Source organism: Amphibalanus amphitrite, unplaced genomic scaffold (assembly GCF_019059575.1).
Source record: "Amphibalanus amphitrite isolate SeventyFive unplaced genomic scaffold, NRLGWU_Aamphi_draft 001159F_arrow, whole genome shotgun sequence".
In the NCBI taxonomy this organism is placed as follows: domain Eukaryota; kingdom Metazoa; phylum Arthropoda; class Thecostraca; order Balanomorpha; family Balanidae; genus Amphibalanus; species Amphibalanus amphitrite.
Window position 1 is genome coordinate 66 of NW_024882653.1, and position 108,283 is coordinate 108,348.

Below are 108,283 nucleotides of genomic sequence, written 5' to 3' on the forward strand. Positions count from 1 at the left end.
TTTACCAGCTGTCAGTTTAGTAGGGCTCCCTTCGTCTTGTATGGGCACTTCTCATCATGCGCACAATAGTTCCCCTGCGGTTCTGATCGTGATCTGTTCTCAAAGTTCTCATACTCTGGTCAAGTTAGAACTTGTTTTCTTTCATCTGATCCGTGAGCCTACACATGAAAAAGCATTGACGATGTCAGTTGTTCCAATATTTGCTCATGTTTTACTTTTTTATAGTTCCTAAATCTAAGCATTGTTCAAACATTTCACTGAAGTATTTGTCCGTTCGGTGCCGTTTCATGATCACGTGACAATGATCACGTGACACTAGGCTGAAGTCTGAATGTTGCCAGCTGGCTGCGGCAGTGTGTGGCGCTGGTGTGTCACGTGACACCAGGCTGTTGTCCGAGTGTCGTCAGGTGACTGCGACAGTATGTGGCGCTGTTGTGGGTGCGCCGGGAGGGTAGGTGGCGGGGTGGACAGTGTGTTAGGGGCGGGGCGCTGGTGCCGAGCGGCGCTCGTGTGTGGTGATGAGACACGCCCGTGCCGGGCAGTCTGTGATAGTCGGGACCGGCCGACTGTGATGTGCCCGGTTTGCAGGCGACCAGCCTGTTCAGGCTGTCTCACCGGCTGTGTTGTTCCTTATTGAGCCTGATCGGTGAACGGCTGGGCACTGAAATACATTTTCAAATACACATGACCCCAACTACTGTTCTTTGTATGAGATCTATGTGGGTGCGTATTATTTAGGCCAGGGTTCATAATGTCCAGGGTACAAAGTGTCCAGTGCTCGAAATGGCCAGTGCCTTGAATTGGCCCGTGTTCACATTGTCCAGGGATTACATGGTCCAAATGTGGCCAACTAGCTGCAGATAGGGTAAATTCAAAGAGGCCAGGGTTCATAATGTCCAGGGCACGATGTGTCCAGTGTTCGAAATGGCCAGGGTTCATAATGTCCAGGGTACGATGTGTCCAGTGTTCGAAATGGCCAGGGTTCATAATGTCCAGGGCACGATGTGTACAGTGTTCAAAATGGCCAGTGCCTTCAATGGGCCAGAGTTCATAGTGTCCAGGGATTACATAGTCAACCCAACCCAACCAAACCTAACCTAACCTAACCTAACCTAACCTAACCTAACCTAACCTAAGGTAATGATGTTTGCCTACCGGGGATAAGGAAATAGTTTCTCGCATGAATAGATTGCAAGCAATAGTAATCAAATATTTTTAGGTTAAGTGGTTATGCATCAGGCTTCAGGCCTTCGGCCTGAAGCCAGATACATAACCACTTAACCTAAAAATATTTGATTTACTATTGCCTGTAATCTCTCCTAAGGCATTGCCTTCGGCACTGCACTGCTTCGCATTGAGCTGGTTCCGTGTTTTTTACATAATGACGTCACTATCAGTGACTATGTAATCCCTGGACATTATGCACTCTGGCCCATTCAAGGCACTGGCCATTTTGAACACTGGACATATCGTGCCCGGGACATTATGAACCCTGGCCATTTCGAACACTGGACACATCGTGTCCTGGACATTATGAACCCTGGCCATTTCGAACACTGGACACATCGTGCCCTGGACATTATGAACCCTGGCCTCTTTGAATCAGGGGCGGATCCAGGAAAACTCCAAGGGGAGGGTCATGAATCGAAGTGGTGCCCCTACCTATACCCAAAATTAAAAACTCAACGGATTTCGTCCACTTCATTTTGGTGGTGCCCCCATTTTCAGTTTTTTATTTTTATTTTTTATTTTTAGTCAGTATCTTACCTCTTAGCCACAACCACATTTACCAATTGTAAGCAAGCATATATGAATGTGCTATGTGTATATATGTTGTGGACGCTGAGTAATGAGTACTTACCAGGAACGTTATCAGGTAAGCAAATCGTTGTCAGTCCGACGAACTTGACCCTGGCGTCTAAAGGGTCTGTCCTTGACACTTCAGGCTTGTCAGGGGCACCAAAGTCCTTCCAGGGACACCACAAACCTGTCAGGGGCACCTACGGCCTTGTAGGGGCGCCACAGGCCCGCCAGGGGCACCACAGGCCTGCCAGGAAGCAGGGGCACCACAGGTCTAGCAAGTATACACGACAGGCCTGTCAGGGGCACAACGGGCCTGTTGGGCCCATGAGCACCCCTAGGGGCAGGGGCACCACAGTCCTTCCAGGGGCACCGCAGGCCTGTGAGGGGCACCAGCGGCCTAGCAGGGGCACCAGTCAACACAGGCCTGCCAGGGGCACCACAGACCTGCCAGGGGCACCAGAGGCCTGCCAGGAGCACCACCGACCTCGCAGGGGTAACTTGGGCCTGTCAGGGCCCAGGGGCACCACGGGCCTGTCGAGAGGCACTTCAGGCTTTTCAGGGGCACCATAGTCCTCTCAGGGCGCAGGGGTAGCAGGGGCACCAGAGGCCTGCCAGGGGCACTACAGGCCTAGCAAGGGCACCACTGGTCTATCAGGGGCACCACGAGCCTGTCATAGCCAGGCATCTCAGGCTTGTCAAGGCCCAGCGGCACCACAGGTCTGTGAGGGGCACCAGCGACCTAGCAGGGGCACCAGTCAACACAGGTCTGCCAGGGGCGCCACAGACCTGCCAGGGGCACCACCGGCCTCGCAGGGGCACCTTGGGCCTGTCAGGGGCACGACGGGCCTGCCGAGGGGCACTTCAGACTTTTCAGGAGCACCAGTCCTCTTCGGGCGCAGGGGCACCAGAGGCCTGCCAGGGGCACCAGCGGCCTAGCAAGGGCACCAGAGGCCTGCCAGGGGCACCAGCGGCCTAGCAAGGGCACCAGAGGCCTGCCAGGGGCACCACAGGCCTAACAAGGGCACCACGGGCCTGTCAGGGGCACCTCAGGCTTGTCAGGGCCCAGGGACACCACAGTCCTTCCAAGGGCACCGCAAGCCTGTCAGGGGCACCAGAGGCCTGCCAGGGGCACCACAGGCCTAGCAAGGGCACCTCTGGCCTGTCAGGGGCACCTCAGGCTTGTCAGGGCCCAGGGGCACCACAGTCCTTCCAGGGGCATTACAAGCCTGTCAGGGGCACCAGAGGCCTAGCAATGGCACCACAGGCCTGCCATGGACACCACAGGCCTGCCAGGGGCACCACCGGCCTTGCAGGGGCGCCTCAGGCCTGTCAGGGGCACCACGTGCCTGCCGGGGACACTTCAGGCTTGTCAGGGGCGTTACAGTCCTGTCAGGGCCCAGGGGCACCAGGCCCGTGGTGTCCCTGCTAGGCCTGTGGTGCCCCTGGCGGTCCTGTGGTGCCCCTGTCAGGACTGTGATACCCCTGATAGGCCGGTGGTGCCCCTGGAAGGTCTTTGGGCCCCCGGGCCTCAAGGGGGGGGGGCATGACCCATGTGACCCCCCCCCCCCTTGGATCCGCCCCTGCTTTGAATATACCCTATCTGCAGCCAGTTGGCCGCATTTGGACCATGCAATCCCTGGACATTATGAACTCTGGCCCATTCAAGGCACTGGCCATTTCGACACTGGGCATATCGTACCCTGGACATTATGAACCCTGGCCAGAATGAATGCTCCCCGATCTATGTATGTTACCCTCAGACATGGCTGGAGTTGAATGGAGCAGAGGGAGGGATACTATTAGATTAAGCTAAAGATGAATTGATATATACGGAGAGATGAAGATGGAGTGATAGTGGGATGGAGAAAGAGATGGATAAGTAGAGATGCCAGATGGAGAGCTAGAGGGACAAGAGATGGAGAGGTAGAGAGATAGATGGATGGATATAAAGACGAGAGAGAGAGAGAGAGAGAGAGAGAGAGAGAGAGAGAGAGAGAGAGAGAGAGAGAGAGAGAGAGAGAGAGAGAGAGAGAGAGAGAGAGAGAGAGAGAGAGAGCGAGAGCGAGAGCGAGAGCGAGAGCGAGAGCGAGAGCGAGAGCGAGAGCGAGAGCGAGAGCGAGAGCGAGAGCGAGAGCGAGAGCGAGAGCGAGAGCGAGAGCGAGAGAGAGAGAGAGAGAGAGAGAGAGAGAGAGAGAGAGAGAGAGAGAGAGAGAGAGAGAGAGAGAGAGAGAGAGAGAGAGAGAGAGACGCACCACAGATAACAAACATTTCATTTCGAAGACAAACATGACTCACTTATCAGTGTAAATGTAAGTAGGTATAATATTAATTCGTATATAATGTAAGATAAAAACACCAAAACCACCCAACGTTTCGTGTTATTCACTTTTTCAAGGGTGATATGACACATTTTACCTACAGAGTCAAGTACGTTTTTTTCGGTTTCGTTCGAATATAGCGCGGGCACTTTTTCACAAATTTCCTCTGCCTTGCATGACATATTGATACATACGTACACACATACTACAAATTAACGTCTTTCCTAGCCAACAGAGCAGACACCGAAGCTAGTCTAAAGAATCCACTCGAGGTGTTCAAAACATCACCTTTCGCAATAAACGCCGCTTCTATAATTCTCCGTTGGGTTTTAGAAAAGTTTTGATCCACATGTGTAGCCCGCGTCCAGTCAGGTAAATGCCCTTCTTTCTCAGCGTGAATAACAAATGCATTAGAAAGTCTGTGATTGCGTAAATCCCCCCTGTGTTCACGGACCCGTGTTTTGAGACCCCTACCAGTTTCCCCATAGTACACCCGCGGGCACCCACCACATGGAATTTTGTAAACTACACTGTCTCTGTTGCGAGACTGTTTCCTTTTTTACGCATTATCCCACCTATCTTCTGCCCCCCTACAGAGACTATGCCCAGCGCAGGACCTATCAGTTTCTGAACCGTTTCATTCAGGGGAGAATGCGGAGCTATTACCATTGGTTTGGTTTCTGCCACAGGCTGATCAGCTACGGCTGAGGGCTGGTTATCTGAGGTGACAGATCGGGACCATATCTTCTTTGCCTTGTCTCTCAGAGATAAAAGCATGATTAAAGGAAATTTAAGTTTCATGAACGTTTGAACCACATAATCGATCAATCAGAGGAAATTTGTGAAAAAGTGCCCGCGCTATATTCGAACGAAACCGAAAAAACGTACTTGACTCTGTAGGTAAAATGTGTCATATCACCCTTGAAAAAGTGAATAACACGAAACGTTGGGTGGTTTTGGTGTTTTTATCTTACATTATATACGAATTAATTTGTCCAATTCAAATAATTAGGTATAATATTATTTAGTGGCCGAGAGCCGTGAAGGATGCACGGCTAAATCGTGTTCCCGGCTGTGGCGGGAAGCGGTCGCACGTCGGCGCGCGAGCAGAGCAGAGCAGAGCGCTGGGCAGAGGGTGTGTGTGTGGAGCGCGGCCGGAGGCGCGGCTGGTTGTGTGTTGTGTGTTCGGTCAAGCTGAGAACACAGGAATACAGAGACATGCAGTAAGACCGGAGACTGTATCTGAAGACTGAGGTGTCTTACATTGGTGGCAGCGGTGGTTGTGGTTGCGAACCGGGTTGTGTTGGCCTAACACAGTCTTGGCCTGATAAATTGTTTGACACGGAACCGATCAGCTGCGAGCTGTTATATAAACATTTGATTTTTTTTCACGCCCCAAGTGATACGCAGTGATTTACGACGACGTCGTGATTATCTCAAGAGGAAATGGCTCACTTCGCGCCACCCAGGTATGACGGTCGGGGGTCATTTCGTCGTTTCCGAGAGGATTTTAAGAGTTTTTGTGCCGTGCAGTCGTTCACGGGTGAGGCGACTCTGAACTGTTTGCCGCTGTGTCTGGATGGAGCGGCCCGAGAGGCGTTCGACACGTTTGAGCGTCCTGCTGACGGCTCAATCGACACTCTGCTGGACCGTCTCGGAGCCGTGTTCCCGGACGCTAGCGCCTTGGACTGCCACAGCGCGCTGCAGGCGCTCAAATTCGACCCGACGGCTCAGTCACTGGACACCTTCATTGTTCAGCTGCGCGGCCTGGTCACTGCCGTGTTTGGCGCCCACTCGCCTGATACGCATCTCTTTCACTATTTCCTGGCCGCCTTGCCTCAGCGGTTGGCTCATGCAGTGGTGTCTTTGGGATCTGTGACCTTTGATGCAGCCGTAAAAAAGTGTGCAAAACGTGCTGGCTGCTGATCGTCTGTCTCGGGGACCGGTGGGCCAGAGACAGCGCGTGTGTGCAGTGGGCGGCGATGCACGCTGGGCCGGCGGACCGGAAAAGCGCTAGAAATACCCCCAAGAGTGACTTTCCACACTATGAACAAAATATGTATCATTCGATCCCAAATTGATCAAAGCATATGTAACGGAAGTTGGCACAGATTCAGCACAGCTTCAGCACAGCACAGATTCGGTAGGGGGAAAAAAGGCCCCGGTAGAGGGAAACCTTTATGACCCGTTTTCCCCTAGAAATGACGTCACAAAGAGGTAAAAATGGGTATCAATCGAAAGCTCTCGTTTACCCAGACACAGTCCTGCAGGAAAATTTCACTTTTTCCCCATAGGAAAGTTTTTACGGGAAAATCAAAATTTTGGGTCAATGGGGGGTCCCCCCCGATTTCGTTCAAAATCGGCACACAGGTGCCCCACCACCAGCCGAGAAACTTTCCCCAAAACGGTCCCCGTTGCATTGACGTTTAAGGCCCGTAAAGCCCCCTAGACTCGTAAAATATCCGTAAAATCGCCTTTGTACGGACAAAAAAGTGGTGCTATGGTAAAAATGGGTATCAATCGAAAGCTCTCGTTTACCCAGACGCAGTCCTGCAGGAAAATTCTACTTTTTCCCCATAGGAAAGTTTTTACGGGAAAATCAAAATTTTGGGTCAATGGGGGGTCCCCCCCGATTTCGTTCAAAATCGGCACACAGGTGCCTTACCACCAGCCGAGAAACTTTCCCCAAAACGGTCCCCGTTGCATTGACGTTTAAGGCCCGTAAAGCCCCCTAGACTGGTAAAATATCCATAAATTCGCCTTTGTACGGACAAAAAAGTGGTGCTATGGTAAAAATGGGTATCAATCAAAAGCTCTCGTTTACCCAGACACAGTCCTGCAGGAAAATTCTACTTTTTCCCCATAGGAAAGTTTTTACGGGAAAATCAAAATTTTGGGTCAATGGGGGGTCCCCCCCGATTTCGTTCAAAATCGGCACACAGGTGCCCCACCACCAGCCGAGAAACTTTCCCCAAAACGGTCCCCGTTGCATTGACGTTTAAGGCCCGTAAAGCCCCCTAGACTCGTAAAATATCCGTAAAATCGCCTTTGTACGGACAAAAAAGTGGTGCTATGGTAAAAATGGGTATCAATCGAAAGCTCTCGTTTACCCAGACGCAGTCCTGCAGGAAAATTCTACTTTTTCCCCATAGGAAAGTTTTTACGGGAAAATCAAAATTTTGGGTCAATGGGGGGTCCCCCCCGATTTCGTTCAAAATCGGCACACAGGTGCCTTACCACCAGCCGAGAAACTTTCCCCAAAACGGTCCCCGTTGCATTGACGTTTAAGGCCCGTAAAGCCCCCTAGACTGGTAAAATATCCATAAATTCGCCTTTGTACGGACAAAAAAGTGGTGCTATGGTAAAAATGGGTATCAATCAAAAGCTCTCGTTTACCCAGACACAGTCCTGCAGGAAAATTTCACTTTTTCCCCATAGGAAAGTTTTTACGGGAAAATCAAAATTTTGGGTCAATGGGGGGTCCCCCCCGATTTCGTTCAAAATCGGCACACAGGTGCCCCACCACCAGCCGAGAAACTTTCCCCAAAACGGTCCCCGTTGCATTGACGTTTAAGGCCCGTAAAGCCCCCTAGACTCGTAAAATATCCGTAAAATCGCCTTTGTACGAACAAAAAAGTGGTGCTATGGTAAAAATGGGTATCAATCGAAAGCTCTCGTTTACCCAGACGCAGTCCTGCAGGAAAATTCTACTTTTTCCCCATAGGAAAGTTTTTACGGGAAAATCAAAATTTTGGGTCAATGGGGGGTCCCCCCCGATTTCGTTCAAAATCGGCACACAGGTGCCTTACCACCAGCCGAGAAACTTTCCCCAAAACGGTCCCCGTTGCATTGACGTTTAAGGCCCGTAAAGCCCCCTAGACTGGTAAAATATCCGTAAATTCGCCTTTGTACGGACAAAAAAGTGGTGCTATGGTAAAAATGGGTATCAATCAAAAGCTCTCGTTTACCCAGACACAGTCCTGCAGGAAAATTTCACTTTTTCCCCATAGGAAAGTTTTTACGGGAAAATCAAAATTTTGGGTCAATGGGGGGTCCCCCCCGATTTCGTTCAAAATCGGCACACAGGTGCCCCACCACCAGCCGAGAAACTTTCCCCAAAACGGTCCCCGTTGCATTGACGTTTAAGGCCCGTAAAGCCCCCTAGACTCGTAAAATATCCGTAAAATCGCCTTTGTACGGACAAAAAAGTGGTGCTATGGTAAGAATGGGTATCAATCGAAAGCTCTCGTTTACCCAGACACAGTCCTGCAGGAAAATTCTACTTTTTCCCCATAGGAAAGTTTTTACGGGAAAATCAAAATTTTGGGTCAATGGGGGGTCCCCCCCGATTTCGTTCAAAATCGGCACACAGGTGCCTTACCACCAGCCGAGAAACTTTCCCCAAAACGGTCCCCGTTGCATTGACGTTTAAGGCCCGTAAAGCCCCCTAGACTCGTAAAATATCCGTAAATTCGCCTTTGTACGGACAAAAAAGTGGTGCTATGGTAAAAATGGGTATCAATCGAAAGCTCTCGTTTACCCAGACACAGTCCTGCAGGAAAATTTCACTTTTTCCCCATAGGAAAGTTTTTACGGGAAAATCAAAATTTTGGGTCAATGGGGGGTCCCCCCGATTTCGTTCAAAATCGGCACACAGGTGCCCCACCACCAGCCGAGAAACTTTCCCCAAAACGGTCCCCGTTGCATTGACGTTTAAGGCCCGTAAAGCCCCCTAGACTCGTAAAATATCCGTAAAATCGCCTTTGTACGGACAAAAAAGTGGTGCTATGGTAAAAATGGGTATCAATCGAAAGCTCTCGTTTACCCAGACACAGTCCTGCAGGAAAATTTCACTTTTTCCCCATAGGAAAGTTTTTACGGGAAAATCAAAATTTTGGGTCAATGGGGGGTCCCCCCCGATTTCGTTCAAAATCGGCACACAGGTGCCCCACCACCAGCCGAGAAACTTTCCCCAAAACGGTCCCCGTTGCATTGACGTTTAAGGCCCGTAAAGCCCCCTAGACTCGTAAAATATCCGTAAAATCGCCTTTGTACGGACAAAAAAGTGGTGCTATGGTAAAAATGGGTATCAATCGAAAGCTCTCGTTTACCCAGACGCAGTCCTGCAGGAAAATTCTACTTTTTCCCCATAGGAAAGTTTTTACGGGAAAATCAAAATTTTGGGTCAATGGGGGGTCCCCCCCGATTTCGTTCAAAATCGGCACACAGGTGCCTTACCACCAGCCGAGAAACTTTCCCCAAAACGGTCCCCGTTGCATTGACGTTTAAGGCCCGTAAAGCCCCCTAGACTGGTAAAATATCCGTAAATTCGCCTTTGTACGGACAAAAAAGTGGTGCTATGGTAAAAATGGGTATCAATCAAAAGCTCTCGTTTACCCAGACACAGTCCTGCAGGAAAATTTCACTTTTTCCCCATAGGAAAGTTTTTACGGGAAAATCAAAATTTTGGGTCAATGGGGGGTCCCCCCCGATTTCGTTCAAAATCGGCACACAGGTGCCCCACCACCAGCCGAGAAACTTTCCCCAAAACGGTCCCCGTTGCATTGACGTTTAAGGCCCGTAAAGCCCCCTAGACTCGTAAAATATCCGTAAAATCGCCTTTGTACGGACAAAAAAGTGGTGCTATGGTAAGAATGGGTATCAATCGAAAGCTCTCGTTTACCCAGACACAGTCCTGCAGGAAAATTCTACTTTTTCCCCATAGGAAAGTTTTTACGGGAAAATCAAAATTTTGGGTCAATGGGGGGTCCCCCCCCGATTTCGTTCAAAATCGGCACACAGGTGCCTTACCACCAGCCGAGAAACTTTCCCCAAAACGGTCCCCGTTGCATTGACGTTTAAGGCCCGTAAAGCCCCCTAGACTCGTAAAATATCCGTAAATTCGCCTTTGTACGGACAAAAAAGTGGTGCTATGGTAAAAATGGGTATCAATCGAAAGCTCTCGTTTACCCAGACACAGTCCTGCAGGAAAATTTCACTTTTTCCCCATAGGAAAGTTTTTACGGGAAAATCAAAATTTTGGGTCAATGGGGGGTCCCCCCGATTTCGTTCAAAATCGGCACACAGGTGCCCCACCACCAGCCGAGAAACTTTCCCCAAAACGGTCCCCGTTGCATTGACGTTTAAGGCCCGTAAAGCCCCCTAGACTCGTAAAAATATCCGTAAAATCGCCTTTGTACGGACAAAAAAGTGGTGCTATGGTAAAAATGGGTATCAATCGAAAGCTCTCGTTTACCCAGACACAGTCCTGCAGGAAAATTTCACTTTTTCCCCATAGGAAAGTTTTTACGGGAAAATCAAAATTTTGGGTCAATGGGGGGTCCCCCCCGATTTCGTTCAAAATCGGCACACAGGTGCCCCACCACCAGCCGAGAAACTTTCCCCAAAACGGTCCCCGTTGCATTGACGTTTAAGGCCCGTAAAGCCCCCTAGACTCGTAAAATATCCGTAAAATCGCCTTTGTACGGACAAAAAAGTGGTGCTATGGTAAAAATGGGTATCAATCGAAAGCTCTCGTTTACCCAGACACAGTCCTGCAGGAAAATTTCACTTTTTCCCCATAGGAAAGTTTTTACGGGAAAATCAAAATTTTGGGTCAATGGGGGTCCCCCCCCGATTTCGTTCAAAATCGGCACACAGGTGCCCCACCACCAGCCGAGAAACTTTCCCCAAAACGGTCCCCGTTGGATTGACGTTTAAGGCCCGTAAAGACTCGTAAAATATCCGTAAAATCCTTAAAATAAATCCGTAAAATATCGGCACCTGTGTGCCGATTTTGAACGAAATCGGGGGACCCCCAGTTGACCCAAAATTTTGATTTTCCCGTAAAAACTTTCCTATGGGAAAAAGTGGAATTTTCCTGCAGGACTGTGTCTGGGTAAACGAGAGCTTTCGATTGATACCCATTTTTACCATAGCACCACTTTTTTTGTCCGTACAAAGGCGATTTTACGGATATTTTACGAGTCTAGGAGGCTTTACGGGCCTTAAACGTCAATGCAACGGGGACCGTTTTGGGGAAAGTTTCTCGGCTGTTGGTAAAGCACCTGTGTGCCGATTTTGAACGAAATCGGGGAGGACCCCCCATTGACCCAAAATTTTGATTTTCCCGTAAAAACTTCCCTATGGGGAAAAAGTGAAATTTTCCTGCAGGACTGTGTCTGGGTAAACGAGAGCTTTCGATTGATACCCATTTTTTACCATAGCACCACTTTTTTGTTCGTACAAAGGCGAATTTACGGATATTTTACGAGTCTAGGGGGCTTTACGGGCCTTAAACGTCAATGCAACGGGGACCGTTTTGGGGAAAGTTTCTCGGCTGGTGGTGGGGCACGGTCGTTCCGATTTTGAACGAAATCGGGGGGGGGGGGGGACCCCCCATTGACCCAAAATTTTGATTTTCCCGTAAAAACTTTCCTATGGGGAAAAAGTGGAATTTTCCTGCAGGACTGTGTCTGGGTAAACGAGAGCTTTCGATTGATACCCATTTTTACCATAGCACCACTTTTTTTGTCCGTACAAAGGCGATTTTACGGATATTTTACGAGTCTAGGGGGCTTTACGGGCCTTAAACGTCAATGCAACGGGGACCGTTTTGGGGAAAGTCTGGGTAAACGAGAGCTTTCGATTGATACCCATTTTTACCATAGCACCACTTTTTTGTCCGTACAAAGGCGATTCTACGGATATTTTACGAGTCTAGGGGGCTTTACGGGCCTTAAACGTCAATGCAACGGGGACCGTTTTGGGGAAAGTTTCTCGGCTGTTGGTAAGGCACCTGTGTGCCGATTTTGAACGAAATCGGGGGGGACCCCCCATTGACCCAAAATTTTGATTTTCCCGTAAAAACTTTCCTATGGGGAAAAAGTGAAATTTTCCTGCAGGACTGTGTCTGGGTAAACGAGAGCTTTCGATTGATACCCATTTTTACCATAGCACCACTTTTTTGTCCGTACAAAGGCGAATTTACGGATATTTTACGAGTCTAGGGGGCTTTACGGGCCTTAAACGTCAATGCAACGGGGACCGTTTTGGGGAAAGTTTCTCGGCTGGTGGTAAGGCACCTGTGTGCCGATTTTGAACGAAATCGGGGGGGACCCCCCATTGACCCAAAATTTTGATTTTCCCGTAAAAACTTTCCTATGGGGAAAAAGTAGAATTTTCCTGCAGGACTGTGTCTGGGTAAACGAGAGCTTTCGATTGATACCCATTTTTACCATAGCACCACTTTTTTGTCCGTACAAAGGCGAATTTACGGATATTTTACGAGTCTAGGGGGCTTTACGGGCCTTAAACGTCAATGCAACGGGGACCGTTTTGGGGAAATTTTCTCGGCTGGTAATAAGGCACCTGTGTGCCGATTTTGAACGAAATCGGGGGGGACCCCCATTGACCCAAAATTTTGATTTTCCCGTAAAAACTTTCCTATGGGGAAAAAATGAAATTTTCCTGCAGGACTGTGTCTGGGTAAACGAGAGCTTTCGATTGATACCCATTTTTACCATAGCACCACTTTTTTGTCCGTACAAAGGCGAATTTACGGATATTTTACCAGTCTAGGGGGCTTTACGGGCCTTAAACGTCAATGCAACGGGGACCGTTTTGGGGAAAGTTTCTCGGCTGGTGGTAAGGCACCTGTGTGCCGATTTTGAACGAAATCGGGGGGGACCCCCCATTGGCCCAAAATTTTGATTTTCCCGTAAAAACTTTCCTATGGGGAAAAAGTAGAATTTTCCTGCAGGACTGTGTCTGGGTAAACGAGAGCTTTCGATTGATACCCATTTTTACCATAGCACCACTTTTTGTCCGTACAAAGGCGATTTTACGGATATTTTACGAGTCTAGGGGGCTTTACGGGCCTTAAACGTCAATGCAACGGGGACCGTTTTGGGGAAAGTTTCTCGGCTGGTGGTGGGGCACCTGTGTGCCGATTTTGAACGAAATCAGGGGGGGACCCCCCATTGACCCAAAATTTTGATTTTCCCGTAAAAACTTTCCTATGGGGAAAAAGTGAAATTTTCCTGCAGGACTGTGTCTGGGTAAACGAGAGCTTTCGATTGATACCCATTTTTACCATAGCACCACTTTTTTGTCCGTACAAAGGCGATTTTACGGATATTTTACGAGTCTAGGGGGCTTTACGGGCCTTAAACGTCAATGCAACGGGGACCGTTTTGGGGAAAGTTTCTCGGCTGGTGGTAAGGCACCTGTGTGCCGATTTTGAACGAAATCGGGGGGGATCCCCCATTGACCCAAAATTTTGATTTTCCCGTAAAAACTTTCCTATGGGGAAAAAGTAGAATTTTCCTGCAGGACTGTGTCTGGGTAAACGAGAGCTTTCGATTGATACCCATTTTTACCATAGCACCACTTTTTGTCCGTACAAAGGCGATTTTACGGATATTTTACGAGTCTAGGGGGCTTTACGGGCCTTAAACGTCAATGCAACGGGGACCGTTTTGGGGAAAGTTTCTCGGCTGGTGGTGGGGCACCTGTGTGCCGATTTTGAACGAAATCGGGGGGGACCCCCCATTGACCCAAAATTTTGATTTTCCCGTAAAAACTTTCCTATGGGGAAAAAAAGAAATTTTCCTGCAGGACTGTGTCTGGGTAAACGAGAGCTTTCGATTGATACCCATTTTTACCATAGCACCACTTTTTTGTCCGTACAAAGGCGAATTTACGGATATTTTACCAGTCTAGGGGGCTTTACGGGCCTTAAACGTCAATGCAACGGGGACCGTTTTGGGGAAAGTTTCTCGGCTGGTGGTAAGGCACCTGTGTGCCGATTTTGAACGAAATCGGGGGGGACCCCCCATTGACCCAAAATTTTGATTTTTCCGTAAAAACTTTCCTATGGGGAAAAAGTAGAATTTTCCTGCAGGACTGTGTCTGGGTAAACGAGAGCTTTCGATTGATACCCATTTTTACCATAGCACCACTTTTTTGTCCGTACAAAGGCGATTTTACGGATATTTTACGAGTCTAGGGGGCTTTACGGGCCTTAAACGTCAATGCAACGGGGACCGTTTTGGGGAAAGTTTCTCGGCTGGTGGTGGGGCACCTGTGTGCCGATTTTGAACGAAATCGGGGGGGACCCCCCATTGACCCAAAATTTTGATTTTCCCGTAAAAACTTTCCTATGGGGAAAAAGTGAAATTTTCCTGCAGGACTGTGTCTGGGTAAACGAGAGCTTTCGATTGATACCCATTTTTACCATAGCACCACTTTTTTGTCCGTACAAAGGCGAATTTACGGATATTTTACTAGTCTAGGGGGCTTTACGGGCCTTAAACGTCAATGCAACGGGGACCGTTTTGGGGAAAGTTTCTCGGCTGGTGGTAAGGCACCTGTGTGCCGATTTTGAACGAAATCGGGGGGGACCCCCCATTGACCCAAAATTTTGATTTTCCCGTAAAAACTTTCCTATGGGGAAAAAGTAGAATTTTCCTGCAGGACTGTGTCTGGGTAAACGAGAGCTTTCGATTGATACCCATTTTTACCATAGCACCACTTTTTTGTCCGTACAAAGGCGATGTTACGGATATTTTACGAGTCTAGGGGGCTTTACGGGCCTTAAACGTCAATGCAACGGGGACCGTTTTGGGGAAAGTTTCTCGGCTGGTGGTGGGGCACCTGTGTGCCGATTTTGAACGAAATCGGGGGGGACCCCCCATTGACCCAAAATTTTGATTTTCCCGTAAAAACTTTCCTATGGGGAAAAAGTGAAATTTTCTTGCAGGACTGTGTCTGGGTAAACGAGAGCTTTCGATTGATACCCATTTTTACCTCTTTGTGACGTCATTTCTAGGGGAAAACGGGTCATAAAGGTTTCCCTCTACCGGGGCCTTTTTTCCCCCTACCGAATCTGTGCTGTGCTGAATCTGTGCTGAATCTGTGCCAACTTCCGTTACATTCAAAGCATACGATTCTGATGCCATTTTTGCCCTAAGTTCGAAATTGAGGTGGTCAGTTGTCACCAAACACAAGACTATTTAGACCCGCTAGTGGCCACCACATTCGCCGATTTTAATGCCAATCTTAAGTTGATATTTATTAGTTGACCAGTTGTCGTTTTGAACGCAATTCTCTGTCAGACTAGTTCAGGGCACTGTTGTTCACTGTACCAAGAACATTCTTACATATTGCATCGCTTTTCTGCAAGATAAGCTAGCTTTTTGCAAGCAGCTGCAAGACCTAAATAAAAATCATATCTAAATTTTTAAATAGACTTTTATAAAAACGTTATTTCGAGCGGCTAAAAATGAACATCTTATACTAGCCTCTGATTACTCATCTTTCGTTCCATATAGGTGCTTTGCTGCTTTTCCCTGCTACTTTTCGAGATATGCGCCAGTAAACCATATGATGTAAGGGCAATTGTCACCTCGCCGCTCTACTAACGGCCCGGCGCTCTTTAAATCGCCGAAATTTATGAAAAACGAATGTTTATAATCTGAATAAAATATATGTCCCTGAGCTCAGAATTGATCAACGCACACAATGCTGTCCAAATTTTTGGGCCAAAGTCAATAATTAAGTCATTACGAACCCCCAAACACAAGTCAGTGATAATCAACAACAACTTGCTCTTTAGTTAGACTTTTTGAGAAATGTTATTTCGAGCCGCTAAAGATGAGCATGTCATGCAAACAACTAGTCAATTGTCTGCCATGCCCTATTGACGATTATTGCCTATTACTGCTACTTTTCGAGATATCGTCTGCTAAGTCACCTGAAATAGCTGCTATGCCACCTTACCGCGGTAGGGTGGCATAGCAGCTATATCAGGTGACTTAGCAGACGATATCTCGAAAAGTAGCAGTAATAGGCAATAATCGTCAATAGGGCATGGCAGACAATTGACTAGTTGTTTGCATGACATGCTCATCTTTAGCGGCTCGAAATAACATTTCTCAAAAAGTCTAACCAAAGAGCAAGTTGTTGTTGATTATCACTGACTTGTGTTTGGGGGTTCATAATGACTTAATTATTGACTTTGGCCCAAAAATTTTGACAGCATTGTGTGCGTTGATCAATTCTGAGCTCAGGGACATATATTTTGTTCAGATTATAAACATCCGTTTTTCATAAATTTCAGCGTTTTAAAGAGCGCCGGGCCGTCAGTAGAGCGGCGAGGTGACAATTGCCCCTACATCATGTGGTTGACTGGCGCATATCTCGAAAAGTAGCAGGGAAAAGCAGCAAAGCACCTATATGGAACGAAAGATGAGTAATCAGAGGCTAGTATAAGATGTTCATTTTTAGCCGCTCGAAATAACGTTTTTATAAAAGTCTATTTAAAAATTTAGATATGATTTTTATTTAGGTCTTGCAGCTGCTTGCAAAAAGCTAGCTTATCTTGCAGAAAAGCGATGCAATATGTAAGAATGTTCTTGGTACAGTGAACAACAGTGCCCTGAACTAGTCTGACAGAAAATTGCGTTCAAAACGACAACTGGTCAACTAATAAATATCAACTAAAGATTAGCATTAAAATCGGCAAATGTGGTGGCCACTAGCGGGTCTAAATAGTCTTGTGTTTGGTGACAACTGACCACTTCAATTTCGACCTTAGGGCAAAAATGGCATCAGAATCGTATGCTTTGATCAATTTGGGATCGAATGATACATATTTTGTTCATAGTGTGGAAAGTCACTCTTGGGGGTATTTCTAGCGCTTTTCCGGTCCGCCGGCCCAGCGTGCGATGGCGCCCGGTCCGAGCCCGCCCTCGACCAGGCGGAGGCTGGGCCGGCCGGATCGGACTCAGAGCGACCGGGGGTGCGTAAAGTGGGAGGCGAGGCTGCAGAACCATCAGTGCTGGAGCAAATTCTGCGCCGCATTGGGCAGCTGGAGTTGCAGCTGGCTGCTACTAACCGGATGGGACAGATGAGGCATGACCGGGCCCGGGGACGACAGGAGTGTGACGTGTCAATGCCCATATGTCTGTGTTGTGGGGAGACGGGTCACGGGAAACCAGATTGTCGTTTCCGTCTAGCCAGGTGCTTTGCCCGTGTGAAGGTGGGCCATGTTCAGCGCACGTGCCGCCTCTCGGGAAACGCCGGAGGGGAGGGCGCTCAGGGCGGCGCGCGCGCTCCCCGGTCACTCGGCCGCCGGGACCGAGAGTTTTGAATAACTGCGCTGCATCGGCGTCGGACATTACGGTCAAGGCAAAGGTTAGTAAAGTGCCAGCGCAGCTTGTTGTGGATACAGGAAGTGCTACAACAATAGTTCACAGGCGGATTTATGATCAGATTTCAGCGCGTCCCCAGCTACAACGTTGTGACGTCACCGCTAAAACTGCAACTCAACAGCCGTTGCGCCTGCTCGGTCGGTGTGCAGTGCATTTTGTTATCGATAATGTGTCATACCCGCTCTCTGTGTTTGTATCCGACGAAATCGGTCCCATCGACTGCCTCCTGGGCATGGATTTTTTCGCGCAGTACCCGTTTGTTCTTAACTTATCGACGAAGCAGCTGACACCTGCAAACCAGGTGAACCGTCAGCCGGTCGCCACGGTGTTGCCTGAGCGACCGACGACTCGTGTGTGCAGGGTGTCTGTACAGGAAACGTACGCTATTCCCCCAAACTGTGAGGTTGTGATCCCCGGCCATGTCGATGATGCTGATTTTGAGGGAGAGGCTGTGTTCATTGCCGACGTCGCAGTCAGTGGTTTGACGTTCCTGGACGGACTGGTTGATGTGAAGCCGGGCGGCAGTGTTCCGGTCGTGGTGCGTAACGTGACGTCATCCTCGGTCTCGGTGTCTAAGGGCAAGGGCCTAGGATCAATGGAAGCCGACTTCTCCATTGAAGGGGAGGGGAATGATGCAGACAATGGGGTGTCCAAGCCGGTGCGATCAGCTCCCAGACGAATTCCCCCACACCTGGAGACAGAAGTAAAGCAGCGCGTGCAGGATATGGTAGATCAGGGGGTGCTGGAGCCGTCTGATGGCACTTGGTCATCACCGGTAGTCCTGGTGAAGAAAAGAGACGGTTCTGTGCGAATTTGTGGGGATTTTCGAAAACTTAACCGCGTGTGCCAGGTGCCAGCCTTTCCAATCCCAAGGGTTGATGTCCTACTTGACAGCCTGGGAGGTAACTCTTTGTTTTCGGTGCTCGATCTAAAAAGCGGGTACAACCAGATGAGCATCCGAAAGGAGGATCGATCCAAAACGTCCATCACGCTGCCGTTTGGGCTTTGGCAATACACAACGTGCCCATATGGCCTCAGTGGTGCCCCGAGTTCGTTCGCCAGACTGTTGAGTCTTGTATTGGGTGATTTGGCTCCCACTGATGCAGTGAGCTACTTTGATGACATTTTGGTTTTCTCTGGCGATTTTGACACGCATCTTTCACGTCTTGAGAAGGTGTTCCGTCGTCTGTCGGCTGCGAATTTGACTCTCAACCTCTCAAAGTGCAAATTCTTTCAATCAGAGATCACTTACCTGGGTCACGTGGTGTCGTCTGATGGGGTCAGTCCCGATCCAGAAAAGGTAGACAAAGTAAAGGATTGGCCGGTGCCTATGAATGAGAAGGCATTGTCACAGTTCTTGGGATTGGCAACGTACTTTAAACGGTACATCAAAGATTTTGCTGCTATCGCGGCTCCGCTGCATCACCTCACCAGGAAAGACGTAGACTTCCATTGGGATGCGGAGGCTCAGATGGCTTTTGACTCGCTAAAGGCGGCGCTGTGCACGGCTCCGGTTCTGAAATACCCTGACTTTTCCCCGGGAGCGAGCGAATTCGTACTAGACGTGGATTGTTCAGGGTCAAAGATGGGCGCGGTTCTGCTGCAGAGGGATGGACAGGGTGAGCGGGCAGTGGCATTTGACAGTAAAAGCCTGTCTAAATCCCAGCGGCAATATTCAGTCACTAAAAAGGAGCTACTCGCAGCTGTGACGTTTGTGCAGCAGTTCCGACATTACCTTTTGGGTCGTAAGTTCACGCTCCGTACAGACCATGCCGCTCTGCAGTGGCTTGTGAATTTCAGAAACCCTGACGGGCTTCTGGCGCGGTGGCTGGAGATTTTGGGCGAGTTTCAGTTTGAGATTGTTCATCGGCCAGGTAGGCTACATGAGGCTCCGGATGCGCTCAGTCGGAGGCCGGACCCCACGCAGGAGGTGTCTACACAGACAGACACAATGGATTTTCAGTCGCCTCCCGTCGCAGCTCGCCACGTTCAGTCCATGTGGCCTTCTGATTTCATGTGTTCGGCGCAGAACTCAGACCCCGCCATGGCGGAGGTGAAGAGGCAGCTTGCTGGGAGCACACAGCGGCCCTCCCAGTCCTCCGTGTCAAAGGGCGCTCTGCCGTACTGGAGGCAGTGGTCACGTCTGCGTTTGATTGATAATGTTCTGTACAGAGTGTTCCGGGCTGGGCCGAGGGGGCACGACCAGCTGCAGCTGGTAGTCCCACCCCAGCTCGTGCCTGTGGTGCTGGGGTCGCCTCATGATGGTCCGTCGGGTGGGCACTTCAACGCTTCAAAGCTGGCGAAAGTCGTGCGACTCAGGTTTTGGTGGCCGCTCCTGGAGCGTACGGTGACTGAGTTTTGCGAACAGTGCCGCCGCTGTGCCTCGCGAAACTCTCCGACTCCCCGCCCATGTGCGAGTATGGGGCAGTTGTCTGCGTCCGAGCCGATGGAGCTGGTGTCCATGGACCTTGTGACCAACCTGCCGGAAACCGCTCGAGGCTACAAACACCTGCTAGTGATCACTGATCACTTCACACGCTGGGTTGAAGCGTATCCCCTCGCGGATGAAAAGGCTACTACGATTGCGAATGTTCTTGTAAATGAGTTTATTTCTCGTTTTGGCGTCATGAAACGTGTGCACTCGGACCAAGGTCGGAACTTTGTCGGTGCGGTGATGAAAGCTGTGAGCGAACTGCTCGGCATTCAGCAGTCTCAGACATCCAGTTATCACCCTATGGGCAACGGGATGACTGAGCGAGCCAATCGCACCATTTTGAACATGCTGGCTAAGTTTGTTGAGCAGCACACGGAGTGGGATAAGCATCTTCCGATGCTCATGCTCGCCTACCGGAGTCAGGTGCACGACAGCACGGGATACTCTCCGTTCGCCTTGATGTTTGGGCGAGAGCCCCGCCTGCCGGCGGAAGCCTCGCTGGGTGATCGGCCGGTTGTGGATCGGGCCCCAACCTTCCCCCAGTACATAGACGATTTGAGAGAGACACTCCGACTTACTTTTAAGGATGTGGTTAAGCGCGATCAGCTGTCCCATGACCGCAACAAAGCTTTGTATGAGCGCAGAATGAACGAGTGGTCGTATCGCCCGGGTGACAAAGTGTTCTTGTTTCGCAATGTACCGAAGCGCGGTGAATATCATAAGTTTGTGAGGCCTTGGCGTGCGGCTGAGATCATAGAACAATGTGGACCAGTGAACTATCGAGTGCGCGAGGAGGGAAAGCGGCGCAGTCTGGTGGTGCACCACAACCGCTTGAAGCCGGACAACACAGTGGAGCGCCCGCCGGCTGTGAGTGAGGGGCACAGGACCGCGACAAGAGCGCATGGGTTGTCTCTCTGGCGAGATGTGCCGGGAACGCCCATTGGCCGGCCCCATAGTGTGCCTGGTATGGGTGGGGTGCCAATTGTATTTCCGCCCCAAGGTGTCACAGCTGGCCGCTATGTACCGCAACCTGTTGTTTTGCCGCACGTGCCGATGCCGCGTCTGCCCGAGATGCGACCTGACTGTGTGCCGCCACCTGACCCTGTACCGCTCCATGACGCTGTGCCGCACCGGCCGGAGGTACCACATGTTCCGCCGCCGTCCCCGCCGCCGCCGTTCGATGCCGAGCCGCCGCGGGATGTGGATCAGCGGCCGCGAACTGTCACCCGTTTCGGGCGTGAGGTACGCCCCCCGAAACGGTTCGACCCTGCTCACTGGTCTTTTGATTAAGCGTTTGTTGTGACTGTCGTTGGCATATTGTTCAATAGGAGGGGAGGAGTGTAAGTAGGTATAATATTATTTAGTGGCCGAGAGCCGTGAAGGATGCACGGCTAAATCGTGTTCCCGGCTGTGGCGGGAAGCGGTCGCGCGTCGGCGCGCGAGCAGAGCAGAGCAGAGCGCTGGGCAGAGGGTGTGTGTGTGGAGCGCGGCCGGAGGCGCGGCTGGTTGTGTGTTGTGTGTTCGGTCAAGCTGAGAACACAGGAATACAGAGACATGCAGTAAGACCGGAGGCTGTATCTGAAGACTGAGGTGTCTTACATAAACATCACATGTTAATGGGTGGTGCCCACCCCACAGATGTCGTAAGGTATGTTGCGTTATTCCGGTACTGCTCGGTTTGTCCTACCGGACCAATACGAGGGTCGGACCAGGTCGGACCACATAAAACCGCAGCATCGTGGCTCCAGCTCCCCCTCTGAAACACGTTTGATCCACCCTACCTCTCTGTGTTCGTAACCATCACGCAAGCTTCAGTGTAAGTGCATTACTACTGTAGAGCCGTTTCGCTCAATTGCATTGCTTCTCTTGTAGCTGGTCAGCCAATCATTGTGTTCCCCGTCTCGGCCACCGCCCGTCTTATGCGCTGGCAGAGCTGAGGCCCAGCTATTTTGGCATGTGACTTTCAATCTGTCGCTCAAAACATCCTTCCGATCTGGTGAACCGGACCCACGGCTAGGTATCTGTCGCTCAATACATCCTTCTCGGTCTGATGAACCATGGTTGTGAGCTCTCCGTCGCAGTGTAAGCAGTTATCAAATTGAATATCCGAAAGTTGTAGGTTGATACCTATATTGGTATGCACACATATGTTAACATATGTAGGTAGGTGTAGAAACGGTATCTTTTTTGGGGATGAAAATATTCGAAGTTACGTTCAACAATGATTTTTCAACAAAGCTCTCTCTTACCCATATCGCCAAATGTCTGCGTCACACGTACAAGACCTTATTACGATGCGGGACCGACAGATGAGAGATCAAATCAAACATTGCCATGGGAGCTGAGAAGCACGGGGTTGTGAAACTTGCCATCGGCTCATCTTACTCATTTTTCCCCACGAGAGGGTTTTTGACTGGTATCCACCTTTAAAATCGCAAGCTTATTGATAACCTCTGAGGTCAGGTCAAAGGCTTCAATGTAGGTGCTTGCTTTCCATTTTTGGTAACTATGTAGCCTCGCTAAAATATGATAGTTTCTATTGCTGATGTCATCTTGGCCCATCATAACAGTTTTCATGTTCTAATCCCTATTATACCTATTGAAGTGACGTGACCGTAGGCGGGGCCGGGGCTGATGCGAAGCTGTCATATTTTTGGACCGTGCAGAGGTGTGCTTTAGACGTCCTAAGTGATAAGTGATCTGAACCTGATCTGGGCTGACCTAGAAATGCGGCTGATATCACTAGATCTGGCTTGAATCATAGGTTAGGTGTGCCAGCTCTGCTGTTCGTTTATGCTGCAATTATCCATACCTGTTTCTTGAGAGCATTATATCTTTGACACCATGCGACAAACACAGCGGGCTTGTCTCCCGCTCCGATACCATGCGACAGTTGGCAGCGGGGTGGCGGCCGCCTGCCGCCCGCTCCGGTGACCTCTGTCCTCCCGGCCCACCACATGGCCACCTGACGGCCGTGACAGGCTGGCCGTCCCCGACCGTCAGCGCGGCCAGGATACACGTGACATTTGCCGGGGTGACCGTCACGTCAGCGCCGCTCACCGGTGACACCGTCCGTCACACCCACGTGACGAGGGAACGAGCCGACCGGCCGTATACTGGCACCTCACTGTTCCCTGCGCGATCGGAGCGGCCGAACATGGCGCTCCCGAGACTGCCCCCATCGCTGCTGCTGCCACTGCTGCTGCTGCAGGCCTCCGACACCTTCGCCGGCATTGTGGACAGTGGTGCGCTGCTGGTGGCGCCGAAGGTGTGGCGGGCTGGATCCGAGGAGAGGGTCTGCGTCACCGTGTTCAACGTTCCCTCCCAGACGAGAACGTTGATAGAATCCGAGCCGAGCGCTGATCGGTCGATCTCTGCGAATTTTGAGCCAGTGACGGGAGACACGCGACGTCGGCTTTCCAACATTCTGAGTCTCCTCCGCAGCGGAGACCGGATAGCCGAGCGAAGGCCGGCGCGGACCACAGTCAGCAGTGCCCCGGCCCCGATCCGCGAGCACCGATCGTCGAGAATATCACGACGCACGGTTGAAGTTTTCATTGGCTTCGCCAACAGCAAGAATGGCAGAAGTGTGTTCGAGGATAGCAAACATGTACCGGCGGGTAGTGGTGCCACCACCTCCTGTTTTGGCGTGTCAGTACCGGAGACACTTAAGGCAAGCTACATTTACGTCAAGGTCCAAGGTAAGACTGCGGTATGGTCCAAGGTCCGCGTTGAGCCCAAGGTACTAGTAACCCTGGTGCAGACGGACAAGGCCAAATACCGACCTGGCCAAACGGTCAAGCTGAGAGTTCTCTCGCTTCGTCAGGACTTCACGGCACTCGACGATACTATCAAGGAGATTTGGATAACGGCGCCCGAGGGCACCCGTCTGGCGCAGTGGCTCGACGTTCGGATGGACGTCGGCCTCGTGCAGAAAGAGTTTCAGCTGACCCAGGAGCCGCCGCTGGGCCGCTGGACGATCCACGTGCGCCGCGGTGACGGTGCCACCACAAAGCAGTTGTTCGATGTAGAGGAGTTCGTGCCTCCCAGATTCGAGTTAGATGTCAACGTGCCCGGAGTCCTTTACCGTGACTCGCGAGTGCTCACTGTCAAGGTCTGCGCCAAGTACACGTTCGGTAAGCCTCTGGTGGCTGCTGATGTTCGCCTGGTTATCACAAGTAAGGAGCCGAATGCATTTCGACAAGGGACCTCAGAAAACGGTCAGAACAAATATTCACAAGAGACTGACGGCCAGGGATGCACATCAATCCACGTATCCATTTCAAGACTACACGGCTCGTCGGGTATTCCTCACCGTATTACGCAGTACATGGTATCGACTAATGTAACTGAAGCAAGTACGGGCATCAGCCAACTATCTGAAGTAGTTGTGCCTGTCAAAAGCACCAAATTGTTTAAAGTTATCAAGGACGAATCACCCAAGTTTATCAAACCAGGTTTGGACTATTATGGGACGGTCCGTTTTGAAAGACAAGATGGCTCCCCAGTGACCAGCGAACAAGTAGAAATCTGTTACACCGTCTATTACTATCGAGAAATGGCAAAGAAGTCTTCAAATAGGCTTCCGCCCATTATGAAAAATGCAAACACTGGCTCTCCCCGCGAGAAATGCAAAGTTTACCGCACAGATAGCTCGGGGAGAGTGATCTACGTCGTGCCAGCGCAGTATGACGAGATTGCCTACATAACATTCAAAGGACGCACCCTCGGAACGGAGCAGCGTTTTTCGCTGCCTCTGGTGCGCGCCTGGTACTCTCCCAGCGAATCGTTTCTGCTTATTGACGCCCGGAGTCTGCTGGGCGGCGTCAAGTGCGGTCAGACAGTCACAGTCGACGTAAGGCGCAGCGCAAACTTCCGTGCCGACGCCATGCGCTATTTGGTACTGGCGCGCGGCGACATTGTTGGCGACGGGCCGGTGCACTCGAACTCGGTGAGGATTGTGATCAACTCCCGAATGGCACCCTCGTTCCGTCTGCTGGTGTACGCTGTAACCGACCAGGGAGAGGTGGTCGCCGATTCCAAAGTCGTCCGCGTGGCACCTTGTCTTCCAAATAAAGTGTCCGTGTCGTGGAGCGCGGCGCAGGTCCGGCCAGGGGACACCGCCTCCCTGACGGTCACTGGGTCGCCCGGCTCGCTCTGCGGAGTGGACGCGGTGGACCGCAGTGCCCAGCTGCTGGGCACCTCCAACACGGTCAGCGTCGGCAAGGTGTTCAGTCAGGTGTCACGACTGATTATAGGGGAGAAGGCACTGCCGAAGCTGGCGCGCACCTCTTACGAGCATTGTTCGCGGATTCCTACCCGATACATAACCAGCGAGAAGCCATCATGCCCGTCTTCCAGAACGCGTCGTCAAGGATCAAACCAATATTGGGATCACAGGAAGATTTGGTATGAAGAAAAAAGAATTGAAACCTACATGGATGAGCGCGAAGATTCAGTAGCTGCCTTTGACATGGCGGGTCTTTTAGCGGTGACAAGTTTAGATCTACAGACGCGGCCTTGTGTTGAACGTATTTTTACTGTTCGAAAGCACATTAAATGCTATCCAATTTATCCCAGGGAGGGGCATGTGGAGACTTCCAATAAAGTAGGATTTTCCACACTCCCTGTAACCGGAAACGGAAGAGCCGTGGAAGGAGAGCAAGCCTCTTCTTCAGGTGTTACGACTACCGTCATAACAGGGCAAAAGTCAGTCAGAGGACACACGATAGGACAGATAGGCACGGATAGTATAAGTGCCAAAAGAACAGCATCGAGAGCTGCTGGTGGTGAGAGAGGTGTTACTGAAGCTAAAACTTCTACTACTTTTGGGGACGATGATAGGAAAGTGCCACTCCTGAACAGCACCGCAGGAGCAGTTTCTATCAATACGCAAGAAACAAACGTTGAGGTTGAGACCTTTCGAGAGTCTTTCGAGCCGGTTGTTCGTTTTTTCTTCCCCGAAACGTTTATATTCCAGTTATATGCTCTTGGATCATCGGGCCAGATCCGGCTGACTCAGCAGCTTCCTGACTCTATTACCAGGTGGATAGGCTCGGCGGTTTGCTCCCATCGTCAAGTGGGACTAGGACTATCTGGACAATCATCGATTAAAGTATTCAAACCCTTCTTCGCTGAAATAAATGTGCCCTATTCGGTGAAACGCGGAGAGCTACTGCAGCTCAAAGTCTCCGTCTTCAATTTCCTCCATACACAGCTTTCGGTGATTTTGCGACTTGAGGACGTTCCCGGCGTGCAGCTGCAGGGCCAGCGTGAGCGCGCGCTGTGCGTGGGCACCGACCAGCCGTCAGTGAGCACGTTCCCGGTGCTGTTCACCGAGCTGGGCCAGCGCAGTCTGGTGGTGTCCGTCAGAGCCACCGGCGCGGCGTGCGGCAGGCCCAACGACATCGGCGTCCAGAGTGACGCTCTAGTGCGCGACATCCTGGTGAAGCCAGAGGGCTTTCCGCAAGAGGAGGCTCTGACGGAGCGAGTCTGTGCAAAGGAGGGTGGCTCTAATACGCATGTGTTCGAGCTGGGCTTCTCGCCGCGAGTGGTTCCCGGCTCGTCGCGGGCGGTGGTCTCCATCTACGGCGATCCTCTTGGACAGGCGATCACCCAGCTGACCGGACTGGAGAGCCTCGTCAAGGTGCCTCATGGGTGCGGCGAGCAAAACATGGTCTATCTTGTTCCCAACATCCTGGTCCATCAGTACATGAAAGCCAAAGACATGCTCAGTGCTGAACTGAAGAAGAAAACTGTCGACAACATGCTGAGCGGCTACCAGCGGCAGCTGAGGTATCGCCACTCGGACGGCTCGTACTCGGCGTTCGGCGAGAGCCGCTGGCGCCGCACTCAGGGCTCCCACTGGCTGACCGTGTACGTGATGCGCTGGTTCGCGGTGGCCAGCAAGCTGGTGCCGATCGACGCCGAGGACCTGGCCGCCAGTCGCCGCTGGGTGGAGCAGCACCAGCGCAGCGACGGATGCTTCAACCGCGTCGGCTGGCTGTACGACAAGGCGATGAGCGGCGGCGTGGCCGACGGCGGCCGGCTGGCGCTCACTGCATTCACCGTGCTGGCGCTGCTGGAGGCCGACTCGGGCTCGGCGGCGCTGCGCCGCGCTGTCCGCTGTCTGCGCGACGGCACGCCCAGCGGCCTCTACGCTCAGGTGCTGGTGGCGCACGCCCTGCTGGAGGCCGGTGAGAGGGCGGCGGCCGAGGCGGCCGTGCCAGGCCTGCTGCGTCGAGCCGTGCGCGGCGAGGACTCACTCCACTGGCGTTCGGGACGTTCCAGCCGCTGGAGCGGCAGCAGCGCGCTGGACGTGGAGATCACCGCCTACATGACGCTGACGCTGCTGCGACTGGGAGGCCACGAGACGGATGTCGCCGCGGCCGTCCGCTGGCTGGACCGGCGCCGCAACGGCCACGGCGGCTGGGTGTCCACGCAGGACACGGTGGTGGCGCTGTCGGCACTGGTGGCTGTCGAGCGGCGCTCCAGCGAGCTGAAGGCGCACAACGTGGACGTCACCGTCACCTCGGGCAACACGTTCCGACGCCAGTTCCAGGTGACGGCCAGCAACCGGCTGCTGCACCAGCAGGCCGAGCTGCGGCCGCTGCAGCTGCCCACCACGGTGTCCGTCACCGCCGCCGGCTCTGGCTGCATCATGGCGCAGACCGTCCTGAGATACAGTCTGAAGGAGACAAAAGCCAAGCAGGCATTCCAGATTAAGCACGACATACGGCCCGCTCAAACAGGCCTCTGTCAGACGTTTATCCTGCAGATATGTGCCTCGTACACCGCCGCGGATGCGGCGTCGAACATGGCCATCATCGAGATCGAGATGCTCTCCGGTTTCGTCGCCATTGACTATGTTCTGCAAGAACTGGTGCGGAGCAATGTGATCCGGCGCTGGGAGGTGCGCCAGGCGGTGTTGGCGCTCTACTTTGACCAGCTGGTCAAGAAGACGCTCTGTTTCGATGTGCGCGTCCTGCAGGAGGCGGTGGTGCAGCGGCTGAAGCCGGCCACCATCGCCGTCTACGACTACTACACGACCGAGCACCGCCTGGAGACCGAGTACCGGCTGCCCGCCTGCGGCTAGCCGCTCAGCTCGCCGCCTGGAGACCGAGTACCGGCTGCCCGCCTGCGGCTAGCCGCTCAGCTCAGCCGCCTGCAGACCCAGTGTCTGGTCAGCCGCCGCGATAGGCCGCTCAGCCGCCACGGCAGGCCGTCAGACATATGCCGACATAGCACAGCACTCGAATCGAAGTTTTTGAAGTAAAGTCTTGTTTTAGGTGATTCACTGCAATAAATGTTTGAATTATGTTGTATTTTTTCCAAGTGGTTTAGTGGAACGTTCTAGCACAGTTTTATCTCCGCAACTACAGGCACGAGAGCGCCGAGGCAAGTAGTTTCCAACGAGCATATTTGAGATATGTTGTGGCTAGCGGTCGAGCCAAGCAGCTTCGAGCGTGGTAGGTGAATTAAATGAGCAAAGGAAAATCAACGATAGTTATCTCTTTTAATGGACGACCACTGACCAGTGAAATGCCCGACATCCTATCGGCCTTAAGTAACTGTTCTGGCGTTTTATGTTTTATTCAGGTAGATACCCTGCCCGGTGCACATATTCCTACCAATAATAGCCCTATGCAAGGATGGTACATACCTACAATAGCGACAATGGTCAATCCATCATTATCATTATATCCATTTATACCGACAATAATATGTAAATGGTTCTACACGATTACGCTGAAGAAAAGATGTCCGGTGCCATGGATGGTTTTGCCGCTGCATATCCATGAGTGAGAAGCACTTCTAACATCCGTGGTGCTACAAAACAGGGATGTTGCGCAATCATCAATGCTATCGCACGCGATGAGTGACATGCATAACAGCCATTACATTCGTTATCTGTGTATTTAGTGGTAGACTGGAGCGTGTATACACCACCGTGCATGGCCGTCAGACGAGTGCACTCTGCGACCACGTAACATACACACGAGCAGCTGGACAAGTTGGACGTTCAGCTGCCGCACCGGCCTCCGCGCGCTGCAAGGCCGGCTGAACTAGCGTCTGCACAGGAACCAAAACTGGCCGGTGTTCCTCGGAAACGGGATGTCGCTGCTGTTGTCCACCTGCGGGCAGAACACGCCGGTCGACAATGTACAGGAGGGCACACTGCAAAGCGTCTTTGCATTGCAAGAGCTACTCGTAACTCGTAAGTGTTCTCTCTTCGGCGAACTTAACACTTACGATGGTGCTCATTTTCGATTGCTTTTGTCAACAGGGACATTAGTTAGGCGTTAGTGCGTGCGGACATCAACTTTATCCGCTTCCACGCATAATAAAAAATGCAATCTCTCATGTTCGGGCAATTTTAAATCTGACATAAATCCCCACCCACAAATCAATAGCAGGCTTGCGTGTTCTATGAACTGTTTGTAACTCACTCGAAGGTTGACGTCGTCAAATCGGTAGTAGTTCTGTCCGCTGAAGAAGTACGTCTTGCCGTTGCTGTACCTTGTGGCGGCGTCGATGGTGTCGGGCATCCCCGGCCACTCGGAGAGGGGACGAGGAGCGGGCGAGTCCGGCCGCCAGAACTGACCGCCCCGGATCATGTACACGCGACCGGGCTGACCCAGCTCGAAGGCAGCCGAAAGGTCGCCGTCGGCCATACCGGGAAACACCTCCGCGATGGGCTTCGGAAAGCCGAACTCGATAGTGTAGTTCTCGGTGAATCTCCATACTCTGTGGCCCTGCAGTAGAAAGGGGTAGATGGAAGCTATAGGTAACTTAAATGACGCATACGAAAACAATTGACATGATTCCTCGCAATCAAGGTGATAACGAGTATCACATAAGCATTGGAAGGTTGACGGTTGCTATGAAACCGAATCAAACATTTTATTGTCCAGTGTCCACATATGCTGCCCGTCAAGGCACACTTTCGACCCCGTTTTGTATTTAGCCAGGATCTGTTGACACTGTAGTTGCTGTTAGCTGCTGTTTCGACCACCTCACCTTGAACATGTAGATGTGCTCGGTGGCGCTGTGGTAGAGGGCGGCGTCCAGCGGCGCCGGCAGGCCGTCCCAGCCGGCGCTGATGTTGCGCGGGTAGCCGGTGGCCACGCCCGTCTCAGTCAGCCGCCAGTAGCTGTGGCCTCGGAAGACGTACATCGTGTCGCGGTCCATGAGAGCCGCGTCCAGCCGGCCGTCCGCGCACAGCGCCGCGTCACCATGCGCCTTCGTCTCGGCCCGTCTGTCCTCAGTGATGTACGAGTACATGTCCTGTCCAAAGTTGATGCCGAAATTCGACCACGAGAACGTGTAGGGTCGCCGCGGCGCCGCGCGCTGGGTCGGGTAGTAGCCGCCCCTGCGATGCCCTGCGTAGCTCCGGGGCTGGTTGACCGAGCCCCCATAGACAGGCTGGTGATAAGTCGGGACCTGCCACCGCCTCTGCACGCCCGCACCGCCGTTCGGCAAAATTTCCGGACCCGGTTTCTTGAGGCGGGGAGGTGGTGAAATGGCGGCGTTTCTTTTCCCGTACAATTTCTGAATGGCGTCGATGTCGTCCTGCGCCAGCAGGTCCCTGGCGGCGGGGTTTTTCGGCCGCTGGTACCAGGGGCTCATCATAGAGTTCACCTGGGAGTGCGCCAGGCCCAGACTGTGACCGAACTCGTGTGTCGCAGCCACGTATAGGTTAGAGCCATGCTTCGAGTTGATGGACCACGACTCGGCGTCGTCAAAGTGCGCGTCGCCGCCGTATATGGGGAAGAAGGCGTGCGCCAGCGTGCCGCCCTTGTCGTCGAACGGATCTCCGTCCCCGTGCTCACCGACTGCGAACCTGCGGCGATCGGTACGGCATTACACTGCGAACATGTGATCGGCACGGCATTACACTGCGGTACTGTGGCGATCGGCACGGTATTACACTGCGAACCTGGGGCGATCGGCACGGCATTACACTGCGAACCTGGGGCGATCGGCACGGCATTACACTGCGAACCTGGGGCGATCGGCACGACATTACACTGCGAACATGTGATCGGCACGGCATTACACTGCGAACCTGCGGCGATCGGCACGGCATTACACTGCGGTACTGTGGCGAGGCATTACACTGCGAACCTGGGGCGATCGGCACGGCATTACACTGCGAACGCCGAACATGTGATCGGCGCGGCATTACACTGCGAACCTGCGGCGATCGGCACGGCATTACACTGCGAACATGTGATCGGCACGGCATTACACTGCGAACCTGCGGCGATCGGCACGGCATTACACTGCGGTACTGTGGCGAGGCATTACACTGCGAACCTGGGGCGATCGGCACGGCATTACACTGCGAACGCCGAACATGTGATCGGCACGGCATTACACTGCGAACCTGCGGCGATCGGCACTGCATTACACTGCGAACATGTGATCGGCACGGCATTACACTGCGAACATGTGATCGGCACGGCATTACACTGCGAACATGCGGCGATCGGCATGGCATTACACTGCGAACCTGTGGCGATCGACACGGCATTACACTGCGAACATGTGATCGGCACGGCATTACACTGCGAACCTGTGGTGATCGGGATTTGCAGCGAGCGGGATTTTTATCGAAATTCAAACCTGCGGTGGTTGGGACGGTAGGTATCCGAAAGATGCATAATATCTAAAAATGAAAATGTTTTGATGTTAACATTGTTCAAGCACTGGCGGATTCAACGGGGGGGGGGGGGAGTATTTGAGGCAAATGCCCCCTTCACAGCGGCCGGAATCGATGCAAATTGTTTTTTTTTTATGTAGAATAGAAAGAAAACTAAATAACTATTATTAATAAATGCTTTATACAGCATAGCAATGCATAAGAAATCGAGATCCGAAGAGTTTTGAATTTGGAAATTTTTTCGGGGGTAGGTATGCGCCCTTCCCGCAGCGCTCGAGACCACCTCTCTGGAACCGCCTATGGTTCCAAGTGATTCGCGGTCGGCTAAAACATCACTGCATTGGTAGGCTTAAAAAGACCGATGCCCAATGCCCATTGAGCAAATGTAGACTGGTACCCAATAACCCAACTGCCCTGTACCAACTGGCAAATGCAGCGCCTGAAGGGTGGAGAATTGTGCTGGACTGGGGGTGCTCGAGCTCTCCCAATTCCACGCCGGCTTGGCTTTGGAGCCGCGGCCGGGCGGCGCGGGTCAAGGTCACCGCTAGGCGGCGGCGGATTTGCTGCGCCCGAGCACCCCCAGCTGGTCACAATTCTCCACCTATGGCCTGAACCATGCTGTGCCGCACTGCTTAGTAGATTCTTTTCCCACCGACAGGTAGCTCTGAAATACAGCGCCTGAAGCATGCTGTGCCGCAGTGATCGATAGTTTCTATCGCCATGAACAAGATGACTCTCAATAGTAGCGCCTGAAGCATGCTGTGCCGCATAGCTGCTTGGTAGTTTCTACTTCTGCCAATAGATGGCTCTCAAGCACAGCGCCTGAAGCATGCTGTGCCGCACTGCTTGGTAGTTGTTGCTTCTGCCAGCAGATGGCTCTCAAATACAGCGCCTGAAGCATGCTGTGCCGCACTGATTGGTAGTTGTTGCTTCTGCCAGCAGATGGCTCTCAAATACAGCGCCTGATGCATGCTGTACCGCACTGCGTGGTAGTTGTTGCTTCTGCTAACAGATGGCTCTCAAATACAGCACCTGAGGCATGCTGTGCCACATTGCTTGACTTCGGCGCGACTCATGGGGCTGGAGTGAGCATAACAGAAGTATTCGGTAACTCGGTATGCTTATTGTTTATGTTCAAGGGTTGTTGCGCGCTGACAACTGGATTGTATTTTGTATGATAAACGGGTTTGTATGATTGCCCCTTGGGTCTGTTGTAAGGGCCTAAGCGAACTTGGCTATCAGCTATGATATACCTAACCAACTCTTAAAATTCTCGTCAAACAGCACGACATATGCTGCCGTAGGAGCGATGCTCGGCAGAATGTTTAGGCACAGAATAACATATTTGATGAGATACGACAGGCCAAAACAGTTGAGACGTACTTGACCTCAATATGCGTTCCCTTTTGTGTTTTGGGGACCTTCCTGAAGTTGATGTTGGCCTCTCGGGCCCAGGTGTTGAGCGCGTCCTCGAGCAGGTCGTCGGTGGCGCCCTGGGAGTTCACCGACGTGGGGCCGTTCTCTATGGAGTAGTTGAGAGTGGGTGCGGTCCATCGCGAGCCTGCGACAGGGACGGAAACGATCCAGTCATCGACAGGTGAGACTAACGAGACACTAGTTATGTTAATGATTAGGCACTATCAACATTTAACTTCTGGTGATAGTTATTTACGATCAACGCTTGGAATAATTAAATTGCTTGTCTTTAATAATAGTTAAATTATGTACCTGTAGCCAATTTTACGATCAGTGATTTTACTAAGCAAATGCTGCTTTTCAATTTGACATTTTGCAATTGCTTGTTATTTGAATGAAATTTGGTGACGTTCTTCCGCCGAAGCATGCATTGCATACAACCCACCGTGCAGGGCCCATCGCTTGCGACGGCCTGTTTTTCTGACGGCCCTGCCCACGTTGTCCTTGACTCCACAGCGGGGCTCCGTCAGCTTGGCCTGAGTGGCGTTGTCCAGTTCGCCTGCATGTGGGAAAATGAGAAACGAACTCAAAGACAAACAAACGCACGCTGAAAGATGAAGCAGCATTTCTTTCGATCACAATTCACTTGCCATGTGTGTCATTGGGACAAGGAAACAAGCGAAATATAGAACCACGTCATTGCTTGCATAAAAATACGATACAAATATATGTCCTTATCACAATTGGAGGCATCATTATATATACCAGCTGGCATGAACTTACCTGTCTCCTTTAGACCAGCAAACTTTTGAAATTTTCTGATATCGTCCGAGAGGATTTTCAGGGCTCCAGATTTGTCTGCCTCTCGCAGTTTGGTGTGATTGGTGTGACCAAACCTGATAAAGTAGCCCTGAATATACGTCTGTGTTAGGGACCCAGCAAACATGCCCACATGGTTCCCATATGGGGCCCACATGGGCCCCCCACCTCTTCCATATGGGACCCACATGGGAATGGCAGTGGGTGACACGTGGGACCCATATGGGCCAGCCCACGTAGGCCCCATATGGGACCCACGCGGTGCCCACATGGGACCCATATGGGTAGCCCATCTGTAGCCCATGTCCCACGTAGGCCCATCTGGCCCATGTTCACCCCATATGGGACCCACATGGGATGCCCATCTCCAGCCCACATGCGTTTGGCCCATCTGGCCCATTTTTATCCCATATGGGGCCCATATGGGTAGCCCATCTGTAGCCCATGTCCCACGTGGGCCCATCTGGCCCATGTTCACCCCATATGGGACCCATGTGGGCATGTTTGCTGGGGAACAATACACACAACATGGTGGATAACATCGAGAGGGCGTTGGGTCGCTGAACAAGCAAGAAACCAACAAGGCTGTGGACGTTTAGCAGCGGAGTATCAGGTAAGTAACGAAACGGTACAACAGACTATAAAGTAAGTCAGGAAGGTTTTAGCCATTAGCTTTGTGTGCTCCCAGATGCCAACCGCATGCTGAAAGCTTTATGCCACAAAATGAGAAGTCATTGACTTAGCTTATCTGAATCCTGAAAAGACAAAAGACAAACGGAAGGGTAACTTCTGGATGTTTTTTAGAATCAAATTGAATCTCAAGACGCATTATTCAACACCAATTCTGTATTGGCCTACTCTTGAGGTCGGTTATAAAATATATGAAAAATGAAAATGTATTTTTGTTTGTGCTTCTCTTTTTTCTCACATGAAAATCAACTCATAGCGGCGACGCGGCTATGGAAGGTTAGGACCCTGCCCGGGCGCCACCGAACGTGACCGGAGCAAAGGGAGACGGGGGTCGGAGACAGATAAATCACCCCGCCGACAGACGCGGGGCAGACCCTGACTAGGGGTGGTGCGAAGGGGAGTGTAGGAACGGGCGCGCCGCCGGCAGGAGAGCCGAGAGGCGCGAACGGCAGTCGTCGACTGCGACGGACGGCGAGTGGAGCAGAGAGTGGGCGAGAAGTGAGCTAAGGAATCCGTGCGGAGTGCCAACGGCTACGAGGATTATCTGATCAGCCACTCCTTAACGCCGACATGGCCGCCGGCGAGTGGAGCGGAGAACGAGCGAGAAGGGAGCCAGGGAAGCTGTGGGGAGTACCAACGGCTACAAGGATTCTATGGTCAGGCACACTAACGCCGGCACGGCAGGTGAGGCGTATCGAGCACGGCTCGGGGGTACGTACAGCGGAGTGCGGTTCCTTGGCGGCGACACCACGAGGATGGTTGCCCGGCGACTGATGCGGCGCCACCACGGGGATGGTTCCCCGGCGACTGACGCGCATCTATTCAGAGGCATATTAACCGGGGAGCCTGGTAGGCACGCTTTTAAGGGTCGCGCAGCGCGGCACCCCAACCTGCGACGCGATACGCACAAAACACCTGGTTCCGGCCACTCTACAACTCATGCACACACATCAGGCCTGCCGCCGACCCCTCGGCTACTCTGCAACTGCAATGCGTCCGACGCCCCGGCTACTCCGCGCTGCACACACATCAGGTCCGCTGCCGACGCCTCGGCTACTCTGCAACTCACGCACATAAATACTCATGCACATGCATCAGGTCCGCCGCCGACGCCTCGGCACGCATATGCATCAGGTCCGCCGCCGACGCCTCGGCACGCACATACATCAGGTCCGCCGCCGACGCCTCGGCACGCACATGCATCAGGTCCGCCGCCGACGCCTCGGCACGCACATGCATCGGTCCGCCGCCGACGCCTCGGCTACTCTGCAGTAGAGATGTCCTCGGATACAACTTTCGGTATACCGATACCAAACTGATACCAACTCGGTACTTGGTATTTGATTCATAATGTGTTCGGTATTTTGTTGGTATAATGCACCCTAGGTTGGTACACTCGAGGGCAGATTGATGTTCCACAACTCTTTATCCACCGGGTTCCTATGGCTCAGCATTGGCAGCAGCCGCCTGGTACCGGTAGACTGTGCCGCTTCACTTACTTGTCAAGCGGCACAGCCTACCCACCCGTATGACACCGGTCTGGGTCGGTGGCTGGAAGGTGATGTGGGCCGCCTGTGACGTCAGCGCAGCGGTGAGGGCCGAGCCCGGAGGCATGGCTCGGGTCGGCGCGGCGCGGCGGCTGGCGAGGGCTGGGGAGTGAGGTTGGGTGGGAGCACGGACATCGCGCGGCTGAGCGAGTGTAGTTAACTTTCGTGTCTCAAAGCGCCAATTATTCTACCTAACAATTGTGCTAAAGCAGTTGTTAAAATGTGCTATCCCCAAGACAGCGCCTATCATCATACTTGTCATGCACATTACGACACACTTAAGCGTGGCAATGGGACAGCCGATAGAACTTATGTCACTCGTGCATCGAGGTGCGGAGCTATATTTTGTATAACATATTAGTATTAAGGCCTTGATTGAGCAGATTGGTGTCTATTATTTCGCACGGTAATCGTCCAGAGACTGGGGGTTATGAGTAGTGCTGCAGCCAACGCCCAATTTAAAGCGATTATTACTGTTGCTCTAATACCTAATATAATAATAATAATAATGTATGTGGTCGCAGCCCCCAATAGCAAACCGTTCCAACTAGGAGCCAAAAAGTCGGCCACTCAGAAGGGTTCGAACCGGGCTCCTCCCACCGGCCAATTCACGACTCGAGCGTTCATCCACTGAGCTACCGAGAATGGTCCTCGTCTGCACAAAACAAAATGACTTTCACCCGCTGACCGCCAATGACAGCATTGTGACATTTGATCGCGTTTGACCGCGGCGGGTGGTCGCTGGTTTCGGCAGCTCAGTGGATACACGCTAGTGTCGTAGGGTGACCGGTTGGAGAAACCCGGTTCGAACCGTCCCAGGTGCGCGACTTTTTCGTTCCTAGATGGAACGGTTTGCTATTGGTGGCTGCGACCACACATTAGAGGAATAGTAAAAGTTGCTTAAAGTTGGGACGCCGCGCTATCCAAAAACCCCAGTTCCCACCTCTCTGGACGATTGCTTTGCGAAATAATAGACACCAATGAGCTCAATCAAGGCCTTAATACTTATCTGTTAAAAATAACTAATGTAGCTCCGCAACTCGATGCACGTGTGATATAAATTCTATCGGCTGTCCCAATGCCACGTTTAAGTGTGTCGTAATGTGCATGACAAGTATGATGATAGGCGCTGTCTTGGGGATAGCACATTTTAACAACTGCTTTAGCACAATTGTTAGGTAGAATAATTGGCCCCTTGAGACGCGAAAGTTAACTACACTCGCTCAGCCGCGTGATGGTCCGTGCTCCCACCCCACCTCACTCCCCAGCCCTCGCCAGCCGCCGCGCCGCGCCGACCCGAGCCATGCCTCCGGGCTCGGCCCTCACCGCTGCGCTGACGTCACAGGCGGCCCACATCGCCTTCCAGCCACCGACCCAGACCGGTGGCATACGGTGTGGGTAGGCTGTGCCGCTTGACAAGTAAGTGAAGCGGCACAGTCTACCGGTACCAGGCGGCTGCTGCCAATGCTGAGCCATAGGAACCCGGTGGATAAAGAGTTGTGGAACATCAATCTGCCCCCGAGTGTACTTGGTTTGATATCGGTATTCCGATTTCCGTAGTTGACATCACTACTCTGCATTGCACATACATCAGGTCCGCCGCCGACGCCTCGGCACGCACATGCATCAGGTCCGCCGCCGACGCCTCGGCTACTCTGCAGTAGAGATGTCCTCGGATATAACTTTTCGGTATATCGATACCATACTGATACCAACTCGGTACTTGGTATTTGATTCCTAATGTGTGCGGTATTTTGTCGGTATAATGCACCCTAGGTTGGTACTTGGTTTGGCATCGGTATTCCGATTTTCCGTAGTTGACATCACTACTCTGCACTGCACATACATCAGGTCCGCCGCCGACGCCTCGGCACGCACATGCATCAGGTCCGCCGCCGACGCCTCGGCTACTCTGCTGTAGAGATGTCCTCGGATACAACTTTTCGGTATACCGATACCATGTCGATACCAACCCGGTACTTGGTATTTGATTCCTAATGTGTTCGGTATTTTGATGGTATAATGAACCATAGGCTGGTACTTGGTTTGGTATCGGTATTCCGATTTGCCGTAGTTGACATCTCTGCACTGCACATACATCAGGTCCGCCACCGACGCCTCGGCTACTCTGCAACCCACGCACACACATCAGGTTCGCCGACGACGCCCCGGCCACTCTGCAAATCACGCACATACATCAGGTCCGCCGCCGACGCCTCGGCTACTCTGCAACTCATGCACATGCATCAGGTCCGCCGCCGACGCCTCGGCTACTCTGCAACTCACGTAAGACTTTTTCATTCCATTGGGTGTATTTGGCGTTTTTTAGGGGCCGTCCTACCCTACAAACGAGCCGACGCGAGTGGTTTCGGCCGCTGACAGCCAACTGAGGCGAACGCTTGGTGATAGTGGCGCGGGCAACGGGGGCCTAATCAACTCATAGCGGCGACGCGGCTATGGAAGGTTAGGACCCTGCCCGGGCGCCACCGAACGTGACCGGAGCAAAGGGAGACGGGGGTCGGAGACAGATAAATCACCCCGCCGACAGACGCGGGGCAGACCCTGACTAGGGGTGGTGCGAAGGGGAGTGTAGGAACGGGCGCGCCGCCGGCAGGAGAGCCGAGAGGCGCGAACGGCAGTCGTCGACTGCGACGGACGGCGAGTGGAGCAGAGAGTGGGCGAGAAGTTTCCCACCCACCCTCACCTACTTAATAGATGCGACTTCGAGATTCGTCAAACCTGCATATCCTTAATCCCGACCATACCTCGTCGTTATCACTCCGTCGGTGCGTTTTTTTAGGGGCCGTCCTACCCTACAAACGAGCCGACGCGAGTGGTTTCGGCCGCTGACAGCCAACTGAGGCGAACGCTTGGTGATAGTGGCGCGGGCAACGGGGGCCTAAAGAACGTTGTGGACAAGAGAGCCACGACAAAATAAATAAACGTAGTTGGACAAAACATTTTATGGGCTCATGCATAACAGGTAACATAAATCATGTGGTCTGTGGCTCTTTGGCGTGACTCACCACAGCTTGGGCGACCTGAGCCGGCGTAGCGTTCTCTAGCGGAGCTGCCGCGCCGCTCCCGATCAGCACCAGTCCCAGCGCCAGCGCCAGCACCGGCCGTGACGTCATCACCGTCCGGTCAGCCTGCCGCGTACGGCACGAGGTGTGAGTTCTGCTCTCAGTGCCTGTCTTATAATTAAGCAATAACAAGGTGGGAACCAGTATCTAACTGCGTATATGTTAACCCGCGCCCGGCTGGGGGTCCTGGATTTCCACGCCCTGCTGGGGGGGGGGGGTGTTTGAACACCCCCCCTTCTAACTCGGCTCCTGGGCCACGTAGCGATACGCGGAAGGCGGCGTTCGAAAGAGCGTCAAAAATAATGAGGAAATCACTTCGGTCAATTTTTTGGTCAGGTCAAAGGTCAGGTCACCAGAGGTCATTGAAGGCAAAATTTCGCCGATTTCTAGGTCGAATGTCGAAAATTTCCAAGAAGCCAACGCATAACTCGGGAACCAATAGAGCTACAGCGCCGCGGAAAAGCGCATTCGATAGCCCTATTAACGCGCTTTCTGAGTAATTCTCTCAGATTTGACCTAACGTCAACGGGTTTGCCTGCAGGGGGCAAAAACTGCAAAAATAGACGATTTTTTCGGAAACAGTTTTTCTGCAATAACTTTTGACCCAAGCATTGCACGAGCTTACTTTTACCGGCATCGTGTTCCTCTCGTCAAGACGCATCGAATGAACTATAACTTGACCTTGAAAGGTCAACTTGAAAATTTGACCTCAGGTCAAGGTCATGACCTGACCGGAAAGGGTCATGTTGCATATCAGTCGATCCGTATCGTCGAGCTGAACACATCTAAGGCGTTTTCATCGCTCTAGCATGCCTCTATCAAAAGTTATTTGCGAAAAACTGTTAGATACCATTCGTGACCTAAGATGACCTCAGGGCATAAACAGGGGTCACGGACACCATTTTCATGTTCAGTGTGTCTAAACCACTTGTAATTCAGTGTTTGGGAGTGTTTATAATGTCTTTCGTCCAAAGGAGGCGCATTTCAATTTTCTCCCATTGACTTATAATGGGGAGGTCGCAAAATTGACCTGACCTTAGGTCATCGATATAAAAATTCTGAGATATACATTTTGTACATGCTATTGCTCTTAGCAATCGCTGAAAGTTTCAAAGCGATCGGTCACTCGGTGTAGCTATGACAGACATTGAAACTTTTTATGAGGTGAGGTCACTTCAAGTGACCTGGTGACCTGACCTTGAATGACCTTGGTCTGAAATTTTCACAAAATGTGTAGAATTGATGTATGATAAGGTGTACCAAAAACGGCGGCGCTCCGCGCCGCCGTTTTTGAGATATTCGCGAAAAACCACAAGGGGGGTGTTCAAACACCCCCCCAGCAGGGCGCGGGTTAATGTGATTTGAATGCTTAGCCAAAACTCAATTGAAATATTATATTTAAGAGAAAACTTATCTTCAATCATATGAGATTTAAGGGTGAGAACAGACTTTATATATCTAATACCCTATTCCATTACCGTTGGACTGAACGGACAGACTGCGAGAGCCACTGACCGTGCTGAAGCTCTGGAGGTCGACTGCGGTCCATCCCATGGCCGGTGGTGGGGACAGTAGAGGCTCGCCAGCGCCGCGAACCACTCTATATAGCCCTGAAAGGCTGACAGTCGGCGCTAGCACAGGAATGCACCGGAAGGTGGGCCAAAGGCCACCCCGCCCGCTGCGCTCTGTCGCTTTGTCAGGTCTCTCTGCCTCTCTCTCTCTCTCTCTCTCTCTCTCTCTCTCTCTCTCTCTCTCTCTCTCTCTCTCTCTCTCTCTCTCTCTCTCTCTCTCTCTCTCTCTTTCTTTCTCTCTGTCGTTGGAGTCTGTGGATCTACAGTTATATCTGATCAGGATCTTAAATATGGAATTGTTGTACTGGGACATGGTAAATATTCAGAAACGAATTATTTGACACCAGTAATATGTACATATATGATCGGTAGCTTTCGGGGGCTGCTGCCTCCTTCATCAGCCTGCTTTTTAAATGCATTAGAACACAAGACAATACGTTTCAAACATGTCTACCAAAATGTAAACCGCCACGAGGAAAAGTTGTAACGGTACGTCTCAAGCATAGATGCACAACAGTTTGATACATGATAACAAATAATAACACATAATTAAGTCGCCATCGTCCGTAACATCCGTAATAAAACATTCGACATTAATCGTGATCCGTGAAGAATCATTGACCTTTTCCTCGAAAATGTAAAAACAATGCCAAAAGTTATATTGAATGCGGTGAGCTTTCGGCTACAAGCCTTCGTCAAACCAACAAAATGACACAATACAAGATTCAAAATTCATGTCAACATGCAACACTCTAGAACTGAATTTTTTAAACTGCCATTGTCGATACTCGTGCCTGTTTATGGAACAAACCTATCACTCCGCTAAAATCCAAGTAGACATAATGGTATGCAACAACATGTGATAAAGATAGTGATGCACCAAACACATGATCTCAGATGTCACATATCGACTACCAGGCGACGGGGACCGTCGGCATACAATCACATGATAGGCCATACAATCACATCAGATTGATTGATAGGCCGTACAAACACACGGATACCTAGGCATACAATCACATGATAGGCCAAGAAGACAGGTTATAGTTTATCTTTGGTCGGTTTCTTCGGATCAGTATGGACTCAGCTATCTTACGGTCGGGATGGTCTTTAGCCTTATACAGAATTTTAACACCGAGAGGAATGTGGGGAACATCGGTTGTAGCGTGGCACATCATGAAATGGTCGCCCATCGGCGTCCCCTCAGATCTATTTACAGCATCACGTACATGCTCATTAAATCGCAAACGAACGGGGCGTTTCGTTTCTCCAATATACATACTCGGCTCCCCTCCCTCATCACATAGCTTACAATTTAAACAATAAACAACATTCGTTTGAGTACAATCCCCTGTAAATCCTGACGAGCACGTGTTGCATCTCCGTCCCCCCGGACACTGAGGTTTTGAAAGTGACGATCTGATCAGCATGTTTTTAAGTTTTTGGGGGTTCTTCCATGCTAGTCTAAGGTTGAAGCCGGATTTCCTTACCTTACTCTGAATTTTGCATACAAGCTCCTCATCAACGTATGGCAGAGACAAGAAACCGTCCTTGCATTTCTTTTGACTTATGCGATCAGCACGTTTTTGTCTCTCTCCCCGCCTGACCTCCTCTAACAGCCTTTGGAGAATTCTCTTTGGATACCCGTTCTTAACTAGAAGTCCCCAAATCTTATCTATGCTAATCTTCTCCTTTTCCTTGTTAGAAGAATTCCTCATCGCACGGCGGAACTGATTTCTGGCAATGTTGTGCTTGGTCGCTGTTGGGTGGGCCGATTTGTAATGGAGGATAATCCCTGATTTAATGAGCATGTACGTGATGCTGTAAATAGATCTGAGGGGACGCCGATGGGCGACCATTTCATGATGTGCCACGCTACAACCGATGTTCCCCACATTCCTCTCGGTGTTAAAATTCTGTATAAGGCTAAAGACCATCCCGACCGTAAGATAGCTGAGTCCATACTGATCCGAAGAAACCGACCAAAGATAAACTATAACCTGTCTTCTTGGCCTATCATGTGATTGTATGCCTAGGTATCCGTGTGTTTGTACGGCCTATCAATCAATCTGATGTGATTGTATGGCCTATCATGTGATTGTATGCCGACGGTCCCCGTCGCCTGGTAGTCGATATGTGACATCTGAGATCATGTGTTTGGTGCATCACTATCTTTATCACATGTTGTTGCATACCATTATGTCTACTTGGATTTTAGCGGAGTGATAGGTTTGTTCCATAAACAGGCACGAGTATCGACAATGGCAGTTTAAAAAATTCAGTTCTAGAGTGTTGCATGTTGACATGAATTTTGAATCTTGTATTGTGTCATTTTGTTGGTTTGACGAAGGCTTGTAGCCGAAAGCTCACCGCATTCAATATAACTTTTGGCATTGTTTTTACATTTTCGAGGAAAAGGTCAATGATTCTTCACGTATCTATTCTCGCTATGTTCCTCGCTCAAGCACTTCACACCATTAATTTAATCGTGATCCGTGGTCGTAACAATCGAATTCGCACAATCGGGGTCATAACACATTAATCGATGGTAATCGTTATAGGACCGTAATCGTTACATGCTCGCAGGCGCACAAGCTTGCATAAATTCGCTCTGATATTCGCTCTGATGCATAAAGGACAGGTTGGGGGTGAAGGAGAAGGCTGGGCTGGTCTATCAGTATAAGTGTCAGTGCGGAAAAATTTATATAGGAAAAACCGGGAGAAAGCTAAGGACGAGGGAATCGGAACACAAACGAGCTATAGCAAACGGAAACCGGGATCACTCAGGGATATCTAAACATGTGCTGGAGACAGGCACTCTATCAAATGGGACGAAGTTAAAATTTTGGATTATGAAACGAACTGGGGTAAACGAAAGGTGAAGGAGGGTTTTTACATTTCCAGGGTAGAAAGACACAATAGCATTAACATCTTACCCGGGTGGGAGGTGCCTGATATGTACCGGGCACTACGTGTGTAAGGCGCTTTTCGATGAGGCTGAGTGAGCTGTCAAAAATAGGTACACTTGCTTTTGAATTGTTGAAAATTGTTTTGTTGTATAGGCGTGTGGCTATCAGAGCGAATTTATGCAAGCTTGTGCGCCTGCGAGTATGTAACGATTACGATCCTATAATGATTACCATCGATTAATGTGTCATGACCCCGATTGTGCGAACTCGATTGTTACGACCACGGATCACGATTAATGTCGAATGTTTTATTACGGATATTACGGACGATGGCGACTTAATTATGTGTTATTATTTGTTATCATGTATCAAACTGTTGTGCATCTATGCTTGAGACGTACCGTTATTACTTTTCCTCGTGGCGGTTTACTTTTTTGTAGACATGTTTGAAACGTATTGTCTTGTGTTCTAATGCATTTAAAAAGCAGGCTGATGAAGGAAGCAGCAGCCCCCGAAAGCTACCGATCATACCGGGTGGCCCAGAAAAAACGTTCCCAACTTTAAATCAATATTTCTCAGAAAGTGATAAAGATACAACATTGAAACTTCGAATAGTCAATGCGGCACACATTTTCAGTAAATGGTGTGATTTTCATGGTGTTCGGTAAATAACTTTTTAAACGGTTCGTGTTTCAAGCATGCCATGTAAAAATTACTTTTTTGCTCCGATGTTTACTAAAAAATATGAGTGAACGGGTCACTTTCACCCCGCAGCACCGCGGCCTAGAGCGCCCATGACTTCTACTGGCAGCTAGTCTCATTGATGGTTCGGGTCTCAGGATGACTCATTCCCTCAGGCAACCACGATGGCTCTGTGCCAGCGGCATCGGAAGAAGTTTCCAGTTTTCTAACCATCTTGTGGCTCAAATGCTTTCCTGGCTGACATTCCTGGGAAAAGGTAGCTTTTCAACCAGTTTTTTTTTTTTGTCATCTGCTGGCAATGTTGTTTTTCATAAGCTATTCTGTTCTGTGGTCTTCTGGCACAGGAACCAGTCTGCTTTAGTTTGTTTTCCTTATCCGGTCGATTTACTGTTTGATCTACTGAAAGGAGGGTAATCAGCAGTAATCCATGCACCGTGCCACTCCTGCTCGAAACATGATTTGGTGTTGAAACGAATGACATCCATGAGCACCATTTTGGCTCAGTATTTGAATATTTGGCACATAAGTGAGACAAAAATATTTAAAATAAAAACATACGCGTTGGTTTCATTCACGTGCTCTATTTTCTATTCTTGTTTATAACATGGGACGTCTAACTCAATCATCACTATTGTTTGACATCGGCAAAAAAAAAAGCAAAAACGTCTTGCTTAATTCAACTCAAGATTGCCAGCTTGAAAATGGTGGTATAGTGTTATAATTTGGCATACCAATGCGCAAAGAAATGACGTCAACTTGATGAAAATTTTGGCTCGTTATTTGTCCTCGTATTTGATATATAGGCCTCCAAAGTTCGGAACGTTTTTTCTGGGCCACCCGGTATACATATTACTGGTGTCGAATAATTCGTTTCTGAATACTGATCAGGATCTACAAAGTACAGTCGACATGTCTCTCTCGTTCTGTCTGGCCTGTCGCTGTGATCTGTCGAGCTGTCAAGTACTGAATCTAAATTTTTGCCCAAATATGGCTACAGACATTTGCGCATCTCTTGTGAGACCAATTGTTGTGGCAATGTGACGGAGTCAAAGTATTTTATTGTGGATTGGAACGTGGAGGCTCCCACTGATACTGCGTCTGCGCGGATGATATGCTGATTGAGATTATTATATTCCAACCTTTTCAAAGCTACCGATATCTTGTTATTACTCAGATTCCGTACGGGTCTGACATTAGTTTTATCGTGCGCCTAGTTATACGTTTCGTCATTAAACATATAACATTGCTATATGTTTCTTGACAACGACCTCGATGCAAAGGTCGAAAATTCGAAATAAAAACAATAAACAACTAGTGGCCGAAAAAAAAGTACTTTGAATTATTTGCGTTTTCCTTACATACTCTACTACATATAGATAGAGGTACAGCCCACCGCTAAAGTAATGTGTGGTTTTACCAATCTCAACGGATGGCTTTGACCGACGATTTTTAAATGCGGACTGATTGAAAAGAAGACGTCAATAGATAAAGTTGTAGCTGCAAGGGTGAAGATACATGTAAGCTACATTTAGTCTCGTTACAGTCTGGCTGATCGTTCCTAGGCTTCAGAAGCAGAACATACCCATGAATGAAACCACACATTACTTCTGCTGTGGACTGTACGTGCCTGACTGTTACAACTGCCTTGTTAACCCGGCGGCCGCTGGGCCTCCGCGCCACCCGCCGGCCGCTGGGGGGGGGGGGCATAAAGTTGCCCCCCCCTTTACTTCTGCGACGATATCGTCGCAACGCGAAGAGATAGAGAAGCGAAACTTTGCACACATCTTCCTGAATACCTAGCCGAGGTTGTGTCCAAATTTGGTGTCGATCCCATTTGAAATGACGTCACAGTGACGTCATAAGTGAAATTATAGATTTGCGACTCTCATATTCCTCACGATACATCATATATATTGGACCGAATATAAAGGGCCGATTATTGGTCAGAAACTAGATGGAAGTGTAGTAAGATGTTTTAGGATGACAGCAGGTGCTGTCTAGTTCATTTACAGTCGAGTTTCATGCTCAGCGTCATCAGAAACGGTCCATATCGGAAAACGACAAAACTTTATGACGTCACTGTGACGTCATCTTAGGTGCTACAACCACCAAACTTTCCTCAAACATTGCCTAGGTATTCATTTGAAGCTATACCAAGTTTCACGTTCGTAGCTCATCAGGTTTCGGAGATATTTCACAAAACGTAAAGGGGGGGGCAACTTTATGCCCCCCCCCCCCCCAGCGGCTCGTGGGTTAAGGTGCGGAGGTGTAATCGCGGAGGACAGTCCACGATCGAGTCCACACTCGCCGCCGGTAGCTATCACAGGCTACTGGATAGCTTTACGTAACTCTGGTGATTCGGACTCTGGCACCTTCTGTGCGAGTGTGGCCACGTACCAGCGAGGTGCACGTGACGGCACGGCCACACAGCGCGCCGAGCGTGCGTGGTGTGACGTATTGCGCCGCTCGTCAGTGCCAGCGGTCCAGCCTGTATACATGAGAAGCTGGCAGAATCCACATGGTGAACGCTAACTACTTGTACCACTCGTACATATGTGTATTTTAAAAACAATCGGCGGGAATGTTTGGAAGCATGCGTTTCTCTCGCTAGAAAATCATTCAAGAAAAAAGAACATTTAACTAAAATTCAAACCTATATACCTTTACATGTGTTGTATTTTTCAAATAGTGTTAAATATTTATTCGGAATAATCGATTATCAACAGATAAGGTTATAGATGTCTGCATCCGTAACCAAGTACATTGTGGATAATTACGGTATACCTACTGGTCACCCGCGGCTGGACATGATAACATATGGTGTTTCGAATCTTTATGTCAAAAACACATCAATGTCCCAGTAAAGTCGAACTTTCCTTTTCCATTGCCACCGTGCACCGGTGTCGATCATTGCTACGGGTGACAGCTGTGATGGCGAGATAGCTAACTTGTATCCGACCATCAATATCGGCTTTTCAACTTTCTACCGTTTCTTGGCTTTATTGATCATATTAAGCCCTTGGTATTGGACATCAAATGTATGGTAAATGAAACAGCAATAAGCAGATGGACTCAGGCTACAATTCATTGCTGTTGGAAAAGCAAACGCTTCGTCACTTTTTTCTGCGACTTATCACGCCATCTCCAGCGATATGTGACTAATCAGTAGTACCTCTTCAAGCTTGCTGAGCTCTTCTTTGTCACGCTACTGGTACCCGACTTCGCCTTATGATCTGACCTGTGCCTTGCACTGGATTTGTGGTCCTTCGATCGACCACTGCTCGGTGCCTGTTGATGCTGTCCCTTCAGTACAGAATCAATCAGGTCTTTGTTGTTTATAAAGAAAACCTTTTTCCAGCCAATCTTCTTGACCACCTTTAGGTCATCTGCCGTTGGAGTCTGCTGAGAGTGGCGGCGATACAATATTTCCCAGAGCTTGTCAGTGCTGCAAAGCTCCAACAGCTTTTTGCATGTCAAACTCAACGAGATCAAATCTTTCAGATCTAGCATCAGGCTGATCTTTTGCAGACATGCCGGGGGTAGCCGGGGCAAGAAATCCCACTCCCCAAGTACGATGCGCTCTACGTGGTCCAGTGTGTCCTGTCCGAACACCTTTATGATTTTCTCGTGAAACTTCGTCTCATGGAGAAACTCTTCGAACGTAAAGGACTCCTCGTCGGGCGCCGCGTTGGCGTGCGAGAGTGCGTTGGAGATGCGCCAGCGCACCAGTGCCACTTTATTCTTTCCAACCTTGACCTGATAGTAGTCTCGGGAAGGTGACGCCGCCTGGTCCCGGGTCTCAAACAGGACGCCTTCATCGGGCGAGAACACGGCTGCATACCGCAGGGCCATGTCCATGCACGACTTGCGCTCCGTTTCACCCAGACGAGTGCTGGAGAGCATACTCAGCCTCCGAGATATCTGAGAGGTGGAAAATCTCATCGCAGATAGAGACATGTTGAAAGGAAAATAGCTCCGGTGTTGCCCAATCAAATAAATATCTCAGATTTTTGTCCAAGACAAAATAACAATGCATGAAGTAACTATACCCAATGCCTCCGATATCTATAGAGGGCCACAGTAACGACAATACCTAATATAAACTAAGTTTTCCAATAAGCTCGATACAATTAGATATATCGAAACTGGACATGGCCTTGATTGCAGCGCTTGCAACCGGCCTTGAAAAGACTTGGAAAAGGCAGTTGTAATTTTGTCATTCTTTGAAACGCCTCGTGCCACTTGTCTTCAGTTTTCTGGCAAGAAGAATTACGCCGGTATCACAAACAAGGCGTCGAGCAACATATTCTTGGACCTTTGGTTGCGAGCCAGAGGACACTTATAAGCGCAATGTGTTCGAAACTTCACCAGGTTTAGTAACACAACATGTTTGACTTTCGAATGCTTTCCTAAGTGAGCATAATTTATGTGAAGCTGAATACAGATAAGTAAAACTCTTCGTACTCGGACAGTTTCGTGGTCTTTATTGCCACCGCTTCAGCAAATTACGTAGTGTCACATTTTGTCGCATTAAAAACTTAAATGAGTTCTGACTTTTCAAAAAACGAGAACATATGTGATGGAATGCATAACGATGACCTACGCTAGAAAGCTTAAAGGGACACTCCCACCTTAACATTAGTTTTGAGTTGAGATAGCCAAATTGGTGGCCATGGCCTGCAAATACCGGTTTGGGCACTCACAACATCGAAAAATGCTTTAATTCGAAGATATGGAATTTCAAACTTGCAGTTTTCGGATTCTAAGGGGCTAATGCATTGGAATGCCCCCTTAGAATTTGTGACGTCAGCGGAGATCTAACGATTTTTAAATCTTAGACTAAAACCATCGTTAAAGGGACCCTCCCACCTTCAAAAAAGTTAATGAATTGGCGCGAAAGTGATGTCGCTCGGTTCAGAAAGAGCAAAAATGAATATCTACCAAATTTCATCGAAAAATATTCACCTGTTTTCAAGATATTAGACTTTTACTTTTGTTTACTTTTTGGGATCTCCGCTGTTCCTAGCGACTTTATTTGAAAGTGCGGCATTTGTTGCGCGCAAAGCAGCATATACCACCGCGTGCTGCCAAACGTTTTAGTAAAAGATTTAAAAATCGTTAGATCTCCGCTGACGTCACAAATTCTAAGGGGGCATACCAATGCATTAGCCCCTTAGAATCCGAAAACTGCAAGTTTGAAATTCCATATCTCCGAATTAAAGCATTTTTCGATGTTGTGAATGCCCAAACCGGTATTTTCAGGCCATGGCCACCAATTTGGCTATCTCAACTCAAAACTAATGTTAAGGTGGGAGGGCCCCTTTAAAGGATAACTCCCACCTTAACATTAGTTTTGAGTTGAGATAGCCAAATTGGTGGCCATGGCCTGCAAATACCGGTTTGGGCACTCACAACATCGACAAATGCTTTAACCCTCGCCCGCACATGGGGGGGTGGTTGCCACCCCCCCCCCAGGCAGTCTTTCTGCTCTGCACTCAACATTTTTAGAGCTAGACGGCTGATTTTTCGTATAGCTGCTCGTCTATCCTTTCTTGATGTCCACTGAAAATTTCAAGTTTCTGTGATTTTTGGTTTCGGAGATATGACCTTGTTTTCCAGGTCATGTCATGACCCAAATGGCCAATTCTCAACATCTTGCGTTTGCCATGGGCCTTGTGAGCTTTTGACACCCTGATTTCGGCCTTTTTTGCCAGTCTTACCTCCCACCTATCATGGAACATGTTGTTCGACGATGTACAGGGGTCAAGGTCAGGGTCAAGGTCAACCTAGGTCATCTAAGATAATTGCGTTTTAGGCAAGCTGAATTTACTTTTTGTGAAGTTTTTTGACTGCATTTTTGGTAAAAGCTTCTCAGATCATGATTTCATGTGATATGGACCCAAAAACAATCGGTGCACACATCAGTATACACACAGACACACACAGACATACAAACACATATAATTGACCTTGACCTAACTTGACCTGAAATGACCTCAGCAGCAAAATTCTGGTCGGATAGTGTGACAAAGAGGTTCTAGCTGGCTTGGCACCAGAAAACAGCATCGTCATCGGTATTTGATAAGCAGCGCACTTGATATCCAACGGTGACCCAAAACAGCAACATTTTTTAGTTTGACCTGACCTGGAAGGTCAATGACTGACCTGAGAAGGTAAAACTGGGTATCATTGGATTCGTCTCTTCCCAAAGAATCTTTTTGGTCTTTACTGCTAAGCTCTATCTCCAACAGGAACGAAATGGCGCGGGGGGGGGGGGTGGCAACCACCCCCCCCCCCCATGTGCGTTCTAGGATGGGAAAATGGCATGTGCGGGCGAGGGTTCGGAGATATGGAATTTCAAACTTGCAGTTTTCGGATTCTAAGGGGCTAGTGCATTGGTATGCCCCCTTAGAATTTGTGACGTCAGCGGAGATCTAACGATTTTTAAATCTTTTACTAAAACGTTTGGTAGCACGCGGTGGTATATGCTGCTTTGCGCGCAACAAATGCCGCACTTTCAAATAAAGTCGCTAGGAACAGCGGAGATCCCAAAAAGTAAACAAAAGTAAAAGTCTGATATCTTGAAAACCGGTGAATATTTTTCGATGAAATTTGGTAGATATTCGTTTTCGCTCTTTCTGAACCGAGCGACATCACTTTCGTGCCAATTCATTAACTTTTTTGAAGGTGGGAGGGTCCCTTTAACACGTGGTGGTATACGCTGCTTGGCGCGCAACGTCTGCCGCACTTTAAGGCTTCCAAATTATTGCTTCCAAATAAAGTCGCTAGTAACAGGGGAGATCCCAAAAAGTAAACAAAAGTAAAAGCCTAACTTATCTTGAAAACCAGTGAATATTTTTCGGTGAAATTTGGTAGATATTCGTTTTCGCTCTTTCTGAACCAAGGGACATCACTTTCATGCCAATTCATTAACTTTTTTGAAGGTGGGAGGGTCCCTTTAAAGGGACTATCCCACCTTCTAAAATGTTGTTAAAACCAGTTAAATTGTGCCCGACTTTATAGATTGGATGACCAGGAACACGGTTCTGGCATTTATTTTTCATTAAACATCTTAGGCTTCCCATATTCCAAACACAAACTTTCAAATATGTGACGTCACAGCCCAAAATTACCTCTTTCCCCAGGCCACATTACTGTCATAAAGCTGATTCTTTTTACTCTGTAGGCACCACAACAAAGTTCAGACCAAGTTTTAAGCGATTTTTCAACGAACAAACCCATTTAAATCAGAATGACTAAACGAGGTGACGTCACACTAACGGTCGCTCCATGTTGAAGATAGGGCCTTGCACAAGGCCCATTTTCAAATGAAGGGAACGAATTTTTTCAACACCAAGAGGCCGCGCGGGTTGCAACCTAGATAGATAGTGGTTTCTGAACCTCGCCTCAAACTTGGCTATCTCAACTCAAACCCCATGTTAAAGGTGGGATAGTCCCTTTAACCCGGCAGTTGCTGGGGTATTTCGCCACCCACCGTTTGCTGGGGGGGGGGGGGCGTTAAACGCCCCCAGCCGATAACTCGAGAACTAATAGGCGCAGCGAAACGCACGAGGCGGCAAACGAAAGAACGCGACGAGACGCTTCAGATGAGTACTTTAAAGGGACCCTCCCACCTTAACATTAGATTTGAGTTGAGATAGCCAAAATGGGGTCCCTGGCTCACAATTACCAGTTTCGGCACTCACAACATCGAGAAATGCCTTAAATCGGAAATATTGAATTTCAAAATTGCAGCATTTTGATTCAGAGGGGCTAATGCTTAGGAATACCCCTCTGAATGTGTGACGTTTGCCGTGCAGAGGTCTAGAAAAATGGACCTTGTGACGTCATCAAGGGGGCTAGGTCCAATTTTTTTTACTTTAGAAGATGTCAAATTGATGGGAGAAAAGGTACTGAAAGTTTCGCTTTCCTATCCCTAAGCGTTCGGGAGCTATCGCAAACATTCGCCAGGGGGGGGGGGGGAAACGCCCCCCACCCCGGGCCCGCGAGGCTTAACAAAGAAAATATAGTAATTGACTAGTACCACAGAGTGTTGCCATGCCAAGGAAATGATATTTACTTGCTTCATGTTGAAAAAGTCGAAATTCTTTCTTAAATCTGCAATTGAAAACTCGAAGACGGAAGACTGCACCTGTCCGCGTCCGTTCCGCCTGCGTTCTCCGCAGAAAAGTTCAACTTGTCGGACTTTGTTATTTCGTTTCCGTAGCAACCGCTTCCGAAACGCTTGCGGAGTGCTGACGGAAAATCAACAGCTGATTGCTGTTCGGATACGGTCCGCACGGAGCGCACACGATTTCCGTACGGACCGGATGCGCCCATAGGGTTCTGTGTTAAATTCCGTACGGACAAAGCTGTCATATTTTTGGACCGTGCAGAGGTGTGCTTTAGACGGCCTAAGTGATCTGAACCTGACCTGAGCTGACCTAGAAATGCGGCTGATATCACTAGATCTGGCTTGAATCATAGGTTAGGTATGCCAGTTGTGCTGTTCGTTTATGCTGCAATTATCCATAGTCCATACCTGTTTCTTGAGAGCATTATATCTTTGACACCATGCGACAAACACAGCTGGCTTGTCTCCCGCTCCGATGGCCATGCGACAGTTGGCAGCGGGGTGGCGGCCGCCTGCCGCCCGCTCCGGTGACCTCTGTCCTCCCGGCCCACCACATGGCCACCTGACGGCCGTGACAGGCTGGCCGTCCCCGACCGTCAGCGCGGCCAGGATACACGTGACATTTGCCGGGGTGACCGTCACGTCAGCGCCGCTCACCGGTGACACCGGCCGTCACACCCACGTGACGAGGGAACGAGCCGACCGGCCGTATACTGGCACCTCACTGTTCCCTGCGCGATCGGAGCGGCCGAACATGGCGCGCCCGAGACTGCCCCCATCGCTGCTGCTGCCACTGCTGCTGCTGCAGGCCTCCGACACCTTCGCCGGCATTGTGGACAGTGGTGCGCTGCTGGTGGCGCCGAAGGTGTGGCGGGCTGGATCCGAGGAGAGGGTCTGCGTCACCGTGTTCAACGTTCCCTCCCAGACGAGAACGTTGATAGAATCCGAGCCGAGCGCTGATCGGTCGATCTCTGCGAATTTTGAGCCAGTAGTGAATGTTGAGCGGACGACGGGAGACACGCGACGTCGGCTTTCCAACATTCTGAGTCTCCTCCGCAGCGGAGACCGGATAGCCGAGCGAAGGCCGGCGCGGACCACAGTCAGCAGTGCCCCGGCCCCGATCCGCGAGCACCGATCGTCGAGAATATCACGACACACGGTTGAAGTTTTCGTTGGCTTCGCCAACAGCAAGAATGGCAGAAGTGTGTTCGAGGATAACAAACGTGTACCGGCGGGTAGTGGTGCCACCACCTCCTGTTTTGGCGTGTCAGTACCGGAGACACTTAAGGCAAGCTACATTTACGTCAAGGTCCAAGGTAAGGCTGCGGTATGGTCCAAGGTTCGCGTTGAGCCCAAGGTACTAGTAACCCTGGTGCAGACGGACAAGGCCAAATACCGACCTGGCCAAACGGTCAAGCTGAGAGTTCTCTCGCTTCGTCAGGACTTCACGGCACTCGACGATACTATCAAGGAGATTTGGATAACGGCGCCCGAGGGCACCCGTCTGGCGCAGTGGCTCGACGTTCGGATGGACGTCGGCCTCGTGCAGAAAGAGTTTCAGCTGACCCAGGAGCCGCCGCTGGGCCGCTGGACGATCCACGTGCGCCGCGGTGACGGTGCCACCACAAAGCAGTCGTTCGATGTAGAAGAGTTCGTGCCTCCCAGATTCGAATTGGATGTCAACGTGCCCGGAGTCCTTTACCGTGACTCGCGGGTGCTCACTGTTAAAGTCTGCGCCAAATACACGTTCGGTAAGCCTCTGGTGGCTGCTGATGTTCGCCTGCTTATCACAAGTAAGGAGCCGAATGCATTTCGACAAGGGACCTCAGAAAACGGTCAGAACAAATATTCACAAAAGACTGACGGCCAGGGATGCACATCAATCCACGTATCGATGTCAAGACTACACGGCTCGTCGGGCATTCCTCACCATATTACGCAGTACATGGTATCGACTAATGTAACTGAAGCAAGTACGGGCATCAGCCAACTATCAGAAGTAGTTGTGCCTGTCAAAAGCACCAAATTGTTTAAAGTTATCAAAGACGAATCACCCAAGTTTATCAAACCAGGTTTGGACTATTATGGGACGGTCCGTTTTGAAAGACAAGATGGCTCCCCAGTGACCAGCGAACAAGTAGAAATCTGTCACACCGTCTATTACTATCGAGAAATGGCAAAGAAATCTTCAAATAGGCTTCCACCCATTATGAAAAATGCAAACACTGGCTCTCCCCGCGAGAAATGCAAAGTTTACCGCACAGATAGCTCGGGGAGAGTGATCTACGTCGTGCCAGCGCAGTATGACGAGATTGCCTACATAACATTCAAAGGACGCACCCTGGGAACGGAGCAGCGTTTTTCGCTGCCTCTGGTGCGCGCCTGGTACTCTCCCAGCGAATCGTTTCTGCTTATTGACGCCCGGAGTCTGCTGGGCGGCGTCAAGTGCGGTCAGACAGTCACAGTCGACGTAAGGCGCAGCGCAAACTTCCGTGCCGACGCCATGCGCTATTTGGTGCTGGCGCGCGGCGACATTGTTGGCGACGGGCCGGTGCACTCGAACTCGGTGAGGATTGTGATCAACTCCCGAATGGCACCCTCGTTCCGTCTGCTGGTGTACGCTGTAACCGACCAGGGAGAGGTGGTCGCCGATTCCAAAGTCGTCCGCGTGGCACCTTGTCTTCCAAATAAAGTATCGGTGTCGTGGAGCGCGGCGCAGGTCAGGCCAGGGGACACCGCCTCCCTGACGGTCACTGGGTCGCCCGGCTCGCTCTGCGGAGTGGACGCGGTGGACCGCAGTGCCCAGCTGCTGGGCACCTCCAACACGGTCAGCGTCGGCAAGGTGTTCAGTCAGGTGTCACGACTGATTATAGGGGAGAAGGCACTGCCGAAGCTGGCGCGCACCTCTTACGAGCATTGTTCGCGGATTCCTACCCGATACATAACCAGCGAGGAGCCATCATGCCCGTCTTCCAGAACGCGTCGTCAAGGATCAAACCAATATTGGGATCACAGGAAAATTTGGTATGAAGAAAAAAGAATTGAAACCTACATGGATGAGCGCGAAGATTCAGTAGCTGCCTTTGACATGGCGGGCCTTTTAGCGGTGACCGGCTTAGCTCTACAGACGCGGCCTTGTGTTGAGCGCATTGTTACTGTTAGAAAGCACATTAAATGCTATCCAATTTATGCAACGGTAACGACAGCGGTAGGGTCTTCGGGACCGCGCAAATCAGGGATTACGAATACTGCAGACAGTGTCGTAAGAACCGCGGTAAGAGGGACAAGCGCTGGAAGTGGATTCACGGTACTAAATCAAAGAGGTCCAATCAAGCAAGCTGCATCCAATCAACGTTCTGTAAAGCCTGGCAGCTTTGGCACATCTCCAAGCACAAAGACTTCAGCTGCTACTGAAGACAAAACTTTTGCAAGTATTGGGGACGATGATAGGAAAGTGCCACTCCTGAACAGCACGACAGTAGCAGTTTCTATCAATACGCAAGAAACAAACGTTGAGGTTGAGACCTTTCGAGAGTCTTTCGAGCCGGTCGTTCGTTTTTTCTTCCCCGAAACGTTTATATTCCAGTTATATGCTCTTGGATCATCGGGCCAGATTCGGCTGACTCAGCAGCTTCCTGACTCTATTACCAGGTGGATAGGCTCGGCGGTTTGCTCCCATCGTCAAGTGGGACTGGGACTATCTGGACAATCATCGATTAAAGTATTCAAACCCTTCTTCGCTGAAATAAATGTGCCCTATTCGGTGAAACGCGGAGAGCTACTACAGCTCAAAGTCTCCGTCTTCAATTTCCTCCATACGCAGCTTTCGGTGATTTTGCGACTTGAGGACGTTCCCGGCGTGCAGCTGCAGGGCCAGCGTGAGCGCGCGCTGTGCGTGGGCACCGACCAGCCGTCGGTGAGCACGTTCCCGGTGATGTTCACCGAGCTGGGCCAGCGCAGTCTGGTGGTGTCCGTCAGAGCCACCGGCGCGGCGTGCGGCAGGCCCAACGACATCGGCGTCCAGAGTGACGCTCTAGTGCGCGACATCCTGGTGAAGCCAGAGGGGTTTCCGCAAGAGGAGGCTCTGACGGAGCGAGTCTGTGCAAAGGATGGTGGCTCTAATACGCATGTGTTCGAGCTGGGCTTCTCGCCGCGAGTGGTTCCCGGCTCGTCGCGGGCGGTGGTCTCCATCTACGGCGATCCTCTTGGACAGGCCATCACCCAGCTGACCGGACTGGAGAGCCTCGTCAAGGTGCCTCATGGGTGCGGCGAGCAAAACATGGTCTATCTTGTTCCCAACATCCTGGTCCATCAGTACATGAAGGCCAAAGACATTCTCAGTGCTGAGCTGAAGAAGAAAACTGTCGACAACATGCTGAGCGGGTACCAGCGGCAGCTGAGGTATCGCCACTCGGACGGCTCGTACTCGGCGTTCGGCGAGAGCCGCTGGCGCCGCACTCAGGGCTCCCTCTGGCTGACCGTGTACGTGATGCGCTGGTTCGCGGTGGCCAGGAAGCTGGTGCCGATCGACGCCGAGGACCTGGCCGCCAGTCGCCGCTGGGTGGAGCAGCACCAGCGCAGCGACGGATGCTTCAACCGCGTCGGCTGGCTGTACGACAAGGCGATGAGCGGCGGCGTGGCCGACGGCGGCCGGCTGGCGCTCACTGCATTCACCGTGCTGGCGCTGCTGGAGGCCGACTCGGGCTCGGCGGCGCTGCGCCGCGCTGTCCGCTGTCTGCGCGACGGCACGCCCAGCGGCCTCTACGCTCAGGTGCTGGTGGCGCACGCCCTGCTGGAGGCCGGTGAGAGGGCGGCGGCGGAGGCGGCCGTGCCAGGCCTGCTGCGTCGAGCCGTGCGCGGCGAGGACTCACTCCACTGGCGTTCGGGACGTTCCAGCCGCTGGAGCGGCAGCAGCGCGCTGGACGTGGAGATCACCGCCTACATGACGCTGACGCTGCTTCGGCTGGGAGGCCACGAGACGGACGTCGCCGCGGCCGTCCGCTGGCTGGACCGGCGCCGCAACGGCCACGGCGGCTGGGTGTCCACGCAGGACACGGTGGTGGCGCTGTCGGCACTGGTGGCTGTCGAGCGGCGCTCCAACGAGCTGAAGGCGCACAACGTGGACGTCACCGTCACCTCGGGCAACACGTTCCGACGCCAGTTCCAGGTGACGGCCAGCAACCGGCTGCTGCACCAGCAGGCCGAGCTGCGGCCGCTGCAGCTGCCCACCACGGTGTCCGTCACCGCCGCCGGCTCTGGCTGTATCATGGCACAGACCGTCCTGAGATACAGTCTGAAGGAGACAAAAGCCAAGCAGGCATTCCAGATTAAGCACGACATACGGCCCGCTCAAACAGGACTCTGTCAGACGTTTATCCTGCAGATATGTGCCTCATACACTGCCGCAGATGCGGCGTCGAACATGGCCATCATCGAGATCGAGATGCTCTCCGGTTTCGTCGCCATTGACTATGTTCTGCAAGAGCTGGTGCGGAGCAATGTGATCCGGCGCTGGGAGGTGCGCCAGGCGGTGTTGGCGCTCTACTTTGACCAGCTGGTCAAGAAGACGCTCTGTTTCGATGTGCGCGTCCTGCAGGAGGCGGTGGTGCAGCGGCTGAAACCGGCCACCATCGCCGTCTACGACTACTACACCACCGAGCACCGCCTGGAGACCGAGTACCGACTGCCCGCCTGCGGCTAGCCGCTCAGCTCGCCGCCTGGAGACCGAGTACCGGCTGCCCGCCTGCGGCTAGCCGCTCAGCTCAGCCGCCCGAAGGCCGAGTATCTGGTCAGCCGCCCTGATAGGCCGCTCAGCCGACACGGCAGGCCGTCAGACATATGCCGACATAGCACAGCACTCGAATCGAAGTTTTTGAAGTAAAGTCTTGTTTTAGGTGATTCACTGCAATAAATGTTTGAATTATGTTGTATTTTTTCAAGTGGTTTAGTGGAAGGTTCTAGCACAGTTTTATCTCCGCAACTACAGGCACGAGAGCGCCGAGGCAATTATAGTTTCCAACGAGCATATTTGAGATATGTTGTGGCTAGCGGTCGAGTCAAGCAGCTTCGAGAGTCAATGAGCAAAGGAAAATGAACAATATCTCTTTTAAAGGACGACCAGTGAAATGCCCGACATCCTATCGGCCTTAGGTAACTGTTCTGGTGTTTTATGCTTTATTCAGGTAGATACCCTGCCCGGTGTTCATATTCCTATCAATAATAACCCTATGCTAGGATGGTAGGGGAGAGCGGGGCCAGTTGAAACACGGGGTCAGATGAAACATGGCTTTATTTTCAACAGCATGCAACATATGGCGTTGCCGACACCACTGCGCATCCGCGCTCGACCACTTCCTTTGTCAACGGCGTTTGGGCGGCAAACGGACGGTAATTTTGATTTGACACTTGTTTTTGTGTTTTTGAGGGGCGTTTGGGAGAAATCGTTCTTATGAATATTTTGTGATATCTCATAAACCTTTGTTTGCTGAAAGAAGAACTCCTGGCTCCGGAATAACATCTTATTTGTCCCTTCATTCAGCATGATGCCGTCCCTCCAGCTCGTTTGACATGTGCTTTACGGCGCGTGCGAGATGGCGGGAGCGGATGGGGTCAATTGAAACGCTTCTCTGAGGGTCAGTTGAAACAGGGCCACAGGCCGTTTCAATGGACCCCGGTGACCTTTGCAATGGCTATTGTTCAGGGGCTGTAAACATTAAAGGAAATAGTCCACCTTTGAAATGAGCTTTTAAACTGAAATAGTAGTTTAATAGAGCTCAATTTTTTTACCCCTTTTTCTCCAGCCCTTTGCTTGAAAGCACACTATAGCCTGAGATATTTCTCATTTTTCTCATCCGCCCATTTTACCATAGTCTATGTACTTTATGTCACCTATTATGAGGAACTTTGCACTTTTAGCTTTCCAACGACCTATTGAATGTAGCATTTGGAAAAGTAAACCGGACAAAATATCTCCTTAAGAAAGTGGCCTTAAAGAGGAAAACATCCCATATTGTTAAGGATAGGTGCAATTGACCCCATGGGCTGCTTCAATTGACCCTCGCATCGGGGTCATTTGAAACGGGCGTAGAGCTGTTTTATAAGCATGCGTTTGGCAGCAAAATATGTTTGAAACATAATTTTACATATCTTAAAATAAAGCCAAAAGAGCATATTTTTTCATGGCATTGTGCATTTTTCGATATGACAACTAGATCTCGCTGTGCATGTCAATATATAAAAAGTGGTTCAACTGGCCCCGCTCTCCCCTACCTACAATAGCGACAGTGGTCAATCCATCATCATCATTATATTCATATTATACCGACAATAATATGTAAATGGTTCTACACGATTACGCTGAAGAAAAGATGTCCGGTGCCATGGATGGTTTTGCCGCTGCATGTCCATGAGTGAGAAGCACTTCTAACATCCGTGGTGCTACAAAACAGGGATGTTGCGCAATCATCAATGCTATCGCACGCGATGAGTGACATGCATAACAGCCATTGCATTCGTTATCTGTGTATTTAGTGGTAGACTGGAGCGTGTATACACCACCGTGCATGGCCGTCAGACGAGTGCACTCTGCGAGCACGTAACACACACGAGCAGCTGGACAAGTTGGACGTTCAGCTGCCGCACCGGCCTCCGCGCGCTGCTGAAGGCCGGCTGAACTAGCGTTTGCACAGGAACCAAAACTGGCCGGTGTTCCTCGGGAACGGGATGTCGCTGCTGTTGTCCACCTGCGGGCAGAACACGCCGGTCGACAATGTACAGGAGGGGACGCTGCATAGCATCTTTGCATTGCAAGAGCTAAGTGTTCTCTTCGGCGAACTTAACACCGACGATGGTGCTCATTTTCGATTGTTTTTGTCAACAGGGACATTAGTTAGGCGTTAGTGCGTGTGGGCATCAACTTTATCCGCTTCCACGCATGATAAAAATGCAATTTCTCATTTTCGGGCAATTTTAAATCTGACACAAATCCCCACCCACAAATCAATAGCAGGCTTGCGCGTTCTAACTTCTATGAACTGTTTGTAACTCACTCGAAGGTTGACGTCGTCAAATCGGTAGTAGTTCTGTCCGCTGAAGAAGTACGTCTTGCCGTTGCTGTACCTTGTGGCGGCGTCGATGGTGTCGGGCATCCCCGGCCACTCGGAGAGGGGACGAGGAGCGGGCAAGTCCGGCCGCCAGAACTGACCGCCCCGGATCATGTACACGCGACCGGGCTGACCCAGCTCGAAAGCAGCCGAAAGGTCGCCGTCGGCCATACCGGGAAACACCTCCGCGATGGGCTTCGGAAAGCCGAACTCGATAGTGTAGTTCTCGGTGAATCTCCATACTCTGTGGCCCTGCAGTAGAAAGGGGTAGATGGAAGCCATAGGTAACTTAAATGACGCATACGAAGACATTAGACATGATTCCTCGCAATCAAGGTGATAACGAGTATCACATAAGCAATGGAAGGTTGACGGTTGATATGAAACCGAATCAAACATTTGATTGTCCAGTGTCCACATATGCCGCCCGTCAAGGCACACTTTCGACCTTGTTTTGTATTTAGCCAGGATCTGTGGACACTGTAGTTGCTGTTCGCTGTTCCTTGAACCTCACCTTGAACATGTAGATGCGCTCGGTGGCGCTGTGGTAGAGGGCGGCGTCCAGCGGCGCCGGCAGGCCGTCCCAGCCGGCGCTGATGTTGCGCGGGTAGCCGGTGGCCACGCCCGTCTCCGTCAGCCGCCAGTAGCTGTGGCCTCGGAAGACGTACATCGTGTCGCGGTCCATGAGAGCCGCGTCCAGCCGGCCGTCCGCGCACAGCGCCGCGTCACCATGCGCCTTCGTCTCGGCCCGTCTGTCCTCGGTGATGTACGAGTACATGTCCTGTCCAAAGTTGATGCCGAAATTCGACCACGAGAACGTGTAGGGTCGCCGCGGCGCCGCGCGCTGGGTTGGGTAGTAGCCGCCCCTGCGATGCCCTGCGTAGCTCCGGGGCTGGTTGACCGAGCCCCCATACACAGGCTGGTGATAAGTCGGGACCTGCCACCGCCTCTGCACGCCCGCACCGCCGTTCGGCAAAATTTCCGGACCCGGTTTCTTGAGGCGGGGAGGTGGCGAAATGGCGGCGTTTCTTTTCCCGTACAATTTCTGGATGGCGTCGATGTCGTCCTGCGCCAGCAGGTCCCTGGCGGCGGGGTTTTCCGGCCGCTGGTACCAGGGGCTCATCATAGAGTTCACCTGGGAGTGCGCCAGGCCCAGGCTGTGACCGAACTCGTGTGTCGCAGCCACGTATAGGTTAGAGCCATGCTTCGAGTTGATGGACCACGACTCGGCGTCGTCAAAGTGCGCGTCGCCGCCGTATATGGGGAAGAAGGCATGCGCCAGGGTACCGCCCTTGTCGTCGAATGGATCTCCGTCCCCGTGCTCACCGACTGCGAACCTGCGGCGATCAGTACGGCATTACACTGCGAACCTGGGGCGATCGGCACGGCATTACACTGCGGTACTGTGGCGATCGGCACGGTATTACACTGCGAACCTGGGGCGATCGGCACGGCATTACACTGCGAACCTACGGCGATCGGCACGGCATTACACTGCGGTACTGTGGCGATCGGCACGGCATTACACTGCGAACCTGGGGCGATCGGCACGACATTACACTGCGAACATGTGATCGGCGCGGCATTACACTGCGAACCTGCGGCGATCAGTACGGCATTACACTGCGAACCTGGGGCGATCGGCACGGCATTACACTGCGGTACTGTGGCGATCGGCACGGCATTACACTGCGAACCTGGGGCGATCGGTACGGCATTACACTGCGAACATGTGATCGGCACGGCATTACACTGCGAACATGTGATCGGCACGGCATTACACTGCGAACATGCGGCGATCGGCATGGTATTACACTGCGAACCTGCGGCGATCGGCTCGGCTTTACACTGCTGAACTGTGGCGATCGGCATGGCATTACACTGCGAACCTGTGGCGATCGACACGGCATTACACTGCGAACATGTGATCGGCACGGCATTATACTACGAACATGTGATCGGCACGGCATTACACTGCGAACCTGTGGTGATCGGGATTTGCAGCGAGCGGGATTTTTATCGAACTTCAAACCTGCGGTGGTCGGGACGGTAGGTATCCGAAAGATGCATAATATCTAAAAATGAAAATGTTTTGATGTTAACATTGTTCAAGCACTGGCGGATCCAACGGGGGTGGGGGTGGGGGAGTATTTGAGGCAAATACCCCTTCACAGCGGCCGGAATCGATGCAAATTGTTTTTTATATAGAATAGAAAGAAAACTAAATAGCTATTATTGATACTTTATACAGCATAGCAATGCATAAGAAATCGAGATCCGAAGAGTTTTGAATTTTGAGATTTTTCGGGGGTAGGTATGCGCCCTCCCCGCAGCGCTCGAGGCCACCTTTCTGGAACCGCCAATGGTTTCAAGTGATTCGCTGTCGGCTAAAACATCACTGCATTGGTAGGCTTAAATAGACCGATGCCCGGCCAATGCCCATTGAGCAAATGTAGACTGGTACCCAGTAACTCAGCTGCCCTGTACCAACTGGCAAATGCAGCGCCTGAACCATGCTGTGCCGCACTGCTTAGTAGATTTTTTTCCTACCGACAGATGGCTCTGAATTATGCAGCGCCTGAAGCATGCTGTGCCGCAGTGATCGATAGTTCACTGCGGAACTATCGATCTATCTGTTCATCATCATCATCTGTTCATCATCATGTATCTGTTCATCTATCCATGAACAGATAGATGACTCTCAAGAATAGCGCCTGAAGCATGCTGTGCCGCATAGCTGCTTGGTAGTTTATACTTCTGCCAATAGATGGCTCTCAAGCACAGCGCCTGAAGCATGCTGTGCCGCACTGCTTGGTAGTTGCTGCTTCTGCCAGCAGATGGCTCTCAAATACAGCGCCTGAAGCATGCTGTGCCGCATAGCTGCTAAGTAGTTTCTACTTCTGCCAATAGATGGCTCTGAAGCACAGTGCCTGAAGCATGCTGTACCGCACTGCTTGGTAGTTGTTGCTTCTGCTAACAGATGGCTCTCAAATACAGCGCCTGAAGCATGCTGTCCCGCATTGCTTGACTTCGGCGCGACTCATGGGGCTGCAGTGAGCATAACCGCAGGTTGTTTCTTCATTAGACAAACACTATACGACATTCGTTAGTAACAGAAGTATTCGGTAACTCGGTATGCTTATTGTATATGTTCAAGGGTTGTTGTGCGCTGACAACTGGATTGTATTTTGTATGATAAACAGGTCCTTGCCCTTTGGGTCTGTTGTAAGGGCCTAAGCGAACTTGGCTATCAGCTATGATATAACCAACTCTTAACCCGGCAGTTGCTGGGGTATTTCGCCACCCACCGTTTGCTGGGGGGGGGGGGGGGGGGCGTTAAACGCCCCCAGCCGATAACTCGAGAACCAATAGGCGCAGCGAAACGCACGAGGCGGCAAACGAAAGAACGCGACGAGACGCTTCAGATGAGTACTTTAAAGTTGAATTTTGAGGTCACAGGTCAGGTCAAGGTCAGGTCAAACACCTGAAATCGGGCTTTCAGTAGCATGGACTTCAGGACTTCGCAATGGGCGCCTCTCGTCATAAACTCTGTCAAAACGGTGCACAATCCATCATATAAGGCCTACAAGAGTGTCAGCTCCATACAGGGGTCAGTCAAGCATAGGTCAGGGTCAAGGTCAGGTCAACCGGGCAGGCACATATCCCCGAAAATAAAAACTGATATTCGCAGCCTGTGACACATGTTTTATGGGTAATTTGGGGCGTAGAACACGATGGTGACATTCATTTTATCATATGTGTACGTGTTTGGTTAAAAAAGTTCAATTTAAGAAATTCATGTATCATGGTCGTGAAGTAGTCACGAGAAATTGCCAAGATTCAGTTCAAGATTTTGGAAAATGCGGAACGATAATCAATAATCGAAGATAGCTATTTGATTCTCCATGGTATTGGCAGTCTAATGGCGTTTATGGCATGTCTATATGTCTATTCTGTGATTTTATATGATTTTTTGAACATATGCCGTTTTTGGTCGAAAACTCAGAAATCATGACGTCACTAAAACCTCGATATCTCAAAAATTTTCCGACTGATTTTTTTTTAAACTTTGTCACAATAAACTTCAATCAATTCCCTACAGGTACCCAAAATTTGGCGCGCCTGCGGCGCGCCGTTTTTATGCTATGGCCCGGCGAAAAAAGTGGGGGCGTTTAACGCCCCCCCCCCCAGCAACTCGCGGGTTAAAGGAACTATCCCACCTTCTAAAATGTTGTTAAAACCAGTTAAATTGTGCCCGACTTTATAGATTGGATGATCAGGAACACGGTTCTGGCATTTATTTTTCATTAAACATCTTAGGCTTCCCATATTCCAAACACAAACTTTCAAATATGTGACGTCACAGCCCAAAATTACCTCCTTCCCCAGGCCACATTACTGTCATAAAGCTGATTCTTTTTACTCTGTAGGCACCACAACAAAGTTCAGACCAAGTTTTAAGTGATTTTTCAACGAACAAACCCATTTAAATCAGAATGACTAAACGAGGTGACGTCACACTAACGGTCGCTCCATGTTGAAGATAGGGCCTTGCGCAAGACCCATTTTCAAATGAAGGGAACGAATTTCTTCAACACCAAGAGGCCGCGGGGGTTGCAACCTAGATAGATAGTGGTTTCTGAACCTCGCCGCAAACTTGGCTATCTCAACTCAAACCCCATGTTAAAGGTGGGATAGTCCCTTTAACCCTCCCCGGCCGAGGGGGGGGGGGGGGCGGGTGCCGCCCCCCATGGGTTTTTTCGCGATAGCTCCGAACACGCTGGCGATAGAGAGCTGAAACTTGGCATACCTGACCTTTGATTCAAGCCGGATCTTTTGACACCAACTGCATTTTTGGGTCTGGTCAGGTCACTGACCTATGACGTCATAAGTGAACTTCTGCACGGTCTTCAGATGTCGCAACTTCGCAACGCCCTCACTGCCAGAGGAGATGTCACAGGGAAATAAAACTTGCAGGATCTAGTATCCATTATAAGTCTCACAACTTGTATATCTCGGATTTTTCCTAAAGGTCATATGAGGTCAGGTCATTTTCGTGACCTCACCATTAAGTCAATGGGGAAAAATGAAAACTGCTATTCTGGCGCCGGGAACGATCTCCAACTATCTCAAGCACACATAGTCGTGATTTGATGCACTCCTTGCAAGGTTAGATGCGTCAATTTTGCAATGTTGACCTTGCGTGACGTCATTTATGACGTCATCAAGGTCATATTAGTTTTTCGTCAATAACTCCCGATCAAATTGAGCTAGCGAGTCGGGAAAGCCACCAATGGACTCAGGAAGACCTGCCGAATCGAATGATATGCGATATAACCTCTTTCGACCAACTTCGTGACCTGGGGGTGCTGACCTGACCTTGACCTGAGGTCAACACCCCAAGTTGACCTGACCCGAACAAAAAGTATATCATTCGACGCGCCTGAGCGAGGCGAACACGATGCTGCCAAAATCGCGGCTCTGCGGCCGTTTTTTGCGAAGCTATTCACCAAAAACTGAACCGTACCTTGGGGTACTTGACCTGACCTCAGAGGTCACCGGTTGACCTAGGACCTTAAAATCGGGCACCAATCTCTGCGTCTCGTAACGGCGCACACGTTCGTTTTTTCCGCGACGCGCTACCTCCACCAGGGGCGAAACGGCGAGGGGGGTCGTACCCGCCCCCCCCCCCCTCGGCCGGCGCGTATGTAGAAAACCAATAGTTCCGGCGAGGGTTAAAATTCTCGTCAAACAGCACGAAATATGCTGCCGTATGAGCGATGCTCGGCAGAATGTTTCGGCACAGAATAACATATTTAATGATATACGACAGGCCAAAACAGTTGAGACGTACTTGACCTCAATATGCGTTCCCTTTTGTGTTTTGGGGACCTTCCTGAAGTTGATGTTGGCCTCTCGGGCCCAGGTGTTGAGCGCGTCCTCGAGCAGGTCGTCGGTGGCGCCCTGGGAGTTCACCGACGTGGGGCCGTTCTCTATGGAGTAGTTGAGAGTGGGTGCGGTCCATCGCGAACCTGCGACAGGGACGGAAACGATCCAGTCATTGACAGGTGACACTAACGAGACACTATATAATTAGTTAATGATTAGGCACTATCAACATTTAACTTCTGGTGATATTCACGATCAACGCTGGGAATAATTAAATTGCTTGTCTTTAATAATAGTTAAATAATTTACTTGTAGCCAATTTTACGATACGCGATTTAACTAAGCAAATGCTGCTTTTCAATTTGACATTTTCCAATTACTTGTTATTTGAATGAAATTTGGTGACGTTCTCCCGCCGAAGCATGCATTGCATACAACCCACCGTGCAGGGCCCATCGCTTGCGACGGCCTGTTTTTCTGACGGCCCTGCCCACGTTGTCCTTGACTCCACAGCGGGGCTCCGTCAGCTTGGCCTGAGTGGCGTTGTCCAGTTCGCCTGTGGAAAAATGCGAAACGAACTCAAAGACAAACAAACGCACGCTGAAAGATGAAGCAGCATTTCTTTCGATCACAATTCACTTGCCATGTGTGTCATTGGGACAAGGAAACAAGCGAAATATAGAACCACGTCATTGCTTGCATAAAAATACGATACAAATATATGTCCTTATCACAATTGGAGGCATCATTATATATACCAGCTGGCATGAACTTACCTGTCTCCTTTAGACCAGCAAACTTTTGAAATTTTCTGATATCGTCCGAGAGGATTTTCAGGGCTCCAGATTTGTCTGCCTCTCGCAGTTTGGTGTGATTGGTGTGACCAAACCTGATAAAGTAGCCCTGAATATACGTCTGTGTTAGGGAACAATACACACAACATGGTGGATAACATCGAGAGGGCGTTGGGTCGCTGAACAAGCAAGAAACCAACAAAGCTGTGGACGTTTAGCAGCGGAGTATCAGGTAACGAAACGGTACAACAGACTATAAAGTAAGTCAGGAAGGTTTTAGCCATTAGCTTTGTGTGCTCCCAGATGCCAACCGCATGCTGAAAGCTTTATGCCACAAAATGAGAAGTCATTGACTTAGCTTATCTGAATCCTGAAAAGACAAAAGACAAACGGAAGGGTAACTTCTGGATGTTTTTAAAATCAAATTGAATCTCAAGACGCATTATTCAACACCAATTCTGTATTGGCCTACTCTTGAGGTCGGTTATAAAATATATGAAAAATGAAAATGTATTTTTGTTTGTGCTTCTCTTTTTTCTCACATGAAAAAGAACGTTGTGGACAAGAGAGCCACGACAAAATAAATAAACGTAGTTGGACAAAACATTTTATGGGCTCATGCATGACAGGTAACATAAATCATGTGGTCTGTGGCTCTTTGGCGTGACTCACCACAGCTTGGGCGACCTGAGCCGGCGTAGCGTTCTCTAGCGGAGCTGCCGCGCCGCTCCCGATCAGCACCAGTCCCAGCGCCAGCGCCAGCACCGGCCGTGACGTCATCACCGTCCGGTCAGCCTGCCGCGTACGGTACGAGGTGCGAGTTCTGCTCTCAGTGCCTGTCTTATAATTAAGCAATAATAAGGTGGGAACCAGTATCTAACTGCGCATGTGTTAATATGATTTGAATGCTTAGCCAATACTCAATTGAAATATTATATTTAAGAGTTATCTTTTTATTTATATTTTATTTATTTATATTTTATATTTAAGAGTTATATTTAAAACTTATCTTCAATCATAAGAGATTCAAGGGTGACTTTAGGGTGAACAGACTTTATATATCCAATACCCTACATATTTCATTACCGTTAGACTGAACGGACAGACTGCGAGAGCCACTGACCGTGCTGAAGCTCTGGAGGTCGACTGCGGTCCATCCCATGGCCGGTGGTGAGGACAGTAGAGGCTCGCCAGCGCCCGCGACCAACTCTATATAGCCCTGAAAGGCTGACAGTCGGCGCGAGCACAGGAATGCACCGGAAGGTGGGCCAAAGGCCACCCCGCCCGCTGCGCTCTGTCGCTTTGTCAGGTCTCTCTGCCTCTCTCTCTCTCTCTCTCTCTCTCTCTCTCTCTCTCTCTCTCTCTCTCTCTCTCTCTCTCTCTCCTCTCTCTCTCTCTCTCTCTCTCTCTCTCTCTCTCTCTCTCTCTCTCTCTCTCCTCTCTCTCTCTCTCCTCTCTCTCTCTCTCTCTCTCTCTCTCTCTCTCTCTCCTCTCTCCTCTCTCTCTCTCTCTCTCTCTCTCTCCTCTCTCTCTCTCTCTCTCTCTCTCTCTCTCTCTCTCTCTCTCTCTCTCTCTCTCTCTCTCTCTCTCTCTCCTCTCTCTCTCTCTCTCTCTCTCTCTCTCTCTCTCTCTCTCTCTCTCTCTCTCTCTCTCTCTCTCTCTCCTCTCTCTCTCTCTCTCTCTCCTCTCTCTCTCTCTCTCTCTCTCTCTCTCTCTCTCTCTCTCTCTCTCTCTCTCCTCTCTCTCTCTCTCTCTCTCCTCTCTCTCTCTCTCTCTCTCTCTCTCTCTCTCTCTCTCTCTCTCTCTCTCTCTCTCTCTCTCTCTCTCTCTCTCTCTCTCTCTCTCTCTCTCTCTCTCTCTCTCTCTCTCTCTCTCTCTCTCTCTCTCTCTCTCTCTCTCTCTCTCTCTCTCTCTCTCTCTCTCTCTCTCTCTCTCTCTCTCTCTCTCTCCTCTCTCTCTCTCTCTCTCTCTCTCTCTCTCTCTCTCTCTCTCTCTCTCTCTCTCTCTCTCTCTCTCTCTCTCTCTCTCTCTCTCTCTCTCTCTCTCTCTCTCTCTCTCTCTCTCTCTCTCTCTGTCGTTGGAGTCTGTGGATCTACAGTTATATCTGATCAGGATCTTAAATATGGAATTGTTGTACTGGGACATGGTAAATATTCAGAAACGAATTATTCGACACCAGTAATATGTATATGATCGGTAGCTTTCGGGGGCTGCTGCCTCCTTCATCAGCCTGCTTTTTAAATGCATTAGAACTTAAGACAATACGTTTCAAACATGTCTACCAAAAAGTAAACCGCCACGAGGAAAAGTTGTAACGGTACGTCTCAAGCATAGATGCACAACAGTTTGATACATGATAACAAATAATAACACATAATTAAGTCGCCATCGTCCGTAACATCCGTAATAAAACATTCGACATTAATCGTGATCCGTGGTCGTAACAATCGAATTCGCACAATCGGGGTCATGACACATTAATGGATGGTAATCGTTATAGGATCGTAATCGTTTCATACTCGCAGGCGCACAAGCTTGCATAAATTCGCTCTGATATTCGCTCTGATGCATAAAGGACAGGTTGGGGGTGAAGGAGAAGGCTGGGCTGGTCTATCAGTATAAGTGTCAGTGCGGAAAAATTTATATAGGAAAAACCGGGAGAAAGCTAAGGACGAGGGAATCGGAACACAAACGAGCTATAGCAAACGGAAACCGGGATCACTCAGGGATATCTGAACATGTGCTAGAGACAGGGCACTCTATCAAATGGGACGAAGTTAAAATTTTGGATTATGAAACGAACTGGGGTAAACGAAAGGTGAAGGAGGGTTTTTACATTTCCAGGGTAGAAAGACACAATAGCATTAACATCTTACCCGGGTGGGAGGTGCCTGATATGTACCGGGCACTACGTGTGTAAGGCGCTTTTCGATGAGGCTGAGTGAGCTGTCAAAAATAGGTACACTTGCTTTTGAATTGTTGAAAATTGTTTTGTTGTATAGGCGTGTGGCTATCAGAGCGAATTTATGCAAGCTTGTGCGCCTGCGAGTATGTAACGATTACGATCCTATAATGATTACCATCGATTAATGTGTCATGACCCCGATTGTGCGAACTCGATTGTTACGACCACGGATCACGATTAATGTCGAATGTTTTATTACGGATATTACGGACGATGGCGACTTAAAGGGACACTCCCACCTTAACATTAGTTTTGAGTTGAGATAGCCAAATTGGTGGCCATGGCCTGCAAATACCGGTTTGGGCACTCACAACATCGACAGATGCTTTAATTCGGAGATATGGAATTTCAAACTTGCAGTTTTCGGATTCTAAGGGGCTAGTGCATTGGTATGCCCCCTTAGAATTTGTGACGTCAGCGGAGATCTAACGATTTTTAAATCTTTTACTAAAACGTTTGGTAGCACGCGGTGGTATATGCTGCTTTGCGCGCAACAAATGCCGCACTTTCAAATAAAGTCGCTAGGAACAGCGGAGATCCCAAAAAGTAAACAAAAGTAAAAGTCTAATATCTTGAAAACCGGTGAATATTTTTCGATGAAATTTGGTAGATATTCGTTTTCGCTCTTTCTGAACCGAGCGACATCACTTTCGCGCCAATTCATTAACTTTTTGAAGGTGGGAGGGTCCCTTTAATTATGTGTTATTATTTGTTATCATGTAGCAAACTGTTGTGCATCTATGCTTGAGACGTACCGTTATTACTTTTCCTCGTGGCGGTTTACTTTTTTGTAGACATGTTTGAAACGTATTGTCTTGTGTTCTAATGCATTTAAAAAGCAGGCTGATGAAGGAGGCAGCAGCCCCCGAAAGCTACCGATCATATACATATTACTGGTGTCGAATAATTCGTTTCTGAATACTGATCAGGATCTACCTACAAAGTACAGTCGACATGTCTCTCTCGTTCTGTCTGGCCTGTCGCTGTGATCTGTCGAGCTGTCAAGTACTGAATCTAAATTTTTGCCCAAATATGGCTACAGACATTTGCGCATCTCTTGTGAGACCAATTGTTGTGGCAATGTGACGGAGTCAAAGTATTTTATTGTGGATTGGAACGTGGAGGCTCCCACTGATACTGCGTCTGCGCGGATGATATGCTGATTGAGATTATTATATTCCAACCTTTTCAAAGCTACCGATATCTTGTTATTACTCAGATTCCGTACGGGTCTGACATTAGTTTTATCGTGCGCCTAGTTATACGTTTCGTCATTAAACATATAACATTGCTATATGTTTCTTGACAACGACCTCGATGCAAAGGTCGAAAATTCGAAATAAAAACAATAAACAACTAGTGGCCGAAAAAACGTACTTTGAATTATTTGCGTTTTCCTTACATACTCTACTACATATAGATAGAGGTACAGCCCACCGCTAAAGTAATGTGTGGTTTTACCAATCTCAACGGATGGCTTTGACCGACAATTTTTAAATGCGGACTGATTGAAAAGAAGACGTCAATAGATAAAGTTGTAGCTGCAAGGGTGAAGATACATGTAAGCTACATTTAAAGTCTCGTTACAGTCTGGCTGATCGTTCTTAGGCTTCAGAAGCATAACATACCCATGACTGAAACCACACATTACTTCTGCTGTGGACTGTACGTGCCTGACTGTTACAACTGCCTTGTTAAGGTGCGGAGGTGTAATCGCGGAGGACAGTCCACGATCGAGTCCACACTCGCCGCCGGTAGCTATCACAGGCTACTGGATAGCTTTACGTAACTCTGGTGATTCGGACTCTGGCACCTTCTGTGCGAGTGTGGCCACGTACCAGCGAGGTGCACGTGACGGCACGGCCACACAGCGCGCCGAGCGTGCGTGGTGTGACGTGTTGCGCCGCTCGTCAGCGCAAGCGGCCCAGCCTGCATACATCAGAAGCTGGCAGAATCCACATGGCTAACGCTAACGACTTGTACCACTCGTACATATAAGTATTTTAAAAACAATCGGCGGGAATGTTTGGAAGCATGCGTTTCTCTCGCTAGAAAATCATTCAAGAAAAAAAGAACATTTAACTAAAATTCAAACCTATATACCTTAACATGTGTTGTATTTTTCAAATAGTGTTGAATATTTATTCGGAATAACCGATTATCGACAGATACGGTTATAGATGTCTGCATCCGTAATTAAGTAGGTAGTGTGGATAATTACGGTATACCTACTGGTCACCCGCGGCTGGACATGATAACATATGGTGTTTCGAATCTTTATGTCAAAAACACATCAATGTCCCAGTAAAGTCGAACTTTCCTTTTCCATGGCCACCGTGCACCGGTGTCGATCATTGCTACGGATGACAGCTGTGATGGCGAGATAGCTAACTTGTATCCGACCATCAATATCGCCTTTTCAACTTTCTACCGTTTCTTGGCTTTATTGATCATATCAAGCCCTTGGTATTGGACATCAAATGTATGGTAAATGAAAAGGCAATAAGCAGATGGACTCAGGCTACAATTCATTGCTGTTGGAAAAGCAAACGCTTCGTCACTTTTTTTTTTCTGCGACTAATCACGCTATCTCCAGCGATATGTGACTTATCAGTAGTACCTCTTCAAGCTTGCTGAGCTCTTCTTTGTCACGCTACTGGTACCCGACTTCGCCTTATGATCTGACCTGTGCCTTGCACTGGATTTTTGGTCCTTCGATCGACCACTGCTCGGTGCCTGTTGATGCTGTCCCTTCATTACAGAATCAATCAGGTCTTTGTTGTTTATAAAGAAAACCTTTTTCCAGCCAATCTTCTTGACCACCTTTAGATCATCTGCCGTTGGAGTCTGCTGAGAGTGGCGGCGATACAATATTTCCCAGAGCTTGTCAGTGCTGCAAAGCTCCAACAGCTTTTTGCATGTCAAACTCAACGAGATCAAATCTTTCAGATCTAGCATCAGGCTGATCTTTTGCAGACATGCCGGGGGTAGCCGGGGCAAGAAATCCCACTCCCCAAGTACGATGCGCTCTACGTGGTCCAGTGTGTCCTGTCCAAACACCTTTATGATTTTCTCGTGAAACTTCGTCTCATGGAGAAACTCTTCGAACGTAAAGGACTCCTCGTCGGGCGCCGCGTTGGCGTGCGAGAGTGCGTTGGAGATGCGCCAGCGCACCAGTGCCACTTTATTCTTTCCAACCTTGACCTGATAGTAGTCTCGGGAAGGTGACGCCGCCTGGTCCCGGGTCTCAAACAGGACGCCTTCATCGGGCGAGAACACGGCTGCATACCGCAGGGCCATGTCCATGCACGACTTGCGCTCCGTTTCACCCAGGCGAGTGCTGGAGAGCATACTCAGCCTCCGAGATATCTGAGAGGTGGAAAATCTCATCGCAGATAGAGACATGTTGAAAGAGAAACTGCTCCACTGGTGTGCAACTAAATTGACGTCTCAGATTTTTGTCAAAGGGGAAATAGTTTTATGCATGAAGAAACTATACCCAATGCCTCGGATATCTATAGAGGGCCACAGTAACAACAATAATATAAGCTTAGTATTCCAACTACCTCAATACAACTACATCGAAACTTAACATGGCCTTGATTGCAGCGCTTGCAACTGGCCTTGAAAAGACTTGGAAAAGGCAGTTGTAATTTTCTCATTCTTTAAAACGCCTCGTGCCACTTGTCTTCAGTTTTCTGGCAAGAAGAATTACGCTGGTATCACAAACTAGTCGTCGAACAACATATTCTTGGACCTATGGTTGCGAGACAGAAGACACTTACATATAAGCGCAATGTGTTCGAAACTTCACCAGGTTTAGTAACACAACATGCTTGACTTTCGAATGCTTTCCTAAGTTAGCATAACTTATTTGAAGCTGAATACAGATTAGTAAAATTCTTCGTACTTGGACAGTTTCGTGGTCTTTATTGCCACCGCTTCAGCAAATTACGTAGTGTCACATTTTGTCGCATTTAAAAACTTAAAAAATATGAGTTTTTGACTTTTCAAAAAACGAGAACATATGTGATGGAATGCATAACGATGACCTACGCTAGAAACTAGAAAGTCTCGTTATGGAGACATCGGGCTAGCGCCCCATGCCTTCAAAAATGGCCAAGTTATCCGCTTTTATATTTTACGTAGTTAATAGGTAACCCATTCATCACTATTAATTATCCAAATGGAATGTTCAGAGCGTTAAACCTCGTACACCAAAACAAATAACACTATCGTGTTCCTGAGCTCAAACTGCATCTGCAGAGCACCTGTTTTGTTGGAAAGTTAAACTTTGAAATTTGGCGTTTTGACCTGTCCGTGACCGTAACTTCGTTGCGGTAACTTCGTGACCGTAACCTGCTGATGTGGCTGCAGACGGCAGACGATACTATTTTTGAATTTTATGGACAACATGGACTAAAAACATGTGTCACATCACCTATGTGTCGACTGTCGACCTATGGGACACATGTGTTACATGACTGGGAGAGGGGAATAGGGGGAATATACCCCAATCATACCTAGGTATTGGCAATGTCACACCATTCGCATAGTGGCGCCAAACTCATATCTGGATTCTGGAATGTCGTCATCCCTGGACTATACTTATTTACGCATTTATTTATTAACGCATACTACATTTTTTGTATTTACGCATTATGCATGACGCATTTATTATATCATTTATTGCTAAACCATGGCGCCGGAACCATGTAATGATATACAAGTTATTTTGGAATTATCAACTTGGATGCTTGCCTCAAGTCAAGCTCAGTTCAAACCGATCAGGTCAGATAAATGTGAGATCTTGCTGCATAGCATTTGAATCTGTCATCCATTCTGAGTTTATTGGTTTCTTTCCGACTTGATAGATGAATTTGATCGGGAGTTATTAACGAACTTAAGTCCACTTATCTCAAACGATCCTATAGTAACGCCGTATATCACATGGAACAAGGTCCTGACACTGACGTAGGTCATAAACTTGCGACATTTTCAATATTGAAGAGGTTCGCGTGTAACATCAAATGCGTCTGACCTGACATACCAAAAAATGCGATTATAGCTGAAAGATCTGCGATTATAAAGAAAGATTGTAGCTAAAATAAAGTCAGGCATGCCTAATTCCAACTCTGCAACTGCTGCCTCTCTATCTCTAGGTATAACGCGCTCCGAGCTATCGCAAAAAAAAAAAAACGCATTCAGGATGGGGATGACTCCAGCCAGCCCCTTGTCCGGCTAGGCTTGACCCATCGTTCTCTGGACACGTTTATATCCATCTACGCTTCCCAACAATGGATACCTGGATGGATTGTAATTCGGATATTGATAATACATATGTGACCTCTGCTGCCGACATATAGGGTCCAGGGACATGCCGCGCCCCCTGCGCCGAGACTACCCACCTGTGTGAGCTTAGCTGAGTGGCCGCGGGGCGGCGCCGTCCGCTGTCCAGGCAACCTCCAGCCAGGGATCATATAAGGGAGTTGTTTCCTTTCCAGTACTGCAGTCTTATGAACGTTGCTGCTTTAACTTTCTTTACAATTGAGATGGCCGAGAAAACGTTTGAGTCTTCAATGCCTTTGTTTGTGGAGACTTTCCAGTAGAAGCAAAAATTTTGCTTCCTTTAACAATTTTGCCACAATGTTGTCCATGCTAACCAAAAATCATATATAACTAGGCATCACACTGAGGACAAGAAAAAACTTGTTAAAAACTTGATAATGTAAAAAACTTGTAAAAACTTGTTAAAAATAAAAAACTTGTTAAAAAACGTTGATAACTACAACGGTGAAACGATTGACACACTTTTGTTCAAAATGAGTGAAGCACAGGGGCGTCGCCACGGATTTTCGACAGGGGGGGGCGGATCGGCCGGCTAAAAACCCGATATTAGGTATTGTTACCGTACTTTTTGACTCGAGGCCGCAACATTTTTCACAACCAATTGGCAAAACAGCTCCAAAACACCTTGATTTTGCAGCCCGTGTAACAAGTTTGATGCCAGAACACCTAAGGTCTAGTCACCAAGTCAAGTACCTAACTCTGCCTCTAAAAAAATTGTGGTTCTTTAAACGTATAACTTATTTCCTAGAAGTTTGAAATTTTGTGTAGTGCAACTGCAGGACTGCGGGGTCGGAGCCGGAGCTTGACAGCTCGTCAGCTTGACTTGACAGCTCTAAAATTAGCAGTTTCCAAAGGAGGGGGGGGGGAGGAATAAGAGCTGGAGGTTCTGTTGGCCGTTGTGACTGGTGGACGGTGGTTTTATAGGGGTCAGACTAATATAGGCTGACACTTAGTATTAAAACCTTCTGGACCCTCTCACACTACACACCGTTCCGTCATTTCTATCCTCAGGACAGTCAAATCCCTCTCCTCCACGCCTCAACCCTTTGTTCCGGGCTGCATGGGCAACTTTATCCCATGCGGGAACGCCCGATAAGAGCACACCCGTAACCGGGTGCGGTGAGTGCTTTGCGGGGGGGGGGGGGGGGGCTGGTCGGCCTGGCTTCTGGACGGGCCCAGCCCCGGCGACTCACCAGGGTGCTCGCCCAGACCCCCCCCCCCTAATTCCTATCATCCTTCCGCCTCTGAAATGGTCTCGTTAGACCCAATAAAACAAATCCCAGAGTCCGTGGCGAGGTCCTCTCACACTAGCATCAGGTCCTCAAAGGCCATGGTGAATTGGTGAGCCCCTTCGGCTGTCGTTTTGCCTGGCACGGGAGGATGACCGTTTAAAAGTGGGCGTCTTGCTTGAGTATTGTGAATACTCTAAAATGTGTGGTTTATTTATGCAGCTGTCACCCCACCCAGAGGACCGAACTTCAGCCCTTGATGGGTACCAACCCTTGGTTGGTAGGTAAGTACCCAAGGGTGTACTTACCTGAGCCGCTGAAGTGCCTGAGTTCTCAATTGTACGGTCGAACTGACCAGCATCAGTATTCTTTTAAAAAGGGTTTATTTCTGTTTACATGGCTCCATTGTGAATGGCCGTTGCAAATAGTCACTTTTTAAATCATTTATGGGTGACTTTTGGAGGGGAAGTCCCCCCCCCCCCGGATTCCTCGACTGGGGGGACGCGTCCCCCGTGCCCCGCTTTCGACGCCCATGAGCATGACCGACAATACCCCAAAATGACCGAAGAACATTTTATAGGCACAGGTCTCGCGGGTTTTAACGGTAGGTTTTGCACCTAGAAAATTTTGTGTACTTCAGGCTATATCTTTGTCGTCTTAAGCTTTTAAGTGTTGAAGATGCGATCGAATTGTTGGGTAACAAGCCGGCCAAGATCGTGTAAAATGGCTTCATCGTAGATCGATTAGTTTCTGAGATATAACCGGAAATCTAAAAGTGCAAAACCTACCGCTGCGTGCAAAACCTACGTGCAAAACGTGCAAAACCTCTCGCGAGAGCCGTACCTATAACTTTGACGACATTTCCCTCCCATATCGATTCGTAACCATTGCATCACCATGCGCGCGCTTCAGTGTGGGTACAGTTACCTACGTCTCAAATCAGGTGAGGTATGTCTATATGGGCTGCGGAGTCGACGGATTTTAGGGTGACTCCAACTCCGACTCCGACTCCGGCTTCAAAAATCGACTCTGGCTCCGACTCCAACTCCGATCCGACTCCGACCCCGGAGTTTCTATTGAAATCCGTATCATAGTAGCCGTTTTCACGACGGCCATCTGGTACACATTTGGTGCACATCTGGTACAGATTAGGTGCAGATTTGGTCAAATCAGGTTTAGTGTGTCTCTTAGCAGCTATCAGCTAGGGTTGCACTAATTGCTTATCTGCCTGCTTTGTCATATTATCAGAGAGCATCATCGATTAAAACACTGACATAAATTCATAAAATGAAGATATTTGCTGTAAAAGAAATTAGGTGCAGATTTGGTCAAATCAGGTGCATTCGCCGGATAGCTCGTCGTGAAAACGGCTAATATTGAAGTTCATAATTTGTCTTGCCTGAAACGATCCCTCTTGTGCGTTCCAAGGGGCTTTGCATTGCAAATATGCACTAAAATAAATATGCACTAGAAATAACATGCATAATTATTTAGCAGGTTCTGAGGAATTTACCGTCTACCGCTTCTTTCGCTGAATACGTTCGTCCGAAACAGCAAAATGGCCTTTTTTTCGACAAAATCTAATTTCGAGCGCAGTATCATCAATCAAGCAGGTGCAGCTCATGGCGTTGAGCCATGCGACGTTAACTCCAACTCCGGAGTCGGAGTCGGTAAGATTTTGGCAACTCCGACTCCGACTCCGACTCCGGGCAGAACTATCGACTCCGACCGACTCCAACTCCGACTCTGGTTACGACTCCGCAGCTCTGTCTGTATCATCGTGGCATGATAAGCTTCTTGTGATCGGGGAACAGAGCCATCGCGTGTGATGAATAACACATGGGTGGCAGGCGACATTGCCGCGTTCTATCGATGGGCTTCACACTGCACTTCCCCTGTATCTGCATTTCCTCAGCGATGTGTAAACGTCTGACTTTCCATAGCGCGTCATAAATGAAGGAGCGGGGTCCATCCGTCCGCTAATTCGGTTCGACTGCACGCGAGACGGATACGGCTGCATGCAGATACAGCGCACCCATCACTGGTTAGTGACGCGCCTAATCCGATACAGAATGTCGGCTTCAGGTAATAACATCACAAATTTCTGCGAAACTGGAGCCAGCGGCTGCGCGCGGTACCAGCTGCCGCCAGGCAGGTAGGCATCACATATTGTCACATAGCCGGCGACATGGAGGCTCTATTCGTTGAACGGGCGACAGTGGACGTGTGACGCACGACGTCCTTCGTAAAATACCGACTCAGCGAAGGCCGACGGCGGATGTTGTGGCCACCCTTCCTTCCGCGGTCTCATTGATGATGACACCGAACTAGTAAAAATGCACACTGACGCTTATAAAAAACAACCAGCCCTGAAATAGTCACTGCATTAAACTCTAGCCTGATGACGGTTTATCGAAAATCCTATCAAATAATTACTTGCTAATTAGAGGGTTCCTATCTTGCAATGCGCTTATCATATTTACTTTAGAACTCACTCATCCACGGATAATATTAAGTACACCTCACCCATCCAGATTCCAGTTCGTATCATAATGCTTAACCATAAAACGTTTGAAACTGTCAATTTAAGCTTTATACCAGACAATCAATCTATATGTACCATATGTACAGCCCTCTGCAAACTGCGTGGTAGGTATTCTTTTTTTTCGACAAAACCGAGAATAAGGCGAATACCATGCAATCGGTCATTCGGAAATCGTAACGGCAAGACGCGCGAGACTCCGCACCTTAGATTGGCATAATCATCGTACTCATTTTCCATCCATTTTGGCAACACACCCCAAAAGTTTATATTTGCCCCCAAAACAAACTATTGCATTTTGTTGCCACACAAGGCGCTTACTCTGTTTAGTGATAGACCTAATCGAAGGAGTGGAGCATGGCGCATCTATCTGCAGTGAGTTCCGACCGATTGATAGCATGGCCTTTGAGTTATTATCGGTATTAACGAAAAAAAAGAATACCTACCACGCAGTCTGCTGAGGGCTGTACATATATTTAGGAGTTAAGATTTTTCATAACACGATTGGAAACATTTCATCACAAAGCTTCCAATGATTCGGTCATCCTTTCGAGCGGACGGAGCTGTCCCTCGTACATATTTGTAGGTATGTACGTTAGGGGAGCGAGACAGTTTAGCTCGGACGGATAGAGTTGTTATGAGTTCAGCTGGACGGGATCATCGATCGTATGTTAATTCAGACGATAGGGGCTGTTGTTGAAAGCTCGGACGTACGGGATTGTCGTTGTTTAATTTCGGCGGAAAGGGCCATCTTTCGGAGTTCAGACGGACGGGGTTGTTGTTGAGTACAGGGGAACGAAATTGTCGTTATAAATGCAGGCTGACGGGATCGTCTTCGAGCACAGACGGACGGGGTGGACTGTGAGTTCAAAAGGGAGGGGTTCTCGTTATGAATTCATGCGGACGGGTGAGGCTGCCGTTCGTGTATAAGCTCGGATGGCTGTTGCAGTAGTAGACAGACAAGGTCGTCGTCCGAGGCTCGGATAGTCGTAGTAAAATAATCTTGGGATGGTCGGGGCTGCTGCGTTGCGACTGCTGTTGGTTCCGGCTCCGACCGGAAGCTCGTCGGCCCAGTGACGTGTTGTGCGTCACCTGTCCACTGTGGGTGACGTAGAAGAGGTGCGCGCCGCGATACCCGAGCCGGTTGAGCGATGCATCGAGCTGGTTCCGGGAACGGCTTAGCACCGCCGCGCCGGCGCGTGGGAACAGCGGCGGCGGCGATCGTACCGGTGACGGTGCCTATGTCTTTTCAGTTTTCCGATGATGGTGCTGCGGTATATTTTATTTCAAAGATATACATGCATGCTGGCGGCTAACTTTGATGAATTTCATGAATGCTTTTTTGCACAATATAGGTCGAAACTCCGAGGGAAGTTCAATTCATGAATTTACAGTAGATCCGCTGGTAGATGGCAAAAGTCTTAACTCATCAAAACTGCCGTTGTGTCTGTAATGCAGTTTCTAAATCTAATTTGTGAAATAGTTTAAATAGTTACGTAACCATCATGATGACGTTCCTGTTCCGGATGTCTCCAGGCTCCGGTTTAGCCGGCTCAATGACCTGTGCCGCCGCCGGGCTATTCCGCGATGAATTGGGTGACGGTGTGCTGAGTGACTCACCGCGGCCCGTCCGCCGGCCCGGGCCACCGCTCGTCTCTTGGGCGACATCAGCCGCGGCTCCGGGCGGCGGCGGCGGCGGCTGAGTCAGCCGGGCGGGGGCGGGGGCGGCCGCCGGCGGCGGCGGCGGTACGGCCGGCCAGTGGCGTCAGTCGGTGAGCGCGGCTCCCCCCGGCCGGTGCACAGCCCAGGACGGCGCAGTGACATGGAGCTGACGGCGCGATACCTGGCGGTGGCCGCCCTGCTGGCGGTGGTCGCGCACCGTGCCACATCCGCCGCCCTCAAAGACATGGACCCGGGCATCGTCGCCGAGTCTGCGGTAAGTGGGAGCCACGAGTCACGAGCGTTCCCAACACTTCAGCTGCAGTGCACATGTCTGCTGCCGTGCACATCTGCTCCTACTCAAACCAGGCGACACGAGCTTCATAGGGGCATCTGCTTGCATAACAGAGCCCATGTAGCGTGGTTGTCCACCTACTGGTCTCCCCTATCACCTATGCATATAAGACAGTTCTCCCCGTCGCGTCGATATAACCAGAGTACGACCAAATGCCTCACGTTATAGGGACTGAGGATGCGTGATCGAGCGATAACAAACGCTGTCGGCTCACCCAGCGGTGATCCTGTTCAGCGGCGTTCATTTGTATATAAAACACCATAAACATTTGTATCCTGACTGATTGTCGCCGTGTTTGAGGAGGTTCTCTGTTTAATTTGTCATCGAAGATGTCATCGACCTCAAGTCCAAGGAGAAGTACACGCACTTGAACCCTGCGCGTGGCATTGAACTGTGTACGTAGCCTGAACACACAGGCCACACGTCTCGTGACTTCTGCGTGCACGGTGCATGCATGTTGCACCGAGGAATCTATCCCGAGCCTGTTTCTAAAAATGGCTTTGTTGTGCTTTGCAATGTACAGTTTCCTTCCACATACGAATGCATGATTTCTGCATGTAGACATGCATTTTTAATGCGTTTATGTTTAGCGTTTGGCTATTCGATACAAAATATTACTTTGGTAATGTCGGATAGGTACAGGTACGCTTTGTTATTTCGATACTTGGCCTTGTATACAATTGAAACAATCCGGTTTTTCGGTGAGCTTAGCTATTTGTTATGATTGCCACTTATGCAGGCCGTTTGGTAGTCTATAAACCTCGACCCTCGTCCACACGTAAAGGGACGGCTCAAGTCCTTGCGTCCCTATAGCTGTGCTCGGGCCGCTAAGCATTGCCGGTATGATGCTCGTGGTTCGACAGTCCTTCAAAGCTCATACTGTCCTCCAAAGTGACGTTATTGTATCCCATGTCTATATGCAAAATCCTCACTATATCCTTTTGAATAAAGGATGGCACTACAATCGCTATATCCCTGTTCTTATTCCTCAGGTATATACGAGTAATACTTCTGATTCGCGTTACTTGTCCTTCCCTTTCTGCATCATGTTTATCTACTACACTATCATTGATAATACACAAGGTACGTACTGTCTGATGCTCCCATTCCCGAATCGTTAGCGACTGTCAGCCGTTACTGCAATAGCTAGCTGTTGGCCTTCGCTAAAGCTAGTGGAATCCGAATAATTATATTAATTTGTTTCTAATGACCTTTAACTAACAGTCATGACATAACATTATTATTAGACTGGTACATATTCCAACAAAAAACGTTCAGAAGTGCAAATAGTTTATTGTTTACTCTAATCGGGCCTTTCAACATTAACGCCGGTTACGAGCATTAGGACAATTGCGATTGGAATCTATATGTTCCAATAATGTCTCATGTCTTTGTCCGAGCTGTACCTATGCTACAAAAAGGAAGTCTGGATCAACCCAAGTTCATGCTCGCTCCTCTCTCTGTTTTGTATGGCTGTGGATTATGCATTCTACTCTGTGGGCTGTGTAAGTGTGTAGCCATGGCCCATGAGGCGGCTCGTCCCGCGGCCCGCCCGGCGCGCCGCGGCAGTGGCTGCCCCGGGTAGCGGTCGGCGCTCGGCGTCCGCGCTCTGTATCACGGCATCAGGATACGGGTCGGCGGCACCCAGTTACCGGGGCCGACTGTTTTCCGGACCGGGGACACAGTCGGATGCCAATCGAGAGGTAAATCTTACCGGCCTCCGCCGCCAACGCTTCCGCCGCGCGATACGCGCCCGCCCGCCTGCCTGGACGCATTTGTAAGTGGAAGGAAACCAACACTCACGCGGTCGCGCACGCACATATCCTCTGTTCGGTCCGATAAAACAGTCTGCATTCCATGAACTTGTGTCATATATGAGTGTTATGGACTGGGCGTAGCATTCCGTACGAAAGCCTTATGACAGGTGGTTTTGGAGTTTTGGTTTTGGAGTGTGACGGCTTCGAGCACACATTGCACAACGCGGCGAGGCCCTCGGTCCGGCGCTGCGAAGAGGCGCTGCGAATCGATTCAGATTTTCGTTGAAATGCCACCATGTTGCCGAAGGGATTACAGGCATGTGACACTCAGCGTCACATGCATATTGAATGGTAGGTATCCGACTGAATGTAGCTTTTGGGCCTGCAACTGAGGCGTCTAAGTTGATGTCGCAATTCGTACTGTATCAAACTGCGGGCTAACGTAGATATAGGCATAGATGTTGCAAATTGCAATGCCGTGGAAAGTATATATTTGGGCAGCAGGTTTTTGAACAAAAGATATTTGTAGAGCATATGATAATATGTAGAATATAGTAGAATATACATATATACGTAGAATGTAGTAGGTAGGTAGGGATAGCATAATGATTAATGATGCACCGCCACGATCGGTTTGGTTGGAATTGAAGCCCGGTGACGACCACCTTCAAACTATGACCACACACCGAATTTCGAAAATGATGAAAATTCAGCGCAAACTCGATAGGCGTTATCACAAGTGTATTCGCGGCCATTGGGGCGACGCAAGAAAAGAAGAAAACAACTGGCCCCAAGAACTTTAAATTATCAGTTAGCATGCATCTTTTCCTTGATATGTAGAGAATTTACCATTAATTGTTAGAGAAAATTGCATTTAAAATCTTCCACTTATGTTTTTTTCATCGTTTGCACAGTATGTTCTTTTAATAAGCTAGAAATACTAATTAGAAATAGTTCCCGCATCATCAAGAACAATAGGGAAGGCTTGAAGTGAATACAATAATCTAAACGGTTTTGTAAGCCATGTGAAGACACTTCTAAAATTGCCTGTAGAAATATTAAAGGCAAAAGTTCAACTTTTTCACAAGACGGATGGCTATAAACCTATTCAACGTGTGACAACTCAGCCGGTATTTCGTCGCCTACAGCCCAGCTTTCCCTAGTGACCGATAGAGGCGCTGCTATCGATGTCCGCCCGTGCCGCCTAACGTCGAGATCATTTAACGTTTCAATCTCTACCTAGGTTTCCGTCGGATCCGCTCCAGCAGTTTTCGCGTGACCTCACACGTCAACACAATGCTCTGTGTGGTACTTTGGTCGCTGAGTGCGTGCCCTCTGGCTCGCTATATAGTGTTGCAGCGCAGGTGGTCCCTTGCCGGTGGTCTGCGGTTGCCGGATGACTCAGCCCCGTATACGAGACCGGCACCACGGTGACTCTGAGCGCTCACAGATTAGCCCCGACGGCCGGCCAATTGAGAGGCCCGAGGCCGGCGCGCATGCTGCCATCCCGTGAGTCATTTCCGGCGGTCGTAATGGTTCTGGAAGTGTGGCGAGCAGGACGGAGGATTACACTTGGGATTATCGAGTTGATGACTGGTCTACTCGACGGCCAGTGCAGCTGATTGTGATTTCTAATAAACCGGCTGCGTGAGGACATTGGGAAATCCGCGGCTGCGCCACTGCTCGGCAAGAGTCCACCTCTGCCGTCGGCTATTGTTTGCTTATTTGTGCCTGAGCCGGACAGACGCTGTTGCAACTCGTCCGGGCTGGCGATGCCGTTTGACGCATATTTTCTCAGCATAGAAGGTCATTATGTATGCATTGGCGCTCTCACAAGCTATCAATTGGCATGGATCGAGACCCGTAATTTCCTTTCGCTCGAATTTTTTTCCGTTGGCAAACCGCAATGCTTTCCTGGGCGAGCTCGGTACACATGCAACCGATTTCCTATAATTGTGCAGTAAAGTTTCTACCGAATTCCATCGAATTCCCCACTGCGTCATGGCGAAGGTCGCGGCGCATCTCCGTTCACCCGGCGACCACACTGGCTCAGAGGCCTAACCGGTTAGCGCGCCTGGGGCTGTGTTCGTACCACTTGTCCGTCATGTGAAGCCCAACAATGGCTCCGTCTCCGGTCGGGCGACTCACCCGACCGGCGACCCCGACACAGATCACGTGCGCCACGTGCCGCCGTGGCTAGCACGTGCCGTATGACGTACGACCGGAGCCGTTTGGACCGGGTGACAACGTGCGTGCTCGTGGACACAATAACACGTGGCCTTGCCGAATGGCGCTCAGACCCGAGCGGTTTACACTGTCAGACGGAACTGCAACGTGTCAAGTTCCTCTAACAGTGACCTGTCACTATGACTGGTGACTGTAACCCCGCCTCTGTGAGTGGGTTCTGCGTGCCACTCCGTGCCGGCTGGTCCAGCGCCGGTGAGTCAGAACTGCTCTGTCATCAACACTTCACTTAGGGCGACCACCAAACACCCGTGCAGACCAGCTGGTACATCCGAGCTGATCTGACCGCGGGGTGCGGCTGGTTCTGCAGGGGCTGCAGCTGGCCTATAGCTGACCACAGCTTGTCTCACTCATCAGCGAACGCCCCCGCCACTTCAGGGCACAGTGGCCACTCTACGTCTCTCTGCCTCACCCATCGTACCGTACCGGTTATTGGTCGCATTCAGTCCTCCGTTCATTCAAGCTGCATGGCGATGTTGATGAAATGATAGATGAAAGTGGTTAAATGACAAATGATTAAATAACTCCCACAGAAATAGAAACAAATATGACAGCTTGCCCGATGATGGCCAAAAGCTCATTTACGATTGATTTTTGGATTGTGCTGATTTTATATCTGTCGTTTCGTTTCAGGCGTACCTGGCCAAGTACGGGTACATCAGCTCCAGCAGCGGCGACGGCAGGACCAGCGCTCTCCGCTCACTCGAGAACGACATCGCCGAGTTCCAGCGCTTCGCAGGACTTAACGTCACAGGTCAGTCCAAGCGTAACGTGACTGATGACGTCACAGGTCAGTCCGAGCGTAACGTGACTGATGACGTCACAGGTCAGTCCGTCTGTCCGAGTTTATAGTGACTGATGACGTCACAGGTCACTGGTCAGTCCGTCTCGTCGAGATGCGATTGATGCCGCCACCAAGTGATAACGCTGAACCGTTCAATATCAGCACCACACTGCGGCCAAACGCCTCAGCAGAAACCCGTTTTCCTGGACTGTTTGCCCATAATTGCGCCGCAGAACTTTCCTTTCAACGGAGCTTGAACCGTTGCTACATGTGTTCCAAGTTTCCATGGAGAGAGTTCATGGTTTATCTGCGAAGCACGTAGAAGTTATCTATAAACGTTCCGATTAGACAGTAATGCATCGCAAAGACAGTTCGAGGTGTTCTGGTGCGTAACTATTATAAGGAATGCGAATAAATGCTTCGAATAGCATAAAAGCTGCATAAAATATGAATGACATAAAATGACATAAAACGAAAAAAGGCATCGATGGTGTAATTATCAGTCAGTTATCAATGCCTACATTTTCTAACGAGTGATTAATGACCCCTCGACCCATGAGGAATTCCCGCGCTAACTGCTTGGCTTCCCGATGTGTCAGCCTTACTTCCGGCGCCTGCACTCCCAGTGTGGCTAGTGCGTGCTATGTCAATGCTTACATAACGCGGTGCTACGAACTTAGGAGCGCTCGAACCGGCTCTTATCGTCAATGTCGTCAATATTTATTGGTGATTCGAGAGTTGACAAGCAGGCGCCACCGCGCTGGTGACGGAACTGGAGTCTGTTTGGCTTCAGCGACCTCAGTGTTCTCCTGGGACGGCCGCGTCATGAACTGCAGCCTGCAAGGGCTCACCATGAGTCTTCACAGAGACACTCTGTTGACAAAATATTGATAACGGTGCAGTCTCACATGTCTGCCCACGTCTATGACCGTCTTGTACCGCCGTTTCTGACAACTGCACTGCGTCACTTTCAGGCGAGCTGGACCAGGCGACGCTGGAAAAGATGCGGCAACCTCGCTGCGGCGTCAAAGACAAGATCGGACCGAGCACGCGCAACCGGCGCAGGAAGCGCTACGCCCTCCAGGGTGAGTACCTCTAGCGGGAACTGTTGTGTGCCGCTGCAGCGGTGGCTTGTGTACCGGGAACGGCGAGTACATGGGGCGGTAACTACCCGCCCCAGGGCAAGGGGAAAAGAACGGGCAATGGGATTCCGTGGAACATGCCAGCCAGCACCGCATTGGCATTCAACACACTGACGCGTCTCGACCTTGGACCCGGAGCTTCATACATATAAAGATACGAATATTTTATTCATATCAATGTTGTCCATGATAATACATGTAACATTGGCAGTCCTTGCCACATCACCTACACGTCTATAACGGCACAGCACAGACGATGCGTGTTTTCTTTACCTCACCTCATGTCACGACTTGCCTACAGGATAACGTTGGGCTTGTTTGATGTAAGTGTCTGATGGGTAAAACTAAAGACAACATATAATTATTTAATATTATTAATTTAGTTTATTTATTTATTTATTTATTTATTTATTCAAATAAATCGCCAACAGGCTCATGGCCCATTAACAGGCGAAGTCATACCACAACATAAAATACACACACAAGGTAAACACTAAGCACTCATTCGCAATTAGATGACACTTAAAAATACAGAGATCCATGAAAGAGATCCATTAAATAATAGGATATAATATAAAAGTACACAGTAAAAATAAAATTAAATTAAAAGAAAAAAAAAACAATAAGAATAGGAAAAGTACAAACAAACTTTAAAATCTCTAAGACACGGTTCTCAAAGGCATGTTCCTGCAGTGGACCACGACGAATGATTTAAAAGAGATTACAGTTATTAACAAGATACGAGTATGTAAGAGCTACGAAATAGGCCAATATTTGGCGATAAATAGGTAGAATTGTAGCGTTTTCTTCCGGATGCTATTATAACCAAGTTAGAGAACACCTAAAAGGGACTGCCACAAATGAAATCAAATACGATGTGGAGTCCGCAAACGATTGGCTTCCACCCAACGTGCGTTGTATTACTGTGAATACTTGCGTAAAGCTCTTTTTCACCAATGTCGGCCTTGCAATAGGGCAGGTTTTGGGTCACAGCCTGTCCGACCAGTGACGCCACTGACGCAGTAAGCTCTGTCCCCGTCACGCGGGTGGCTCTGTGACGAGGGGACGAGCTGACACGTCCCGACAGAGGTCAGCGGCACCGGTCAAACAGAGCAGCGGGCCGCGGCACACGCGGGCCAAGGCCGCCCCGCCGCGCCGACACTCTTCCGCCACGGGCGGTGACGAGCTGGGGGCCTGAATGGCGCCCGGCTGGCCGCGAGGTCGTGTCGGCGTGCCGGGCCCGGTCGCCATGGGTCGCCAGGCCCGTCAGGGTCGCACAACGCGCCCCTTCCCCTGCCGGTACGGCTGCGCAGTCCAGGAAACGTTCACTGTCAGCCGGATGTGGCACTAGTCGGACGGTGGTTACATGCTGATGGGAAAACCGCCACCCCAGACAGGATAAACAGCAAACACGCTCATAGCCGCCCTCGCCGCTGAAAACACTCGCACTTTTTATAAACGCAACCTGAAATAAAATCTGCAAGGTGCTAAGTGAATATGGTCTAGCAAAACATCAAACTTATGTGGCGCTTTATCGCCCGGCTCTTGCATACCAATGAACATAGACATTATCATTTTCCTCACGCATGTCAAGGTAGCGCACGCTAGGTAGCACGCTTGACAAATCGTGATCTACATTACGGTCATTTACGGTCATACCAGACCCGCCCTTTCCTCGCAATACATACATACATGTTTGATGTTAATCGCCCGAGTGTATCGCCCGAGAGAACATTGCACTTCTCAGACGCTAGTCCATACGGCACAGCGCACGGTTCAGAGACATGCAGTTTATCTTGACGTTGGTGTCGTATGTGTGTAAACACTGACATTGCACATAACACAGCTCAGATAGACTGATACAACTATGCCAACGCAAGGCACTTCATGAAAACCCACTGATAGTGATTGGAAAAGCACACCGTTGTTTCTTGTTTGGAAATTCAACAGGCATATCCGTTTTTTCCGTATCGCTCTAGCGGCGGCTCGGAAGTGCAGCCGGCTCCCGTGTCCGTCCCAAGTCGCGGCGGCGCAGTCCTGGAGGCGCCGTGAGTCAGCGGCCGGACGTGCGCCGCCAGCGATTACCGATGAGATATAGGCGCGCTCACACACTCGAACCGCTCCTTTGTGGATCGCTTTGTGAGCGCCGGGGGCTCTCTCACCTGGCACGGCCAGGCACTCACCCGACAGCAGCTTACTCACACGCCCGGAAACCCTGCGGGAGCGACTGCGGGGGCGACTGCGGGGCTTCGGCTGTCCTGTGGTCGACACCTGCCCGATCCCATCATTGGGTACAGACTTACTGACGAGCGTACAGGGTGGCGCCGATTTTTATCGGGCGGCAAATCTTCCTTCCCAGCTGTGTTCACTGTTCACCTATGCATTGTATGTGTCATTACATACGGTTTGCTGGACGGAGTTGCAGTTGTGGTTGATAGGTGCATCCGGGGTACCACGGAAACCGCCCACTTACCACGGACACGGACGGATATGCAATGGTGCATCGGGCACGGGCACGGAAAGACTATCCCGGCCGGACACGAACGGACAGGGATGGTAGCGTATCGGACACGGACGGGGACAGAAAATGGCAGACGCGGTCACCGACAGACGAATTATGCATCAGACGCAGGCACGGACATGGACACAAACACAGATGGTAGGTATCGACGCAGACACAGACACTGGCAAGTGACGGTAGTATAACAGTCGCTGATGCGGGCATACGGACGGCAGCGTGTAAATTGCGGGCACAGACGGCGGACGCGGACGTAAACGAACACAAACAGACGGTTATATGTACTTTATGCATCAGACGCGGACACGGACGAACGTTAGTGTATCGAATGCGGACACGGACACGGAATGAGGGTCGTGGTCGTGGCCCTGACCCGATAACCACTGTGCCGGCTATCACCAGGCCGTGAGTTTTTGGCGTGCGGGCGCGTGCAGCTTACCGTCAACAGCGGCACAGCGGCGAACATTACCAGCCCAAACAACGATGTCCTTGACTGGCCGTCTTGTCCTATCAACCGTGGAGCTGGCTGATGATTGCTGATCAGCGATAATCAAATTCGTTGTCGACTCTTTATCACGCTTTGTGGCGGTTGTACCGTATTCCTTATCAGGCGCCCACATAACCGAGTTCTTTTTGTGAGTGAGTAGCTTAGTTTGCGCATATTTCAAGGGCTTTACGCTTGTAAGTGCCGTGGGTGTGCGACAAAGCACAGATTAGCCCCGATTCTAGGCCACGCTGTCAGTGAGCCGTGAGGACTCCCGCTAAGTTTTGGACGACGCGTCGAATCGCAAATTTCAGGTCACGCCACTTTGTCTGTATAGCACCGTTGGTATCATATAAGAAGACCTGTAATCTGACCGATCACGTCACTTACCAGAACTCTCTGTTAGTCGCCCGCGGTGGCACCCGTGAGTAATCCCCCTGGCATGACCTCGTGGAATGGGGGCGATCAATAAGCGACATTGGTACACATAGAGGGAAGCGGCGGATATTCAGGCATGCACCGCTGCCAGCATATCCGGGTTTGCGAATATTGATGTCCTCTTGAGACAGTTACGACAGTTACGACACTTAGTTATGACTCTTATGACAGTTGTTTGCGCTTTATAGCAGGTAATTAATTCGTCTTCATGAGGTCGAACAAAGAATGCATTGTACTTCAATGCGTGTTTTGCCCACATACCCATGTGTTCGGTAGCTGCATTATTTACTATTTAGTCCATGTTTGTGTAGCCGCTGTTCAATAACTCCCTAGACTCAGTTCAATCACAGGCCATCGGGTATCAAGGCCTACTTCGATTAGCTATAAGCTCTATTAAATCGCTTTCCTAGATCACACTAAACAAGCTCGTTCACAGTTATTCCTGTCGGAATATATCAGCGTCAGAATTGGGCCCGCTGCAGCCCGGCCTTAGGTATCGGGATAACTGCTCGCATTCGGCGCCTAGCTATGCGGAAACCGGGATAGGAGAAACGGCCGATCGAGATTAACCTGCTAGATATGGCCCGCCCAGGTCAATGTGGGCTTGGTCTCGACAGGAAAGTAACAGATCGAAACTGGTCTGTCTTTACATGCCGGGACATTACCACGATAAATATGCCGTTCTCGTTAGTTTATGCCCCACATTCTGATTCAATTTGCACCTTTAGCGTTTCGTCGGTTGTTACCGTCGGGGGAGCTCGACATTTAGGGGCGGCTGTGATATCTGCGTGGCACGGGTGCCGCTCCTCCAGTGTCAGCTCTGACACTGGAGGAGCGACGACACAATCTCTAGGTTAGCTGACACCCGCTGTCTCCCGGGCCACAGGCAGCCGGTGGCGGACGCGCGACATCAAGTACAAGATCGAGAGCTGGCCGTCCAGCGTCACGGACAAGAGCGCAGTGCGAGAGGTGATCCGCAAGTCGTTCCAGGTGTGGGCCGACGTGTCGTCACTCTCGTTCCGGGAGGTCGGCCCCTACGAGAAGGCGCAGATCGTCATCAGGTAGGCAGGGGCAGAGCGACCCATGGTGCCGGTCAGAGGTCGACCGACCGCCGCGCCGGTGCAGGGACAAGTTTCCTCACCTTGTTCGTATGGATGGGGAAGTGCTTCGCCGAACACTTTCCGGACTCACGTCATTTACTGGTAAATTGACATGTGCATTGGTGCATCCCGGATTTAAATCGTGTCGTCGTTATTTGTTGTTATAACAGAGGTTATGATGAGAATTGCATCGGACAATTATCGAACCAATTTTCCGGTATTAAGCAATTGACGTTTGCTGTCGCAAAATAGACGTACGATTCATTGAAGGATAAAATGTGTTTCCCTACTATGTCAGCAAATCAGACACACATATAGCAACTCTATCTATTGCTTCTGTCTGTTGGCAATACCGTATCTCGTCTGTGGCGCGCCGGCTGCTCCGTGATCATGAGTTAGTTCCTCTGACCTGACCTCTGACCGATGACCGGCCAGGTTCGCGCGGGGCGACCACGGCGACGGTGACCCGTTCGACGGTCGGGGCGGTACTCTGGCGCACGCTTTCTTCCCGCTGTACGGCGGCGACGCGCACTTTGACGACTCGGAGCGCTGGTCGGCCGGCGACAGTCTCGGCACGGATATCTTCATGACCGCCTCACACGAGTTCGGTCACAGTCTGGGCCTGTCGCACTCGGACGACCAGCGCTCGCTCATGGCGCCCTTCTACAAGTCGCCGCCGAGAGACGGAGGCACTAACGTACTCCGGGAGGACGACGTTCTTGGAATTCAGGTCAGTCGAGTGTCCAACCCCCTACTCCTCTCCTTACGTCACGAGGCACGCGCTGCCTCTGGAACGCAGCAGTAGCCGTCGCAAGCGACATCGAGCGTCGTCGCGTGACTGGGCGACTTCTCAGCGGTATCGTGTTTGCCCAAAGTCGGTTAATTTGACGATCGATCGGTTGTGCCTATATCAGAACTAGGAACAATGAGGGCTCGCCGGAACAGTCACACGCACCGGTGCGATACGGCTCCATTATCGATGTTTTGCTCGGATATTTTGTACTCAGTGGGCAATCACTGCGATCACTGCACTGAAGTACCAAGTACTTACATCAGTTTTATGTCCGTAACGATTTCCCACGGCAGCTTTGGCTGTCGTTGACAGTTGATTATCGATAAATGTGGCAATTTGATTAGTGACTATAAGCACGTAGAACAGAAAATCATTTTAGCGCCCTTTTATTTGTATCGCTCATGTACAACTCTAGCCGACGTAGTTGAAATCATGTATGACAATAGCCTCTGTGTGCCGTTCGGATGTGTATGTGTGCTGCGTTGCTGTGTTTAGTCCATGCGTGGTGTCCTACCACTCGGTGATAACCTGTCACCGTCCGTGCCGCCGCAGGCGCTCTACGGTCCGGCCCCGGAGGCGCCCACGCCGCCGGAGAACCGTCCCACCACGCGGAGGCCGCTGCAGAAGGCTGCCAGCGGCGAGGACCCGATCCTGTGCGCCGACGGAGCGGTGGACGCCATGATCACTGCCGGCTCGCAGAAGCAGACGTACGTCTTCAAGGGCGCCCACTACTGGCGGCTGACCGACACCGGCATCGAGAAGGGCTACCCGCGCCTCATCAGCCACTACTGGAAGGGCGTGCCTGACGACATTGACGCCGCCTTCAGCTGGCCGCAGACCAACCGCATCTACTTCTTCAAGGTGAGCACTGAGCTGACACAGCATGCGACTTCTCAGGCCTTCAGCTTTGACTAAACGGCATTGACATTCCAGCTAAGTTTTTCCTTTGATAATTCAAACTTGACAAAGCGCAGGCTCTGTACTTTTGGTTTGGATCTGATTTGCCCCAGTTTGTCTTTCGGTAGCTTCTGTGATTGGTAGTTACATGAATTGGGCCCGCGCCTCAATTCATTTTAATAAAACCGACCCCATTGTGCTATTATTCCACTTTGGCGTTTCCGTCACAAAAGCAAACAATCGCTTTTAAAAGAAAACCCGCTGAGGCCCGCTGGAATCATACCATGTTTTACTTTTTTGTCCTTCATAGGAAAATGATGCAGCTAGACAATGGACATGTGTACCTATTGTATATGCAACAATTTGTGAGCATATGCCTCAGTACGTCACAGTCGGTATGATTGATCTCCAATCACATCTTCATCATTCCAGGGCAACAAGTACTGGCGAATGACCAGCTTCAAAATGGACCCCGGCTATCCGAAACTGATGTCCGAGGGCTTCCGCGGTATTCCGTTCAACGTGGACGCGGCGTTCCGGTGGACGGGCAACGGCAAGATCTACTTCTTCAAGGGCGACCAGTACTGGAAGTTCGACCCGAGCCGCGGCAGCGAGCCCGTCTCCAGCTCCTACCCGCAGCCCGTCTCCAACTGGGGCAACCTGCCAGGAAACCTGGATGCCGCCGTCACCTACTCCAACGGGCGCTCCTACTTCTTCAAGAAGGGATACTACTATCGCTTCGACGACGCCAGGTTCCAGGTAGGTCCACTTGTGCGATTATTTAGCAATGAACATAAATTCAAACACTCAAAGTCCAGGGATCTTTCCATTCCGCTCCCCATCGCGGCTGTCTTGGCGCGGCGCGGGTGCGCCGGCCGTGCCGTGCCGTCTGTGCTCTCAGCGGCCGGGCGGCGCGGGCAGTGCCTCCGTGCCGTATCCGCTCCGTGCCGCCTGCGTCACGGTCACGAGGTCAGTCCCGTGACGGTCCGGCGAGTGAGTCAGCACCCACAGGCCGCCCGGGGCGACCGCAGCACCGCTTCAGGAAACTGAGACTCCGCCGAGTGGGCACCTAATGAGAGGTGACACGGCCTAACGCCTGGTACCGGATAGCCTCTGACACGGTGACACGAGGATAATTACCCCATCCGAGAACAGCTCGGCCGGGAGAATGCCGAGACAAAACACTGGTCAGTGAAAAATCAACGGGATGCTTGGCTGGTAGACCGGATTCAGACTGTATCTGCCCTCCGTCTTGGTTTCCTCACCTTTGCAAAATCAGTTTGAGTCAGAATTTGTCCTTGACGAGAACGGCGTGCGGTCGGTGGCAGCGACTGATTTCAAGGCTAGCTGACGTCAACACTCGGAGTTGACCGTGCTCAATCTCTCGGATGCATGGTAATAAGGCACTGACTTGAACTAACGCTGATACCATGAAGCAAAAATCCACGGATGCATGGGCACCAGCAAGAGTCATCAACTCAATATCTAAGGCGATATGGGGGCGAACATGCAGATAAAGCGTTTTGAAATAAAAAAAATCGTATAAACATAGGCTTACACTATTTTGCGTAGGCACTCGTTACATCTTTTAGAGGTGTAATTTTCTTGGACGGAACGGAAGTCTTAATAACATTTTTTTATGTTCGCCACATTTTACGTATATCTTGAAACCGCTTGTTTGCAGATGTACATTCGTTCCCAATCAAAGTGCGTCGTCGAGCCTCCTGTCCGTTGTGACATGCATTCTTTGTTCAATGGGGCGCAGAGACGGGACTGATCAGTGTTGACGCTTATCGTTATCACGGGAATACAAATAATAGCTAGACTTGCGCACACCTGCAGGCATGCAGGGTTCTACAATGTTATAGTATATCAATATAATAATTAACTTGTTAAACGTTTCCATTTGTTTTGCATATTCTAAACGTTCGGTGATTGATGTAGCCGGTGGCTGATCCGGTGTTAGATGTTTGCAGTGGTAGCGTGGGACGATGTCATAAACCGTGCTGCGGGAAATGATCCCATGGGTGTTGGCCGTTCATCGCTTGGGTCAACAGTGAGCCCCACCAGGGGCGGTCGCAGACTTGGAGTTTGGGGGGGGGGGCCAACTTGGCAAAGGGGCCCCTGCGCTGACCCGGGGGGCCCGGTGCTAGTTTAAAGGGGCCCACGGGCGTAGTGCACGGGTGCAGAAATCTAGGCCATGGCCGGTGAAGCGGGGGGGGGGGGGGGGTAGGGAGCGGCACCCGAGCGGAGGCTCATTGAGAGCTTTGAGGGTGCACCGTGTCGAAAAGGTACCGAAAAGTGCATTTTGAAGCATTGATTATGTCAATAATTCACGCACCTGTGAATGGACTACCGCAAAAGTAAAAGCGGCTAACTTTGCCATTTTCTTTGCAAAAAAAGCTTTGCCATTTTTTAAGATCATCGTGCTAAAGCTTTTAACAGTGGGTCATCGGTATCTATTCACTGTTCAATCGGTCGGAGAGGCCATCGTAACCAAGCGCTTTCTATCACATGTGTTCCGACTTCCGTTTATTCTTTTTTTTTTTTTACTTGAGCACAAATGCAAATTTTGAAGACCATTACAGTAGCAAATGCTTCGAAAGACGGATAGTGGGCAAAATATCCTAAATTTGTCGTGCTGCATGGAAAGTAGTGTTGCTGAGGAAAGGTGGTTTTGTTCCAGATTATTGTGGATGCAGAATACATTGTCTGCACTCACTGCAGAATTATTGTTGGTGCAACTGCGCCCACTGCACCCATGGTTCCTACACTTATGGGCCCATCGATAGCGCTTCGGCGATACCTATCGCCTAGAGGCTGCAATGGGGCCCTTAGTGTACGGTGTCAGACCCCCAGAGGCCGGCGTTGGACCCAAGGGTCAGCGAAGGACCTCAAAGGCCCCAGGTAGGGCCCCAGAGGCTGAGGTGGGCCTTCATAAACAAGTGCGTGACGCCAAAAGGTAAGGCTTGAGCCCCCCAGAGAACATAATAGGGCCATCAGCGGCCGGTGTAGAGACCTCATAGGCCAGTTTGCGGGCCCCTCAGAGGCTAGTGTGGGGCCTCAGGTGTCGCTATGAGGCACTTAAAGACCGGTATGGGTCCTCAGAAGCCGGCATCGATCCTTCAGAAGCCAGTACGGGGCCCTCAGAGGCACATAAGGGCAGTTTCGGTCCCAGAGACAGAAATGGGACCATCAGAGGCCGGTGTGGGTCGTGGGACCTTTAGAGGCTGGTTTGGGCTCTTAGGGGCCAGTTTAGAGCCCTCAGAGACCAGTACAGGGCCTGCAAAGGGCAGTTTGAGACCATCAGAGACCGAATTGGGCACTCAGAGGCTAATATGGGTCCTTACAGGCCAGCATGGAGCCCTCAGAGGTTAGGGTGGGGCCCTAAAAGACCGACATGGGCCGGCGTTGGACCCCAGAGGCCAGAAGAGGGCCCTCAAAGGCCAAGATGGGCCCTCAGACTAGGCCGATGCGGGCCCTTAGAGGCCGGCATCAGGTCTTCAGAAGCCCGTGCGGGGCCCTCAGAGGCTAAGGTGGGTCCTTACAGGCCAGCACGGGCCCTCAGAGGTCAGTGTGAGGCCCTAAAAGACCGGCATGGGCCGGCGTTGGACCCCAGAGGCCAGCAGAGGGCCCTCAAAGGCCAAGATGGGCCTTCAGAGGCCGATGCGAACCCTTAGAGGCCGGTATCGGGTCTTCAGAATCCAGTGTGGGGCCCATAGAGGCTAATGTGTATCCTTACAGGCCAGCATGGGCCCTCAGAGGTCAGTGTGGGGCCCTAAAAGACCGGCATGGGCCGGCGTTGGACCCCAGAGGCCAGCGGAGGGTCCTCAAAGGCCAAGATGGGCCCTCAGACGCCGATGCGGGCCCTGAGCGGCCGGCATTGGGTCATCAGAATCCAGTGCGGGGGGCCCTCAGAGGCTAATGTGGGTCCTTACAGGCCAGCATGGGCCCTTAGAGGTCAGTGTGGGGGCCTAAAAGGCCGGCATGGGCCGGCGTTGGACCCCAGAGACCAGCGGAGGGCCCTCAAAGGCCAAGATGGGCCCCCAGAGGCCGATGCTGGCTCGACATCGGGTCTTCAGAATCCAGTGCGGGACCCTCAGAGACACTTAAAGGCTAGTCTTGGGACTCGAGAGACGGAAATGAGGCCACCAGAGGCCGGTGTGAGGCTCTCAGACGCCGGTTGGGCCCCTGAGGCCGGTTTAGGGGCCCTCAAAGGCCAGTGGAGGGCCCTCAGAGGTCAATACGGGTCCTCAGCGGTCAATGTGGACGCTTGAACGCCACTGAAGGGCCCTCAGAGGTCAGTGTAGGACCCTCAAAGACTGGTATGGGAGCTGTTAATAGCTGGCGTGGGTTTCTCGAGCCTCGTGACAATCGAATACGGGCCAGGGCCCCATACGGCCATGGGGGCCCATCGGTTGTTTGGGGGGGGGCCAAATGATATGATGGCCCCCCCTGATTTGCCTTTGGGGGGGGCCATGGCCCTGATGGCCCCCCCCCCTGCGACCGCCACTGAGCCCCACCCTTCACCCGTGAATGTGTTCAACTAGCTACCCCACCCGACCGGTTACTGTCCCAAATCCAGGTGATCCCCCGACTGTATGAATCCCCCCAGCCTGCCGCCCCCGATCAGTCACTAGCCCAGAGGCGAGGGACTGTCTTCATAGGAAAATAATGATTCATTAGGAAATATGTGATACCCACGCCGCATAGCTTGTTGCACCCAGCCTATGAATGCGAAAAGTCCCGTTTAGGACCCGTCTGACGCCCCAACCTGTTCCACCCAACGCACCCGTGTCAGAACCCCCTCAGGACCGTCCCTCTGACGGAGCCACTACTTGTAACACACAACCCGCCTGTGTCAAAAGCCCACTAAGGACCGCAGAGGAGCGCCCCTCTGACACTACCCTTTACCGCAGGTGGACGAGGCAGACCCGCCGTACCCGCGGCCGGCCGGGTACTGGTGGTTCGGCTGCAAGAGTCAGTCGTCCAGCCTGCGCACGGGACTGGACGCCGGCACCGGCATGAGCCGAGGCGGCGTCAGCTTCAGCCAGCGGCGGACCGGCGCCGGGCCGTCCGCTGACGACGACGTAGGTGAGTTGCGGCCTCAGGTCGCACATAGGGGGGGGGGGAGGGTAACACTGACCCCGCGTTCGGAGTCTCCCGGACGACGAAGACGTCGTCCGGCCAATCCCGTTCCACAACCGCAGCCAAGCCCCCGCTGACCTTGAACGGGATTGGCCGGACGACGTAGAATCTTCGTCGTCCGAGAGACTCCGAACGCCGGGTGAGTCTTACGTCTTCTGCGACCTCAGGCCGCACAGAGGGAGGGAGCGTAACGTGTAGTCACGCCGCACGTGGGATATCGTGTACCGATGAGTCATGTGATACCGCCCAGTTTTTATACAATGTGTAGTAGTGCCGCCTGGAATACCGAGTAGTTACACATTATACCACAGTTATGCTATAGATTTCTACCGCACTGCGGTGCCATACCGTGGAGTCATACCACGGCGTCCTACCGGCTGACGTACCACGGAAACGTACCGCGGAAACGTACCGCGGAACCATTACGCACCACGTAGACATACCTCCTGATAACCGTAGGGTTATGCTGCTCAACGCAACCCATGCAGCTCGAGCTGGATGAGCTACACAGCTAGAATAATGAACACATATTTCATATCCGACGTACCTAATGCCGTCTTATAATAGCTATATCCACTAGCCAAGCCATGATTTCGTCAAACAATTGCCACTTTCAATTCAGTTTAAGGTACACTTTTTTGGTCGATTTGTAGGACTAATCATGCGCCCAAATCGGTGAATGAGTAGGTAATGAATGAGTGACGTCAATGAATTAGCTGGTGTTGGTGGTGGTGGGGCTACCGTGGTTTATACCCGACTGATTTCCCTTGCATGTCCAAACAGTGTCGTGCAGTCTGTTTGTTTTAGTCGGTGCCTAATTCGTCTGTAACGGTGTGTGTCTATTGTTTCGTTCGTCATGCATGTGTTCCTACGCTTGCCAGTTTAGACGAACGCGAGTAACATCGTTTATACTCGCTGCGTGCTATGTATATGTAGATTTAGAAGTCTTGACTACCTGAACCGCTGCAGCACGACTTCGGTCGGACACGGTTTTATTTTACGCACTGCATCACTAGTTGTGGCGTTTAGACGACATGCATCATTTCCTTATGGTAAATGGTGAAGGAAACATGCTCCCGTTTAACATTTTTATCGTTTTAAAGTATTGTATTTTGTCATTTACTGCTAATGCCAATCATGAATATCCCAGCATAGCGGATTGTAGCTAATTGTAGCTTCAATTCAAGCATCTTTAATGAAATAAATCTGAGTTCTAAGTTCTATGGTCAGTATTTTATTTTTAGACGTATTTATATCACGGTATTAATGACTTCGACGTCGTTAAGAGGTCGTTGGCGCAATCTCAGGTCGTCACAGCTCCGGTCGCTCGCACATCACCGACATGGCTCTGGTCACAGACAGGCCCTATGATTTCCGCTGAGCGGCCGGACTGCCCCTGCACCCCCCTCCAGACCGCCGCTACGGTCGGATGTGTGGGCAGTGTCAAGATTACTTTACTACTCAGTGTGGGCAGTGTGGGTCCATGGCCGTGCGTCCGTCCTCACCTATGAGGAAGAGACACGAGAGATGGCGCGGCCTGCAGACTTAACTTCCCTGTCGGATGTTGCATCCCCCGATAGCTCCGGCCAAAATTCTGGTAGCGAAAAACGCAGACTGAGCGGGCGCTCGGCCGACACTGGAGCGAGGCTGGCTCCCTCACTGCGGCCGGCCTTTTCCTGATTTGACAACAGCCCGGTAAAATTATTGGCCGCTTTTATCCTTCACTGCTCTTCAGCAGAACTGCAGATCTCTCAATCATGGCCACTTAATCGGGCCGATGTGCATAATGACCGGAAAAGGCGTCTGATTTACATTTGCCCGGTGATCAGCCGGTTGGCCCCGTATCGGTCGGATGCTTTGTCATAATTAGTCCGGTGACGTCTCGCCATGGGTGACCTCGCGTTCTCCGCCCGTGGCTGTTTTCCGGGTGAACTTTCCTCGACGCTGCACCAAAGAAAATTGGTAGCCTGTAGCTTATAACTATACCATAAAGTATCCAACGAAACTTCCGCAGCAGTTTGCTAGATCAACATCCGCGTTAACTTGTTGCAGTGGCTGTCAAGGTCACAACCAGCGAGGCGTCTGGTGGGCGGTAAGCAGCCTGGCCATTGATTACCTATTAATCGAACCTTTGACGTCAACCGATCACTACCGGCGGCGATGTCGTGTCGGTCTCCATCAACTCGCTCGAGGCGGAGGTGCACGCTGCACGCTAGGCGCCGGCGGACGTAAGAGCGGCCGTGCAGCCTTATCTCCCGGGCTGGTGACGGAGACACTAGAGCACACCGCGGCGCGTGCAGCCACCCCTCCGGTGCGGCGGCCGGCGCACAGTGGGCCAGGCGCAACAAAAAAGCGGAATTAAGTCGAAAATCAACTTCGGTGAAATTCCTGTAATTATGGGATATAGTATTGTAAAAATGTCTTAAGTTTCCGAATAAGCAAGTTTCCTTTCCCCAATGTCAAGGCAGATAATGCTTTAACGTCGCAAAGTAGGACTTACCGACTGGAGATGGAAATGACTGCTGTGTACCATATTCCGTTCCCCCGATTCAAAAGCTCTCAGCGTAAAATCATTTAAGTTATTCCGTACAAAATAGCTTTAAAAAAACAGCCGGTATTTCTGCGCATGTTTCTCGTACTCAAGTTCCCGGGAACTATTTCATGCTTACTAGTAGCGGTGGGGTTTACAGTGCCTGTTCGGAACCGTGGTAGTGCAATGACGCAATGAATTTATATAAGGATATAAAGAAAACGTCACCGAACAACACGAAGATATTTGCTGCCTGACTTTCCTCAAGGTGTATAGCTTGCTGCCCAATGCAAATATTTTGCGCATTTTTGCGCGAAATGGACAAATAAGGGTTTAACCCTCGCCGGCATAGGCCGTTTTGCATCCCTCGACGGCACAGGGGGATGCGACCCTCCTCGCGTTTGGCCCCTAATTGAGCTAGAGCCTCGCGGAAAAAAAACCATCGTTTAGTTCGTCACGAGACGAAGCCAACGGTAACCGGTTTTAAGGTCATAAGTCAAATGGTGACCTCTGAGGTCAGGTCAATGGCCGAAAGTCGGGACCTGTTAGAACGTCGTATAGTGTGGCTGCTAAGGGGGTTTTCGGGATGCTGATCACGAATATCATGTTAGTTTTGATCACAGATGATGTCTTCATGCATTTGGGCCAGGTCGGGTCAGCTCAGGTCAGATCAACCAGTATGGGTCCTGCCGGGTATTCGTAGTAGGTGTCAACCCGCCTCTGACAGCTTCGTAACATGTTACGAAGGCACCAAAACTACTTCGTAAATGTTCAAATGGTTCCTAAATTCGAATTCAGCCCCAAAAACTAGCCCAGAAACATGAAAAACTCGAAAAAGTGAACCGAGGTCATCGAAGGTCAATGACCTGACCTGACCTTCAGGTGACCTTTACACCCACCCTAATGCATGGGACCAACATCATATCACATGTTTGAACGCTTGAAACCACGAAAAGACTGCAAACGCGCGGCCAATGCGGCATAGTGCCCGCCTGTCCCAGGCATATGTGCAGCGCAGAAATTAAATAATGACGTCATAGGTCAGAGACCTAGCGTAACCAATCAAAATTGAAAATGGATATCGGATTCGGCTTTAGCATGATATTTTACCCTGTAACGAATCGTTTTTGGCACCGCAGCTGTGCTCAATGATTTAATTCCGCTTTTTTGAAGCGCCTGGCCCACTGTGCGGCGCGGCCTCAGTTCTCGGTCTGCACATTACGACACTGCCGGGGCAGGAACTACGCCTCTGTGGACACGGTCGGCGGCCGTCTGTGCAACCCGTGACGGTCTCTGCCAGGCTCCGCGGTTAGAGGATCCCTGCAGACGGAAAGATATACTGCACAGAAAACAAACACGTTCGTAAATCGGGTGGATGGCAGCACAGGCGACTGCCTGTGCTGGCAGTCGCCTGTGACGACCCTCGACCTCTGGGACTGGGAGCACGTTGCAGAGGAGAAGTCTGTTGTCTAAGTAGAGCTGCCTTTTATATGAGCGTAAACTGCATTGTTTATTTTTCTCATGCAGAAGTCTCTCGATCTTACATCTATAATAATATAATTTAAATTGTTTGACCTCTTTACGCAAAATACTAAATGTTCCGCTGGATAAGAGGCATCTGACAGGTGTCAGCTGACACGGCATGGCAGCTGCAATGATGCAATTATTGAATGGCGGGCGGCGGCCCAGAGGCTACCTGAAGGCTACCTACCATTTTTATCATTTTCATGTACATCCCTAAAGTCACATTTCAACCAGTGACAGAAGCAAATGTCTACGACGTTTATACGATTAATTCATGGCAATACAACAACACAGGATTTTAAAAGATTGACTCGCAGTTGCAGGTGTTATGCGCTGTATATGACAAAGGCTGTGCTCCCGTCTCCACGGGGCACCTTTTAACCATTCTGCATATGCCCCGACCAACTGCAAAACTGCATAAATATCGTTACACTTTTGGCTTTCCCGATGATAAAGAGAGCAGTCAAGACTAAGTACGGAGGAAATGTAAACATTTTACCGGGTTTATTTTCCCTGCCTGATCGTTCGATTCAATCGATACTAATCTTTACCTTGACGAAATAATCTCTCTAGGTTACCGCTTGCTGCTTTTAGTTATCAGCTTTTAGCCATGGCTGCGGCTATTGCGGTAAATTGTGCGTATATTGACATTCGCAGCGATGCTTACATGCAGTACCTACTGTAGTGTATCCGGTATCGTAATTTGGTGAAGGCTGATGGGTGGAAGTCCCTGAGCTTGTTTCGTCTGTCCTATTTATTAGGTATGTCGCTGTGCCAGTTTTCCACGCTGTGCTGTTTCGGTGAATATTTTCCCGTTATGTGAATGCGTGTGATCTCCGCCGCTCGTCCTGTCCTGTAGCGCTGTGCTGTGCCATGCTGTACCATGCGCTGTTCCGTGTATAACAGACGTCCCGGCCGCTGCGGGCGTATACCGCCCAGCCCCAGCCTGTGCTCGCCCAGCAACCAGTGTGCACCGGGCGTGACCTGACCCTGAGCGGCGGCGGACACCGAGTGACCCGCGTCCTGTCTCCCGTGACAGCTGTAAGCTGCCCCCGTCTCCCGCATCACACCCGTCCCTGCCTCCCGTGGTAGTTGATCCTGCTTCCCTGCCTCCCGTGACTCCCTGGCCCCCGTGAGTCCGTGACAGCTGTAAGCTGCCCCTGTCTTTCGCATCACACCCGTCCCTGCCTCCCGTGATAGTCGATCCTGCCTCCCGTGATAGCCGTGCCTTCCTCCCGTGACGGCCCGTCTTGCCCCCGTGACAGCCGCCTCTGTCTCCCGCCTCACCCGTCCCTGCCTGCCATGACAGCCGTCTACGTTTTCCGTGACTCCCTGCCTCCCTCGAAGGAAGGCCGTTCCTGTGTCCCCGGACGGCTTGGTGCCTTTGCCTCCCGCTTTGTAGGCAATGCTGCAACTGACTACCTCGCTCTGTTCCCAAGAGCGTCGTCGCCGGCTGTTCCGCGTGCTGACTACCATGCTGAATCGCCGGAGGGCGTACCGGCAGGGCTAGTGGGTTGGTGGAGGTCAGGTCAGAGCAGGTCAGGTGGAGTGTGTATAATCTGGGAGCTCACTAATGACCACGCGCTAACCCCTACTAACCCAGGTGCGTGCACGTGGCCAACTAACCCGCTCTGGATAATGACTGATGAGGCTCGGCTGGTCGGCCCCTGAGAAGGCGCAGCTCAGCCTGGGGTGCTCTCCTTGGCACCCAAGCTGTAAGATAAACCACAGGGGCTAACTACACAAATCCACGCATTAAAAAGCTGCGGTTACGTTGGCACAACACCTGGCTCGTCGCGTTGGTGAGACACCCGTGACCGAGCGTTTCACCAGGCGCATCGCCGTCTGGCGCGTGCCCCTGAGGCGTCACAAGGTCACGTGTGGCCGTTCCGCGCGGTCTGTCGCACCACGACCTCACCTCCGCTTGCGCCCGGTGGCATTGGTCGCTCGGCAACTGAACGGCTCACCGCCCGCACATTGAGGTGTGCCCCGCGCCCGCCTCAGTTCCGGGGTGTGTGCCGCGGTACAGACACTCATGTGACGCCACCCGAGACGGAACACCACCGCAGGGGCTTCCTGGAGACCTGCGAGTCATGGAGACATGGTCCTCGCGAGTCATAAGATATTCACTGTCACCCTCACACCACCGCAGACACTCCGCAGCGCGTCCAACGGTGCTCTCTCTCTCTCTCTTCTCTCTCTCTCTCTCTCTCTCTCTTCTCTCTCTCTCTCTCTCTCTCTCTCTCTCTCTCTCTCTCTCTCTCTCTCTCTCTCTCTCTCTCTCTCTCTCTCTCTCTCTCTCTCTCTCTCTCTCTCTCCCTCCTTTGGTTTTTTACCTGTTTTGGTTAACTTATGTACCTGTTTGCATGAATTTTGTCACCCTGCGAGTGTGGGTTATACACCATGGTCTGTTTGCACGTTATTTGTGCACGTACACTATGGAATGCACAGTGCACAGCCCGGTGCACGTTGTCACTACGATCACATGATCACGGTTGTCAGTCACGGTCACAATAGTCAGGAACGATTTGGTCAACTCCTTTGGAACGCACTTTTATTTAATTTGCCATCTTCTCGGTCGTTTTTAGTCGCATCTTTGTATCTGCTCGTTGGCATATGACATTTTGTTCGGATTTTTTTTTCTTGATTTGTGTAGCGCTAGCTTTTTTTTTTTAAATTTATCTTCAGCACACCGTACTAATGACTCAAAGCAAACTCCCGCACCTGTCCCCCCTTTCACGCTTTCTGTGTCGTAGACGCTGACTGTCTCCGTCTGCCTGTTACAGTGATGGCCTTCGGTGACGAGAACGTACCGGACCAGGCACGGAACACGGCACGGCGGCCGGCCGACTCCGGCTGGCGGCTGGCGGCCGGTCTCCTGCTGACCGCCGTCTTGGTCACCGCGGCACGGTCCGAGCTCTGACAGAACGCGCTCCTACTGTGATGGACGCCGGCGCGTCATCAGAGCCCGCCGGACTGCGACTGTGCTCCCGCTGCTCCACTGTGCGTCGGCTCCACTGTGCGTCGGCTCCGCTCTAGGAATGTCCGACCATGTTCTCACGACGCTGTGCGATGCCGAGCTATGCTGAGTGACCGTCCGACCGAGGACCGCAGCGCGGCGCGGAAGGGGACGGCTCGCCGCTGACCCAGCTCACCCCAGCTGTGTCGAGTGGTGCCGACCGGTCCGCCTCGCTTCGTACCGCGCTGCGGTGCGCTCTCGTCTGCGGCAGTACGCTTTGTGTGCCGGCAAGGACAGCTATGCATTTTGCAGCCATACGTACGGGCATGGACTGGTTCCAGCGCGGTGGTGCTTTGGGCCGTTTGGTACGGTCTGAGATTGTTTCGATGCGATGGTTGACGTTGTGGGTATAAATGTCTATCGGCATCGGTTAGAGATTGACTATCAATCGTATTCAGATCTTCAGATGCAGATCTCTTTGAAAACTGAGAAGATTTGAAACGTCACTCACATGGGTCGGCTATGGTTATCCATTGTTGTCCGGAGCTTTATAAGAGCATAAGTGGTGCACAATGTATGAATACGCTGTCAGAGGGACCATTATTCGTTTGTTTTTACGAAGAGCTACCGGAGTATTGCAGTTAAGAAGAATGACTGTAGAGGGCGACATTTCGTGAAGCGCGCGTCGGTTTGATCTAAATAAGTCATCACCTTCATCGCATTCTGTCATCTTCCGCATTCATCATCATCACCAATGTACCGTCAACGTTGCCGTTCGTGCTTTTTGTGTAGCATTGAAGGAGGCCGATCTTGACGATACGACGCATGTAATTATTTTGTTAATCTTCTTTGAAGTTACAGCTAGAGCAATTATCCATCTAGGTTGAACAAACCATTTTCGAAATTCCTGCCTTTCAATTGTGTTTCCTTAGAAATGAAAAGTAAGGTATCGATTTTGGCCTCTATTCTTCTTTGGCTGATAACACATATTTTTGGAGTTCATTAGCTATCGCTCTCCTTTCCAAGTGATGTTTCCTTGCCCTTGTTTATTTGCATTCAAGCGAGAGACCAAATAAACGTTGCATTATGAACTGAATATCGCGTTTTTTTTTTGCTGTTCTGCAGACTTATGCACCTTGATCTATCACTGTTGCCACACAATGTAAAAACAACCACCTCTGCACTTCTATAGAAGCCAAATAACAGTTTCTTGCAACTGGGAAAGGGAGGGACAACACTACTACTCGGTTGTCAACCTTACACCTTGCAGCCTATTAGTATCTAAGGTATTCGCATGGCATTATATATTAACTCAGGAACCGCTGGGCCAACCGAGACGAAAAAATCACCATTCGAATTAAGCGTTTACCTAATCCTTTCTGGTATTGTAACCTCAGGTGACCTCGATAATCAAATCAGGGAATTCTTTTATAGACGATCGATACGAAAATGTCACCGCTGGAGGTCAACTTGAAGAGTTCGTCTATTGCAGCCGTTCTTCTATAACAGATAGGTAACTCGAGAACTACCGGATCGATCGATACGAAAATGCCACCAGTTGATTCGCCGAAAGATATTTTATCAGGCCTCTTGAGCGTGGTGATCGTTCTTAAGTGACCTCAGGGCTCAGTGAACTTGGGAGGTCACAAGAGCCTTTTCTCCTATGTCACCCATTCTACATGTACTTCGGGACTACTTGGCCGATCGAAACGAAAATACCAGTCGATTCGCGGTAGACAATTTTATCAGATGGTTCTAATATGTTGACCTCAAGTTCAACTTGACGATTTCGCCTATTGCAGTCATTCTAACTCAGCTAGGAGCTACTGCGCCGATACAGGTAGACGAAAATGCCACTATCGATTCGCCACTTAATATTTCAAATCAGGCTTTTTGTACGTTAACCTAAGGTGACCTTAGCGACCATGGGAGGCCACCTGGCTGTTTTTGCATATGACAGCCATGTACCTAAGACAGCGGGATGTTCCAATTTAAAGGGACCCTCCCACCTTCAAAAAAGTTAATGAATTGGCATGAAAGTGATGTCGCTCGGTTCAGAAAGAGCGAAAACCAATAGGTACCTATCTACCAAATTTCATCGAAAAATATTCACTGGTTTTCAAGATATTATACTTTTACTTTTGTTTACTTTTTAGGATCTCCGCTGTTCCTAGCGACTTTATTTAAAAGTGCGGCATTTGTTGCGCGCAAAGCAGCATATACCACCGCGTGCTACAAAACGTTTTAGTCAAACATGTAAAAATCGTTAGATATCTGCGATGACGTCACACATTCAGAGGGGTATTCCTATGCATTAGCCCCTCTGAATCAAAATGCTGCAATTTTGAAATTCAATATTTCCGATTTAAGGCATTTCTCGATGTTGTGAGTGCCGAAACCGGTAATTGTGAGCCAGGGACCCCATTTTGGCTATCTCAACTCAAATCTAATGTTAAAGGGACTATCCCACCTTCTAAAATGTTGTTAAAACCAGTTAAATTGTGCCCGACTTTATAGATTGGATGACCAGGAACACGGTTCTGGCATTTATTTTTCATTAAACATCTTAGGCTTCCCATATTCCAAACACAAACTTTCAAATATGTGACGTCACAGCCCAAAATTACCTCCTTCCCCAGGCCACATTACCAGGGGCGGATCCAAGGGGGGGGGGGGGTCACATGGGTCATGGCCCCCCCCCCTTGAGGCCCGGGGGCCCAAAGACCTGCCAGGGGCACCACCGGCCTATCAGGGGTATCACAGTCCTGACAGGGGC

The 108,283-nt window shown here is 50.4% G+C and overlaps 5 protein-coding genes across 8 annotated transcripts; 3 read left to right on the forward strand and 2 right to left on the reverse strand.

Moving 5' to 3' along the window:
* The first annotated feature begins 22,901 nt into the window (after positions 1-22,901).
* On the forward strand, positions 22,902-28,088 carry LOC122370676 (alpha-2-macroglobulin-like). The gene is made up of 2 exons (XM_043346490.1): positions 22,902-27,824; positions 27,877-28,088. Exons 1-2 carry the CDS (start codon positions 22,927-22,929, stop codon positions 27,914-27,916), a joined length of 4,938 nt encoding a protein of 1,645 aa, XP_043202425.1. The 5' UTR covers positions 22,902-22,926; the 3' UTR covers positions 27,917-28,088.
* Positions 28,089-28,670: 582 nt separating this feature from the next.
* LOC122370677 (matrix metalloproteinase-2-like) lies at positions 28,671-40,602 on the reverse strand. The gene is made up of 8 exons (XM_043346491.1): positions 40,505-40,602; positions 38,933-39,055; positions 33,634-33,760; positions 33,296-33,409; positions 32,818-32,995; positions 29,790-30,612; positions 29,219-29,524; positions 28,671-28,903 (listed from the first exon to the last, which is right to left on the reverse strand). The coding sequence occupies exons 1-8, from the start codon at positions 40,541-40,543 to the stop codon at positions 28,835-28,837; spliced, it is 1,779 nt and encodes a 592-aa protein (XP_043202426.1). The 5' UTR covers positions 40,544-40,602; the 3' UTR covers positions 28,671-28,834.
* A 12,429-nt stretch (positions 40,603-53,031) lies between these two features.
* Positions 53,032-58,230, forward strand: LOC122370678 (alpha-1-inhibitor 3-like). The gene is made up of 2 exons (XM_043346492.1): positions 53,032-57,342; positions 57,538-58,230. Exons 1-2 carry the CDS (start codon positions 53,060-53,062, stop codon positions 58,004-58,006), a joined length of 4,752 nt encoding a protein of 1,583 aa, XP_043202427.1. The 5' UTR covers positions 53,032-53,059; the 3' UTR covers positions 58,007-58,230.
* A 1,580-nt stretch (positions 58,231-59,810) lies between these two features.
* LOC122370679 (matrix metalloproteinase-2-like) lies at positions 59,811-68,378 on the reverse strand. Its single transcript, XM_043346493.1, has 8 exons — positions 68,214-68,378; positions 67,763-67,885; positions 67,073-67,199; positions 66,739-66,852; positions 66,262-66,439; positions 60,922-61,744; positions 60,354-60,659; positions 59,811-60,047 (listed from the first exon to the last, which is right to left on the reverse strand). Exons 1-8 carry the CDS (start codon positions 68,250-68,252, stop codon positions 59,979-59,981), a joined length of 1,779 nt encoding a protein of 592 aa, XP_043202428.1. The 5' UTR covers positions 68,253-68,378; the 3' UTR covers positions 59,811-59,978.
* Positions 68,379-80,884: 12,506 nt separating this feature from the next.
* LOC122370680 (matrix metalloproteinase-2-like) lies at positions 80,885-106,603 on the forward strand. 4 transcript variants are annotated; one of them, XM_043346495.1, is made up of 10 exons: positions 80,942-81,111; positions 85,824-85,944; positions 86,949-87,059; positions 91,443-91,617; positions 92,092-92,386; positions 93,002-93,310; positions 93,779-94,105; positions 98,266-98,440; positions 103,988-104,086; positions 105,335-106,603. In XM_043346495.1, the coding sequence occupies exons 1-9, from the start codon at positions 80,998-81,000 to the stop codon at positions 104,056-104,058; spliced, it is 1,698 nt and encodes a 565-aa protein (XP_043202430.1). In that variant the 5' UTR covers positions 80,942-80,997; the 3' UTR covers positions 104,059-104,086; positions 105,335-106,603. The 4 variants fall into 4 exon arrangements, with proteins under 4 accessions (XP_043202429.1, XP_043202430.1, XP_043202431.1 ...); XM_043346496.1 differs by having other exon boundaries at positions 103,988-104,076; XM_043346494.1 differs by lacking the exon at positions 103,988-104,086 and having other exon boundaries at positions 80,885-81,111.
* The last annotated feature ends 1,680 nt before the right edge of the window (positions 106,604-108,283 follow it).

Coding starts and splice junctions, on each gene's coding strand:
- LOC122370676 (XM_043346490.1), top strand. CDS start 22,927: ATGGCGCTCCCGAGACTGCCCCCATCGCTGCTGCTGCCACTGCTGCTG. Junction 27,825..27,876: donor GACTACTACACGACCGAGCA/CCGCCTGGAGAC, acceptor CCGCTCAGCTCG/CCGCCTGGAGACCGAGTACC.
- LOC122370677 (XM_043346491.1), bottom strand. CDS start 40,543: ATGGGATGGACCGCAGTCGACCTCCAGAGCTTCAGCACG. Junction 33,410..33,633: donor TGCTGGTCTAAAGGAGACAG/GTAAGTTCATGC, acceptor TCCCACATGCAG/GCGAACTGGACAACGCCACT. Junction 29,525..29,789: donor AGCACATCTACATGTTCAAG/GTGAGGTGGTCG, acceptor TTTCTACTGCAG/GGCCACAGAGTATGGAGATT.
- LOC122370678 (XM_043346492.1), top strand. CDS start 53,060: ATGGCGCGCCCGAGACTGCCCCCATCGCTGCTGCTGCCACTGCTGCTG. Junction 57,343..57,537: donor CGCAACGGCCACGGCGGCTG/GGTGTCCACGCA, acceptor GCTGCCCACCAC/GGTGTCCGTCACCGCCGCCG.
- LOC122370679 (XM_043346493.1), bottom strand. CDS start 68,252: ATGGGATGGACCGCAGTCGACCTCCAGAGCTTCAGCACG. Junction 60,660..60,921: donor AGCGCATCTACATGTTCAAG/GTGAGGTTCAAG, acceptor TTTCTACTGCAG/GGCCACAGAGTATGGAGATT. Junction 60,048..60,353: donor TTGACGACGTCAACCTTCGA/GTGAGTTACAAA, acceptor TTCTGCCCGCAG/GTGGACAACAGCAGCGACAT.
- LOC122370680 (XM_043346494.1), top strand. CDS start 80,998: ATGGAGCTGACGGCGCGATACCTGGCGGTGGCCGCCCTGCTGGCGGTG. Junction 85,945..86,948: donor CGCAGGACTTAACGTCACAG/GTCAGTCCAAGC, acceptor CGTCACTTTCAG/GCGAGCTGGACCAGGCGACG. Junction 91,618..92,091: donor AAGGCGCAGATCGTCATCAG/GTAGGCAGGGGC, acceptor ATGACCGGCCAG/GTTCGCGCGGGGCGACCACG.